This window comes from Hemicordylus capensis, chromosome 6 (assembly GCF_027244095.1).
Source record: "Hemicordylus capensis ecotype Gifberg chromosome 6, rHemCap1.1.pri, whole genome shotgun sequence".
Classification (NCBI taxonomy): Eukaryota; Metazoa; Chordata; class Lepidosauria; order Squamata; family Cordylidae; genus Hemicordylus; species Hemicordylus capensis.
In genome coordinates this window covers 149,595,152-149,739,330 of record NC_069662.1, presented here as the reverse complement: position 1 = coordinate 149,739,330, position 144,179 = coordinate 149,595,152, and the positions used below count along the sequence as shown (strand labels likewise).

Below are 144,179 nucleotides of genomic sequence, written 5' to 3'. Positions count from 1 at the left end.
GCAACACTGTAGGAGATAGATGGTTTCTTATCTGCCAGAAGGAATGTGGTGTAAAATTCAGCAGTCCGGCCAGGAAAACGTGGGAGAGAAATAATGGGGGTGAAATAAAACTGTGCCGGCTATTGTTATAAAAAGGACAAAAACACGAGGTTAAAAACTCGGGCTTGGCACACAGGCAGCACCAGGATCGGCATCAATCCCAGTGGGCTGCCTTCGCCTAGGATAGGCTGCGTGTGTGAATAGCCTCTCAATATCTTTCTTTGGAATACTGGATACAAATCATGAAGAACTGGTAAATTTTCAAAGAAAGATTCAAGCCGCTAAAGTAAATACACTGCAGGCCAGATGGAATGAAGTTGTGGCTATGGGCACTGACTTCCTAAATTTGAATCAATTAAGATTTAACCTCTGCCACTAATAATAGAAAAGCAGTAATAAATCCAGCAAACCACACCACTCCCCTGTGCTAAGTACCATGTTCACCATTTGTTCAGTTTCCTTCTGAGCCAACTTGGTATAGTGAGTAGACTGTTAGAGAGAAATCCTCACTCAGCCGTTAGGTTTACTGCGGACCAATCACTTAAACTAACCTACGTCTCAGGGTAATTATAACAAAAGAATAGGCAGACCATTAACTCATTCACACAACCCAAAACGGGGTAGAACAAGTGTCCTACACAGGTTTGGGAGCTGTGTGTGCTCTCTGTTTAAGGTTTTGTGGAAGCAAACGACTAGGTGGGAGGAGGGAGAAGTGATTGTGTGGAAACAAGGTAGGAGGAAAAGCTGGATAGGATGGCACTGCCCTACCCAGCTTTCATACCCAGCATCTGACCAAGGTAAGAGGGAAAATTGTCCTACCCAGCTTTTCCTCCTATCTTGATTCCACACAATGAGGCTCTACACATGGGTGGAGCCAAGGAGGGTTTCGCAGGGAGAGTGGGCTTCGCCCTCACTCCCACACATGAGCAGAAAGCCATCCCTGGGCGGCCAGATCATCCGCCCACACAACTACCAGCTCCGTCACGGAGCGGGTAAGGGTGGTGGGGATCGGGGCCACTCGGCCCCTGGGAGTCCCAGGGTGCCCCATGTGAGTGCACGGGGCATTCTGGGGAGACCCCTGAGGCCAGGAGGCTTGTAGGCTCCTGGTTGTGGGTCTACTCATGTGTTGCCACACCACAGAGCCACGGTGCAGTGGCACACAATCAGTAGAATGGGATTAGCTCGCTCCACTAACCTTGTTTTAGGGGAGGGGTTCTTAGGCGGGCTAGCTGCCATTGAACCACCGGGCTCGCCCACAAACCCGGTGGTTCTCACGATGGGGGGAACCGGGCCCAGTTTTTCCCCGTCATGAGAATAGCCTCAATCACTTCTCCCACCCCCTACCTAGTTGTTTGCTCCCACACAGCCAAATACTGGGAGCACACACAGCTCCCAAACCTGAGTAGGACACTTGTCCTATTCAGTTTTCGGTGGTGTGATTGACCTCCATGAATGCTGCCTTGAGTTCTTTGTAGTAAAAGTGAGATAGGTTTGGGGAGGAGAGCTGGTGTTGTGGTACCAAGCATGAATTGTCCCTTTTGGTAAGTAGGGTCTGTCTTGCTTGGCATTTGGATGCGTGAGTGCTGTTTGATATTCCCCTTAAGGGATGGCACCATAGCTCTGTGGAAGAATATCTACCTGCTTGCCTGCAGAAGGTCCCAGGTTCACTCCTGGGTGTCTTCAGGTAGGGCTGGGGGAGACTCCTGCCTGCAACCTTGGAGAGCCTCTGCCAGTCAGTGTAGACCAATAGTCAGACTAAGTGTAAGATACCTTCCTATGTTCCTACGTACATTATATCTATAGAAAATAGCCAGTTTTAAAAGTAAAACTTTCTCATCCCATATATATATATAGAGAGAGAGAGAGAGAGAGAGAGAGAGAGAGAGAGAGAGAGAGAGAGAGAGATTGAGAGCGAGCTGAGGTTTTCATGTATGCTTTAGTCCATTATTTTATTGTATATGTATTTTCATTCTGCAGTCCATTCTCTAACACCTTAGGGACAGAGATGGGATAGAGGTCTGAAAATATCTAAAAGCTGTTCATAAAATGTTGGGCCCTGATCTTTGCTGAGAGCAAATGAATGTCATAGCAGCTGTTGCATTTTTCTATGGCCACCTGTGAACTTGGCAATTACAATGACACAAAAGCATTGTCATCTGCTCCCATTTCTCCTGTTTAAACTTTTCTCACTTCTAATTTCACCGGTCCTAGTGATATATTCTCTCCTTCACCCACCCACCAGTTATATTGCCTAAAGGCAATGGTGGGAATATTCTCCTCAATGCAATTTTTAGCAAATTCACATTTTCTAGAAATTCCTATTCACTATAGCAAGGGAAATGCTTGACTAACAAGCAGAAGATTGCCGGTTCGAATCCCTGATGCTATGTTTCCCAGACTATGGGAAGCACCTATATGGGGCAGCCGTGATATAGGAAGATGCTGAAAGGCATCATCTCATACTGTGCAGGAGGAGGCAATGGCAAATCCTTCCTGTATTCTACCAAAAGAAAACCACAGGGCTCTGTGGGCACCAGGAGTCGAAATCGACTTGACAGCACACTTTACTTTACTTAAAGCAGGGGTAGGCAAGTTGTGGCTCTCCAGACATTGCTGAACTACAACTCCCAACAACCCCACCAGCTGTAATAAATGGTGGCGGGCAATTATGGGAGTTGTAGTTCAGCAACTACCACTGCACTATAGCACGTTTGCGATACGCTATGAAATAGAACGTGTGAGGTGACCTGGGGGATGAGGCAGCAGCTCAGAGGTACAGCGTCTGCTTTGCAAGCAGAAGGTTCAATCCCTGGCTGCTCCAAGTAGGGCTGGGAAAGACTCCTGCCTGAAATCTTGGAGATCTGCTGCCAGTCAGTGTAGACAATACTGAGCTAGATGGACCGGTGGTTGGACTCAGCATAAGGCAGCTTCCTATGTTCCTATGACTTATATTGTTTCACTCTTTCAAATCGTTTGCCCGGATCCAGCTGCTACTATATGCACATAGAGCAGGCTTCTGCACAAATGATTTGCATACAAATAGATGTGGGGTCAAAGGAAGCTGCCTTGTGCTGAGTCAGACCATTGGTCCATCTACCTGCACAGGACTGCGTTTTGAGGTGGCTGTTGAAGTCTGAAAGATCTCCCGCGCAGACTTAGCTGCCTTTGTAATCACTGGGAGCATTGGCAGATAAACTGGTTGTAAACCAGTTGACTTCTTTAAGAAATTATATAGGGGGTCATCTAATTCTGTTGTCTTCTGAGTCAGAACGAGACCTAGCACTTCTGCCGTCTCTGCTATTTGCTGATTGTAGGATCTCATTTCTCACCTCGGTGTTGTCTACACTGTCAGGCAGTGACTGTCCAAGGTTTTAGGCAGGAGTCTTTCCCAGGTCTCCCTGACTAAATGCTCTCCCACTGACCTACAGCCCCATCCATAGATTAGCAGTAGAGGAGGGGCCAGTAGTTGAGCACATGCTGTGCATGGAGAAGGTCTCAGGTTCAATCCCTGGAATCCCCATTCAGCATTGCCATTTTGATGGCTCCAGAACAGGATGCAGAGGCAGTTAGAGCCCTGCCTAGGATTAATCAGGGAGACTTGAGAATCTCCCCGCCCCCCGCCCCTGCAAGATAATCAGAAGGGAAAGATGGCTGTTGTTGGCTAATAAAGGTGAGGGTGGGGGAGATATATGGCATTCTTTAGGACCCAGTGGCTGACTGCAGAGCCTTGCCTTGGGAGCAGAGCTCAGCTGTGGAGGGAGGAGCCAAGTTAATGTGTGGAGAGAGAAGAGAGTTGAGCCATTGAGCCATTTTTGAAAGAGCAGTACAGACATCGAATTAATGAATAAATAAATAAATTGAGGCTCAGAGTGGAGAGGCTGAGCCTGCACAATCAACATCTAGCTCATTAACTTCCTGTAATGTCCCCTGCTAACTGGGCATAGAGGCACCTTTCAACGTGGTGATTCTCATTATTCAGCAGGGGGAGAGTAACTGGCCCTATCCACCCCCAGCACAGCATCCCTCCAGTGACTGTTGCTGGTGTCAATCTTACGTGTCTTTTTAGATTGTGAGCCCTTTGGGGACACGGAGCCATCTTATTTATGTGTTGTCTCTCTGTGTAAACTGCCCTGAGCCATATTTGGAAGGGCGGTATAGAAATCCAATCCAATCCAATCCAATCCAATCCAATAAATAAATAAATAAATAAATAAATAAATAAATATTCATGAACTGTGGCCGACATCCAGACTCTCAACAGTACTACTCGGGAGCTACACTAAAGGACTACTTGATTTCAGCAGGACTTGTACTGAGTAATTCAGTCACGATGCCAGTCAGTAAGGCTATGCACACAATCAAATCCCTGGAGGCTAGGGTGGCCAGCCGGGGTGGGGAAGCAGGGTAGGACCTCGCTTCCCCCAGATGATCCTTGCCATGTTTTCCTGGCAGCGCAGATCACACTGGAGGCTGGGAAAATGTGTTCAGGATTCCCTAAATGCACCGGTGAGTCGAGTACTCCAGGTACCTGACTCTGTTTGTTCGGGCTACTTGAAAATCTGAATCCACAAATCTGAATCCACCCAAATTGGCTGATATATCTGGAACATAAGAACATAGGAAGCTGCCTTATGCTGAGTCAGGTCTTTCTAGCCCAGTATTGTCCACACTGACTGGTAGCAGCTCTCCGGGGTTTCAGGCAGGAGTCTCTTCCAGACCTATCTGAGATGCCCGGGAATGAACCTGGGACCTTCTGCATGCTGGCTAAAGGCCAGGGTTGAAAGTCGGGCCAGGCTGGGCGGGAGCACCTGGATCAGGAGCGATCTGAGTGGGAGCGCCCGGATTGGGAACTCCACACGAGCATAACCCAGGCTGGTCTGCCGCAACCTGGGTGAGCCTGCTCATGTGAATCACCTTAGTATCTTTTCAGTACAGCTGGGATCCCTTTTGAATGTAGTGCTTAATTAATATTGGGACTATTGACAACCAAGCTTCACCTTCTGAGATAGAGCAGGAGAATAATCTAAACCCCCCACACCATGCCTGTTTGCTCAGAAATAGGTTTCGGGTTCTATGGGGCTCACTCCCAGATGAGCATGCACAGGTTGTCAGGTCATTACATAAATGGCTGCCATATTACTAGCCCCAGCCAGGGTGACCCAAATTGTGCATCCTGCAGATTGAAAGGAAGCAAGATAGCCCCCAACACACAGGCATGCAGACACAGAGACACACGTACAGACACACACACACCCAGAGTAGGTAAAAAGCCGCCTTGTTCCAACAATAAATTAAAACCCCAGCTTTCTGTAAAAGCACTGGCTTTACGGCATCCTTCCTTTCCTCCTCTGAAGTGAATAATATGGATTAGCTTTTTCATAACTCAGTGCCATACATGTTCTACTCTTTTTACTTTGATCAATTACCAGTTATTAGACGTCTTTCCTTTTTTTATTCAGCTGTATGTACGATTGTGATTTTAACCCTATTGAGAGACTATATATTTATTATTTGCCCATGAAATAAACAGAGGTGAAACAAAATTGCACCTGAAGTCAACATTCATCACGTCTTGACGAACATTGAGCACCACCACAAAAATACTTCCGGGGTCCCTGAACTCCTGCCTGATATTCTGAGAGCCCTTCTATGACTGACATTAACCTTAGTGTGCTCTTTTATTAGGCATCTGCTTCCTGTAAACATTCCCTTATAAGCATATGCATTGGGCTATACAAGTTTAACAGTTTTCTACTGCATATGGCCATGAATCCTAAGCAGAGATTATTACTACTGGAGAAAATATGTACTCCAAACACTCTAAATCATAACATTTATTATGGCACATTCTGTTTTTCTGACACTAAATCATGTTTACATTATTATTATTTTTAAATGTGAATCAGCTAATCTGAATATGCAACCCATTGTCCTAACAGGCTTCTTTCTTAAGCTACTTATGAGGGTTTTCTCCCAATGTCATAATCCCATTGTTGATCTTAACTACTGTCAAAAATTTCCCAAGTGTTTATGTGATCAAGCTCTATTGCGGTTCATAGCATTGAGAGTACATTTCTCCCCTCAAAGATTCAAAGGGTAGGACAGCTGGTCTTGGGGCAGAGAGCATAAATTGGCCCTTTGGCTAGGAAGGGTCTACCTTGGTTTGCATTTGGATGGATGGCTACATGTGAACACTGCAAGATATTCCCCTTAGGGGATTGTGCCAGAGCTCAGAGGAAGAGCATCTGCATCCTTGTCTGCAGAAGGCCCCAGGTTCATTCCCTGGTCAGGTAGGATGGGAAGGGACTCTTGTAGCCTGAAACCTCAAAGAGCCACTGTCAGTCAGTGTAGACAATAATGAACTAGAACAACCTGACTCGATGTAAAGGAGCTCCCTATGTTCTTATGCTCTAGATCTATTAGCCAAGTTGGGTGGACTGAGATTCTTGGTCCCCACCCAGCACCTCAATTTTTGCATCAATTTTGGCAATTGCTATGTTCAGGCAACCATTGAAATTGGGTTGTCAGGACGGGTCCAATAAACAAAGGACTTCGTAAGGTAAAGGTAAAGTGTGCCATCAAGTCAGATTTGACACCTGGTGCCCACAGAGCCCTGTGGTTGTCTTTGGTAGAATCCAGGAGGGGTTTACCATTGCCTCCTCCCACACAGTCTGAGATGATGCCTTTCAGCATCTTCCTATATCGCTGCTGCCCAATATAGTGCCAGCAGGGATTCGAACCGGTAACCTTCCGATTGTTAGTCAAGCATTTCCCCACTGCACCACTTAAGGTAACAAGGACTTCATAGCTATTGCTCATTTAGCAAGTTAGAATTTCATGTGTAGCAATTACAAAAGTCAGCACTGGTTGTCTGACAGGGATAGAAACCAGTTCATAGAGATCTCTAGAACAGGAGCCTAAGATCTTTGGCTTATTGAGGGTGAGGTTACTGAGGTACAGTTATCTAATGAACCCTAGTATCAGGTTCACCCATGCCTATGGGGGAGATGATATACTGTGACTATTGCCTGAGATGACAAAATTCTGTAGACCGAATCAGATGAGCTCTGGAAATATGTGTCTCCTAGAGATTCCACAGCAATTTAAGGCACTCAGTTTTCTGATAGCAGCCTTGGGAAATAGCTCTTAATGAGTCTGCCACATGGTGGCACTATATCACTGCCTACTTAAGAAGAAAGTCAAGGCTGGCCTAACACAGAGCCTGGCACATACTTTTCTGCAAAGTTGGGGGAAAGCACAACAACACAACACACTTTGCAAAACTGGGACCATTATTGGGAATAAAGGGTAGCATTTTTCTAGAATGATATCTTTCAGTATAAAAGTGTGTCTTCAGGTTAATCATTATAATATGGTAAATATACATTTTGGGGGACCGTGGGTTTGGTGCTTGAGGATGTTCCTGTAAGTTCCTTTGCAACAGTTCCGAATCAGTCAGACATGTTGCACCTCCATGTTTCTGTGCATGTACGTGCAAAAGGCCACTTAAAGCAATCGCAATATGGTGTTTGTTTATTATCTTTATATCACTATTTTTCCTGCTGTGGAACTCATAGGACCATAGCAAGTTGCCTTCTACAGAGTCAGACCATTGATTTGTCTAGCTCAGTATTGTCTACAAAGACTGGCTATGGCTTCTCTAAGGTTGCAGGGAGGAGTCTCTCTCAGCCCTATCTTGGAGATGCCAGGGAGGGAACTTAGAAGCTTATGCATGCAAGCAGATTCTCTTCCCAGAGCGGCCCCATCCACCCAGAGCGGCCCCATCCCCTAAGGGGAATCTCTTATAGAGCTCACGCATGCCTCCCATACAAATGCAAACCACGGTGGACCCTGCTTAGCAAAGGGGACAATTCATGCTTGCGACCACAAGACCAGCTCTTAACTCAGCCAACGCAATATGGTGTACATGGTTTTCCCAGGCGATCTCCCATCTAGGCACTGACCACACCCAGGTCTGTTTTGCTTTAGCAAGGTTGTTATTATACAGTGTGCCTTCAGGCCGTACCCTGGAATAATGGTACCAGTGCCAACTTGAAGGTGGAACCAAGGCAGGCTGCCCTTTTCCATTTTCACATTTGCCAGCTGGATCCAGAAGAGGGTGTAATGCATATGCTAGTGACTCACTCAACACAGCTCCTGAGCCTTTAGTATATGCATTGCATCCTGTTCCAGAGTTGCGGCTGTAAATATAAAGATGAAAAGCAGCAGCCTGCCTTGGTATGTAGTGGGTGATGTGGGTTGCATCCCATGAAACTACAATAAATCCTTTAATCTTTAAGGTGCCAAAAGATTATCTCTTTTATCTATAAATGAAAAAGCTGGCAATCATATACAAACAAATAAACCAATAACAAATAAACAGCACACCCATGGGTGAGAAGGAAGTACCAACAGACTCGGAGTAACCTGTTGATTTTACAAAAAAACTGAAGAAAAAACCCTACCCTACCCAAATAGTCACCCCAAGTATTCTTCACACTATTCCTGAGCATGTGAACTGCCTTTATATGTGAGAAATTCACAGCTGGAGGGAGGGTGGAACTTCCTCCCTCAACTCCAGTTGCCAGCCAGGGAGACTGTGGTGCCGTGTTCAGACATAATGCTAGCACCACAGAACTGGAGGTGAAGGCAGCGAAACCTACTACAAACTGAAGGTACAAATTGGAGTCTGGGGAGGGAAACGACAGTTCCATTTTTTGTCTGAATTGCAATAGCACAAATTTGGACACACACAAAATTTAACCAGTGGCCCCTTTACCTTCGGTTTCATGATATGTCCAAATATGGCCATTATTACAGATTTGTCCTCACCGTATGATTCAGGCCACTGCCACTGGATTTGTTTGACTATAGCAAATGGTGGTTGGTTGGCAGCCAGGATGAGTGTTTGGCTGGGGTTCAAGAGTGCAACTGTCTCCCCTATCTTGCTGAGAACATGCTTCACATCTGCAACTGAATGGGCCTGATCGCATAACAGAGGAAACAGTGCTCTTATGGGATCCCCCAAGGCTCATGGAAGCAACAACCAACACGGAGATGCTGCTTCCCTCTTCACACAAACAGTGTCGGAACTGTGAATGGCTGGCTGGAGGGGGTGAGTGGCAGTCGCGGGGCAGGACTTCTGACCCATTTTTGGTACTGCTTTCATGAACGCCATTCTCCTGGATCATGTCTGAATAGGGCTTCTGTATATAGTGGACCCAGGCAGAGATCTGTACACAGGTACAGAGATTCATACACTATACTGAACATGGGTACAGCAGTACACTTTCTATCTGTACTATGCATTTGAGGAATCTGTGCTCAAGTTCACTTTTGAAATGACCGCAGGAATATTTATATTCCCACAAATACATCTGTATACAGACATCTGAAAGCAATAATCACATACTGTCTGAATAGGACTACAGACAAATTACAAAATGGCATGCCAGCTTTTCATCTGAGCTCTGTGACCCACAATTAATAAACACCTTAGATCTCTGGGCAACCTGGGGCATCTGTCTAAAAAAAGACAACTCAACCCCACAAAATAGGCCTTTAAATAATCTACCTACAAAAAATGCACAGGAAAAAAAAGATTTCATGGGAATAGGAACTCCTAATGTAAAGTTATGCATGGTATTCAAATGTTAGGATACTTAATTATGCAACATAGGTTTATTCAATGTCATGTCATAACGTTCAAATCAATTCTTAAAATATTGACTATCTATTAAATGCAGTGTTGGAAATTGTATTTAACTGTTGAGGGTTGTTACTAGTCAGAGCCAAACTGGATCTTATAGAGGAGTTCTAGGAGCAGAAAAGAAGTGAAGAGTTTCCTCTCAAAAATCCCATCTCCAATTGGAGTCAGAATATGAGGAGAGGGAGGGTCTAAAACATGCCTAATTTTAACCCACAAGGCTTCCTCTCCACTGTGAATAGTAGTTTTGGGGGTTGGGTTGGAGCTGAGCTGCGAAGACATAGGAACATAGTATGGACATAGATTGGACATAGGATGGGCCACCTTTGCCCAGAACAGCAAACCAGAGGCAAATTCACCTTCCCAGCCATGCTCGCTTCTTCAAGACCAGCTCCCTTCTTACCTCTGGGTGCAATCCCCATCCAAACTGGGCTCCTGACGTGTTGGAGATGGAAAAAATATGCAGGTTCCAGTCACAGCCTGGGGTGCAGCCTCCAAACTGGGCTCCTGACAATAGTTTTCCATTTCTATGGTTCATTATATTTCTCCCAAAATAATCACAGCTTTACGCCTGAACTGACAATTATATCATTGCCTTGGACTTATAGGCACATTCATCTTTACATCGCCTATGTGGGGAGTGGGACAAGGAAAATAAGAAATCAGGAGCTGTGTCAAAAATGACAGGTTAACTCAAAACTAAGCATATGCTCACAGAGGAAAACACTTAGGTCAGACGTTGGCCTGGGTTATAGAGTGGGCTCGGGGAGCCATATATCTCTTTTACAACCAGCAAAAATGTGTGCATAGTCTCAGTGTCTTCTGCCTCATTTATACATACATATCTACACTCTGTTATGCTTAGCAAGCGGCTGTTTTATATTACGTTCAGGATAAGCTTGAGCTAATTTCAAGAAAAACCCATCCAGAGAGTGATGGAAAGTCTGGAATGAAACAACCCTCAATTTGTACATAAGAGAAGAGTGAAATAGATGTAATGTCTTGATTAATACTGTCACCATTTTTTACAACCTTAATACATAAAATGATAAATGAAATTACTCATCATATGAATCATATTTGGCCCACAAAATACTTCTGCAACCAGTCTTTACTCAAAGATGTGAAACTCCCTTTTGCTTTTCCTGAGAGGTAATGGTAGGTTCATCCTGGATCCTGGATCCTGGCCACAACATATAATTTTCCTGTATACTGATTCCTTATGCACTTTGGGAGTGTTCACATGAAAGGCTTCAGGTCATCATTCCTGAAAATGAATTTAGTTCTACTGAAATCAATGAAAATAACTCTGATTTTTAGCCTACCCATGTACTAGGTTGCACAGCAAGCTGCCTTATACCAAGTCAGAGCATTGGTCCCATTCTCTGAAAGCTTTCAAAAACTGCAGACAGTGGTCTGGCATCCAGACAATAAGGCCATTGATACAATTGCCCCAGGGGTTAGGTGACGGGTTGCGGGGACGGCGTAGGCAGCAACGGACCTATTTATTTATTTATTTATTTGTTTGTTTGTTTATTACACTTTTATATTGCCCCAATTCGTGTCTCTGGACGGTTCACAATGATAAAACAGTTAAAAACACATATAAAAACACATTAAAACAATTAAAAACTAACAATTTAAAAGTCAATCACAGAGTTAAAATCCTATTAAAAAGCTGAAAAAGCCTGAGTAAAAAGATGGGTTTTAAAGTTTTGTTGTTGTTTTTTAATTGTCAGAGATGGGGAGGATCGTATCTCAACAGGGAGTGCATTCCATAGTCCCGGGGCAGCAACCGAGAAGGCCTGTCTCCGTGTGGCCACCAGACGAACTGGCGGCAACAGGATATGGACCTCCACGGATGATCACAATGGATGGTGGGGCTCATAATGAAGAAGACATTCTCTCAATTACCCAGGGCCTAAGCCGTTTAGGGCTTTATAAGTTATAACTATCACTTTGTATTTTGCCCGGAAACCTGTCGACAACCAGTGTAACTCCATCAGCAGAGGTGTAACCTGGTCTCTCCAAGATGACCCAGAGACCAAACTGGCTGTCGCAATCTGAACCAACTGAAGTTTCCAAACTATGTACAAAGGCAGCCCCACGTAGAGCGCATTACAGAAGTCAAGTCTGGAGGTTACCAACAAATGTACCACTGTTTTGAGGTTGTTCATCTCAAGTAATGGGAGCAGCTGGCGTATCATCCGAAGCTGATAGAAAGCACCCCTGGCCACCGCCTCAACCTGAGAAACCAGGGAGAGGTGTGAATCCAGAAGTACACCCAGACTGCGAACCTGTTCCTTTTGGGGAAGTGTGACCCCATCTAGAACAGGTAGATCAAAATCGTCTCTGGAGTTCTGACCCCACACAATAAGTACCTCCATCTTATCTGGATTCAGCTTCAATTTATTCTCCCTCATCCAGCCCATTACTGCTTCCAGGCAGGCATTTAGGGAGGATATGCCATCACCTGAAGAGGTTGACATGGGGAAGTATATCTGGGTGTCATCAGCATACTGATAACACCCAGCTCCAAATCCCCTGATGATCTCTCCCAGCGGTTTCATGTAGATGTTAAAAAGCATTGGAGAGAGTATGGAGCCTTGAGGGACCCCATACTTAAGCTCAGATTTTGAAGAGCAACAATCTCCAATTGACACCATCTCGAACCTGTCCGAGAGGTAGGAGCGGAACCACTGTAAAACAGTGCCTCCCACCCCCAACACCCTCAGACATTCCAGAAGGATACTATGGTCGACAGTATTGAAAGTACTGAGAGATCCAAAAGGACCAACAGTCCTTCCTCTGTCAGTTCTCAATTGGAGATCATCCATCAGGCCAACCAAGTCAGTCTCCACCCCATAGCCCACCCGAAAATCAGTTTGAAATGGGTCAAGATAATCTATGTTCGTTGGTGGGATGTGTGGACCATGTGCCCACATGATCCATGCTGCTCCGAGCACTGCAGATCTCTGGAGGCCATCACATTGAATCACATGGGCATTTAGGGATTCCCCCATGAATCGGGTGTTCTATTATTATTTTTGTTTACACAGTCAGACAGGTGTAATTGACTGGTTTGTTTTATCCAGACATCGAGTTTGTTTTATCCAGACATCCTTCCCAAGGACCTGGGATAGCTGAATTTTATCAAAGCTGTTGCTGTTATTATTATCGATATCATCGCAGAATATAGGCTGTTCCCAGTAAAGTTGCTTTTTGTAATTGGCTGGTGGTGATTTCTGTGGCCCCTATGGTGTTGAGGTGCTCCTCGAGGTGTTTTGGAGTTGCACCCGGGGCGCCAATTACTACTGGGATTATTTTGGTCTTCTTCTGTCACAGCCTTTCAATTTCAATTTGTAGATCTTTGTATTCCCCCACCCCCATTTCTTTTTCTTTTATTCTGCTATCCCCTGGTAATTGCTATGTCGATTATTTTCACTTGTTTTTCTTTCTTCTCGACTACAGTTATATCTGGTGTATTGTGTGGCAGTTGTTTGTAGTCAGAAGTCCATAATATTTTTACATCTTCATTTTCTACCACTTTTTCAATTTTATGGTCCCACCAATTTTTGGCTACAGGTAGCTTGTATTTTTTACAGATTGTTCCACTGTATCATCCCTGCTACCTTGTCATGCCTTTGCTTGTAGTGAGTCTGTGCGATCTTTTGACAACAGCTGATTAGGTGGTCCACTGTTTCATCTGCTTCTTTACAAAGGCGGCACTTGCTGTTTGTGGTTGACTTTTCTACTTTGGCTCTTATTGCATTTGCACAATCTTAGTGCCTGTTCTTGTGCAGCCAGTATTAAACCCTCTGTTTCTTTCTTCAAGTTGCCATTCTTAAGCCATTGCCAGGTCTTGGTGATTATTATTATTATTTACATTTATAAACTGCCCCATCCAGAGGCTCTGGGCAGTGTACAACAACTAGTTGCCTGACTCTGACTCTCTATGGGCTGCATGATGCAGCCCAAGCACACACACACCTATTTACCTGGGTAGAAGGCCATTGGGTAAAAAACACAGGCTACCTGGGAGGGTGGCGCCAAAATTGAGGCTGATCCCAATGCGCCACACGAGCAAGACTTCTCTGTCCTGCAGTGCTCTAGCTTAGGTTGGGCTGCTTGTCTGCACAGCCTATAAGTTATTCAGTAATACTACTCAGGGGTCACACGACAGGGTTACTTAATTCAATATGACTAATCAGGGGTGATTTAGTCTGGATGTCAGTCAGCCCATGGTTCTGTGATCACATCTGCACGTTTCTTCAGGAGACAGGGAAACAATTCGTCAGAATGTGGAGACTCAACCTCATTGAAAGTAGCTATATGTTAGGAACACAGAGACACAGGGGGAGCTGTCTTAAACAGAGTCAGATCATTGGTCCATCTAGCTCAGCACAGTCTACACTGACTGGCAGCAGCTCTCCAAGGTTTCAGGCAAGAGTCTCTCCCAGCCCTACCTGGAGATGCCAGGGAGTGGACATCCAGATGCTCTTCCACTGAGCTATGGCTCCATCCCTAAGAGGAATATCCTATAGCATTTACATGTAGTCAGCCATCCAAATGCAAACCATGGCAGACCCTGCTTAGCAAAGGGGACAATTCATGCTCGCTAGAACAAGACCAGCTTTCCTTACCTAGAACTGGCTTAAAAGTCTATTAAGGTAACTAGGTGTTATCTTGTATTTCTTTACCTATCTTGAACTGGGGTTCCCTCCTTTCTTCATTAGTGCCCAGCTGGGACACATGAGCCTTGTTGGTGGGGGCGGGGGGGGGGCAAAAAACGCACTAAGCAGCCCTGCCTTCTCTCTGTCACCTGTAACGATTTCACCATCTTCTCCGCTGTTCCTTGACTTCCCTCTTGTTTCAGACATATCCATCATAACCCTTGTAATGGTTTGTGATGTTTAGTATTAGTTGTTAAATTTATTTACTGTTCTTTCTGTGTCTATTTGTATATAGCAATGTGTAAGTCTGTGCAGGAGGTTGAGTGACAGTAGCTGCAATAGGGAAACCCCGACAGGAAGGACAAGGAAACCCTGCCTTGAATGCTGGAGGGAGCAGGCAGATAGAGTGTGAGAGAGGTGACGGTTAGAAATTGGTTGGTTGGTGAAGAGGGGAGAAGGTGAGCCAGAAGCTTAGGGAGAGAAGGGTTCTGAACAGGGGACATTTCTCCGGTGAAGAGAGAAGTGGAGCTTAGGTGGAGAGAGGGGGGATTCTGTTCTTCACTGGAAAGCCAAGGCCTGTTCATGCGTAGGCCAAACCATCCTCAGGAGGGAAGCTGAATAGGAACTCTTTAACCAAGCAAGGCACCTCAAACCCAGAGGCTCTCCACACAAGCACTGTGGAGAGCCTGAGAGGGTTATGCAGGGAGAGCAGGCTTGGCCCACTCTCCCTGCAGATGATCGCCGAGCTGTCCCTGGGCGGCCAGATCGGCCGCCCACACGATTACCGGCTCCATCATGGAGCTGTTGGGGCGGTGGGTATTGGGGGTTGCCCTGCCCCCAGAAGTCCCAGGATGCCCCGTGTAAGTGTGGGGGCATTCTAGGGAGCCCCCCAATGCCGGGAGGATTGTTGGAGCCTCCTGGTCGGGGGTCTCCTCGGGAGTTCCCATGGCGCGGAACCTGGCCGCAGCAAGGAGCCGCACCATGGTGACTCACAACCAGGGGAACAGGATTAGCAGAGTGCTTGCTCTGCTAACCTTGGTTAACGCAAGGGGGAGCGGTATTAAGGGCTGTTTGCTGCTGGTAGCCACGTGGCTCCCATTGCAGCACATGACCACTGGAAAGCGGGCTGGGCTCCCTTAGCCCGCTTTCCAGCAGTCATGAGAATAGCCTCCCAGAGTGGAGAAAGACCACTAACATCTCTGTAAGCTATGTCAACACTATGAAACTGTCGGGAATTCTCTCTGGTAAAAGAAACCCTTTTTCATTATAGCAGAGTGCACAGACGCACAATGCAGCGGAATGTGGTTAGGCGTGTATGCTGAGAGTAAAATAACTAGGAGCCAGTTCATAGTTTCAAATCAATATAAGGAGTATTTATTAAAGAACTCCATTCTAGATAGTAAAGTGAAGAGATAGGATCTCTAATCTAGTTAGCTAGCCGGATGCAGATGGCTTCTGCATCTCTGCACACATGGTGCAGGGAGAGAGGAGCTTGCATGTTGCAAGGGAGAAGGAAGGGAAGAGAAGGGAAGAGGAAGGAAGTGGCTGGAAGAAAGGAAGTCCCTAAGAGTAGCAATCTACATATCAAAGGGGTAGTGTCAGAGCAGTAGAGAAGGGATGACCAATGTCTTGACCCTCTAGCCCTATGACTCACTAGTCTGCCCTCCTATGTCATTTAGACAAGAGACAGCATATAGTCCTTCACTTCCAACAGAAACCACTACACATATGTACCTCTACGACTTGTAACTGTCACACTTGAGGAATGTTTGTTAATAAGATCCTGCTGTTTAGCTTTATCAAGTTTATTTTGTTTCCTCTCCCACCTCACCTGAAGAGGGACCCCCACGCTTCTGCACAAACAAGAGCAAGGAGAACTGAGGGTTGGTCTCAGATCTCAGCCTAATGAGATCTAAGTGGTGGTAGCAAAGGTACCCTGAAGTGAGGTGAACCCTCATACCCCTTGCATCCCTCACAAGCCTCAGCTCATTTTGTGCCTTAGCTGTCCTAACACCAGCCCTACAAGTTTGGACCACTCTTTTGTTCTCTGCCTTGGTTATGAATTCCTCCTCCCATTTCCTATATGTGAAATGCTTTTGTAATTGTAATTTTATTTACGCTCATTAGACCAAACAGAGTGGATTGCTTTTTCTTTTAACAGATACAAGAACTAGATATCTACTTTTCTCAATGAAAGTCAACCATTTAAGCAGGGAGGCCCCTCTGTGGCTATGGCCCTGGACCCCCAACTAGGATTGTTACCAACTCTCCAGATTGTTGTTGTGCAGTCTCCAGGTGACTGCTGAAAGCCATCCTAGAGATTTTAATATCTTGATATTGTGAAAAATATCAGAAAAATATTGGGGGTTAAAAATCTCCAGGAATAGCTTCAGTCAAGGTTAGCAACCTTGTCCATAATTCTTCCTTGCTCTGAGTAAGTTTTTCAAGACCATCACCCTTATCATGCTTAAATGATCTGGGGGGGGAGGGGACCCATTTGTGAACTTTGCAGGGTACTAAAGAGGACAAAGGGATACCTTTTAATCTTTTAAATCTTTTAATCAGATCTGTATTTTTATATTCTAGCTAATATTTTAATTGTGTAATTTGCACAGTCACGCTTTAACTTTGTGTGAACCACCTTGAGATTTTTAATGAAAGGCAGTATAGAAACGTAACAATAAATTTAAAAAAACTTAAGGAAGTTATTAGGCCTGTTCACACAATCATTTGGGGTTTGGCTGGAGGGCAGGGAAATCCTATCCTAGTTGCGGCACATAGGCAGAACGCCTGTTCAGTTCAGCAAACCCGGGGAACACACAATCAAGCTAGGCATTGTTGAAATCTGAAGTTGCAGGCATGGAAGGTCCTCCAGGCCTTCCCAGCATGCTCTGCACTGCCAGTAGCCTGGGAAGCCTCATTACATCAGCAGCTGCCCTCTGATCAGCCACAAGGAGCAGGAGGTGCTGAAGCTGCTCAAGTAACAGGATCATAGAGTGTGCTTTGCGGAGTGGCACAATGATGGTCAGCAGCCTGTGCAGCTGCAGCTCTCTATTGTTTTCAGACCTGTTTCCAAGGTAGAAAAAGTGAGTAAGTTCACACAACCAGAAAAGTAAGTTAGGAAGGCTCTCTCTTTTTCCTACCTTGGTTAAGAGCAGGGTAGATAATCTGTTACCCTGGTCTGAGAAACATGGACTGGAGGGGATTGTGTGAATTCACACAAGCATTATGAACTCACAAAATTTGCATAGTCTAGCTTTTAACATGTTTTTGATGGTTGTATGAACCAGCCTATCGTTTATTTCAGGACAGTGGCTGACATTCTGCTCAGTGGAATGTTGCCATGAGTTCTTAGCTTCAGACAACGGAAGTAGCACTGTGCACCTACCTGGAAACAGTTTTAAGTCATTTGATAATTGCCCTGTCATTCTACTTCATCAGGGCTTCCTTTTCCATTCCACAGCAGGCCCAGCAGGTATTTAATGCTGATGTTCCACCACACAGAATGTCAGCCAGTGTTCATTATGAGGAAGGAAAGGCTTCTGGACTAAAAAATAGCATTCTTAGTCAACATACACATTTCTGATGCCAACAATTTGCTGACTCTTAACATAGGCAGAGATACTTGGGTTTGGAGACAAGGCTATAGCTTCTAAAGGTTATGAGAAAGTTGCTGCCTGCCACCCCACACCTTCCATTAATATCCTGGAAGCCCCACCTGCAAGTGTGGCATCCCTACCTAGTGAGGAAGGCCAGGCATGGTCCTGCTGGTTCTTGCAGAAGCAAAAGAGTTATTTCTGGGCCTATATTAAAGATAAACAGGAAAAAAACTCAAGCAGTGCATGAGAAAGACATCGTCCTGACAAACTACCCTGTCAAAAGTTCTGACGGAACAAAACATTGCAGGCTCAGTCTTACATTTCCACATGGATAAACTGTGTTCACCCAAAGAATTTTCTGTCATGTTGCCCCCCGCCTTTCCTTCACTGTTGATATAGAGTCTAAATTAAGGCCCCAGAAGAAGAGGGAAAGTCCACCTTTCAATCCGGCAAGCCTTGGCAGCAGAAGAAAGTGCTGTATTGTTCTTTGCACAAACGGTCCCCATTAGAGCTCAAGATGTTCTTTTCCTTCTAATCCTCATTTGTACCCCTTAGCCATTTGTTTGGAATTAAATTAACTGCAATTTGGGAGATGCGGATGAAAGGTAGTGCATTGAGTAGATATCACATGTTTTCTGAATGGTGCCTGTCCTGTCTCTTTCACAGCCATTCAATGAGCCTGAAAGGGTGCAGTGTGTGAATGGCCAGACTGTCACTCTGTGGTGAAGTCTAGTAGCCAGTATTGCCATGGAAACAGCAGGAAAAAGACAATTAACAAAATGGTTCTGGGGTGTTTTTTTTCCCTTTCCCCTCCCTATTTCTTGGAGGGGAGTGTGTTCATTAGTGATTTTTGTTTTGTTTTGTTTTTCTTGGAAGAAGAAACAAGGGGAGGACTTTTCCTCATTAAATTAGATATTGCCAGTATTGTGGCACAGAAAATTTGTGTTTTGTCTAACAAAATATGGTTTTTAACTGTTGTCTAGTCTTATTCCTTTCTTCCCTTCCATCATGGAAAAGAATGATCGCAAAATATTCTTAGGTGAATGACTGTTAATGAGCAGAGCTTGTGAGTTTAACCCTCACACATTCATGGGTCTTTTAATTAGCTCCTCACAGAATCATTCCTGTGACAGAAGCACAATGTAGGCTGGAGAGCCTGCACCAAAAGGGGGCTCTCTATAGATTGTTTTTTCCCTAGCCTTAGTTAAAAATCAAATCGGTATGAAGAAAGGGGTATCGGCTGCGGTAACGTCAGATTTGTATGCCTGAAGGATAGCTCCGTCACTTGCATTGAGAAATATAGTCACGAAGGAATGTAGCATGTTACCAAGCCACAGGTAGTCAAAGGAAGGAGGGGGGAATCTAAAACTTGATACATTCTGCTGCTTTTTCTTTTCTTTTTTAAAAGAAATGTGGGCAATGTATATACATTGCATATGCTATATGACACACAGGGAATTTCATGAGATGAGAACTCTGCGTTCTATAAGGAGACGATGGCTTCAAACCTCAAACCACTCGCATTGGCATAAATAACACTGCTTCACAGGGTTTGAAGCAGCCTATCTGTTAAAGATTCCACAAAATTACAGGCCTGGGCTTCATACTCATTACCTTCTAACCCAGGTTGCTCCACACATAGATCCCCACCAGGGTGGTGGACTGGTTAGGCTGGCCTGCTCTCAGAGGAGAGCTGGTCTTGTGGTAGCAAGCATGACTTGTCCCCTTAGCTAAGCAGGGTCTGCCCTGGTTTCATATGAATGGGAGACGATGTGTGAGCACTGGAAGATATTCCCCTCAGGGGATGGAGCCACTCAGGGAAGAGCATCTAGGTTCCAAGTCCCCTCCCTGGCATCTCCAAGATAGGGCTGAGAGAGATTCCTGCCAGTGACTGTGCCTCTCCTCCTGAAGCTCTGAGGACCCAAGACATCAGTGAGCAATTGAGGGGATCAAGGAAGTGTAGAAAAAACCTCCTGGAAGTTTTACAGACAGGGCTTCTACACCGAATCTACTTCAGAAGAGACTGTGTGCGTTTATAGACCAGCCAAACTTACCCCGAAATCCCTTCAAAATCCTTGGACACATTCCACACACAAATCGGGCTTTGTCGTGTGAATTCAAGCTTATCTTGAGTTATTTCCGGGTTTTTTAAATGCTGGTTTTAAGCTACTTTTTCTGAAAACGCCGGAGCAAATAGGGAGAGGCCCTGGTGTAGAATCATTAGCATCATAAGAAGGATATTCTCTTTAGAAATGCAGATGTAGCTCTTTAGTAATCTCTCTCTCTCCCCCCACCGCCACTGGCTAGAAGGAAAACATGGAGGCATGCCATGTGAACTTGCAAAAACAAAAACCGAGAGCAGAAGGGAGGGGCTGCTTCCCTCAATGCCGTGAGTGTAGTTCAAAGTGGCCTCGCTCAGCATTTACCCCGCAACATGAAGCCATGTGCGAATAACTCCCTGGTAATCCATATATTTACTCCTGGTGTGCCACACACTAGGGCAACTGGAGGTCTGAAGAACAGAAGAAATCTCCCTCACCACTACTACTGCTTCTCTGCTCCCAGAGGAGTGAGTAAAGGGCACCTTTTGGAGGTGTGGAGGGCTGGCACAAAAAGGAGGGGAGAAGAAACAGATTTTGGTTTTCTGGAAGAAATGAGCAGCCCTACCCAGACTCCCACAGCCCTAGCTCATGTGGAGCACCGGGATCAGGCCTGATCCCAGCTCTGCCCCACAGGGTAGCTCGGGTTCTTTACCTGGGCTAATACTGAGGTAGAAGGGTGCAAGCGTGCACTTCTCCCCTAGTCCCTGGTCGTGTGCATGCTCGGGCTGCCTGCAGTATGAGCATGCACAAATCCAGGAGGCAAGAGCTCCCAGCAGCAGGGGAATCCCCCAATGTACCACACCCCTGGTGCAGTGCATTGTGGGATGCTGGAAGATTTGTTCCCCAGGCTCCTGCCTCTGCCGCTTGCCACATCATAGCTCATGTGCCATGGCAAGCAGCAGAGTTTTGCAAAACCAACAACCATGTGCGGGGAGGCAGGTTGGAGCCTGCCTCCCCACCAGCTTTCCTCAGCCCCGAGAAGGTAGTGGATCATGACCAAATTAATACAAGTTGAACATGGGAGAGCTTACCCATCTCTCATCCAGACAGCCAAAATTGATAGGTAAAAATTCCATCCACTGATTTTAGTTGCCTTGAGAAACGGGGCACATGAATTTACTCTTTTTACGGCTGTTTTATTCCATATGCTCAAGGAACCCCTGTATTGAAGACAAGTGAGTGGCATGAAAGATATGGATTATTCTGCAATTATCACAAGATGATTAAAGATAATTATTTGAGGTTCAGGACTATTATCATGATGGAAAACAAGTAGTGCTCTTAGAAGAATAATATACTAAGTGCTTCAATCACAATTAACCTCTGTGAAAAAAGATGCAAACTAGCAATAATTGTCATAAACTCATCATCATTTAGCAAGTATTCAGCTTCAGGGAGACATAGTAGATACAAACCATGTGTCAGCCATTGCAACAAACCTGATCCAAACTAACATTCTTATATAATTATTTTTCCAATTAAAATAAACCCATCGTAACAACAGCTGAAGCCTCCATCATCATTTGATGTTAAGGAAAACAAACATGTCCCAGAATAATAATGAAGCAACATCTGGTTTGTCTCACCTGCTTTCTGACTGCTACGGTAGTTGGATGGGTTTTCCCCCAGGTCTACCCCTTTCCTGTTGCGCTGATTTAACATCTGCCTTTGCTGCACTGGAGTTGGTCAGTGGACTCCGAGATTGTCCAAGAGCCCCTTTACATGTACACAAGAAACTGTGTAGTGTGTGCATATGTTAGGATTTGTCTGGGATTTTGGCTTCCAAAGGGTTGGTTCTGATGATACTTTCCATTTCACACAATTAAAAGGGGGGCACTTCAGGAGCAAGCCTGGAGGTCATTTGCTCAGTCAAAGAGGTAATTCTCACGATCAGTGGAAAGTGGGCTAAGGGAGCTTAGCCCACTTTCCACGGATTGTGGGAACCACCAGGCTCGCAGGCGAGCCCAGTTTCCCCAAAACAGGTAACCCGCTTAAATACCCCTCCCCTTAGCCCAGGTTAGCAGAGCTAGTGCTCCGTTAACCCGGGTTTTCCGACCGTGTATTGCCATGGCACAGCTCTGCACCGTGGCAACACATGAGGAGACCCCTGTCGGGAGGCTGCAAGCAGTCTCTTGGGCGCAGGGGTCTCTCCAGCATGCCCCGCGCACTTGCACGGGGCATCCTGGAACTTCCGGGGGGCATGTGGCCCCCGATCCCCTGCCAGCTCCATGACAGAGCTGGCAGTTGTGTGGGAAGCTGATCCAGCCACCCAGGGCTGCATCCTTGATCGTCTGCGGCCACTCTCTGATCGGAGCCTTGATCGTCTGCGGCCTAAGCCCGCTCTCCCCACAGAACTCCCTCCAGCGGGTCTCACTGATTGTGAGATTTGCCTCAAAAACTGTGTTCTACCCAGGTTTGAGAGCTTTGTGTGCTCCCAATTTTCGGTTGTGTGGAAGCAAGGTAGGAGGAAAATTTGAGTAGAAGAGATTGTGTGGATGCAAGGTAGGAGGAAAAGCTATCCAGGTTTTCCTCTTACCTTGCTTCCACACAATCACTTCATAAGAACATAAGAACAGCCCTGCTGGATCAGGCCCAAGGCCCATCTAGTCCAGCATCCTGTTTCGCACAGTGGCCCACCAGATGCCGCTGGAAGCCACAGACAGAAGTTGAGGGTGTGCCCTCTCACCTGCCATTACTCCCCTGCAACTGGTACTCAGAGGCATCCTGCCTTTGAGGCTGGAGGTGGCCCACAGCCCTCCGACTAGTAGCCATTGATAGACCTCTCCTCCATGATGTCATCTAAACCCTTCTTAAAGCCATCCAGGTTGTTGGCTGTCACCACATCCTGTGGCAGAGAGTTCCACAAGTAGATCACACGTTGTGTGAAAAAGTACTCTACTTCTACTCATGTTTTTCTCCTACTTTGCTTCCACACAACTGAAAATTGGAAGCACACACAGCTCCAAAACCTGGGTAGAACACAGTTTTTGATTGTGTGAATGACCTCTTGCTGTGATGCCCTCTGTGGATATCCCACTACCCTCCCAGCACAACCCTTTATTGCATGGGACAGTGCTGTTCACCCATGTGGTTGTTCATCCAAGTACATTTAAACACATACTTGGAGCACAAGTCAAGGGGCCATTTGGATGAACAGCCCCCCCACCACCACATCACATGATGGGCTCAAATGGTGTTGAAACAGGCATGTTCTCAGTGCATCTAGATCCTAATCACATGGGCTGTAAGGTATGGCCCTTAGTGGCCCAATGTTTTCTCTAGTGCCCCCTAAGAAACACGGGGAGCTGTTTCTATAAAAGAATAGATGTACATACGTAAGAAACCTCCTCCTAACAAATTAGACCATTGGTCCATCTTGTTCAGTGTTGTTTACTCTGATTGGCAGCAGCTCTCCAAGGTTTCAGGCAGGAGTCTTTCCTGACCCTACCTAGAGATCCCAGGGATTGAACCTGAGATCTTCTGAACGCAAGAATTTCAAGGGTAGAGAAAAACGAATGCATATCCAAGTTTGAACCAGGTTTTAGTTTGGTAGAGTATAGATCTATTAAATATCCTTCAAAACAATGTTGTTTTTAAAAATATATAAATTTATAAATATATATTCTGAAGCCAACATGCAAATTTGAGTGCAAAGAAACTTGAAAGTCTCCTTTGATTCTTGATATCATAGAAGCTGGTCTTCAGTTGCTGTTGAGCCTAGGAAAATATCCGCATTTTCAGATAAATGTCAAACAGAACACATTGCTGATGTGTGTTATCTTATGCAATAATATGTGTTTTATGTAAGCAAGATTTTATTTATATATATATATATATATATATATATATATATATATATATATATATGAGAGAGAGAGTTATTTGATAACTTTGGAAACCCATCATAACTTCAGCAACATGGGAATATTTTAGGAGATCACATTTTTTATAAATGGGATACTGAAATTATTGTGTATTGCGCAAGGTCCAAATGAAAAAAAATAGCTTTCAGAACATTTTACTTCATGTCCCAAGCCATAGCACAGCAGACTTAAAGCTCGTGCACAAATGGCCTTTGCCACAGAAGTCAAAAAGTGTCCAAAATCTAGTCTGCGACACTCAAGAAGACTGCTGTAATTATCTCCAGAATGGATTAAACCAGGGTCCCTGTACTCAAAGAAGCAACTGGTGGGGGTGGGCGGGGGGAGAAGGAAGGAAGGAAGAAATGCATTAGTCCCCTTGCTTATTTCCTTTGTTGACATACAATGAAGCTGACCCATGCATGTTAATAGCATGTAATGGTGGAAGTGGGTAGCAAACTAACCATGGGAGTGCTTTTCCACAGCAGCCTATAAGGGTATATAGGAAGCTGCTTTATACTGAATCAGACCATTGGTCCATCTAGCTCAGTATTGTCTACACTGACTTGAAGCAGCTCTTCAGGGTCAGATTAGTAATTCCCAGCCCTGCCTGGAAATGCCTGTGATTGAATCTGGGACCTTCTGCAGGCAAAGCAAATGCCCTACCACAGTAGTATTTATTTATTTATTATTTATTTATTTAAAATCTTTTTATACCACCCAAAACTTATGTATCTGGGAGTTTACAACAGCCCCATTCTCATGGCAAGGGTCATGTGCGTATACACACACACACTTAGATCCCACTCTTCTTCCAAGGAGCCCAGAACAATGGCCATGGAGGAGATTCTCACAATCCACCAAAAGCGGGCTAAGGGAGCCTAGCCCGCTTTTGGACGATCGTGTGTTGCCACAGGAGCCACACGGCTCTCAGCAGCAAACCCTCCTAATTCCCCCTCCCCTTAGACGAGGTTAGCAGAGCAAGCACTCCGCTTACCCCGTCTATTTGATCATGTATTGCCGTGGTGTAGCTCTGTGCCGTGGCAACACATGAGGAGACCCCTGCCAGGAGGCTGAAACAAGCCTCTCGGCCCTGGGGGTCTCTCCAGGATGCCCCGTGTACTCACGCAGGGCATCCTGGAACTTCCAGGGGCCTCATGGGCCCTGATCCCTGCCAACCCTACCGGCTCTGTGATGGAGCCGGCAGTTCTGTAGGTGGCCGATCTGGCTGCCCAGGGCTGCAGGAATGATCATCTGCGGGGAGAATGGGCTAAGCCCACTCTCCCCGCAAACCCCATTCAGGCGTGTCTCACTGATTGTGAGACTCGCCTCATGGTTTTGTTTATCCCCACAACAACCCTGCATCGTAAGTTAAGCTAAGAGATACGTGTCTGGCTCAGAGTCAACCAATGAGTTTCATAGCCAAGTGGGGATTTGAACTTGGGTTTCCCTCTGGTCCTAGTCCAGGACTCTAACCACTGCACTGGCTCTCTAATTTACAACACCCTCTTATGAGCTACAGTGTTAGATTAGCAGATTACCGCATTAGAGACCCAGGGGTCTCCACTGACCTTGCCATCATTTCAGAAGCAGTCATCATCGCCATGTGAGAGTAAAGGTAAAGTTGTGCCGTTGAGCCAATTTATACAATAACCCAGTCAAGTGGGTGACACTTTTCTTGGGCTGTTCCATTTCAGGCTGCAGATGGTGGTAGGACTGAATGTACCACTGCAAAAACAACCTCCCTGCATATAGAAAAATGGCATGTGAAAAGAGTTTAGCTTAGCTTTCTCCCAATATGTTAGTTTTTTCAGCATTCAGGGAGGGTATTATATTTTTTGTAGAGGAACAAGAATTCCACATACACACACACACACACCTGACAACTGTAATCTAAATCAGTCCAGTCCAGTAAAAAGGTTTACCACTAGGTTCTATTCAGTGTTGAAACTGGCCCTCTACTATGGTGGGGTAGGTAAGAAAACAGACCCTTCCAGCTTCCATTGTAGTACCTTTTTGTCTCGTGACAGAAACAAAGTACACTTGTTGCAAGTTATATCTATCTATGTCATATTGATTTGCTGCCATATGAACATAAAATGGGTTCTGATGGTCCAGTATTCTGTTTCACCCCATGGTGAACCAGTTATCTTTGGGAAATCCAGAAGCAAGGCATGTAGGCAAATAGCCTTCTTTTGCTCTTGCTTCTAAGCAATTGGTATTTAGAGGCACACTGCCTCTGGTCTTGGAGATAGCATATAGCCATCATGACTAGAAGCCATTGATAGACTTGTCTTCCATGAACAAGAAGAATCTGCAGACTAGGTTGAGGCATGGCCTTTAGCTGCTGTGATCCAAGTAATTGCACCAATTCAAGCAATATCTTGGACCCAAAGCTCTCCCTGATTTCTCAGGTTGAGGCAGTGGCCTGGAGCACTTTTTATCAGCTTTAGCTGATACGACAGCTACGTCCATTTCTGGAGGTAAATGACCTTAAAACAATGATACATATGCTGGTAACTTCCAGGCTTGATTACTGCATTGCACTCTGCGTTGGGCTGCCTTTGTACTTAATTCGGAAACTTCAATTGGTACAGAATGCGGCAGCCAGATTGGTCTCTGAGACAACTCGAAGGGACCACATAATACCAGTTTTAAGGGAACTGCACTGGCTGCCCATATGTTACCGGGTGAAATAGAAAGTGCTGGTTATTACCTATAAAGCCCTTAATGGCTTGGGTCCAGAGTATTTAAGAGAGTGCCTCCTTTGTCATGAAGTCTACCAACTGTTATGATCTTCCGGAGAGGTCTGGTTACAGTTGCCACTAGCTCATTTGGTGGCCACCCAGGACCGGGCTTTCTCTGTAGCTGCCCCAAGGCTTTGGAATATGCTCCCCGCTGAAATAATAGCATCTCCTTCTCTGTTTGTTTTCAGGAAGACCCTCAAGACTCACCTGTTCCCACAGGCTTTTAATGAGAATTAATTTTAATAATTTGTTTTAATAATTGTTTTAAGTTACTGTTTTTATTTCTGTTTTTATGCTACTGTGGTTTTTTTTAACATTCATTTTTTTTAAAAAAAATGTTATTAGAATTTTTCCCTTCAAAATACAATGACAGGTAGGTATCATATTATGGAATAACATTGACACATATTTATAACATCAATTCCCCCACATCTTTCAATTAGATAACCAGTTTCGAACATACAAACTAGAATCAGCTAGTTTCTACAAATGAACATTCACTTTCACAGAGAGTAAATGTAGTTTAGAAAATTAGGGACGGGTCATGCATTGTGTCCTTACCTTCTTCTATATATTTCCAGAAGGGCTCCCACTTGGCATAGTATAGTGCATGTAAGTTCTGATCAGTATCATTTTTCAGCAGTAAAGAAATTTTATCCATAACCATTGTAAACCTTATTCTGTTGAACCATGCGCTAATTGAAATGTGCCCTTATTTCTTCCATTGTGAGGTGATGACAAATTTTGCTGATATAGTTAGGAGACTAAAGAGTTCTTTGCTTGAAGTGGTGAGTTGAGACTGTAGCGGTAAGTCCAGTAAATAATTCATCAGGCTTAACTCTAGGTCTATGTTTAATATTGCTTTAATATGTTTGTGTACTTGTAGCCAAAATTTGTATATAAATGAACAAGACTACCATTGGTGATAGAAAGAACCTTTTTTCCTGCTGCCTTTCCAACACATGTGGGACATGTCTAGATTTGTTGCAGCTAAGTTTGAGGGGGGATGCTACTGTTTTAATTGCGTTGTATTTTAATCTGTGCTGATTTTTAAATATTGTTTTAAATTTTGTACACCACCTAGAGATGTACATATCAGGCGGTATAAAAATATGATAAACAAACAAACAAACAAACAAACAAACAAACAAACAAATTATATAACTCCCATGGGGTTCCATTCCCACCAGGACCAGATTCATATTTCAGTGGCCCTCAGGAAACTGCCCTCTGTGGGTCCCCTCCTGTCTAGGTGGATCTAATCACTTTGTTACTATGACATGAAAGCTATGAACCCAGAGGTTCTCCAGGATAAGCCATAGGCCCTTCTGAGATCTTTGGGCCCTTGGGAGCTGCCCAGTGATTTCAGTGCCTGATGCATCCCAATGCACTTTTCCAGTGACTCAAAACCCTGAGAGGTTGATCCATGCAAGCAGCCTCCCAGGCACTGGGGTCTCTCCAGGATGCCCTGTACACTTGTGCAGGGCATCCTTGAACTTCTGGGGGCCATGCAGCCCCTGATCCCCGTAGCCCCCGCCAGCTCCGTGACAGAGCCAGCAGTCATGTGAGCGGCCGATCTGGCTGCCCATGGCTCTGTGGGCGATGGTCTGTGGGGAGAGCGGGCTAAGCCCGATCTCCTCGCAGACCTCATTTCGTCGAGTCTCACTGATCATGAGACTCACCTCAGTAAATCAGTGTCCCTCCAGGTTAATGGAGGGATCATTTAAATACAGGTTGGGATGCCTCACATATTTGATGTTTTCCTAGGAGGGAAATGATGGAAGGATCAAATGATGTAAATAAATGATGGAGGGATAATTTAAACAATAGAACATTAGATTCAAAGGGGCTAGATGGGAAGATGGAATTATATCAGGAATCAAATGCTGGTTTTAGGGATTTTACTCTGTTGGTTCCCAGGCTTCAGCGAGTCCAGGAAGGGTGCCTGATTGACTATTTAATTCATTCATTCATTCATTTTTTAAAAAATTTTGATTTATATACTGCCATTCCAAAAAAGGCTTTAATGCCTAGGTGAGGAATGTAAGTGCATGCTGGAAAGGAAGAGGAACCACGGCTGTCTGGTTTGGAAACCTCAGTAACACTTAAGAGTGGTCATGTGGAAAGCCTGTTTTGGGGTGGCAGGGAGCCCTGTGCAGACTCCCATGGGGAAAGGATGCATTGGCCATGCTTCCTTCTTCATCTGACTCCCTGGGCTACTCTTAGCTTCAGTGCTTCTCCTTTCCTGGACTCTCTCTCTTGTCAAACACAGGTCAAGCTAGGCTAGAGAACTCTGTAGGGGTGCCAATAGGGTGTGCTATCAATCCCATTTCTGGACCCAGTAACAATGAGAACCATTGTTCTCATCTACCATCTATGTGGGGCTGCCTTTGTACGTTGTCCAGAAACGTTGGTACGTTCAAAATGTGGCAGCTGGAGTAACCCGGTGTGGTGAGCACCCTGGGATTGGCACCAGCAGCAGTGTTTTACTAAAGGTGAAGCTCAGACCTATGTCTAAAATGGCTGGTTTGCAAGAAACTGAAGTGTGAACTTTGGTTCTGTGAGCCAAAGTAGCTGAAATGGAATTGTTTATTCTGTAGTCAAGACTGAAGAGAAGGGAAATTTACCCTAACTTGCCTTGGAGTTGTTTTTGCATTGTATATGTTTGGCCTGGCCTTCAAGGTTTTAAAATTGTTTGGAGGTATTTTAATTGGTTTTAAATGGATTTGACTTGTTTTTGAATTGTTTTTATATTGTTTTAAGTAGTGTGTCGTAGATGGTGTTTGTTTTATCTCTTTTAAAACTTCTTGTGCACTGCCCAGAGCCTTTGGATGTCTATAAATGTAATTAATTAATTAATTAATTAATTAATTAATTAAGAAAGAAAGAAAGCCTATAAGCAGATATTTACATTGTCTGTAGGCAGGGATACACATGCTTGCCACATATGTTTATAAAACAATTTTATCTTCACATAGAAAGATAGTACATCAGGGAGAAATCTAACTAAAACTCTTTTCTTTTACATACTAGATTATTAATTTTTTGTTTGTGCAAGGAAAACACAAACTACTTGTATTTCTGGGAAAACATCAAATATGTGAGTCACCCCTACTTGTATTAGAATGATGTAGTCCTAGAAAAACTCCATCAGATTGTTTTCTTGCATATACAGAACTCTGACATTTGTGATGCTGCAGTACGTACATATTCCTCTTGATATGTCCTGAATATGTCATGCAAGCCTGTTACTTGTGCTCATATACACTGTGTCATATACACTGTGCCACACATGCTCATCAACACAGAAGCCAAAGCAGAATGAATCTTCAAAATTTCCTTGGAGAAACAGATGATTCCAGGTGTGCTAATGGTGTTCAGGCATAGAAGAGCACCACAGCTTCTTCTGGTTATTCCTCTTTTATTCCAGCATATAAAAACAAACAGAATATTTAGTAAAATACCCAGTACTTGGAATAATGTTCCAGGTGTTCAAACATCTTGTTTTGATTCAAATGTCAAGTATCGTTCTGCCTTTGTTTTTTTTTAAAGCCATACTGAATGCTATCTAGTTTCTTCATGTCATAATTGTAAGAAGCTGTATTTTTGTTCCTATTATATTATTTCAGATCTGAACGGATAAAATTGACAAAGACATTTTTTCCGTGGACTTTGACTTTGCGTTTGACATGATTCCCACAGCACAGTTGTGGGCCTCCGTTATGAAACATTACACCCTACTTAGGGTTGATTCTTTGAGTTATTTAAGGAGTTAAGGAGAAAATTGGTTAATGTACTTTCCAAGTCAATAACATGCAATCAGTATTTATCACGATGGGTTGCTTATTGGGCAGTGAAACAGTCTTCCAAGATGTGGTTGGAGGCTTCACAAATCTATGAAGGGGTAGAGAAAATGAAAAAGGAGTCCGCATAAATATGATTATGGAAACACTGCCAGCTTGGAAATGAAAAGTTTGGTACCCACGGGCATTTTTTAGTCAATGTGGATATGCTTCCAGATAAAGCCACAACACAACCTAAGCCAAGCCAAGAGCCTGGCTATTATCCGTGAACACAAAATAGAATCCAAGGCTTTGGAGCCAACTGCACAAATATGGGGGAGGGGGGAGTATATGCATGGTGAGAGATCCAAAGCTAAGATCACCACAAAGAAGCTATGCCAAGGGATAGTCTTCATTCATTCATACATTCTGAGCCAAGCCAAACTAGGTACTGGATCATATATAGCCTTTTTCAAACTAAACTGGAACCTTAACATATCTAGAATAATCACATCCAGCCCAAATGAAGAAGTGCCATTTTTTAAAAGATTTCAACAGGGAAGAATCAACAGGGAAGATTTAAGCACATGCTTAACTCTCTCATTAAAAGTAAGGGGATTTAATTGCTTAACTTTGGCTGGACTGTGCCCGTGCAATCAGTAAACAGGAACTCCAGCCTAGTTCTCTGTGTCCTTCCACAAGACAGACACCAAGCTAACTTTAAAAAAAAAAAAATTATAGTAAACTGGTATGTCTTACAGCACATGGGATTAGACTACTCATTATCTGGAAAACGGAGGAAGTAATCGAGTCAGATGAAAGATGAGCCTCTTAAAGACCTGATAATTAAACAAGAAAAGAATCTCACAACAGAAAATTACAACTCGGATAAGAAAGGACTTGTTGATGGACTCATTATTTGCTCCTGTTTTCATGTAAATCTCAAAAATTATAAAGAAAGGAGGAAATATGTGTGTGTGGTGTGTTTTTTTAAAGTTGTGTATTTCACAAGTTTGCATGTGGCAATCAAGGTTCTTTAAGAGCATCGTTGCTAAATTGCCCAGGAGTAAATCACAGAGTGGGACTGTGAAGCAGGCATGATCGAATACACTCTGGCCTGCAATGCTGTTGTTTTCAAGGGTACCGTTTGCACTCCAGCTGGAAACTGTTCTGTGCTGCTGTTTAATTAGCTTCTGATTGAACAGTGTTGACGTCTTAAGTTCAGTACTGCTAAATGGGTTCTCTCATGCTGGGAAATATGTAAATTCCGTGAAGGGCTTGATTAGATTGCCAGCGAGACTTTTAAATAATTTTGAAGACAAGAATTAAACCAGGCAGCCAACATCTTTATCTGGAGGATATAACACAGTCACAGGAATATGAATATAAATAACTCAGAGAGCCTTCAACAGCCTATAGAAAAATGGTGAGGGTGTACACAGCTATAGATTAAGGTATCAGTATAAAATACACCAGAGGTATTCGCACGACCCTCAATAGGGTCGGAGGAGCCCCCAGCCAGGGGAGGAGAGCCATGTGCACTCCCAATTGGTGGTTGTGTGTCTTCCAAAGATCAAGGAAGGTGGAGGGGAGAGTGATCACGTGGGAGGTGGATAGGGCAGCTTTTTTCCACCCTTGATAAAATGCTGGGAACAGAATGTGGGTTGGTTGCACCCCATCCTACTCAGATTCTGTCTCCCACACGATCACTCTTCCCCCCTCCTTCCTTGATCTTTGCAAACACACAGTAGGGATGTGCATGAGATTTGCATGAATCGATTAAAATTTGATTTGAATTTGAATCAGTTCATGCAAATTTCATACACATCTCTAACACACAATCATCTATCAGGAGGACATACAACTCTCCTACCCTGGCTGGGCACTTCTCTGGTCCTGTTTAGGGTCATGTGAACATCCCTACTCATATGTATACATGAACTGATACATCGAGGTATGGAAGATTTAATTTAAATTAGCACTTCAGTCACAGGTAGCAGAATTTGAAGTTGGGCAAAAGTTCAGAAATAAGCAGAACTGTATGCAATATATATTCATTGAACATGTTTTGGTCTTGTAGTCTTTTCTTGATAATCTCCCCTGATTTTGTTTCCTGCCCAAGTGTGAAATATCCAGGTTGATCATATAATGGCTTCAGCCAATAAGAATTTCCATGTTTATGTTTATTGTTCAGATTTTGTTATTTGCTTCCAGAAATTGTCTTCCTTTCATGAGGTATCCAGATATTTTATCCATTTATTTCACTACTAAGTGAATAGTAATTGAAACATGTTCAGGTGCTATGCGCGCTCCTGGGTCAGACAATTCCCCCTCCTATCTCATTAAAGACCCGGTAAAGCTGCCCCCCAACCCAGCACAGAATCACGGACAGTGCCTTCGAACTTGTCTTTAACTCACACACAGTCACAAAATCCCAAACGAAGGTAGTTGCCTTCTCCTGCCCTAATGATGATCTGCCTTATAAGTTCATAAGAGCCAGATCATGTGAACTGCCTTATTGACTGAAGAATCATGTGTCAGGGCACTCTTACAGCAAATGCAAAACTGAATTCACATGAAGTTCAAACCGCAGGTGAGCCTGGGGGCCTCCAAGTGGTTCACCCACTGAAATAACCTCCCCTAAGCGCAGGTTAGCAGACCCAGTGCTCCCCTAACCTAGGCTCTATGATCATGAGTTGCCGTGGCGTGGCTCCGCGCCGTGGCAACTTACAAGTAGACCCCTGACCGGGAGGCTTAAAAGCAGCCTCCCTGTCCAGTTTGGCTGCCCAGAGCAGACTGCTTGGTCATCTGCTAAGCCCGATCTCCCTGCTAACCCTCTCCAGGTGGCTCCCACTGATCGTGGGAACTGCCTCTTAAAATGGCATGTTTTCATGCCTCTTGCCCCAATCAAAGGCATGAAACCTACTTTATAATAGCAGCTAGCTGCTCCTTTGGTAGAAAGCAAGTCAAATCATGGTTCTAAATCAAGGGTTCCCAACCTTAAGTCTTCTGAAGTGGTTGGACTACAACTCCCATCATCCCCAGCCACAATAGCCTTTGGACATATACAAAACTGAGCCCTGCTGGACTCAGTTAAAGGCCTCTCTGAATCATGAATCAAAGAGGCTGTTCTCACAAGCAGCTAAGCCCGGTCTTGGCTGCCTGAGAGAACCAGCTGCAGCCAAGCCGCTCCCGCTACCAGCAAACTTGCCTATGGAGCCCATTTGTTAGCTAAGGTTAAGAGTGCGAGTGCACCCTTAACTTGGGCTAACTGCTTGTGTGTTAGCACTGGATGCTCCCAGCTGGTGCAGGAGCAGGCTCCCGGATATCTCCAGGAGATCCCCACAATGCACCGTGCACTCACGCAGTGCATTGTGGGATTTCCAGGGGCCAGGACAATGTGTCCTGACCACCCCAGAGGCAGCAGAGGAATGAGTGGGTGCGTAATCCGCACACCGTTACCCACCCAGACCCAGAAGCCAAATCGGCTGTGCGGGAGTTGAGCCTCTGCTTCCTTCTCCACCTCCTGCCCACAAGCTCTCTCCTGCGATTGTGAGAAAGGGCTCAAAGTTTATCAGTGCAATCCTGTGTTTGTTTACCTTGAAGTAACTCCCGCTTTGTCCATTAAAAAATAAATGAATGAATGGGTATAGAGATAAGCTGATTTACCTCCATATTCTTTGCTCTCTGACTCAAGGGAATGCTTTGAGAGAGCTCATCAGGGCTCTGAGGAATGCACACCCTAGAACAAGGACAAAAACCCACTGACACTGGTCAAAAGGAAGTATCTCAGGCCAAAAGAAATGCCTCAAGTTATCACAAGATACCACATAAAAGGCTTTAATTGCATGCATTAAGAAAGGCGAACAGCTGTGTTTGTCTTTCATATCAGTGTCGTTTAAGTATACATCTACTTAACAATTCATCTGGCTGGCTATCTGCCTGAGATGAACATGTCTTCCTTATTTTCTTGTGAAATACCACTTGGCAGATTATCACACCCAGTTTCCTCAGTTATAGTTTTCCAAGTTGTGTAAGATCAATGTTATTTCCATGCTTATTCACATGGCTCACATTTTTAACCACATGAAGGCCTTTACTCTTCTTATGCCAAGCATCCTTAACTGCATCCCTCATAACTTGTGCCTCTTCCATCATGGTCACCCAGTGTCGAAATTCAGATTGTAAACTCATTTTCCATTGGCTGCTACTTGTTCCATGCACTACTAGGCTTTTCAGCAGGTCTGGGCGGAAATATGGTTCAAATGACATTTTAGATCATAAAATGACAATGTGGGGAAACAGAGATTAAAGACCACTTGAGGGGGGGGGCACACCTGCTAAAACATCCAAACAGAGAGACAGGTGGAGAAATAAGTTTTCAAAACTTTGCAGGCAGTAACTTAAGCAAGCCTGCCAGGACTCTGTAAATCCTGCAGAAAAGGAGCTTTCCTCTCTTTGATAAGTCTCCCCATTAAGAAAAGACATTAACAATAATAGGAGCCAAACCTCTATAACTCTCTTTAGAAGTTGAAAGAAGGGTTTAGGGTGTTTAATGAAATGCCAGGTGAGTAACTAGGAGAGCAGTCACTGAGTTTGAAACCTTTCTTCCTTTCTCATGTTTGTGTCTCTCACATGAGGAAAGAAAAGAGAGATAGAAAAATATAGTGTATTCTAACTATATTCTAACTTGTCCTAGCTGGAAGGGATGATTCACCAGGAAACCAGGGATGGACACAGTGAAATCCTGACTAAAGTACTCAACAGAAGTCCTATTGAAATTAAGTAGTCCTTTAGAGTAACTCCTAGGAAAACAGGAACACAGGAAGTTGTCTTATACCGAGTCAAACCATTGGTCCATCAGTATGGTCTACACCAGGCCTGCTCAACTTCGACTCTCCTACAGATGATGGCCTACAATTCCCATAATCTCTGGCTTTTGGCCACTGTGGCTGGGGATCTGGGGAGCTGTAGTCTAAAAACAGCTGGGGGACCTAGGTTGAGCAGGCCTGGTCTACACAGACTGATAGCAGCTTCTCCAAGGTTTCAGGCAGGAGTGTCTCTCAGCCCTCTCTTGGAGACGCCAGGAGGGAACTTGAAACCTCCTGCATGCAAGCATGCAGGTACTCTTCCCAGAGTGGCCTCATCCCCTAAGGAGAATATCTTATAGTGCTCTCACATGTAGTCTCCCATTAAAATGCAAATCAGGGCAGACCGTGCTTAGCAAAGTGGACCATTCATGCTTGCTACCACAAGACCAGCTCTCCTCTCCGGCTCCTGCATAGTACTGTTGAGTAACTCCGTCTGGATGCCAGCCATTAATTACTGCATCATCAGTAAGCTAAACGAAATGAGGGTGGTACTTTTATATGTGTCTGATTTCTGGGCCGTTGCTGGCCCTGAAGAAGAACCATGTCACTGGAAACATATAAACATTATTCACACACGTAGGCTTGCCCAGCCTGGGAAAGGCCGCCTTCCCCCACATGATTCCAGTGGCTCTTGGGATTGCCGGTGCCGTGCGCCCACACCACCCACATGCAGCAGCGCCAAGAGCAGGCAGGGAGTGGGTGGAAAGCAGGCTGCAGTCTCCCACATCCCACAATGCAGCATGCAATGAGTGTTGTACATTCGGGGATTCCCCCACAGGCCAGGCACCCAGCTCCGTGTCTGCTCAGGCTGTCTGCACGAACTAAATGTGTACCTGGGTAGAAGGATGCACTTGCACCCTTCTACCTAGGTAATAGCTTGGGGGACAAACTGTTGGAGATGGAGTTCCAGGGCATCGATGTTTTGCACCAACTATCCTAATGACCACTAGGGGCATTGGGAGCAGAGGTAGCCAGTGATGGTCTCCTTACCTGTCCCTGCTTGCCTCTACTCTGTGACCCCTGCTATGAATCCTCGGGTACTTCCTGTAGTGAGTAAGTCCTCTTCCTTTCCTCTTAGAGAGCAGATGGAAACATCTCTCTCTCTCCCTACCTATTCATTATTCATTATGTCGTTCTTTCAATTCAGGATTAACTCTTTCCTATCCCAAGTGTCAAGGCAAAGTGTGCCATTGAGTCGGTGTCGCCGCCTGCCGCCCACAGAGCCCTGTGGTTGTCTTTGGCAGAATACAGGAGGGGTTTACCATTGCCTCCTCCCGCGCAGTGTGAGATGATGCCTTTCAGCATCTTCCTGTATTGCTGTTGCCCCATATAGGTATTTCCCATAGTCTGGGAAACATGCCAGTGGGGATTTGAACTGGCAACCTCAGGCTTGCTAGTCAAGTCATTTCCCTGCTGCGCCATTAAGTGTATTTCACCAATAAATACTTAGCATCTAGTTCTACAAGAATCTCCATGTGTCTTCTCTAAGTAGCTGTAACAACTAAACTCTGCATTCTGCTCTGTAACTGGAGTGGGTAGCTTCTTTAGTGCTCTGCTAATTAACTGGGGGTAAAAATTACAACCCCCCCCCCAACAGGGCAAACCTCGGGTAGCGCCAGGATGGAGTGTGGTGCTGGTGCTCCACACCACCTTACCCGGGTTGTGCCGTGCAAGCTCAGGTAGGGCTGCTCGTGTAAACAGCCTCATGGTCACATAAAGAAGCGTTTCGCTGGGTGAAAGAGCGATCTAGTCCCGTGTCCTGTTTCAGCATTTTGTTGCCAGCCTTCTGCATCTGGAAGCCCGTAAGCAGGTCTAGAAAACGAAAGCTCTCCCTTGCTGTTCCCTTTCCCAGCAACAACTAGTGTTCTGTGGCCACTGAACAGGGAGGCCATCAGGACTAACAGGTACAGATTGAACCACAAAGCTAGGGGCGTCATTTGATGTAGCTTGTAAAAGGCATCACTGTTCATACTTACAGGGTTGTTTTACCTCTTACCTTGTTTGTTTGTTTAACATATTTCTATACTGCCCCAAACTCATGTCTCTGGGTGGTTCACAACAAATGTGTTCATTACATTTATATACTGTCTAACCAAAAGTCTCAAGGTGGTTTACAAAACAGAACTAGTAGGAACATGGGAAGCTGCCTTATACTGAGTCAGACCCTTGGTCTGTCTAGCTTGGTATTGTCTGCACTGACTGGCAGCAGCTCTCCAAGGTTTCAGACAGGAGTCTCTCCCAGTCCTACCTAGAGATGCTGCCAGGGAATGAACCTGGGACCTTCTGCATGCAAAGCAGATGCACTACCGCTGAGCAATGAACCCATCTAGTTCAGAGTAATTCTATTCATGTGTTATAATCTGTGTACAGTGTGTATGCTCTGTGTACACTCATACAATCTGTACGCAATACAGATCTGTACGCAAGTGCACATATTCATACTCTGCATTCAACACACATTTAGCAGTACCAGGCATTTGAGAGATCTGTTCTTAGCCTGGGAAAGGCTGCCTTCCCCTACATGATTCAAGTGGCTCTTGGGATTGCCGGTGCCATGCACATAATTTATTTTATGTCGTGTGCTTATTTATTTTTAAATAAGTGCAGGCGCCATTATCCACATGTAAACATGCATGTGTGTACAGACATCTGAATGCATCATGTCTGAATGGCAGTAGTGTGGCTCTCTTTTCATATGTCAATTGCGTACAAGCTCTTAATCCAGGGATCAGGAATGTCTGCAGAACCATCACCACCCTTCCTGATAAACCCGTCTCCAGAGAAGAGAAGGAAGACAAGAAATGGGTGGATTGTCCTGCATTTGTTCAAGGAGAGTCCTCATAGTGGAGTTCATAAAACCAGCTGGATATTCACAGTTTTCTCCACAAGTAGTAAACTGTAGAGATTATCATGAACTGGATCTGGTTCAACTGAATTCCCACCTCATTAGTGATTGCAAGGATGACCACAAACAGGGGGAAGGAAATTGGCTGTCTGAAATAATCCATGATGAAGAGAACATCTTATGGTGAACCATCATGTTCTAATAACTGCTAATTAATTAAATAATCAATGAATTTAATAATGTCCTGTCAGTCCTGCAATTGTGTCCCGTGAAAAACCATCATTATCTGAATTTGCTTCAGACATTAAGCGATAAAGAGCCAGACCCTACTTTTCTGTCAAAAGGCAGATTTGAGCAATCACCATTCTTGTATTAAACCATTTGAGCAAGGCGCCATTTCTTTTCAAACTAGTGTAAATCAACCAAGAAACTTCAGAAGCCAAGAGTGCTTTATAACCAATTGAATAGTTTATCCAGTCAGATTCGGGCCAACTCTACATCTGTTTTCTCTGGAAGAATTGTGGAAGCCCTTGTAATTCAATAATAACGGCCACGTGTCTTGTTAACTTCCTCTGCTTTATTGTTTGGATGCTTGGAAGACAGACATGTCTTGTAACCACTTGCATACAAAATGTAACACGCTAGACTTGCTGTGCCTTCTCTCTCCCCAACCCCCTCTCATTTTAAAAGAAATCTGGCAGAAATGATGAGCAGAAAGTTGTCTTTATGTGACTTCCAGACCCTCAGCATGTGGCGTGTGAGCTGTGAAAGGCTGGTTCCTGGCAGCAGAGAGATAAACAGTTTGAATATTATTTATGGCCGTGTAAGGCATTTTATAGTTTAGATCAAAGGTCTTCCTCGCCATCCAAGTGTCTGGTTACCCTCTGTCAAAATGACAGGGCAGAATGACAGAGGCTCAGAGACTGAGTTTGATTATCACATGTATATCCTACCCTTCCTCCAAGGAATTCAGGGTGACCTATATGAGGGTCTCCTATTCTCACAGAATGCACAACAGCCCTATCAGGTAGGTTTGGGCAATGTTTATACATCTGTTCCAAGTCTGTCTTGCGTGTTTCGTGGCAGTTCTAATGTGCCAGGATTTGAAGCAGGGAAGTAGCAAGGTTGGAGTGGGCCCTGGGACAAGTGACGATCCCTCCCAACCACATTCCTCTCCTTCCCCCATGTCTTTAATAAGCAGCAGCTAAGTACCAAGACCTCCCTCCCACAAGTAAACCTTGACAGTGTATGTGGCAAGAAAATACAAGCCAGGAGACAATCTGATCTCAACCAGGCAAAAATATCGCAAATATACCCCATGGATTCCTTCTGTACTCTGCAGCTTGATCACCAGGGCTCCATAGTATACCCTGACCTGGCCCCGCCCCACCTTCCTTCTCTTCTTGTGATTGGCTGGCTAGTGCTCAGGCCCAGTCCCACCTACCTGATTGAGAGCAGGAAATGCTGGCTGATGTTCAGGAACAGTGTTCCCCTGGCTGCTTTGCTTATTGGTCAGGCTGAGAAAGGTGGGCTGAGCCTGAGTACCTAGCCAGCCATTCACAAAGAGAGAAGGAGGAAGGGTTGCTGCCTGACACTCCTCTGCTTCCCCCTTCTCTCCTGGTAAGAATTCAGTTTGAAGCTGAGATCACTCCTCCAGTCGAGGGCCTTGTAGGCAGAGGCGTATCTAGGGAAAATAGCGCCTAGGGCAAACACTGAAATTGCGCCCCCTGTCCAAGCATCTGACACCCATCTTTCAGATAACTTTACCATAATATCAGCTGAAAAATACAAGTCAGGCTCATTAATCTTTTAATATTTCAAAAACTATTTTAGTAATGGATGTAGCCAGACCAAAAAAGGCTGGAAAACTACCAATTTCAGTATGCTGGGACTCATGAAATACCCAAATACCATGTGGAGATGTACTTGGGAAACTAAACAGAAGTGCCTGTCTAATTCTCTACTATGTATTGTAGCATCACCATTACATAAGTTTTAAAAATCAATGGAGAATTTGACTTTTCCTAGATACTCTGTAAATAATTAAAGGATATGCAGAGTAAACTGTGTCACTGCTTGGAATATATTCTAGTCTTTCAGAAAGACAGTTAAAATGAGAGAAAGAGAGCAAGAAACTCCCAGTGGGCCTTAATATTAAGGATTTCACACTGATTCAAAGACAAATTCACCATTAATAGCCATATTAGCAAGACATCACATTTAACTCACTTATCACAAGAAGCAAAGTAAGAGCAAATGAATACAATCCTAGCTCATAAGCATCAGCTCAGTATTCACAAGCCCTGATTCTCTGTACATAGTGCCAATCTGAATATGTGTACAGTGACTTATATTATTATTTTTTACCTGTAGCCCCTTTGGGGGGCTTCCTAAAGGCTGGGGGGTTTGCAAAGGTTCCTCCTCCCCCCACTGGCCTCTAGGGCCTCACAGGAACCATTTGAGCATGTGCAGTGGCCATTTTTAAAAATCTTTTTTTTAATGGCCACTGAAAACAAAATGGCCACCGCGCATGCTCAAATGGCCTCTGCAAGTCCTGGCATGACCTAGGGCCTCACAGAGGCCATTTGAGCATTCACGGTGGCCATTTTGTTTTTGGCAGCCATTTTTTTTTAAAAAAATAATAATTTCACAAAATGGCACCCCCCCTTCAAGTGGCACCCAGGGCACGTGCCCTGCCTGCCCTACCCCTAGATACACCCCTGCTTGTAGAACAGTGAGCCAGGTTGTTGGAAGGGAGTGAGGAAAGAGCTCCCTCTCCCTCAGTGGCCCTGCGACAGATGTCCCATCTTGTCCTGGACTAAAATGGCCATATGAATCCACCTTTATGGTCATCATATGAGACACATGCAGGTGGTGATTGTGTTTTGGAGGATAAACATTTTAAAAGTGCCAGGAAAAACAATAAGGCTCTGGGAAAGCCAGCTACCATTAGCCCCTCAGAAGAAAGAAGCAGCCACGTCTATGGATGCCAGATCAAAAATGTCCATTTTCTTGCATGAGCATGTCACCTTAGCAGAGGGACTCAAGATTCACTGGAAAGTGCATTCTCTTAAAGGCTTCCTGCAGCACTTTGCTACACATGCTTCTTTAGTACTGACATTTAAAATCCATTTTGGGGATTTAGGCTGTGATCTAAAGTGCACATATGTGGAAGCAAGTTCCAGTGAAATCAATGAGACCTGCCAATAAATCTGTTTAGTATGGAGATGCCAGACTCATCGAGCACCTTGTATAATTTCTTGGATTTTTGTCATTGTGGCTTCTGGACTATTGTCCTCCAGTATCTACTGGACAAAGAAGAAGCTGGAAAGGATTTCCAATAAAGGAGCCCAAAGAAGTTGTTTTGAATGGGCCAAGTATCTTTACTGAAATACGGAAGTTAACTGCTGGAGCCAAATCTCAAAAGGGAGCAGCTACAAAAGCAAACTGAAAATGTTTCAATCTTGTCTATCCCCACAGATGTCACTAAGAGGCAATGATGTTTATAGGTAGGCCAAATCTGAGACAAGCTGGCATTTTAGGATTCATGGATGTAGAAAGGATTAGCTAGCCAAACACAGCATGGCTTCTGAAGCTCCCTAATCAGGCTTTGCTCTGGAAGCATTAGCTGATGCATAGGAGGCTATTTGCAAAGTTTAAAGAAAGAGTATTCTGTAGAAATGTAGACAGGAAGGGAGAAACAAAAACTGGTCTTGTTCACACAATTGTTTGGATCTAGGTTTACCTAGATCTACCACAATATTTTTGGATCTACCACAATATTGACTGGTTTGTTTTATCCAGACATCGAGTCCTTCCCAAGGACCTGGGATGGCTGGATTTTATTGTCAATGTTGCTGTTGTTGCTGTTGTTATAGATATCGTCGCAGAATATAGGCTGTTCCCAGTAATGCTGCTTTTTGTAACTGGCTGATGGTGATTTCTGTGGCCCCTATGGTGTTGAGGTGCTCTTCAAGGTCTTTTGGAATTGCACCTAGAGCGCCAATTACCACTGGGTTGTTGTTGTTATTATTATTATTATTATTATTATTATTATTAATTTGATTTCTATACCGCCCTTCCAGAAATGGCTCAAGGCGGTTTACACAGAGAAATAATACATAAATAAGATGGCTCCCTGTCCCCAAAGTGCTCACAATGTAAAAAGAGACATAAGATAGACACCAGCAACAGTCACTGGAGGTACTGTGCTGGGGGTGGATAGGGGGGCCAGTTACTCTCCCCCTGCTAAATAAAGGGAATCACCACATTGAAAGGCGCCTCTTTGCCAAGTTAACAGGGGTGATTAGCGCAATTTTATATTCATCTTGGGCCATAAACCATCTTGGTGTGGGTTCACACAATCACACTAATGCCAGTAACCCACAGTGAACCTAGATTCAAATCATTGAGGTCATTCACACAATCGAAAACTGTGTTCTACCCAGTTTTGGGAGCTGTGTGTACTCCCAATTTTTGATTGTGTGGAAGCAAGGTTAGAGGAAAACCTGGGTAGCAGTGATTGTGTGGAAGCAAGGTAGGAGAAAAAGCTACCCAGGTTTTCCTCTAATCTTGCTTCCACACAATCACTTCTACCCAGGTTTTCCTCTAACCTTGCTTCCACACAATCAAAAATTGGGAGTACACACAGCTCCCAAACCCGGGTAGAACACACTTTTTGATTGTGTGAATTACGTCATTGTGTGAACTAGGCCACTCTAGCTAAATGACATAGCTAGGAAATTATTGTGGGCAGAGAGAAGAATGAAACAGAAATGGGACTGGTATAGATAGTATTCTAAACCATGATTTAGATAATTTTGAATGAGCCACAGCAAACTTCAGGCTCAGTGCTCCCCCTTCTTCTCCTTTGTGCATAAGAGAAGAAGCATGGACACTTTCACTTTCACTTTTGACTGAACCATAATTTCCCAGTTTATTCTAACTCTAGTTAGTTAACAAACCATGATATCAAACCATGGCCCTGCTGGCTTTTTATTTATTTATTTTTTATTTATTGTTAAATTTATATACCGCCTTTCATTAAAAACAATCCCAAGGCAGTCTGTATGTATGTATTTCATTTATATATTCCCCATCCACAAATAGCTCAGTGTGGTTCACAATCAAAAATAAAACAAACAAACATAAAACTCATTTAAAACCATGAAAACCACTTAAATATTATTACAAGTTGTTCTGGTAAGAACTAATCTGCCTACTTTCCTTTCACTACAATCTTAATTGATAATTACTATCCTCACCAGTAAGCCCACTTCAGTCTTAAATGTTCACACATCTACCATCTTGAATTGGGGTGGATGACATTATCACAAACTATGCCATTGTGCTGTCCCTATCTGCCCTACACCTGTAGCAAATTTGGTTAAAATCGGTTAGGCAGTTCACAAGTTAGCCTACTTGCACCTCAAACATTCATGCGTCCACTATCTTGAATCCAGATGGGTGACATCATTACAGACTACACCCTTGAGCTGTCCCTATATGTCCCAACACCTGTAGCAAATTTGGTTCAGATCGGTTACGCAGTTCACAAGTTTGCTCACTTGTGCATCAAACACTCATGCATCCAAACCTTGAATAAGGGTGGATGGCATCATTAAAAACTATGCCCTTGAGCCATCCCTAGGTGTCCCTAAACCTGTAGCAAATTTGGTTCAAATCAGTTAGGCAGTCCACAAGTTAGCCCACTTGTGCCTCAAACATCCGCCATATTGAACTGGGGTGGATGACATCATTACAAATTACACCACTGAGGTGCCCCTATGTGTCCCTAAAGTGGTAGGAACTTTTGTTCAAATCGGTTAGGCAGTTCACAAGTGTGCCCATTTGCACCTCAAATGTTTACAGTCTGCCATCTTGAATCAGGGTGGATGACATCATCACAATCTATACCAGGCTAAAAAGCCAGGCTGAAGAGATTAGTCTTTAAGGCTCTCTTGAAGGTCTCCAGGTATGATAAACCTTTTAGGTATAAACTAAATTGGGAAGAAATAACTCACACAAATTGATGAACTGCTTGATTAGAACAATATTACCCCCAAATCGACATTTGTGGTGACCTTGTAATCTGACCCCTTGCCCAGCTGACACAAACAAACCTACCTGCCACTAGAGGTGTGTACAGATTGTTTGGTGTGGTTCAGTCCTAATTTGAACCAAATTTGGACCGAACCACAGGTATGCGAACCGGTTCAGTTGAACTGATCAGCTGGGCTGGCCAATTTGATGAGCCAGCTCAAACTGGTTTGAAGTGGTCCAGTTTGTGATTGAACTGGTTCTGCACATCCGTACCTACCACCCCCTTCTCCCCACTTCCTGTCTTCCCAGCCCTATCTTGTTGTTTTGATGTTTATCAATCATCATCATACTTATCTGACTGAAAAGAGAAGGTTGGACTTTCAGAAATCCCTCAGAGACCCAAAAGGAGAAAGGAAGGAAGGAAGAAGGAAGGAAGGCGGGCAAGGGGACATAATCAAAGACTCTTCTCTATATTTCTGTGTAATAAGACATCTTATAAATGACTGATTGAAAAAAAGGCATACTCTTCCATGCATGCATGGAGATACAAGCACAGAGCTCATCCCTTCTTTGAAGTGAACAGAGGAGCTCCACACATGCACAAGCTCCATGTGTGATGCAGCAAAGATGGTGGAACTCATGAGTTCCAGTGAATGAGTGCAGCTTCCAGCCATTACAATCAGTGGGAGGTTTACCTACTTCTTCAAAGGATGGGAATTTTGCTCTGGAAAAGAATAAGACTTTCAATCCAGTTTTACCACTTGGAGTTTCTGCGCTTAGTTTGATTTCCAGCCTGCTGCCTTTTACTCTCAATTTCAGTATTAGGTTTAGTTATAAATTAGTAGCTACTCGGGACAGAATCAGATGTCCTTCTGTTTAATTTTCACTTGGCATCTGAAATCCGAATAGCAAAGAGGCAGCGTCTATTCTAGGATCCATTTTCACTTGTTCAGCAGTTTTTTGTTAAGAGAAGAAAATTTAATGTTTTCTCAAGAATTCATTAAGGATTAGTTAAAATTGACTACGAGGGGAGGCTACTGGATATGCCATCATGCTCCAATTTTCCACTTCACCACCACAGCTGTATTTTCTACCTATAGTAATTATATGCATCCGTATGAATCGTAAATGTATATTCGCAGAATTCAGTTGGCAGTCTTTTATACACTTCCAAGTTCACTTTTGATTTTGATGGGACAAGACATTGCTTTACGCGCATAAAGAGGAGCAAGATAATTTTCCCCCATTTAAACCAATTTATTTATAATGTGAATGGAACCCTTTGTTTAAATCAGACACACTAAGATTTCAGCAGTATAACGAGTTGCTGTGTTTCATTTTCCCACATGAAAGTGACTTCAGTTCCATCTCCTCATTTCTCATGTACACATGCAAGATTTACGTATGGATTTTCTGGCACAGTTAGTGATGGCCTCTTCTAGGAATATCATCCCAAAACAGGAGCGCATGGGCTTTTCCAACCCAATCACTCTCATTGTCTAGCTTTTACTTCCCTTTCAGGGCCCACCATGACATACAACTTTTTCCAAGGCTGCAGCAGTGGAGCGGGATGAGTTCTAGGAAAGGAGAGAATGCACATTAGGTTCTTTCCCTTTGACATAAGCATGGTAGAACTGGCTCTCACATATGGCCAGGTGACATCAAGGTTAGATTACTGCAACAATGCACTCAGGGCAGCTTTACATATTGCAAGTCAGTAAACTGGGGACATATCAGGCAAATCTCATAAGTGGCAGCATATGCTCCCGATGGGCGTGACATCTGAACCTGCCCAAGTCCGGCTCCCACCCTGGTTTCCCAAGATTAACCCATTTATTTATTTGATTGATTTAAAAGATTTACATGCCCACCATTCTTCGTAAGTGAATTCATGGCACAGTAAAACACAACCTCTAAAATCATAGACATGCAGGATAAGGCAATCACAAAAATGGGGCAATCGCAGGAATTTGCTGGTGTCTTCCTTGTATTTCTTTTTAGATTGCAAGCCCTTTGGGGACAGGGCACCATCTTTGGTTATTATTTTTCTATGCAAACCACTTTAGGAACTTCTGTTAAAAAGTGATATTAAAATATTCGTAGTAGCAGTATAGAGTTAGGGGAAGACTTGCTGAAATTTTTAAAAAGTCTTCAACTTACATTTAAAATTAAATAGGGAGGACACAAGTCTAATATCAAGGGGCAGGAAGTTCCAGAGAACCAAGTTCACCACTGAAAAGGTTCACCCACGCATCGCTGACAGTGGTGCTTCAGAAGGTGGCAGGATGTGCAGAAGATCCTCTCTACATTATCTCACAGGGCAGTCAGAGCTATATGACAGTAGGCAGTCGTACTTCTGAAATTCTCCATGCATTTGTCACCCACAATTGAAGTTGGGCTTACTAAAGTATGGCAGATTGTGCGAAGCCACCCTCAGTGCTGGACTACCACTGAAAAGTTCTTGGAAACTTCAGCTGATACAAAATGATACCAAAAAACCCCGATACAGCTGATACGAAATGCAGCAGCAAGAGTGTTGGCCCAGGGTGCATTTTAGGCTATGTGACAATTTCATTGCCTCCTGTGTTTTTTTTTTCTGAGTCCAATTTGTTTGTGAGTTTGTTTCTGAGTCATTATATTTAAAGCCCTACTTTCATTGGCTCACCAAAGTCTCAGGCAAGAGGAGATTTTGACATCCCTGCTACCTGAGACCATTTTAGCCGGAGATTCTGGGAACTCAGCATGACCAGATATAAAATGATGTAACTTCTTTCAGTTCAGGCCTGTGGAACCCTGCTGACACTGGGAGCTGAGGAGACATCACACATTAATTATATAACCTTCACTTCATGGCAGAGATCCTGAACACTCTGTCTGTTTTATAAATTATTGACAAGGCATCAGAAAGATTCAGATTGTGCAACAGCTAATTGGCCCCATGGTCATTTCTCAACAGTCCAGGGTAGTTCATTGGCTTTTCTTTTTTTTTTTAAGATAAACCTTTTTTTTTTTTTTTTGCTGAGCCGAAATATTCCCAGAGTTTGTTCCTTATTTGCTTTTTTTTTTTTTTTTAAGTGTGTTTCAAGGCCAGGCGTTGGCAAGGAGCTATGAGGTCAGGATATTTGCTAGCTAAGGAAAACTCTGATAGAATTAGCTTCTGGGGCGGAATCTGCCTTGACTTGCTGTATGCTAAATGAACCAAAAAATAGAAGAGCAATACATTATTGGTGGCTTTACATTCTAGGAGTGGTGCTATTATTAGAAAGCTATGGACATGGCTGGAGACGCAAGCTCCAGAATCAGTGCAATGGATTAATGTGGCAGTGCAGTGCAACACGTCAAGTGCTCTGTTAGTCTGAACGTCAGCAAGTAAAGATGTTCTCACAAACAGCCCAATCCAGGCGAGGGCAGCCTGGTGGACTGCCCGTGTGGAGCCACATGCATCCCAGCACTCCTGCCCAGCCTAATCCTAATGTTAAGCCCGGCCCCTAGTCAAGGTTGCTTGCAGCCTGAGCGCACACAGATGAGTGCCTAGTGCACCCATCTCATGGGAGTATGCATGGTGCATTGGGGGATATCCGGAGCTCGATCCATGCTAAACAATCCACGCTGCAACGAGCGGTATGGATCATCTGGGCTCATGGTGGCCTGCCAAAGATTTCACAAAGGATCATCTGGGGGGAAGGTTGGCGAAACCCTGCCTTGCCGCCCCCTGCCCGCCCTGTCAGTTTTGTGAATATCCTTAGTATATCTTGATTCCAACAGGCATTTGTCAAAGTCTTCTGTAACATCCATGTTGACAATATGGTAAAATGCAGGCTCGATGATACTGCTGTTGGGTAGCTTCACAACTGGTTGAAAAACACGAGTCACTTATTTCTTAGCCTAACCTACCTCACAGGGTTGTCGTGGGGATGAACATAACTCAGTGGGTGCTCATTAATGGCTCCACATCATCCTGGAAGGAGAAACCAAGTAAAGGGCTCAGGGTTCTGTCCTGGGCCTTGTGCTGTTCAACATTTTTAAATAAATGGCTTGGATAAGGGAATAGAGGAGATGCTAACCAAGTCTTCAGATTAAATGAAGCAAGTGGGAATAGCTAACACTTTGGAAGATGAAATCAAGATTCCTGTCTGAACTGGACAAGCTATATGCATGTACAGTTATTCATACATTGCATATTCAATGCATGTACAATCATGCACTTCCTATCTTTTCCCTGCATTTGAGGGAGCCTGTCCCCAGGTTCACTTTTAAAATGAATGCGTGTACATTCATTCACACAAAGACGTAGACATGGCACAGACACCTGGGCTGGTTCTTGTGATCCAGTGATCATAATAAACTTAGCATAACAAATTGTTCTCTGGGTGGCTCACAACACAACATTAAAACATCCAATAAAAACACACAACATACTCAATCGTAACAGACAAAAAAGATGAAAAGAAAATATAAACAATACAAAGCAGCTTAAAAACTCATTTTAAAATTAGTTAGAAAATCAGATTGAATCTGAAAATCAGAATTTAAAATTTAAAGGGCCTGGGAGAACAAAAAGGGCTTTACCTGGCATCTAAAATAACAATGTGATGAAGCCAGGCAAACCTCACTGGGGATGAGGTTTGCCTGGCTTCACTACTGAGATTGTTTGTGTCCTGAAAATAACACGTAAATAGTCCAATGTTTCCACCCTAGGAACATAGGAAGTTGCCATATACTGAGTCAGACCATTGGTCTATCTCACTCAGTATTGCCTTCACAGACTGGCAGCAGCTTCTCCAAGGTTGCAAGTAGGAATCTCTCTCAGCCCTATCTTGGAGATGCCAGGGAGGGAACTTGGAACCTTCTGCTCCTCCCAGAGCGGCTCCATCCCCTGAAGGGAATATCTTATTTTTATGTATGTATGTATTTATTTATTATTATACTTTTATACCACCCCAACTTGTGTCTCTGGGCGGTTGTTGTGTCTTACAGTGCTCACACTTCTAGTCTCCCATGCATCTGCAACCAGGGCAGACCTTGCTTAGCTAAGGGGACAAGTCATGCTTGCTACCACAAGACCAGCTCTCCTCCCTATACTATATATTTTGCACTGCTCAGAACTCACTTGAAATAATGTATCCAGTTCAGGGTGCCATATTTTTAAAAAGACATTGATAAGCCAGAGCGCTTCAGAGGAGGACAGCACAGTAGGGATGTGAACGGAACTGGGCAGGGGTGGCTTGAAGGGATGGGGGGTAGGACTTTAAGGTGGGGGTGCACTTACCCCTCCCCCCACTTCCCCTCACCAGCACTGGAGTTTTGTAAAATGCCTCAGGGCGGCAGCATACCTCCCTGCCTTCTCCTTCTTCGGCAGGAAGTGGCTGGAAGTACCGGGCACACATGTGCATGCCTCTCACACACGTCAGACGTGTGCACGATCGTGGTGTGTGCACGTGCCCGGCGTGCACATACGCGCGCAGAACTTCTGGCCTCTTCCAGCTGAAGAAGGAGAAAGGGCGGCAGGGAGGTATTCTGCCGCGCCAAAGCATTTTACAAAACTCCAGTGCCGGCGGAGAAAAAGTGGGGGTCGGTATAAGTGCACCCTCCCCCGCCCTTAAAGTCCTACCCCCCACCCCCACCGAACGTTCGAACCGACCAGTGTTTGAACCTGTTCAGAGGCCCGTAAAAGGGCTTCCGAACAGGTTCGTGCACATCTCTACAGCACAGGTGGAGAGTAGTTGAGAAACCAAACCCCATGGTGAATGATTACAAGAGTTGGGTATGTGTAACTTGGAGAAGAAAAGGCTAAGGGTAGGTATGAAAGCCATCTTCAAATATTTGAAAGACCATCACAAAGAAGGAGTGGATTTGTTCTCTGTTGCTCCCAAGTGCAGGACTAGCCTCGACTTAGACTAGACATTAGGAAGACTGTCCTAACTTTAGGAGCTGTTCAACATTGGAACAATCTGCCTCATGCAACGGTGGATTCTCCTTCCTTGGAGAGATGTTGTAGCAGTTTTCTTCACTGAGCAAAGTGCATTCAGATGAACAAGAAATGCAACCTCTCGCCCGTTTAACTCAGTTTCCCGTAATGTGCAAATGCAGCATATGATTCCAAGAAACTACTGATGATTGCACAAGGGTAGAAGTCCATGCCCTTGCTAGTTATCCCATCCTTGACCTATCCAGGGACTTTGCACTTCCTACCAACCACAGAGTCTGACATTACACATCTCTGCTCCTTGATGTAGACTTTGGCATCTGAGCACAAAGAGTCTCAGTTAACTCACTTGGCTAGGTCCCAGTCGCAGGCCATGATGCTCCTAACTCAAGCACCTAAGTGTAGGACAGATGCTGGGAAGAACAGGGGTTGGCTATCTTCTCCATGCCCTGCTTGTGAGCTTCCCTGTGGTATTTGGCTGGCCACCAACAAAGACATCCTCTTAGACCAGATGGACCTTTGGTTGGAGCCAGAAATACAGAAGGATGAGCTGTAATCTCTAAGTGCAGCATCTCATGACATTTGTTTGTATACCTAGAGAAACAGATATTCTCAAGCACAAGTTTCTTTGATAGTTTTTATAGCGGCTGCTTGTTCCTCTCTGGACTTTTTAAGGCTCTCATTCTACCATTTGCTGTACATTTTTCCCCCAAATATTTAACTTGAAGAGAAGTTTTTGGCTGCAGAAAAATTTTTGGCACCAGAAAAATAACCGGTGAAGAATGACAGATTTATTATGCCCCAATGATGTCTGCCTGAAATTTCAATTTGGAGTATTCCATTTCCGTATTTTGTTTTTAGTTATTTATTACATTTGTTGAGGTAAGGGCAGGAAGAGAGGAATAATGAATATTTAACTGTGCAGCTTTGAAACAGTGGCTTTTGCATAACAGGGGTCCAATTGGTCCCTTTGAGTTTATATAAGGCCTCGGCAGAGTACAAAATGCTGACATTTGCAGGTCTCCAAAATGGACAACGATAACCCTCAATTAGAGGAATTACTGAGGCCCTCTTGCAGTAGCTAGACAAATTCTTTATGAGACACAGATGCAGTTCTGAACCATATTCATGTTGTGTCACTATCCACATGGGCAATCATGTGGGTTTTTTTTTTAACTTTTCAGATAGGAAGGCGTTATGCTTGTGCAGAATATATCCTACAAGGGTTGCATGAATGTAGAAGGCTGCGCCAGTGATACAGGTGTCATAATAACAAAAACAAAATTATCTGATTTCTAATACCACCACCACTATGGCTGCTTCTACATGCACAGTTGGAAGGAAGGAAGGAAGGAAGGAAGGAAGGAAGGAAGGAAGGAAGGAAGGAAACCTGAATTTAAACTGGCTGTTTTGGGACTAGTTCAGATTAATTTAGCCCCTTCCAGCCCCCTACACATGATGAAGATGGATGCACCAAGAACACACTCACCCCAACGTCAATTAAGGAAGTGCCAACATGTTCTCAGTGCATCTTTTAAATGCATGTGAGGGGCATTCATTGGAACCACTCCTCTACTTGCACTCTAAAACCCAGTGATGTTGGGGTGTGGGTGTGTTCTTTGTGCGCCCCCACCTTCATCATATAATGGGGGCTGTGTTAATCTGAGCCGGTCCTTTAAGAAACTGCCCCACAAGTAAGTCTTGAAGTGCTTCACCATCCAGAAACATGCTAGAGCTTCTTTTTCAATGACAGAATACATCTTCTCTGAAGCGGTAAGCACTCTGGAAGCAAAGGCAACTGTAACTTTCCTGCCACCCTTTCGCTGGGTTAGGACAGCACCAAAACCATATCCAGACGCATCAGAAGCATCAGTGGTTACAATAGTGTGCCTGTTGGTGCCAAAAGAAGTGAGAGCAGGGCTTTTAGCAATGGCCCATTTGATATTTTGAAAATTAGCATTGCAGGAGGCATCTCAGTGAAATGCTGCATTCTTTTATAAAAGACAATGCAATGGAGCAACTTTTGAGGCAAATTGTCTAATAAATTTAGAATACAGAAGAACATGAGAACAGCACAGCTGGATCAGGCACAAGTCCTATCTAGTCCAGCATCCTATTCACACAGTGGCCCACCTGATGCCTCTGGGAAGCACAGGCAAGAGGCAATGACATGCCTTCTCTCTTGTTGTTACTCTCCTGCAACTGATATCCAGAGACATTGTGCCTGAGGCTGGAGGTGCCCCATAGACACCAGACCAGCAGCCATTGATAGACCTGCCCTCCATGGATTTGTCTAAGCCACTTTTAAAGCCATCCAGGCTGGTGGCTGTCACCACATCCTGTGCAGAGGCGTAACGATAGGGGGGGCAGGGGGGGCACGTGCCCCCGGCGCCATCCTGGCGGGTCATGTGGGGGGCGGCAAAAAGTGGCTTCCCCCCCGGCACCCCCCTGGATCGTCTGCCGAGTGTGGCGGCAGGTGTGCGGCAGCAATTTGGCGGTGGCGGGCCAGGCGGCGGCGGCAGGTCGCCCGCGGCGTTGGCAATGGCCTGTACTAGTAGCGGCCCGAGCGGCGGAGCGGCGGATCGCCCGCCGAGGACTAGTGCAGAGCGGCGCTGAGCCTGCCTTCTGGCCCTGCGCCGCTTCCCAACTGCGCAGGCACCAGGCCTCGCAGAGGCAATTTGCGCATATGTGGCGGTGGACAAAATGGCCACCGCACCAAAATACGGAGGCTCGAATGGGCAAAAAAAGTGGCCAAACAGGCCACAACAGTGTGCACTACCACTCGCTCTGGGCCACCCCAGCACCCCGCAAGTGCACTTTATGGGGCTGCTGACACCTCAATGCTTCTCTATGGGGAAAAACCTTAAAGACGCGTAAACTTTAACAATTCCCCAAAAATCAGCCCTCTGCCCAAATCCTTTGAAAAAATTCAGGTCGCTTCCTTGACCCTACCTGGCACTACCACCAACCCCACACTGCTCTAGGCCACCCCTTTGCCCCCCGCGTGAAGCTATCCATTTGCTGACACCTCAATGCTTCTCTATGGGGGAAAACCTTAAAGACGCGTAAACTTTAACAATTCCCCAAAAATCAGCCCTCTGCCCAAATCCTTTGAAAAAATTCAGGTCGCTTCCTTGACCCTACCTGGCACTACCACCAACCCCACACTGCTCTAGGCCACCCCTTTGCCCCCCGCGTGAAGCTATCCATTTGCTGACACCTCAATGCTTCTCTATGGGGGAAAACCTTACAGATGCGTAAACTTCAACAATTCCCCCAAAATCAGTCCTCTGCCCCATCACTCTGAAATTGGGGTGGTAGCCTTCACCCATTAGGCACTACCACCCCACCCCACTCTTTTTGCCCAGATCCCACTCTATGCCCCCGAACTACCCCAAAGACACTAAAACTTCAAAATTTCCCCCAAAATAATCCCTTTGCCCAATTCCCCTGAAATTTGGGTGGTAGCCTCCAACCATTGGGCACTACCACTCCACCCCACTATTTTGCCCCTGGAACCCATTTTTCCTTCCCAAATCAATTCAGATTTGGATTTAATCCGAATCCGAACCGAATCAGGGGTGATTCGGGTGGCCCAGATTCGGGCACAGAACAGATCGGGGATGATTTGGTTCGGGTCCCGAACCGAATCACCGAAAACCCAAATTGTACACCCCTAATTGAATTGGCCTTTTTCACAGCTGCCGTGCACTGAGTCGACACTTTCCACAAGCTGTCCACCATGACCCCCAGATCTCTCTCCTGGTCAGTCACTGACAGCTCAGATCCTATCAGTGTATATGTGAATTTGGGGGGAGGGGTGCCCCAATATGGACCATCTTACACTTGCTTACATTGAACTGCATTTGCCATCTTGTCGCCCAATCACCCAGTTTGGAGAGATCCCTTTGGAGCTCCTCACAATCCATTATGGATTTCACTACCAAAATTAGTGTCCTCTACAAATTTGGCAACCTTGTTGCTCACCCCAACTTCTAGCTCATTTATGAACAAGTTAAAGAGCACTAGTCTAAATACCGTTCCCTGGGGACCCCACTTCTTACTTCCCCCCATTGTGAAAACTGTCAATTTATTCCTACCCTCTGTTTCCTGTCCTTCAACCAGTTACTGATCCACACATGAACCTGTCCCCTAATCCCATGACTGCTAAGTTTACTCAAGAGCCATTGGTGGGGAACTTTGTCAAAAGCTTTTTGGAAGTCCAAGTATACTATGTCAACCAGATCACCTTTATCCACATGCCTGTTGACACTCTCAAAGAACTCAAAAAGGTTAGTGAGGTAAGATTTACTTTTGAAGAAGTCATGCTGCTTCTCCTTCAACAAGGCCTTTTCTTCTATGTGTTTAACAATTTTGTCCTTAAGCTTTCCATCCATTTATCCAGCACCAAAGTTAAGCTAACCAGCCTGTACTTTCCCAGATCCCCCCAGGATTCCTTTTTCAAAATCAGAGTTACAATGGCTATTTTCCAGGTCTCTGGTACAGAGCCTGATTGTAGCTACAATCTCTAAGCAGGAAAATCCCCCAGAGCCATGAGGATACATAAGCCTTTGAGGGTGAACCATCTAAACTGGTCCCTTACCCCTGCAGAGGTATATTGGTTCCACCCTCAGTCCAGTCTTCACCAGATAGTGATCCATCCATGACAATAGTATTAAGGCCTCCTAAACAATCCACAGAGCACTACTGTCTCCAGTTACTGCTGACTCGTTTGGTGGCTACACAGAGACAGGCCTTCTCGGTCACTGCCCCGAGATTGTGGAAAGTGTTCCCTGCTGAGATTCGATCCTCCCCATCTCTGGCAATTTTCAAAAAACACCTGAAAACCCATCTCTTCACCCAAGCTTACTCAGCATCCTAAATTTTGGGGGGGGGGGGTTAAAATCTGGTTTATTTTAAAATTTGAAACCTGATTTCGGGGTTTTTAATTACTGTAAAGGTTTAATTGTTGTTTTAAAATGTTTTTAATTTGTTAGTTGTTATATTGTTTTTAATTTGTTTTAGCTCTTACTGCTTTAGTGGTTTGTTTTAACTGTAAACCGCCCTGAGCCATTTTGGAAGGGTGGTATATACATCAAATAAACAAACAAACAAACAAACAAACAAACAAACAAATAAATACTGTCCACCATTGACCCAAAGACCAAATTGAGCATATGGCCTGCCACATGTGTAGGACCAGAAATCAGTTGAGACAATCCGAAGGGAAACAGTCCTTTGTAGACTTCAGCCTGCAGGTGGAGAGTGCATATCTGGGTGGTCCCCTATGTAAAACTGCAGGAATATGGAAAGCTAGCAATTAGCGATGCCCCTAGATTAAACCCCTCTTCCTTAACATGCTAGCTTTTCACAATCAGAAGTGGAGTGTGGTGAGCAGAAGTCGTTAGGAACATAGGAATCTCCTTATACCAAGTCAGACCATTGGTCCATCTAGCTCAGTATTGTCTACATCAGGCCTGCTGAACCTCGGCCCTCCTGCAAATGGTGGCCTACAACTCCCACAATCCCTGACTATTGGCTACTGTGGCTGAGGATTATGGGAGTTGTAGTCCAAAAAACAGCTGGGGGGCCTAAGTTGAGCAGTCCTGATCTACACAGACTGGCAGTGGCTTCTCCAAGTTTGCAGGGTGGACTAGGCACGGCTCGTGAACTCTCCTCCGGGAGGGCAGCGGGCACCTTCTTTAAGGTAAACAGAGCTGGTGCTCCGTGCAGCCTAGCAGCCCCCGCAGTGGGGAATCGCCTCCGCCACTCACCTGGCCGCTGGCGGGGGCTCACCTCCGCGGGAGCCAGGTGAGTGGTGGTGGCAATTCCCCGCTGTGGGGGCTGCTGGGCTGCACGGAGCACCGGCTCCATTTACCTTAAAGAAGCCGCCCGCCACCACCCTGGAGGCACGTTCATGAGCCGCGCCTGGGGTGGACTCTACTTAGCAAATGGGACAATTCATGCTTGCGACCACAAGACCAGCTCTCCTCCCTTTCAGCTTCTACACATTGGAGGACACACTGGAAAATAAAGAGTGGTGGTCCCATCATTGTTGGTGTCCTCTTTATTAGGCTTTCTCCCTGCTTGGAGGGTGGGCAGGTAGCCTTCTATTTGCTGCAGGCCACACATGGATGACCAGAAACGAGGTGGAACAATGTCACAGCCACCTCTCCAACAGGTTTTTTCAGCATCATTTGTGCTGAGGCCCACATTTTTGTCCAACACAATGACCTCTAGAGTTTGTAATAACTGAAAAAACTTGAAGAAAAACTGGGGGGAGAGAGAGAGAAATGGTGGATGAGAGGGAGGGGGGGCATCATCAGCATTTTGCTTTCTTCCGTCTTCATTTCCCCCTTCACCACATGCCCATGCCAAATAGTTAAAGACAGTATTTCTTAAAATAATCTCTCTGCCCACTATCGTGCTGGAACCCTCAGCTGAGGAGATCACCCCTTTTTAGAGGAAGGAAAGGCATATGTCAAACTGCCTCACCCACAGAGCCTTCGGGCAAAACATATCATCTTTTTGGCACTGTCAAGGACTGAATAAATCACAGATAAGTGGGTTAAAATGTCAGCACCCGATGGAATTGAAATAAATCTGCTACCTTTCTGCATTCACGCGAGATGCTAAACGGCAGTGCCACCAGTGCCTCATCCATGCGACAGGGCAAATTAAATATCTTAACAAGCACGAATATATATACATTTGATTCCTTTGTAATAAGCCGGCACTGGATCTCAAGGTGGCAGAGGTTAAAGACGCGTGAATGTGAATGATGGCGTTAAAAGGTTTTCAAACCTTGTTTATTAATAGCTCTAAGCCTTTCACCTCAGCAGCATTCATCATGGCTTGGTTGAAATACCATCTCCTGAGTCAGTTGCTGGGATTCCGCAACCTCCCCGCCCCTCAACTATCCATTTTGAGGGGGTGGGGAGAGAAAGGGAACAAGAAATTCAATGAATTATTTGCACAGTTGCAAAGACACTTAGTAATGATTGTGCCAAAAGAGAATTTTGTGAGTCGGAGCTGTTTAAAAAGAAAAATAAACCATCTTCTAACATGGAGCAACAGAAGACATCAAGAGTCAGTCCTTGGATCTCTTCAAGGCCTTCACGAGGCTATTGATCATTGAAGACAACAACTTCCACTCACAGACACAAAATGTCAACTCTTCGTAGGCACTGATAGCATTCTTGGTGCTCTGTTAGTTTTAATTTAGGTTGTCCCTCTGTAAACTGTTTGACATTGGTAATGAAAAATGGAAATGGCAAATGCCCTCCAACTATCTGGATATCGACTAAATGCAGCTGTAAGAAACAGATTGAACAGCAACATACTTTGATATTCTGCACTGGTCTTGTGCCTCGATGTATCAGAATCACACTAAGTTGCTCCTTAGATTGTATTGCCTAATCAACCCTGATTCTCAAAATTTCTTTCCATATTATAATTACTAAGTGACTTTGCAACTGTACAAGTGGTCAGCTGTGCATGGCACCTATTGTCAGAATTGACCCAATCCTGGTAATGATCAAATTGTGCACTGGACGTTGTGGGCATCCTGGATTTCAATCATCCAAAATAGCACGCTTGCTCGATGCATCGGGCAGAGGGATGGGGGGGCTTACTTTTATGGAAGATCTGGTGTCCCCCTAAAGAAAGCAGATGTCAGCAAGCTCTGAGCAGAACTGCAGTACCTAGCCACCTCGAATGCTTTCCCAGCAGAGATGCATCTAGGTAATTTTGGAGCCTGGACTTAGGAACATAGGAAACTGCCAGATACGGAGTCAGACCATCAGTCTATCTATCTCAGTATTGTCTTCACAGACTGGCAGCGGCTTCTCCAAGGATGCAGACAGGAATCTCTCTCAGCTCTATCTTGGAGATGCCAGGGAGGGAACTTGGAACCTTCTGCTCTTCCCAAAGTGGCTCAATACCCTGAGGTGAATATCTTACAATGCTCATACGTCTAGTCTCCCATTCATGTGCAACCAGGGTGGACCCTGCTTAACTAAGGGGACAAGTCATGTTTGCTACCACAAGACCAGCTCTCCTCTCCTAAAGGCCTTTGGAGCCCCCTCCCCTGCAATTTAAGCATAATTTTAACACATAGGTTCTTGAGGGCACAAACCACACTACCCAGAACAGATTAAAGAGGACTTGGGAGCTCCCACGGGGTGTGGAGGCCCTGGACCTTGGCCCCGAAGTCCAGGGGTAAGAGTGCCTCTGTTTCCCAGGCTGCCCTGCATCACTCCCCACCTGCACCAGATGTACCTGAGACTTTTTTTTTAACCACCCCCACATCAGATGTGGGTCAGCAATTAAAAAGTCCCCACCACTATTGCACTACCATGGCCAACTGCCCCACATTCTGCTACTCCCTGTGGTGGGGACTGGGATTTCCGACATCCTCTCCTGACTTTACCAACTTGCACAGGCCTAAACGTTACATGTGTACATTGCCTTTTATGTTTTGTAGTAAATATCTCCTAAGTCTTTCATTTCTTATAGCACTTATAGCACAGTGTTTCGGTTCCACACTGTTATTTAAGCACTTACCCCTGTTTGTTTGATCTAGAATGCAAAAGGGCAGGAAGCAAAATCTTTATGCTGCGTCCTTTCCCTGGTGCATTACTAGGGGATGGGGGTAGCCATTCAAAAGATTGGCATTCCCCCACCCCCAGTAAAGCACTGGAAAAGGATGCAATGTAATGACACTGCTTCCAGTCCTGGTGCATTCTTGGTTGAGAAGATGGAGGAACAAGTGTTAATTTGAATTGGAGCTGCTGCAGCTGATTTCAGGGCAGTTGCTTTCTTCAGGGAACACCAGATCTTCAATCCGATAGATCTGATGCAATGCCTATACAAAGTGGCATTGTACTGAATCTGATTTTTATATTGGGGATCACGTGCATAGCAGGGTTGTTGTGGGCCCTGGGACAAAAAGTGAAGGTGGATCTGTGAAGGAATGAGGCCTAAAACTCTTCTCTTTAGAACTTAAGAACAGCCCTGCTGGATCAGGCCCATCTAGTCCACCATCTTGTTTCACACAGTGGCCCACCAGATGCCCCTGGGGAGCCCACAGGCAAGAGGTATGTGCATGCCCTCTCTCCTGCTCTTGCTCTGCTGCAACTGGTATTGAGAGGCATCGTGCCCCTGAGGCTGGAGGTGGCCCACAGCCACCAGACTAGTAGCCATTGATAGACCTGTCCACCATGAATCTGTCTAGGCCCCTTTTAAAGCCATCCAAGCTGGTAGCCATCACCACATCCCATGTCAAAGAATTCCATAGATTATGCACGGTGTGAAAAAGGACATCCTCTTGTCATTCCTAAATATCCCAACCTTCAGTTTCATTTAGGAGAGAGATCGGCCCGCGCTGCATTGGCAGCACGGCCAGAATGCCTCTCCCTGCCTTTAAGGCAAAAAGAGTTGCTCTGGCCCACACTGCCCAATGCAGCGCGGGCCAATCTCCCTTCCAAACGGGGCCTCATGGCCCCGTTTGGGAGGGAGACCACGTCCCCTGCATGTGATGTCAGACGTGGGGGCGTGGCTAGCCGAGCCCCTGCGTCTGATGTAAGACCCGGGCGGTGGGGCCAGGGGGCCGCGGCGGTGGCCACACACGGCCGCCACCAGCCTCCTTACTCTCCTGACTAGGGCCCAGTATTAGAGAGATCAGTTTGGATACATTTTGATCACATTTTATTTCTTCCTTAGGCTCATTTGGGTGCTGTTTTGGTGCCGAACCTTTCAAGGAAGCTATTGGTTTAATCTGAGCTATTTTCATCATAACATTTCTTGTTTGTATCTGTAGCTTCTGTCTCTTTTCTCCACCCCACGCCTAACGCCTTTACCACTCTACTGAAGGGTTGTTGTTGTTGTTTTTAAAATACAATGACATTGTATCAAATGTGGAAGCGGTTTGGAAGGCTGTTGTAGTAGACTCAGCCAGAGAAAGCCTAAACATCTATTTGAAGGCAGTGGTTAAATTTACAAATCACGGGGCTGCTTGAGATTGGGCTGTAACACGTAGTAGCAGCCCAGTGCAATACATGACAGGGTCCCTCCCTGCCCCTCCACCTTCTTCTTTAGCGAGGTGCAAGGGGAGGAGCAGAGAGCAAGCTGTCACTTAGACTTTATGCCCCACTTCTTTAGGGGCCCAGAGATATTTGCCCCCCTGCCCCACTTCAATGGTAGCTGCACCCCTGGTGGGTATGTTTTTTTTCCAGTGGAATCATCTTCAGTGAAAAGCGTCCCAGCATGGCTTGTATCGCATTGCAACTGATTACAGCCTCATTTCTATGCACAGCCCTAACAAATAGGTCATGCTCCTCCCCCACCCCCGATTTCTCAAATGGGCAGACTAGTTAGGAGGTCTCTTTGCTAACTAAGCAAAGAGGCACCTTTCAAAATGGTGATTCTCAAAATGACGATTCAGCCCCATCACAGCATCCCTCCAGGGGCTATTGCTGGTGTCTGTCTTGTTGTTTTTTCTTAGACTGTGAATCCCTTTGTGGGACAGGGAACCCCCTGGATTTTATTACTACTACTACCACTACCACTACTCTTCCTTTTCAATGTATACTGCTTTGAGAAGCTTTTTTTGCTGAGAAGCAGTATACAAATATTATTATGAGGAGGGGGGGAGGAAGAAGAAGAAGAGAAGGAGGAGGAGAGGAGAGGAGAGCTGGTCTTGTGGTAGCAAGCATAACTTGTCCCCATAGCTAAGCAGGGTCTGCCCTGGTTGCATATGAATGGGAGACTTGATGTGTGAGCAATGCAAGATATTCCCCTCAGCAGATGAAGCTGCTCTGGGAAGAGCAGGTTTCAAGTTCCCTCCCTGGCTTCTCCAAGATAGGGCTGAGAGAGATTCCTGCCTGCAACCTTGGAGAAGCCGCTGCCAGTCTGTGAAGACAATACTGAGCTAGATAGACCAGTGGTCTGACTCAGTATATGGCAGTTTCCTATGTTTCCTATGAGAAAGAATCCCAGCTTTTCTCTCTCTACTAAACATCCAAAACAACTGGGATGTGTTCCCCCCCCGCCCATAAGAAAGTTAGCTAGGAAAGGAAGAGAGAGAGACCATGAAATAACATTACTTTATGAAATTTCAAAATGGTTGTGACTGGACTGTAAATCTGAGAGGACTGACAAATAAATCATTTGCAAAATACAGGGGTGCTGTTGCAGACCAGTTAGTGTTAAGGGCCTTGCCAGTAACCAGAAAATCTGAACACCACTGCTTTAAGACATCGTAACCTCCACACTCGAAGGATGATAACAGGGACATGATTGTACCACCCTATGCTTATATGGAAATTCATTCGCGAGCACCATCCCCATCACTTCTGAACATTGTTAAAGGCTCTTGACCACCACCAGCATCATTTGCTCTGCAATAGTCCATCCTCTGCTGATGTGAACAGTTGCAGATTTGTCTCAATAGCTGCCTTGTGTGAAAAAGGGTAGACTGGCTGTGCACTGCGTAGTATGTTTACGATGTGCATCAACATGGATGTGCGACAGAGAGAAGATACAGCCATTCTGAGCTTACCCACTTGGTGGTGAGCTGTGTGGAGCTTCCTGTAGTTTGACCCTTACCTTTATCTGACTAGGGAAAATGCCTCATGTTTGAAGAAGGCTGGTTATGTGAATCGAGGCTTGCTATTCAGCTCACCCACTCCCCCACCCCCATTTACTAGAATACTTCATTTGCACTTGCATTTTTATAACTAAACTGCAGCCTCCCCCATTCATGCCAGTCTGATCTTATTCCACCTTTCCACCAAAGTATCTCACCCTCATGCTCCCAATTCAGCAATGTTGTACAAGTGACAGATTTTACAGCTATGCTTTGTCTCAGCCAAATCCCTGAGATGACTTGCTGTCAGCCACCTTGCTGAATGTGGACCCCCAGACAATAACCTGTTTGTTCTGTCCCATTCCTTTTGGGTGTGTTCCCTCTTGCTAAAAATAAAAATAAAAATCTGTTGCATAATGCAGATTGGCAACACTCAGCGAAGGGGTGAGACCGAATTAGCCCTCATTACGCAGGTTATCATCAGAACGAGGTGAACACACCTCGGTAGCTTGCAGTGACCCCCTGGAAGCAATTCAATTCCTGGGACACCAATTCTCTGTTTACTGGGAGTGTGCAGCATCTTGCAAACAGGAGGAAACACTTTGGCGCAGCATAATTAAAAGCCTTCCTACCACACATGCAATTACATGCTCTCTGCTTCCCTTTATTAAAGGTTTCCTTTGTTTGGGTGGGTGCCAAATTAGTTGCATGTGTGAATGTTTGGGCTGTGCCATCACCCTCCACTCTTTGGTTCTAGGGAGCGCATCATTGTATTAACCTCACAATTAACCCTTGTTATGTGCAGGTGCATGGGTATTCCTCCCTGACCAAAGACATGCCTGGGACAGGGCCAGAGGCCTCCAACTGCGGCTTCCACATCTGCTTTCTATTTCCAGTGTGACTGTCTTCGGAGAGTTGTTTAACTGCAGGGATATGTGCAGTGAGCATCAGCAGAGTGGCCGAAAGCTTTAGGAGTGTTAATGTAAAATCTCCAGCCAAAGCTGTCAAACGGGAATTGACGTGGTACCATTTTCCAGCCAAAATGCAGACCTCATTTGTGGTAGGGACGGGGGCGGGGGGACATACCCATGCCTTGGTCCAAATCGAAGTGAGGGGTTAAAACAACACAAGGCCCCGATATTCCAGATTGCCTCATCACAATTAAGCTAGGCCATGGGAAGAGAACCTGTCTATTTCACGGGATTTTACAGAATAGAAAAACAGCCTTCGAGCTTCAAAATAAGCAGACATGAAAGTACTGGAAAGGGAAAAGAGTGTGAAGCTTATTACAGAGAAAAAAAGTGACATAATGTTATTAGCAGTAAAGGGGAAATGGTCATCTGGAAGCTATTTTAATAGCTCTATTTATTTAGGTCCAGTGCAATAAAATGGTTGTCAAAAAGGGCTTCCTTGCAACAAGCCAAGCAGGATTTTCTCTTAAAAGGAAAGATATAAGTCTAACTGTATAGCCGCACTGTCTCAGGCAATGCTGTTGAATTCTCTTATCTTGTCGCAGCAGTTTCTCTTTCAGAACTCCATTAATGCACTCTCTCTGACATTTGTCGGATGAAACTAAGTACTCTTGTTTTATATCATATTATATGTAAGAACAAAATTTTTTTTATTTATGTATTGTTAAATGTTATACCACCTTTCATTAAAACAATCTCAAGGCAGTTTACAAAACACTATAAGACTATAAAACAGTTACACAGTAAAAAATTTAAATTAGAATATAAAAATACAAATCTAATTAAAAGTTTTTTAAAAAAAACCACATACACAATACGACTATAAAATACAGAGCAGCAACAACAAAAACAGCATTCATATAAAAGCCGGAGTAAAAAGCCAAGATTTCACTTGCTTTCTAAAAAACTGTGATGGAGACTGAAGAGCGGATGCCCTCCAGGAGAGCATTCCAAAGTCTGGGGGCTGTAACTGAAAAGGCCCTGTCCCATGTGCACAACGGCCGAGCCTCCCTCAGAAACCCCCCCTCTGATGACCTTGCCATGTGGGCAGAAACCCTTGGGAGTAGGTGGTCCCTCAGGTATCCAGGACTCAAACCGTTAAGGGCTTTAAAGGTCAAAGCCAGCACCTTGAATTGAACCCGGAAGCAAATTGGCAACCAATGTAAAGTTAAAGTAAAGTGTGCCGTCGAGCCGGTGTCGACTCCTAGCAACCACAGAGCCCTGTAGTTGTCTTTGGTAGAATACAGGAGGGGTTGACCATTGCCATCTCCCGCGCAGTCTGAGATGATGCCTTTCAGCTTCTTCCTACATCACTGCTGCCAGATATAGGTGTTTCCAATATTCTGGGAAACATACCAACGGGGATTCAAACCGGCATACCTCTGGCTTGCTAGTCAAGTCATTTCCCTGCTGCACCAGCTCTTTCAAAATGGGTGTAATATGATCCCATCAAGCAGCTCCAGATAAAATCCTAGCTGCCGCATTTTGCACTAGCTGCAGTTTCCAAGTATTCTCCGAAGGCAGCCCTCATGTAGAGCACGTTACAGTAATCCAGCCATGACGTGACTAAGGCGTGGGTAACTGTGGCCAGATCTGCCTTCTTGAGAAAGGGACGCTGCTGGTGCACTAGTCGAACCTGTGCAAAGGCACCCTCACTTTGCCTTCATCATTCTCATGGTGTGGTGGACAGCAAGCAAGAGCAACAGCCACGAAGCATTATATATATATTCAGAAGCATTATAGAATTGTAGGAGGGCTCTAGTCCAGGACATCTGATCCAACCAGGGAAGGATGCCTGCTAGGGGCAAGTGGGACACCACCCTTCGCCCCCAAGCATCCCCCTAAACTTACAATTTTCCCCCTTTCTCTCTCTGTCTTTGTTTTTCCTGTCTGCTTTCTGCATCTTTTTTCATACCTTAAGTGGACAATTCCATGACTTGCCTGCAATGGGCGTCATTTTCTCTGGCAGGCTCAATGCTCTTAAATTTCGTGAAACTGAGTGTTGGGAAGCCCCCACGCAAAGCAGGCGAATTAACATAATTAGCCACTGCCCAGGTGACATGATCATTGCCTCCCTGGCCCAATCAAGAATGTAGGCTTAGCTTCCTGTTTGGGCATCCGCTTCTCAAGGCTCAGAAAAACCAGGGAGGGACACATGGGGAAGGAGGAGGGCTAGGTTGCCAAAAGGAATGGCCTTTCTGCTGTTGCCTGCGTATGGAGGGACAAGAGATCGCCATTTAATCCTACTTTTTAGAATATAGATTTGGAAAGAATTCAGCAAGAGCTAATCAGTGTTCCCTCTAACAGGGATTCCCAGACGTTGTCACCTACAACTCCCAGAATCCCCAAGCAAAAGCCGTTGCTGCTGGGGATTATGGGATTTTGTAGTCAACGTCTGGGAATCCCTTTTAGATGGAACACTGGTGCTAACAGTAACTGGACTTTTAATTTTTTGGAGCCTGTGTGCATTTTTAACAGTGTGGAGTCTCTTCTCCCTTTGTGGTCACTCCAAGGGGGCTTTATTGCCTCCTAGCCAGTTAACACTTTGTGCTGAGTCCTGCTGGAGGACTTGTCAGAAGACTTGCCCAGCTCTTGATGTATTTTTGCCTCCCTTGAGCACCTCTTTCCCTATGCAATGGGTTTTCCTTTTTCTGAGTGATCCCTAAAGTCCCTAAATTTCAATCACACTTTGTTTGCTCACGTCTGTCTTTCCTTTGGGGGAAACAGTACGGTTCACCTTGATTTTTAAAACTCCAAAGGAAAGACAGAAGAGCCACAAACAAACAAACAGTGCTTTGTTCTGCAGACTCAATAAAGCATGCTGGGCTGCTGGGGGAGTTTCCAAAGGGTGTGAGAGAGGTGATCAAGGATGTTAAAAATGCAGTGGGAGGCCAAGCAATAGTAAGCTGGCTTGAGGGCCTGCTTCCCAGAGAGAATGTCAGGTGAAACACTGATGCCCAGTTTCATAAGAACATAAGAACAGCCCTGCTGGATCAGGCCCAATGTCCTTCTAGTCCAGCATCCTGTTTCACAGTGGCCCACCAGATGCCGCTGGAAGCCACAGGCAGGAGTTGAGGGCATGCCCTCTCTCCTGCTGTTACTACCTTGCAACTGGCATAGTCCCGGGGAAGGGGGGGCAGAGCCGGGGGCTCCTGTCTCCACCCCCCATCACCACCCATCACCCTATTCTGCAGCCGTGGCTATGCACAAGGCCTTTCCAACTCTTTGCCACCCCAAGTGCTTTTCCATAATCCATCCTCATCCCCACAACTTCCACCCATGCAATCCCAAAGAGCTACAACCAATCAGCCCCTTGGATGCAATTGGATTAGTACCTTCAGCTTTCACACACGAATTGTAGGCTGCATAACCTTTTGATTTACTTGCTTTTCCTCCTTTCAAACTGATCTGTGTTGCAAACAGATTGTGATATCTATGGCTGTCTTTTTTAAAAAAAAAATGCCCCCAGAAGCCGCCACCCCTTCGCTCCCCCCCCCCCTTTTTTGGAGAAAGCCGCAGTCTTGCCGACTCCTGTATTTGGAATGCATGTGTGCATGCACATATTGGGACAAGTATGAAAATGTTAAACCAAGATTATTTATATTTGCTAAAGATCAAGGGCAGTCCATGTCTTTTCCCTTTGTTTGGATGCGGTCCTGAAAATAAACCTTTGAAACCAGTTTGCTAGTATACTCTGCATCGTAAAAATAAGAGTATTGTACTGCATACAGTTCTGGTGACCATACCTAAAGAAGGGCAGTGTAGAACTGGGAAAGGTGCAGAAGAGGGCAACCAAGATGATCAGGGGCCTAGAGCACCTTCGTAATTGTTGGAGATCCAGCTCCAGATGGCATTGACCTTTTGCACCAGTAAACCCAATGACCACTAGGGGCATTAGGAACAGAGATCGATAGTTTAGGTCTCCTTCTCTTTCCTGTTTATCTCTGCCTCCATGACCCTCTATTGATAGAATGTACTCAGGAATTTCCTGAGAGTGATTTCCTTCTTCTTCTTCTTCTTCCCAGAATGCTTCTAGCTCTCTCGCTCTGAGCACCATGCTTCTATAGGTCTCTCTCTGACCACCATGTAGCCAGTGGTTAGATATAGGTTTTTCCTATCATCATGGACTTCTGAACAGAATACATTAGTTTAACCTTACATGAATCTCCTTGCTTATCATTTACAAGCTGTTGCCCCTGAGACCCTGTTAACCTCTGTTGTAATGGGAGTGAGTTAGTTCCTGAAATACTCTGCTATATAAGTAATTACCCACAACAGTTTAAAAGGTGCAGAAGAGGGCAACCAAGATGACCAGGGGCCTAGAGCACCTTTGTAATGAGGACATCTGGGGCTTATTAGTTGGGGGGGGGGATGACTGCGGGAAGACATGTTAGAGCTCTATAAAATCATGCATGGTGTGGAGAAAGTTGATAAAGAGAATTTTTTTCTCCCTCTCTCACAACACTAGAACAAGGGGTCATCCCATGAAACTGATTGCCAAGAAATTTGGGGCCAATAAAAGGAAGTACTTTTTCACACGATGCATAATCAACGTGGAATTCTCTGCCACAAGATGTAGTGACAGCCAACAACCTGGATGGCTTTAAGAGGGGTTTAGATAAATTCACAGAGGACAGGTATATCAATGGCTACTGGTGTGAGGGCTATAGGCTGCCTCCAGCCTAAGAGGCAAGATGCATCTGAATACCTGTAGCAGGGGAATAACAGCAGGAGAGAGAGCATGGCCTTAGCTCCTCCCTGTGGGCTTCCCAGCAGCATCTGGTGGACCACTGTGTGAAACAGGATACTGGACTAGATGGGCCTTGGGCCTGATCCAGCAGGGCTGTTCCTATGTAGAGACCTCTGGGTCACAACTACCCCAAATCCACACACGCTTTGCTTTATCCTGATGGGCAAGAGGGGAAACATTTGCTACCATTCCTTGCAGTGGTGTATGGCCATTTGTGGCCATTATTCAAGTGAAAAAAATGATTTAGCCAGACCCTAAAAAAAAGAAATCTATCTTGGATTCTCAGCAATCCTAACGCTTGACAATGTAAATACAAGGGCTGAATTCCTGTGTACACTTACTTTTAAGCAAATCCCACTGGACTCCGTAAGATTTGCTGTAGAGTAAACATATATAGGGTCAGGCTGCAACTTGATCTTTGTTCCCTCACCCCACCCCCATGTTAGAGTAGCCACCCAGTGTGGTCCTTTTCCAAACTGTACTCTGCATACATGACGACTTGACACTTAGCTTGTGTGTTTATGCATACACCATCTTTTCCTATTTAAGTCATGTTTTCTTACCACTTTTACCATAGGCTTTCTGTCAAGTAGGTCAGCATTTTTCTCCCTTTGTGAGTGCCGAACTTTGACTGTGGCCTTGTATTTAATACTAGCAATTTTGAAACTCAATTTTTTAAAAAATGGTGGTCATTTTCCTTCCATAAGTGTAGATCGGTTGAGTTATAGCTCCACCCGACAGACAGCAATATGATAACATTATTGGTATACCATGGTTGATAACCAAAGATTGGATTTGGATGTTGCCAAACTTTAACCAGTCAAATTGTACCATTAGCGGGCTGCCCTGTGCTCTACCCCACCAGACCCAGGGACCACCAGCCGCTACTGAGTCTAATCCCTTTCTGAGTCTAACCCGATGTAGGAAATCCAGGCTCCTTAACAGATGGCCAGCTCTTCTTGAAATCATCTACCAAAAGAGAGCTCAATATTCTGCTGTTCTCTTAAAAAAAAAATCCTCCTGATGCAAGGATTCTTAGGCTTGGGTCTCCAGATACTATTGGATTACAATTCCTCTATCCCCAGCTGGTGGGAGTTAATGGATGCAGCCCCAAACATCTGGGGAACCAAGTCTGAGAGCCCCATCCTAAAATTCAGGCAAGATCTACCCTCTTGTAACCTAAGCCCGTTAGATCTAGTTCTGCCCTCTGGGGCAGCAAGGTCTTTGTCCTCTTCTGTGTGACAACCCTTCAGGTGTTACTTCAAAATGTACTTTTCCCCACATATGAAACACACATTTTTAAATTTAGTTGTTTTTCAAAGGGATTTGAACCAGGTTTTTTGGGGTGGAGGGGAGGGGGATGGGACACAGACATGGGAATGGGGTAAGTGGAGATGTGTCTCCACCATCTCCACCTGAGCGGAACTAATGCTTGTACTGGGAAGGGAAGTTTCCAGTTTTGGGGCAGTGCCGAAATGTGATTTGGCATCCGAAATGCGGGCACATCCTTTTAAATAAGCAGAGGCCATGTGCATGCCGGCATCGCACAGGGACAGCTGGGAGACACCCCCAGCACGCAGGCAAAGTAGAGGGAGTGCTGGTATTATGGCAATAGCAGCAAATGGAGGAGGAGCAGGTATGGACCTGCTTTCCTCCTCTTTAAAGGGACTGTATAGACCCATGTTTTTAAAGGGACGTGCACATCCCTAGAAATTAAACAATTAAACAGATCAAGGACTTGTGTTGTAGATCCTTTAAATATTATTATTATTTCTTGTTTACACAGTCAGACTGGTGTTATTTACTGGTTTGTTTTATCCAGATATCGAGTCCTTCCCAAGGACCTGGGATGGCTGAATTTTATTATCAATATTGTTGTTATTATTAAAGATGTTGCAAAATATAGGCTGTTCCCAGTAAAGTTGTTTTTTGTAGTTGGCTGATGGTGATTTCTGTGGCCCCTATGGTGTTGAGGTGCTCTTCAAGTTGTTTTGGAATTGCACCTAGAGCACCAATTCGACTGGGATTATTTTGGTCTTCTACTGCAACAGCCTTTCAATTTCAGTTTGTAGATCTTTGTATTTTGTTATTTTTTTCTATTTCTTTTTCTTCTATCACCTGGTAGTAGTAGTAGTAGTAGTAATAATAATAATAATAATAAGAAGAAGAAGAAGAAGAAGAAGAAGAAGAAGAAGAAGAAGAAGAAGAAGAAGAAGATGATGAAATCTCTGGCCCTTAATTACCTCAAAGATCTTGTGTTTTGACTCCTTTTTCTTGAGGCTGTATGCAACTTCAATTCTTCTCCAAATTTCAAAATTCAGCATAAAGAACATTTAGTTAAGACCAAATTAAAATGCTGATGTGTTAACCAGCCTTGCTGGACTCACTAAGATATCTGACCCTCCACAATCCCCCTTCATCCTCTGTCGTTCATCAAGCCCAGAGACTCCTTCAGGCACCAAGGATGCCCAGAAACAGGCCCAAAATACCAATCTCGCTGCATTTCTTCTGATCTGATCTGGAGAAGGGGCAGGAGGTTATGGTGGACTTCATAGGGTTGCCACCTTACCTGCCACCTTCGTAGGCCTGCAACTTTATATGTCCCAAGTCACTTAGAAGATGCAGCTGCTCTATCTCTGCCCTCTTCCTCCATTGATGCTTTCCTTTCAAAGCGGCTAAGGAAAGCTACTCCTTTCAAAGCTGCTCCTTTCAAAGCTCCTAGCCTTACCTAGCTCCCTCCTCTTATACCTTCATAGCACTGTATTATAATATTAGAGGCTTTAAAAAACATACAGTATGTCGTTATTCTTGGAGGCTTTAAAAACATACGTAATTGTTCTTGTGGGGACATATTTGAGTTCAGTTGTCAAAGGGGGGCCATGATCCTAGGCCTGGAGCCTAGAGAAAGCATGCCCTCACCTCTTGCCTGTGGCCTCCTCAGAGGCATCTGGTAGGCCATTTTGTGAAACAGATACTGGACTAGATAGGTTTGGGGCCTGATCCAGCATGGCTGTTCTTATGTTCTTATGGATCTTTTAATTACCAAGCAACGCCTCTGCCATAACTATTTAGTAGTTTCAGGTTTTTCTTCTTTTCTACCTTACTTTTTTCAAATGTATAGTAAAGATATTATGGGAACAAAAAGGACTCAATTATTCTCGATGTGTATAGCTGAGTTTAACTATCAAAGTGGGGGCAATGGTCCAGAATGCAGTAGCCAGGTTGGTCTCTGGGTAATCTCAGAGGGACCATATTACACCCGTACTGAAGGAGTTACACCGGCTGCTGATATATTTCCAGACAGAATACAAAGTGCTGATTATAACTTATAAAACCCTAAACAGCTTGGGCCCTGGGTACTTAAGAGAACGTCTTCTTGGTTATGAACCCCACCACCCATTGAGATCATCAGGAGAGGTCCGTCTGCATTTGCCACCAGCTCGTCTGGTGGCTACTCAGGGATGGGCCTTCTCTGCTGCTACCCGAGGCTTTGGAATGTGCTCCCTAATGAAATAAGAGCCTCCTCATCATTGTTGTTTTACACTGTTTTATAATTTCTGTTTCAATCATTAACTGATTTTAATGGTTTTCTTTTAATGTAAACTGCCCTGAGCCTTTCTGGAAGGGTGGTATAAAAATTGAATAAATGAATAAATAAAATAAAATAAAATAAAATAAAATAAAAGGTCCTGAGCTGTGGAACTTTTAAGAACCTAGCAATCTCCCTGGCTACATCATCTACATCCTGAAATACAGAATATTTAAATATATAGATACTGTTCCTGGAACCATCAATCATTGATTCTATAGAAGGCAGGACTACTATTAATGGTTAACAATAGTTAGCACTAGGGATGTGCCCCAAACAGATTTTGCATTTTGTTTTGAGAGCAAAACAAAATGCAGAGGACCAAGAAGTTTCATTGAAACAGTGGTTGACCCGGTTGTTTCAACGGAACAAAACGTGAAATGTTTGAGTGAAACTCGAAACACCCCATGGTTCACCATGGGTAGCTCCTAGGGACACCAAAGTGGGTTGGGCGGTAGGGCATGCTGGGTGTTACCTACCACCCAAACCACAAAACAAATGGGTAATCAGGCAATTTTTTTTACAAATTTTTAATTTTTCCCCAAAGCCCCCATAGGATTGCAAGCCAATTGGAAGCCCATGCCAGAAAACCAATCAGAAGGGTGAAACAGGCCTCCAAAATAGTGCTCAAAATGTCAAAACATTTTGAGGCTGTCCTCACAACCAGCTTAATCCAGCCTGGGCTGCCCCAAGCAGGGTTAGGCTGGCCATGAGAAGCGGCAGGATACTCACAGGTCCCTCCACTCCCCGCCTGCCTAACGCCCTCAACCAACCTGGCTTTTAGCTGAGGTTAAGGGTGCTCTGGCACCTTTACCCCAGCTACTGGGTAACGAGTGATTCCTTGGGCTGCGTGCAGCCCAAGGAGTCACAGAGATGGGCACATAGAGTGCCCGTCTGACAGTGGAATCCCCAATGCAATGCGCATGCCTGGAGCATTGAAAGATGCCTGGAGGTTCCACGGCGGCTAGAATAATATATGCGCAGAAGTGGAAAGACAATAAAATGCCCTCAAAAGAAGATTGGTTGATAAAAATTTTGGAATATGCTGAGATGGCAAAACTTACAGCACTTATAAGGGATGAAAACTTGGAATGTTTCAAAGAAGACTGGGAACCATTCTTACTTTACTTAAAGAACTATTTTTCTAATATGGACCTTTCAGCAGGGTTTGAAATTTAGTAATTACAGCAGGTTGGGTAGGGTAAAATCAAGTTGCAAGGTGGAATATATATGTTTTGAATTACTATAGCAATGGTTTATATGTATAGCTAACATGAACCACGCAGACTGGTAAGCGGGAAGTCAATATTTACTTAATTAAATGTAATTGGATTGTTAAGATATTGTAAAAACCTTTGCACTTTATTTTTATTAGTTTTCTACATATCAGTGTGACTTCCTGTTCATCTTTCAACACAGTTATACTGCAACATCCATATTTGCTCTCATGTAAATATTTTCTTCGTATTTATATATCTGGTTATTATGTCCTAATCCTTGTTTTCATCACCATTGTAATCTATTAGTTTCATTACTATAACAAATTCACCAACTGTTATTTTTACATTTCAACCCCCGTTAATAAATCCAAATTCACATTGTTTTTCATATACCGCAAAAAGGGTTTCCAATCTTCTACGAAGTTTTCTATGTGACTATCTCTTACTAATACAGTAAGTTTTGCCATCTTTGCATATTCATATGCCTTCATCAGCCATTCTTCTTTTGCTGGAATTTCTGCAGATCTCCATTTCCGAGCAAGAACCATTCTAGCTGCCGTCGTAAGATATAGGAATAAATTTCTATAGGATATTGTAAAAACCAATAAAATTTTAAAATGCGAAAGATGCCTGGAGGCTGGAATAACAAGATCCAGCCCTGGATCCCTCTGCCCTGCCCTGTGCTTCACAGAGCTGCATGGAGCAGGGCTGTCCATGTGGGCGTGCAGGAGGTGCGCTGATGAAGGAAAGTCCAGCCATCTGGGGGAAAGGTAGGTTTAGTGCAGCCTTCCCCTCACGCTCCCCCCCCAGTCCGCCCAGGAAGATCGTGTGACTTGCCACTTTGAATCGAAATAGGGTTGTTTTGTTCCAAGCTCAAAACAGGCCCTTCTTTTAAATGGTGTTTTGTTTCGAGCTCAAAACACTTGAAACGGCCCGTTTCGAGTAGAAACGTTTTGATGTCAAAATGTTTTGCACATCCCTATTTAGCACCAACTGCATGCTACAGAAGTGACACGATTACTGTCTAGAAGGTCTTCTGATGTACTTCAGAGACTTTCCCTTAGTGTTTCTTTAGTGTCCCCTGCTAACTAGACAAAGAAGCGCCTTTCAAAGTGGCGATTCTCTTATATTTATTAGGGGGAGAACTACGGTTCCTATTCAATCCCAGCACAACATCTTTGCTGTAGTGTCCATCTTGTGTCTCTTTTTAGACTGCAAGCTCTTTGGGGCACAGAGAACCATCTAAACTGTCTCAAGTCTAAGGAAGTCAGGCGGTCAATAAATAAATAAATAAATAAATAAATAACTCTGAGAACATTTTTGGTAGTAAAAGAGTGGTAGTAGGAGTTTCATTGCTAGATTCAGGCTCTGCTCTTAACGGCAAAGAATGATGCCTGAGGGGCTGTAGCAGTTTCCTGCATGGAGCAGGAGCCTGGATTAGCAGACCTCTGAGGTCCATTCCAGCCCTTCAGCTCTATGATTCTATGATCTTAATGTAGTAGGGCAAAAGCCAGCCAAGCAGTGAGACAAGCAACCTAGCTGGGGCTTTGCTGAAACAAAGAAGGGAAAAGAAAGGAAGTTAGCAAAGGATCCTTCAGTGCTGATTGATGCTGATCTTTTAAAAAAAGTGAAGCGAATCTCTTTTCACAGGCCTTAGAAGGCCAAGAGGAGAAGAGTAAACATGGCCTTCTTTTCTAGTTTTACGCTTTTTAAATTGTTATTTTTTTTTTAATGCATGCACAGAGGCCAGAAGATTGCCGCAGATGGGGCAGCCTCAGATGCTGGGTGGGGTGCCACTGAGCACAGGTACAAGCAGTACCGAGGTGATGATTTTTAAAGGTCCCTCCTACCGCCCTCTGCCACCCTTGCACAGAACACTCAAAACCTGAGCTCCTTCCATTGGAACTGACTTGACCCGTTGCTCCGACGGAAAATTCCAGGGATTTGTGCTCAGTCTTGTCTGCGCTGACTGGCAGTGGCTTCCCAAGGTTTCAGGCAGGAGTCTCTCCCAGAATTCCAGCCCTATCTGGAGATGCCAGGGAGCAAACCCGGGACCTTCTACATGCCAGCAGTTGCTCTGCTACTGAGTGATGGCCCCATCCCCTAAGGAGAATATCTTGCAGGCAGAAAGTGCTCACATGTAGACACCCATCCAATGCAAAGCAGGGAAAATCCTGTTTAGCAAAGGGGACAAATCATGCTTGCTACCGCAAGACCAGCTCTCAGCAAAAATTGTGCTGTTTCATTGACTGGCACACAGCAGAACCTCTCTATCCACAGATTGTGAATCTTCACAATCCATAGATTCATGCATCCATGGTTGGGTTATAGGCACCTGACCTCAGCTTGCATGGGGGGGAAAGGGGGTGGGTTAAACTCGCATATCCGTGTGTCAGGGTGACTCAGTGGTCATTTCTGGCCACCATTTTGAGAAGAGCCATTTTGTGGCTCATTTATTAAAAAAACCACACGTGATTTGCTGAATTTTGTGGACTTTGGGGCTTGAGGCTTGACTAAAGAAGGCCCACGGAGCACAGTAGGGCACTTTATTTGGTTCTTTATCACAAATTTTTCCATTTGGGGGTGATTTTTTTAAAGTCTGGGAACCTAATCCCCATGATCCCATTGACTTCAATGCTTCATTATCCATGGTTTCTTTACCCGTGGTAATCTGTGGAAACAGAACCCCAGCAAATAATGAGGTCCACCTGTACTGCGCAAGAGTACATCAGCCTAGTAATGTCACATTTGCACCATTTGCGCAAGTTGTGCAAATGCTAAATTTGAAGTAGACGAGAGCAAGCCCATCATTTCCAGTGACACAAATGTGCAAAATTGTGTCTGTGCAACTTACACAAATTGCATGAACCCAAGACTACTAGGCTGTATACTCTTGTGCAGTATATCAGCCAGTGTGTTTGGGGGCCTGATGTGGCCTGCCTTGAATGAATTTTCTTCTGTACCACCAGATGAACCAACAAACCAATAAAGGATACCAAGAGCACAGCCTCCTCCCTTATATTCTATGACAGTTGTGCCAACAAAAGTCTAACACACCTTTTAACCTTGTGATGAATCTGGATCCATTTTTTAAAAGAGACATAGAAGTGCAAAGAACAGACTCCCGTTAAGAGGAGGGCTTCAGTCCATGGTGGGTAGTACTGCCATGCCAACCCTCCAGAATTGGCCGGGAGTCTCCAGGAATCAGCCTGAATCTCAAGGTGACTATTGAAAGAAATCCAAAAGAGTTTAATGGCTTGACATTGTGAAAAAATCTTGGAGGTGAGATATTGGGGTGGGGGGCCCTCTAGGAATAGCTTCAGTCAGAGCGGGCAAACTTAATGGTGTTGGGGAGAAATGTGGATCTTAATAAACTGAAAAATAAAGGACCCCAACATCACTTTTTGAAACAGATAAAAGTGATGCACGACTGCCTTTATTTTATTATTTATTGTAATATTTAGATTCTGTCTTTGGTGCCAATGTCCTTTCAAGGCAACTAACAGTATTAAGAGGAAGGACAGCAATTAAAACAATTAAGAATGGCAGATTAAATGAATCAAATAAGAAGCAATGCTTAAAGCCAGCAGAGAAATTCAGCTCAACAGCTAAGGGAGAAAAAAGCACTTTCACACTCCAGGAGCGTTAGGGATGTCTCTGGTTGAAATATGTTTATTGAATAACTGTACTCGGTAGACACTAGAGGGCACCGATGAACAGATGAGATTCAGCATGCACTTCTTACGGTGACCACAGAATGTTACCTACCCTGGCAACTTTCTCTTATAAAGCTTGTAGCTATTCCTTATTGGAGTTCGGATGATGCTGAAATATACTTTGCTTTATTGCTTGACAATATCATGTAAATCTATCTCTCTCTCTCTCTCTCTCTCTCTCTCTCACACACACACACACACACACACACACACTCCACGTCTCTGCAAAAGGGCATGCTTGGATTTTTTATTAATTTGATTGGTCTCCGAGATTTTGCAAACCCTGCAATTACTTTGATCCAGCAAGAAGTTCTCCTGTGCGAGTTTGTTGAAATAAGGAGTTGCCTAATTGGAGGAAGAAATTAATATTTTGCAAATTTGCATAATTTCAATGGGCAAGTTCTATTAACTTCAATGTGCTTATTTATAGCCCCTCTTTCCCCATGATCTCAGAGCCACCAAGAGTACCTTTCCGATGGAATACTCTTGAGTAACTTAGTCTGGATGTAAACAAGTTGTGCAAAGTTGTAGCCTCTCTGGGGTACTTGCAAGAGAAATCCACAGGGCGTGGCAACCAATGGGTTGCAGAAGAGAGGAACAAGCACAATCAGGGACATTGAGCTAGAGCCACTGTCAAATATATAGACCACCGAAAATATGGGAGTAAATGAGTTAGAATTGATTTACAGGTTTACCTATGCTCTACTTTGGAAAAAACTAATTTTCAAGCCATGGGCAAATGAATATTTTGTAACCTGCACTGAGACTATTCTCATGAGCAGCCTAACCCAGGCTAGGGCAGCCCAGCCTGGGTTAGGCTGCTTGTGTGGAGTGCCACGGTCACCTAAACTGCCTTTTTACCCCAGCCTTTAGCCAGGGTTAAGGGCACAAGGGAATCCCTAAATTGGGGAAATCCCTAAATGTACTTAAATGCTGCTTGTGCAGTGCATTTAGGGATTCCCGGAGGCTGGGACTCATTTCCTCAGCCTCCAGAGATCTGCATGGTTGGGAGCCGTGTGGATCATACGGGTGCACAAGTCGTGCATCTCACACATGGCTGACAATTGTCGGGGGGGGGAAGGTAAGCTCAATCTTGCTGGCCCATTTGCCCTCCCCACCTGCCGACAATGGTAGTGTGCACAACCTTACTGTTTCCCAAATACACTGAACTTAGCTTGGGGACAAGGGAGCACAATATTCCCGCGGCTTTGGAAACCCTTTTGACTACCCAAGTGACGTTGCGATGCTGTTTTGTTGAAGAATGAGCTGTTAATGGCTGTGCATTTGTGAAAAGGGTTGCTCTTTTGTCGGCATCATTTTACATTCAAATACAATACATGCATCGCAACATTCATTCATTCATTCATTCATTGAAATGTGTGCTTTAAAACGTCCATTAAAAGTGACTCTTTGCATGATACTAAAGTGCCCTTCATCCCTCCCCAGTGAAAATGTCTTCAAATGACATGGCATCAGAACTGGGCAACTGTCAAGGGGGAGGGGCAGGTCCCTCACAAGGCCTCACTGACAACCCCCAAGACCACCTCTGTGTCCATGGCTTTTGTGTGGTGGTGATGGTGGAGCAACTCTCAGCCTGAGATAGTCATTCTTTTCTTGCCTCCTTTCAGTCACCCCATCCACCAAGGTAAGTCTCAGCACAAACCTTAGAGGGGTCCAGTAGGAGGAGGAAGCCCATGGCGGGCAGTTTGCCAAGAGCTCCCTGAAACCTGGAGTCAGCCCTGTCTACATCCACTGGTCCTGTCGAACTCTGGAAGGGAACCAGTGAAGGAAAAGCTGGGGCAATACTTAAGTTAGGGCCATGTTTGCAAGACTTAAGCACAGGGAACCATGACAAAGGAATTATATTTGGGTACCAGTCATTAGGGTTGTGGGAACTGGCTCGAAGTCAAACCACTTCACCGTCGAGCCAGGCCTGTTCAATGGCTTGCCCTCAAGCCAAATGGCCCTTTTGGGTTTGGTTCGGCTTGACTTTGAGGGGTTGTAAAGGTGTGTGTGTGTGATTATTTTTTAGATTTACCACTGGGTACAGGTCATCCGGCAGCTTTCAGGGGGTGCTGCTGTGGAGTGGTGTCTCAGAAGGTTCCTCCTCCCCCTGCTGGCCTCCCTCCCAGTCTTCTTTCCAGTCCTCTCCCAGCTCACAGCAGCCCATTTGAAGGATGCCACACATGTGTACTGACCCGGGCATGCAAATGGCTATTGCGCATGAGCTACGGCCTTCAGAAGGGCCACCCTAATAGCCTGAAGAAGACCGGGGGGCGGCAAGGTAGGGGAAAACTTCTGAGACCCCGCTCCTTCCGTGGCTGTGATAGCACCACCCGGGGGCTAACGGACAACCTGGTCCCAGCAATGAGTTCGTTTTGTTTTTTAACCCCCGAGCCGGCTCAAACTTGAGCTGAGCTGGGGGGATGTTCAAGGGTGTGCAGAACTGAACATGCCTGGTCCGGTTCGAGTCCAGTACTTACTTGAACCAAACTGGGCAAACCGGTTTTGTGCACACCCTACCAGTCATAGCCTGGTAGACTCCACATGTCTAGTAACCCTGCTAACTGACTAGAGGCACTTTTTAAAAGTGGTGATTCTCTTTATTTAGCAGGGGGTGAGCAACTGGCCCTATCCATCCCCAGCACAGCATCCCTCCAGTGGCTGTTGCTGATGTCTATCTTATTTTTATTTATTTTTAGATTGCGAGCCCTTCGGGGATAGGGAGCCATTCTATCTGTCTGTCTATCTATCTATTTTTATGTATATCTTTATATGTATGTAAACCACTTTGGGAACGTTTGTTGAAAAGCAGTATATAAATATCAGTTGTATTCACTATAAATGGGCCAAGAGCATTATTCTGATACAGAGGAGACTTCGTGGAGGTTGATCAGCAGGATGCTGCCTTAGAGATCCCAAGGGTTAGAACCAAATTTCTCCAAAGTGAAGTGCAAAAGAGGATGTCACAGGGTTCCTCCAAGGAAAAGCATCAGATAATTTTCTCAAACTCTTTCTCCACATCCACGGACCCCAAGTGTCAGGCCTGGGTTCTAGATCAAATGGAGAAAGGAGCATCTTCAATGCCTCCCTCCATTTGCTCAAAAATATCTTGTTTTTATTACCCCTGCTAACTGAGCAAAGGAGCACCTTGTAAAGTCATGAGCCTCTTATATTTAAGAGAGCAACTGGGCTGCCAGATTGGCCTCTGGGACAACACGAAGGGACCACATAACACGAGTTCTAAAAGAACTGCACTGGCTGCCAATATGTTTCCGGGTGAAATACAAAGTGCTGGTTATTACCTATAAAGCCCTTAATGGCTTGGGTCCAGGCTATTTGAGAAAGCGTCTCCTTTGTCATAATCCCTGCCTCCTGTTATGATCTTCTGGAGAGGTCCGGTTACGGTTGCCACTGGCTTCTCTGTGACTGCCCCAGGGCTTTGGAATATGCTCCCTGCTGAAATAAGAGAATCTCCTTCTCTGTTTCAGGAAGAACCTCAAGAACCTCCTGTTCTCTCAGGATTTTAATTAGAATTAATTTTAATAATTTTAAAAACTGGTTTTAATTATTTTATTTAATATTTTTATTGTCATGTATTTTGATTTGTGCCTTTTAAATATTTTAAATTTTGTACAACGCCTAGAGATATACATATCAGGTGGCATAAAAATATGATAAACAAACAAACAGGCCCTATCCAACCCCAACAAAGCTTCCTTCCAGTGGCTGTTGCTGCTAGTGCCTACTTTTTGTTTCTTTTTAGGTTAGTTAACCTCTTTAGGGGACAGGGAACCAACATATTTATTCTTCAGTGTAAACTGCTTCGAGAACCTTTGTTGAAAAGGGGCATATAAATATTTATAGTAGTAGCAGTAATAGTGTTGCATTTAGTCCCTTTCATAGCTTTTGATCTTCATGCACCATTTATTCCTGTCCTATAAAGCTGCATGCATGGATCTGTAAATCTGTATTTATTCATGCCACATGTAAGCAAATACAATAGTTTCTGCTAATCTCTTTTTATTTTTATTATGGTAACAAAACACAGGGGGGGGGGAAATAAAAATAAAAATCATGAAAAAGTTCAAAGAACAGTCTGTATATTTCCATATGAAGAAAGGCATTGATACGTTATTGGTCTCATATTTTTCTCCTCAAGAGGTTCAAAAAATGTTAAAAAGGAAAAACAGGTTGTAACAAAATCCTCACACTCCCTCATTGGACTCCCTCGCCCAATAGGTAAGTGTGTGCATTATTATTACCTCTGTACAGAGGTTACCAAAGAAAACCACAGAGCTCTGTGGGCAGTGGCGCCTCTAATTTTTTCATCTCTGTGCGGAATGCATTTTGTTTTGGGTGGCAGTATCAAGACACTGAGTCAGGTCTCACGATCTGTGAGACCCGGTTTCTTCGGGTGAGCAGGGAGAGCGGGCTAATTCTGCTCTCCCCACTCACGAGTGGAGAGGGAGCCCTGGGCAGCTGGATCGGCCGCCCACACAGTTGCCAGCTCCGAGACGGAGCCGGTGGGGGCTGAGGAGCTCGAGGGCCGTGCGGGGCATACTGGGGAGACCCCTGAGCTGGTAGGCTGCTTTTAAGCCTCCCGGCTGGAAGTCTACTCATAAGTAGCCGTGGCGCGAAGCCGCACCATGGCTACTCACAATTCTAAAAACCAGGTTTTTTACCAGGGGTTCCTGAGCGGGTTACCTGCTCTGGAACCACTGGGCTCGTAGCCGAGCCCGGTGGTTCTCACGTATAGCAAAAATCGGGCTAGGCTCTCCTAGCCAGATTTTTGCTAATCGTGTGAATGGCCCCAGTGTGTGTGCACATGCATTCAGAATGGGACCTTCCTGTTTCCACCTGAGCGGGATCAAAAATAAACTGAGGGGACATCCTAAAACTTGTGAGTGCGTGCAAGTGCGCAAGCCTTAGAGAGAACAGTGTCTGTGGGCACCAAGAGACAAAATCGACTTGATGGCACACTTTACCTTTACAGAGGTAAGGTGTGTTGTTTCCATTTATTAACCCATGCTACTTTAACCACTAGTTGAAATCAAAACCTTGTGAGCCTAGTGGATGATCCTTTTCCATCATAGGCAAAACCACCAATTTGGGATCCATTATTTCGTTAATGTTGAATAACTGGAATGCTTCAGTTGGTGACACCAATATATGGCCCTCCTTTGTGTTATCTCAGCCTCACTCCCAGTGGAGCAAGGCTCACAACTGAGGAAATATGCACATCTGTAATTATTTATGCTGTGGTGATAGAACTTGGAAGAGAGAGAACCTAGCTAGGTAGGGGAAATGAAGGGTTTTGTGTTCTTTTTATCATTCTTGAGCTTCACCTTTCAGGTCAAGTTTTACAAAAACTTAAGGAATAACATGGAAGAATCTGCAAGGCTTCTCCTTGTGCCATGTGAAGAAAGAGAAGACTCCAGTGGCTGGGGCTCTCACCTTTCCTCAACACTAAAATACACCCACACATTAAAAAAATAAGAAAAGGAACATTATTCCTCTGAATCTGCCGCTCTGCAGTGGTGATCATGGCAGCCTCTTTGTCTCCCACCCCGGATTCTTTTCCACCATGGATTCTAATTAAAATGATGTGCTTTTTAAAAAATCTGCCCATTTAACTCTCGCATAACAATCAGAAAGTTATTTTAAATTAACCTTAGCCTTGGGAATTTTTCTGAATGATTGCCCCCCCCCCCTTTTTTTAGCATGATAATTATCATTCTTTCTCTCTCTCTCTCCCTCTCTCCTTTAGTTTTGCATAACCCTGTTCAGGAACTGAGTATCCTCCATGGACTTAAGATCACACAGCACACAATACTTAAAATCTCTCAGACTGAGACAGCAGACATTCTTTATTGAGTATACCTGGACAAGGTCTTCCCCCTCCCTCATTTCTATTTAAGAAGAGCAGACAGGAGCATTTAAATTTAACTCTGTCTCAAAAAGCATGGAAAGCAGTCGTGAAAAGCTAGTGGGATTAACTGGTCTCTCTTAAAGTACTAATACAAATAGGAAGCTAAAACACGACGGGCAAGATCCAGTCTGACTAAGAATAACTGAAATAAATGAGACACGTTAATCATAAGAACATAAGAACATCCCTGCTGGATCAGGCCCAAGGCCCATCTACTCCAGCATCCTGTTTCTCACAGTGGCCCACCAGATGCCACTGGAAGCCTACAGGCAGGAGTTGAGGGCATGCCCTCTCTCCTGCTGTTACTCCCCTGCAACTGGTACTCAGAGGCATCCTGCATTGGAGGCTGGAGGTGGCCTATAGCCCTCCAACTAGTAGCCAATGATAGACCTCTCCTCAATGAAATTATCCAAACCCCTCTTAAAGCCATCCAAGTTGTTGGCTGTCACCACATCTTGTGGGAGAGAATTCCACAACTTGATTATTTTATTTATTGTTATTTACTTATTGTTAAATGTATATACCACCTTTCATTAAAACAATCCCAAGGCGGTTATGCATTGTGTGAAAAAGTACTTCCGTTTGTTGGTCCTAGATTTCCTGGCAATTAATTTCATGGGATGACCCCTGGTTCTATTGTTATGGGAGAGGGAGAAGAATTTCTCTCTCTCCACTTTCTCCACATCATGCATGATTTTATAGACTTCTATCATGTCTCCCCGCAGTCGTCTTTTTTCTAAACTAAAAAGCTCCAGGTGTTGTAGCCTTGCCTCATAAGAAAGGTGCTCTAGGCCCCTGATCATCTTGGTTGTCCTCTTCTGCACCTTTGCCCTCTTCTGCACCTTCGTCGGCCACGATATGGTGGCCAGAATTGTATGCAGTACTCCAGGTGTGGCCACACCATAGTTTTCTATAAGGGCATTATAATATTAGCAGTTTTATTTTAAATCCTCTTCCTAATGATGCCTAGCGTGGAATTGGCCTTTTTCACAGCTGCTGCAGATTGAGTCGACACTTTCAATGAGCTGTCCACCATGACCCCAAGATGCCTCTCCTGGTCAGTCACCGACAGCTCAGATCCCATCAGAGTTTACATGAAGTTGGGATTTTTCGTCCCAATGTGCATCACTTTATACTTGTCAACACTGAACTACATTTGACACTTTGTCGCCCACTCACCTTGTTTGGCGAGATCCTTTTGGAGCTCCTCACAATCCATTTTAGATTCCACTACCCGAAAGAGTTTGGTATCATCTGGAAATTTGGCCACCTCTCTGCTTACCCCTATTTCTAGATCATTTATGAATAAATTAAAAAGCACCAGCCCCAGTACAGATCCCTGGGGAACCCCACTTCTTACTCCCCTCCATTGTGAAAACTCTCCATTTATACCTACCCTCTGTTTCCTGTCTTTCAACCAGTTAGCAATCCACACATGTACTTGTCCCCTTATCCCATGACTGCTAAGTTTCCTCAGGAGTCTTTGATGAGGAACTTTGTCAAAAGCTTTTTGGAAGTCCAGGTAGACTATGTCAACTGGATCACCTTGGTCCACACACTTGTTGACACTCTCAAAGAACTCCAAAAGGTTTGTGAGGCAAGATTTACCTTTGCAGAAGCCATGCTGGTTCTCTCCCAGCAGGGACTGTTCTTCTATGTGCATTACAATTTTATCCTTGAGGATGCTTTCCATCAATTTGCCTGGAATGGACGTTAAGCTAACCAGCCTATAATTACCTGGATCACCCCTGGATCCCTTTTTGAAAATCAGTGTTACATTGCCTACTTTCCAGTCCTCCGGTACACAGCCTGATTGCAGGGATAAGTTATATGTTTTAGCAAGGAGTTCAGCAATTTCACATTTGAGTCCTTTGGGGACTTTTGGATGGATGCCATCCGGCCCTGGTGATTTGTTAGTTTTTAGTTTTTCCAGACAGGTTAGAACATCATCTCTTGTCACTTCTATCTGACTCAGTTCTTTAGCCTCCATCCCCAAAAAGCCTGGTTCAGGAACAGGAATATGCTCAGTAGCCACTGCCATGAAGACGGACGCAAATAACTCATTTAGCTTCTCTGCAACCTCCATATTGTCCTTAATGATCCCTTTCACTCCTTCATTGTCTCATGGTCCAACCACCTCCCTGGTAGGTTTCCTGCTTCTGATGCATTTAAGGACGTTTTTGTCATTCCCCTTGATGCTTTTAGCTAAATGTTCCTCAAACTCTCTTTTTGCCTCCCTTATTGTCACCTTGCATTTCTTTTGCCAGAGTTTGTGTTCCTTTCTGTTCTCTGCATTTGGTCAGGCCTTCCAATTTTGGAAGGAAGTCTTCCTCCCTTTTATGGCTTCCTTGACGGTACCTGTTAGCCATGCTGGCATTCTCCCGGACTTAGTGGTACCTTTCCTCCTTTGGGTTATACAATCTAATTGGGTTTCTAGTATTGTGGTTTTGAGTAAATTCCATGCATTCTGGAGCAAAGTGACTCTCCTGATTTTCCCTTTCAGTGTTCTTTTCACCATACTCCTCAGTTTGGAGAAGTTTCCTCTTCTGAAATTCAAAATGTATGTGTTAGACTTTGGGTGATTCTCTCCCCGCTTGTATGCTGAATTTGATTGCACTATGGTCACTGTTCCCTAAAGGGTTGATGACACTGACGTCACGCACCAGATCCTTGGTGCCACTCAGGATTAAATCCAAGGTCGCCTTCTCTCTGGTTGGTTCTTCCAAGACCAACTGTTCTATGGCACAGTCATTCAGCGTATCTAGAAATTTGACCTGTCTGTCATTACCAGATTGTGAATTTACCCCGTCTATGTGTGGGTAATTGAAGTCACCCATTTTTATAGCCCTGGCTCTCCTTGACGCCTCCCTGATTTCCTATTGCAACTCCCAGTCATTGTCAACGTTTTGATCCAGAGGGTGATAGCAAGTCCCCAGTAGCACATTTCTTGTCAAGCCTTGTATTGTCTCCTTCTGTTTCTGTGGAGGACTCCAGTCCACCTAGGTTTTCTACTTTGTTAGATTCTATCTCTTCTTTAACATACAGTGCTACTCCACTTCCAAGGCTCCCCTCCCTGTCCTTTCTATAGAGTTTATATCCAGGGATAACAGAGTCCCACCAGTTCTCATTGTTCCACCATGTTTCTGTTATGCCCACTATATCTATTTCTGCGTTAGAAACCAAGCACTCCAGCTCACCCATCATGGCTCGGAGACTTCTGGCATTGGCATATAAGCACCTATAAGCTGAATCTCTTCCCTGGTGTATGCTATTTTTGTTTTGACTCTTTGACCAGGCTTATGTCTGCTCTTTAAGTGGTTCTGCTCTGTCTCCTTTTGTTTTATCTGAATCCTTTGCACCCTCGCACTTTAAAGGATGGCGTTTGCCAAACGGGATACTGCCCAGCTCCCGTCAGCTATTCCCCAGGTGCCATTTTAAAAGCTGTTCTACAACCTTTTTTATTTTAAGCGCCAGCAGTCTGGTTCCATCTTGGTTCAAGTGCAGCCTGTTCCTTTTGTACAGGCCTTGCTTGCCCCAAAATGTATCCCAGTGCCTAACAAATCTAAACCCCTCCTCCTAGCACCAGTGTCTCATCCACGCATTGAAACCCCTCAGCTCTGCCTGTCTCACCGTACCTGTGTGTGGAACAGGTAGCATTCCTGAGAATGCTACCTTGGGGGTCCTGGACTTCAATACGCTACGTATCAGTCTAAATTTGGCTTCCCGGACCTCCCAACTACATTTCCCCACATCATTGGTGCCAATGTGCACCACGACAGTGGTCTCCTCCCCAGCACTGCCTAAGAGCCTATCTAGACACTGCATGATGTCCGCAACCTTTGCACCAGGCAGGCAAGTCACCATGCGGTCAACACATGGGTCACAAACCCATCTCTCTATACCTCTAATGATCGAATCACCCACTACAAGGAGCTGCCCCCCCCCCCACCGGAGAAGTATCCCCTGTGCGAGAGGATATGGGTTCATCTTCCACAGAAGGGGTCCCTTCTAAAGGAGCATTTCCCTCTTCCTCAGACCTTTGTCCATCTTGCCCGAGACCTTCATTCTCCCTGACAGTAGAGGAGCTGTCAGCCGTGGAGTGGGATGCCTCTACAACATCCATGAAGGTCTCGTCTGCATGCCTCTTGATCTCTCTGAGCTTCTCCAGATCCTCCACCTTGGTCTCAAGGGAATGAATTTGTTCCCTGAGAGCCAGGAGCTCTTTGCACTGAGCTCCTGGCTCTTTTCTGCCCATGGCGAAAATAGTTATACATGTGGCACTCTGTGCAATATACTGGGAAGTGCCCCCTCCCCTGCTGACTTTCTATCTTCATACTGTTTTTGTTGGCTGTTTTACAGTATTTAGAGTTAGTTTATTAGAAGGATAGGTCTCAGCTGTAATGGTCAGCTATTCAACTGTCCAAACAGCATTTCTCAAGAATATGAAGGAGGGATTTGTATTTATGTTCTCTTCTCCACTTGGCTCTTTGTGATCACAAGGGCTTGTTCCAGGCAACCCCCACACTTCCCGCTAAACTCCTGAAAAACTCCAATGTCCTATTTGCTATACCTGTTCGCTATACTCTCGGGCCTACACCTCTTATGTAGAGAGTAGTCTTCAAACTGAGACACAGGATGTGGGTAAAGGAATATGGGGCCTCCCCAGCCCTAGCTGATTCCACCCCCTCCAGGCAGGACAAACTAAAACACAGGAATTTGCTAGACCTGGCAAATGCTAGCCCTGGCAAATAACACACAGAGAGACTATGCTAGCCCTTGCAAATAACACGCACACAGACTAGGTCTTATCCCTTGAAGAGAAACCAGCCCTTCAAAATCTCCCTCCTCTTGTTAGTTAATTTAAAGGGGGAAAGGCTAGATGTTGTTGATTAGAAAAGCTTGCTCACCCCCTGAATTTGCTCCTGCTCTTTCCAGAGTAGGCTTCAAACTCATGACTAAGGGAAGCTTCGCACGATCTGACCCAAGTCAGTAAGCTGGGGAAATGCCAGGGAAATGTCAGGAACTGGTAGCATGCACTCCTGGTGGGCGTGACATCTGAATCTGTCCAAGTGTGCTTCCTGCATCAGATTCTCCCAGCATTCTCCTGAGATCCTTTGCCCACTTGTACCCAACATTTAAAGTTGGGAGGATGATCTCAGGAGAAAATGCATGAATCTCAGGACTCTGGCATGGGAATCAGACTTGAGTGGGTTCATACCTCATGCTGGAAGTGTGAACTGTGAGTTTGTGACATTACCTCAGCATTGCCCGGCTTACTGACTGTGGGCAGATCATGTGAAGCCGCAGCTTGGAAGCGACTCTTGAGAAGACAAGGTTTAGACCAGGGGAGGTAGCAAACTTTTGTTTTTTCCCCTAAAGAAGAAAGCAAGCAAGCAAGGAAGCAAGCAAACAAACAAGAAAACAAGGGGAAAGGACAAGGTAAGTTTGTTAGGGTTAGTCTTTAGTAGGGTTTGATTTCTGGCTGGCTAGTGGTTTCTTTTTGACAGGGCAGTTAGAGTTTCTGTTTCAGTTGACAGTGATTGGGGATTAGCTATAGCTTGTGGGAGGGGCCACATTCCTGAGGCGGCTCAGTTTGGAAGCAGCTCTTGAGAAGGCATAGATTGGGGAGGCAAGCAAGAGCTGGCCTTCATCTATCTATCTATCTATCTATCTATCTATCTATCTATCTATCTATCTATCTCTGTCTAACTAGTACATTTATATCCTGCCCCATACAAAAAGGTCCCTGAGGCTCTTCTCATGATCGGTGAGAAGAGCCTCTCAGGGGTTTGCGAGGGGAGAGGGCTAAGCCCGCTCTTCTCACAGATGAGCAGACAGTCTGCTCTGGGCAGCCGCAGCGGCCACCCACAGATTGCTGGGTTGGGAGGATCGGGGGCCGTGCGCCCCCCCCCCGAAGCTCCAGTATGCCCTGCGCAAGTGCGCAGGGCATACTGGAGAGACCCCTTAGCCGGGAGGCTGATTTTAATCCTCCCGGTGGGGGGTCTACTCATGAGTAGCCACAGTGCAGAGCCACACCGCGGCTACTCACGACTTTGAAAAGTGGGTTTACGGAGCACTCACTCCTCAAACCTGGTTTAAGGGGAGGGGTAGGTAGGTGGGTTAATCACCTGGAAGCCATTGGGCTCGCGTGCAAGCCCAGTGGCTCACACGGTCAGGCAAAATCGGGCTAGGCACTCTTAGCCCAATTTCGCCTGATCGTCAGAATAGCCTCCCTGAGTGTTTCACAAAATAAAACATTAACATAATTAAAAAAATTTGTGGTACCATGCATGCATGGTCCCATTTGCAAACCAGGGTGGACTCTGAATTGCCGAGAGAGACTCCTGCCTGTAACCTTGGAGAAATTGCTGCCAGTCTGTGTAGACAATACGGAGCTAGATGGACTACTGGTCTGACTTAGTATAAGGCAGATTCCTATGTCCCTAAGCAAACAAGCAAATAATAAAATAATGAAATAAAACAAGGGAGAAAGGATAAGGAAAGTTGGTTAGGGGGAGGCTTTTCTGGGTTTGATTTTTGGCTGGTTAGGGGTTTGTTCTTGACAGGGCAGGTTCAGTTTCCGTTTTGTCTAGAGAGACAGTGAGGCTATACACACAAGTGCTGTGTAGAGCCTGGGAGGGTTTGGCCTGCTCTCCCTGTGGACGTTCACCCGCTGAGCCTTGGGCAGCCGGATCGGCCGCCCACACAACTACCGGCTCCGTCATGGAGCTGGTAGGGGCTGTGGGGATCAGGGGCGACCTGGCTCCCGGAAGTCCCAGGATGACCCGCGCAAGTGCGCCGGGCATCCTGGTGAGACCCCCAAGACTGAGAGGCTTGTTTTAGCCTCCCGGTGGGGGTGCCCTCGCAAGTCGCCACGGCATGGAGCCACACCATGGCAACTCACGATCACCAAAATGGGGTTAGTGGAGCACTTCCTCTGCTAACCTCATTTTAGGGGAAGGCTACTTTGGTGGGCTAGCCACCAGAGAACCAGCCACCAGTGAACTCCTTTAGCCCAGTTTTCCCCCATCTTGAGAATAGCCTCAGTGCGTGGAGAGTAGCTGCAGGTGAGACAGACAGCTTCTGGGAGGAGCCACATTCCTGGAGTGAATCAGTTTGAAAGCAGCTCTTGAGAAGACAAGGCTCAGACCAGGGGATCTTTCTACCCGGATCTTTGAGATGGAGGGAAGTAACAAGTGGGGTTCCCCAGGTTTCTGTACTGGGACCAGTGCTCTTTAACTTATTCACAAATGAACTAGAAGTTGGGGTAAGCAGCAAGGTGGTCAAATTTGCTGATAATACCAAATTATTTTGGGTAGTGAAATCCAAAACAGATTGTGAGACGCTCCTAAAATATCTCTCCAAATTGGGTGGGTGATTTGACAACGTGTCAAATGCGCTTCAATATATGCGAGTGTAAAAATGATGCATACTGGGGCTAAAAAAACACAAATCACATATACACTGATGTGGTCTGAGCTGTCAGTGACTGATCAGTTGAAAGATCTTGGGTCCTGGTTGACAGCTCACTGAAAGTGTCAAATCAGTGCTCAGCAGCTGTGGAAAAGGTCAATTCCATGCTAGGGATCAATAGGAAGGCGTTTGAAAATAAAACTGCTAATATTATAATGAGCTTATACAAATCTATGGTGCGGCCACATTTGGAGTCCTGTGTACAGTTCTTTTCACTGTATCTTAAGAAGGATGTGTGGAGGCCAGAAATGAGCTGCTGCTGAACCACTGGATGGTTAAAAAAGGGGGGTGCAAGCCTGGAGCCACACCAGTGGTGAGTGGCGGTGCCAGCAGCCGTGCCAAGCTGGGTGAGCCAATTTCCCTCTCGCTCGCCAATCCCGCCCCACCCCTGTACTTGTTAACGGGATTCCTGACCAGATTACCCTTTAGAAGTATGTCCCCCAAACCAGTTTGGCCCAATTCAATGGTCAAACCAGACTGGACCCAGTTTGGCCAGACCCGGAACCAGACCAGGCCGGGTTGGTTCTAATCCGATTGTGATTCTAACTGAACTGGCCAAACTGGTTCTGTACACACCACTACAACCAAGATTATCAGGGGCCTGGAGCACCTTCCTTATGAGGTGAGGCTACAGTATCTGGGGCTTTTTAGTTTGGAAAAGAAGCAACTATGGGGAGACAGGATAGAGGTTTATAAAATTATGCATAGAGTAGAGAGAGTGGCCAGAGAGAGATTTTTCTCCTTTTCTCACAACACTGAAAGCAGCAGTCGTCCCAGGAAATTGAAGGCATGCCCTCAGCTCTTGACTGTGGGCTAGGGATGTGCGAACCGGTTCCGATCCGAACCGGTTCGGGTCCGAACCGGTTCCGGTTCGGAGGTTCGGATCGAACCGAACCACCCCTGGTTCGGTTCGAATCCGAACCGAACTGGGGGTGGTTCGTTTCGAACCGGTTCGGACCAGTTCGGATCGGTTCGGAAAGCTGAAAATTGGTCAGATGGTAGCTGGCACCCAGGGGTACCTGTCACCCAAACCCCAAAGCAATCGGACACTCGTACGATTTTTTATGAATTTTTGAAAAATATTTTTATTTTTCTCTCATAGGATATAATGGGACCCGAACCAGGCCATTATTTCTTATTGTGGAGCACTCATGGGTGCCAACAACCATGCAAACCCTGAAGCAATCAGACACCCCTATGATTTTTTATGAATATTTGAAATATTTTTAATTATTTTTCTCATTGAGTATAATGGGACCCGAACCAGTCCATATCCCCTGTTGTGGAGGACCTAGGAGCACAAAAGCAGGGTGGGTGGTAGACAGGCATGGGTGCCTACCACCCAAAAAATCTCAAGGCAATTGGACACTCCTCTGATTATTGGTGAATTGTTAAGTGTTTTTGAATTCCTCATAGAGAATAATTAGGATTGCAGCAAATGTATAGCTTCACGTCGGGGGGAAAGGGGTGTCGTAGAGTGCAGTGTGGTGGGTGGTAGTTCCTAGGGTGGGCAAGGAAGCTATCAGAATTATTTGAAAGGAATTGGGCAAAGAGGTGATTTTTAAGTGATTTTTGAAGTTTACGCGTCTTTAAGGTTTTTCCTCATAATAAGTTATAATGGAGCTTTCAGCAGCCCTATAAGTGCACATGGGGGTGCTGGGGTGGCCCAGAGCAAGTGGTGGTGTAGTGCACATAGGGTGCCAACCACCCCCATGGGTTTCTAACCCATGGGGTACAGGGATCTCTGGTAGGGGCACCCCCATGGGTACAGGGTTCTCTTGTTTCTGAGGTATTGAGTGTGGATTCTATGACAGCAAATGAGATTTTCAATGAGACACCATCAATCCACTCTAATATGCTATCATAGAATCCACACTCCGCCTCCTGCTTCTTCTCTGTGTGTGTGCTTAGTAGGGGTGTGCAATTTGGGATTTCGGGTGATTTGGCTCGGACCCGAACCGAATCACCCCTGTTCTGTTTTGTGCCCGAATCTGGGTCACCCGAATCACCCTTGATTTGGTTCGGATTCGGATTTAATCTGAATCCGAATCTGAATCGATTCGGGGGGTAAAAAGGGGCCCAGGGGCAAAATTTTGGGGTGGGGTGGTAGTGCCCAATGGGTAGAGTCTACCACCCCAATTTCAGGGGGATTGGGCAAAGGGCTGATTTTTGGTGAATTTTTAAAGTTTTAGTGACTTTGGGGCAGTTCGGGGGCATAGCATGGGATCTGGGCAAAAGGAGTGGGGTGGGGTGGTAGTGCCTAATGGGTGCAGGCTACCACCCCAATTTCAGGGGGATTGGGCAAAGGGCTGATTTTTGGTAAATTTCTGAAAATTTCATATCTTTGGGGCATATTGGGGCATATTGGGGCAGAAAGTGGGGCCTGGGGCAGAATAGTGGGGTGTGATGGTAGTGCCTAATGGGTGGAGGCTACCACCCCAATTTCAGGGGGTTTGGACAAAGGGGTGATTTTTTGAGAATTTTTGAAGTTTTAGTGACTTTGGGGCAGTTTGGGGGCAGAAAGTGGATCTGCCCCAAAATAGTGGGGTGGGGCGGTAGTGCCTAATGGGTGGAGGCTACCACCCCAATTTCAGGGGGATTGGGCAGAGGGCTGATTTTTTGAGAATTTTTGAAGTTTGGGTGTCTTTGGGGCAGATTGGGGGCAGAAAGTGGATCTGCCCCAAAGGAGTGGGGTGGGCTGGTAGATAGTGCCTAATGGGTGGAGGCTACCACCCATCCCCAATTTAAGAGTGATTGGGCAGAGGGGTGAATTATGGTGAATTTATTTGTATGAGGTTTGTCTTCATAAGGTGAAGTGGGCTAAATTGATTACTTCCTCATATTATTCATAGTAAAGGAAAGTGTGAAAAAGTGAAAGTGGGGTCATGAGAGTTGTTTAATTGAAAAATATCTCATTTGCTATGATAGAATGAGAATTCACACCTTTTCTATTCACCATAATTCACCCCTCTGCCCAATCACTCTTAAATTGGGGATGGGTGGTAGCCTCCACCCATTAGGCACTATCTACCAGCCCACCCCACTCCTTTGGGGCAGATCCACTTTCTGCCCCCAATCTGCCCCAAAGACACCCAAACTTCAAAAATTCTCAAAAAATCAGCCCTCTGCCCAATCCCCCTGAAATTGGGGTGGTAGCCTCCACCCATTAGGCACTACCACCCCACCCCACTATTTTGGGGCAGATCCACTTTCTGCCCCCAAACTGCCCCAAAGTCACTAAAACTTCAAAAATTCTCAAAAAATCACCCCTTTGTCCAAACCCCCTGAAATTGGGGTGGTAGCCTCCACCCATTAGGCACTACCACCACACCCCACTCTTCTGCCCCAGACCCCACTTTCTGCCCCAATATGCCCCAATATGCCCCAAAGACATGAAATTTTCAGAAATTTACCAAAAATCAGCCCTTTGCCCAATCCCCCTGAAATTGGGGTGGTAGCCTGCACCCATTAGGCACTACCACCCCACCCCACTCCTTTTGCCCAGATCCCATGCTATGCCCCCGAACTGCCCCAAAGTCACTAAAACTTTAAAAAATCACCAAAAATCAGAGGAAGGTCCAATCGACTTGAAATTTGGGTGGCAGGTAGAACACAAGGTCCCCTTTCAAACCAGCTATTTTTTGAAATCCGAACCGGTTCGGTTCGGATCCGAACCGGTTCGGATCCAAACCGAACCGGGGGGTGGTTCGGCAAAACCAAAACCGAACCACCCTGGTCCGGTTCGGACCCGGTTCGGATCCGAACCGAACCGGGAGAACCGGTTTTATGCACATCCCTACTGTGGGCTTCTCAGAGGCATCTGAAAGAGCCAGCGTGGTGTAGTGGTTAGAGTGCCGGACTAGGACCGGGGAGACCCGAGTTCAAATCCCCATTCAGCCATGAGACTAGCTGGGTGACTCTGGGCCAGTCACTTCTCTCTCAGCCTAGCCTACTTCACAGGGTTGTTGTGAAAGAGAAATGTAAGTATGTAGTACACCACTCTGGGCTCCTTGGAGGAAGAGCGGGATATAAATGTAAATGTAATAATAATCTGGTGGGCCACTGTGTGATAACAGGCTGCTGGACTAGATAGGCCTTGGTCCTGATCCAGCAGAGCTGTTCTTATGTTCATCATATGCCCTAAAAGTTCAATTTATTTCATTGGGACTTAGTCTGGCTTCTGCCCCAAGTCCCTGATCTACCTGTAATCATAAGCAACTCTTTGTACATAGTAACATGTGCAATGGCTACGACTAGTCGCTGACCCATCCTGATTGCTAAACCTTGGTTCCGGTTATGCGCGGCTCCGCATATAATGGCAGTAAGTAGGTAGCAGAGAACCACTAGCTCCCTGTGAGCACAGGCTCCCATTACGTCTGCCTCTTCCATGTCATCCAAACCCACCAGTGCTGGGTTAACAGTGTCAGGTTCCCTCTGCTGCTCAGCATTCACCCCACATTTGTAACCTACATTTGAAAGTTGGATGGAGAATGTTAGGTGGCGGAGGGAATCCGACATCATCAAAACAATGGACAATGAGGATGTGGCAGAAATAACGGGAGCGCACACTCTCCGGAAACCAGTGGTTCCTTCCTACTTACTTGCCACCATCACACGTGAAACTGCCCTAGATGGGTAAAGCGAAGTCCAGGAGTCATGCCTACTGCTACCCACAGCACCTTTTTGACAGTCAAACCTGGCAACAAACATGTTCATTAAATGCACAGCAAAGAGACCATCCACTTTCAATTCCACATGAATATTCACGGAGCCATTCTTGCTATGTTCACCCAGTGCTTGAAGGTACCAGAGAAACAGAGCACTTAGATCTGAGAAAATTGAGGGCATAACAGGACAACAAAGGGGAAGTATTTTCATTCTGCTTTCTGACAGTCAAAATATGCTCGAGCAAAGCAACGTCATAGCGAGGCAGCTTTTTAGTATGCAGGTTGCGAGGGGAGGGTATTGTTGAGTTGTGTGTGACTACCTTTTTTTTTTTTTTTTTGCATGTTTAGTTTTCTAACATCCACTTCAGTTTACCTGTCTGACCTATTTTTGCTAGATTCATTTTTACTGTACTTTCCGGCCCAAGGATAAAATCCTTCTTTGCCAGCCTCACCGGGAAATTCTTTGCATGAGGGCTTGTCTGATATCACTGTTCTGGCTGTTGCCTGGGGCACAATTATAAGTACTGCTGTTATTTTATGTTGAGGTTTTGCAAATGGTTTTTTTTTTTCCAAGAAGGGGGGAAATATGGTGCTTGGTATCTTACAGTTACAAATTCATGTATGTTTTCTTGTTGACCTAAAAGCTGAAGGGTTGTCAAATGATCTCAGTGGAGCTGCTCCAATTTTCCCCTTCAATACTTTCTTTTAATAGATCTACTTGTGTCAGTTGAGGACTGATTCTGCCATATCATGGAAGAATACCCATTGAGGAATCCCATATGAGAGTGAGCAAAATGCCACATGGATTTTCAGAAAAGATCCAATAAGAAAGAGACTAGATTCCTGACGAGCATGGCTTAGTGGTTAGAGGAAGGAGAAGGTCCCGAGTTCAAATCCCCATTCAGTCATGAAGCTCACTGGGTGACTCTGGATCAGTCTTGTATCTCTCAGCCTAACCTACCTCACAGGGTTGTCGTGAAGATAAATATAGCCATGTACACCACTCTTAAGGAAGAGCAGGATATAAATATAAAAATAACAATTAAAAATGCACATGGCTTTTCATTCCACTTTTCCCCCATGTGGATTTCTCCCTGGACTTCCTTTCTTGGAGGGGAAATGATGCAGTTCAGTTATCTCCAGATCACCAAACTAATAGTTGGCAGGTTGGTCCTTAGTAATAAGAATGCCCTTACCTGGATGGGAAAACTTGGTTAGTTTTTACATGCTCGTGGGGAAGACCCATAGCTCAGGGACAGAGCAACGCTTTGCTTGCAGAAGGTCCCAGGTTCAATCCCCAGAATCTCCAGGTAAGGCTGGAAGAGACGTCTGCCTGAAACCTTGGAGAAGCTACTGCTAGTCACTGTAGACAGTACTGAGCTAGATGGACCAATGGTCTGACTCAGGTGCAAAGCCACCCAAATGGCAGCCTGGATCCGGCCCTGCCCAGTGGCCCCTCTAGCAGCGGCCCATGCACATGATGTCATGTGCATGGGGTGTGGCTCGGACTCCAGAAGAGTCCCGAGCGAACTCCCCCCACCCAGGCTATAAAGAGCCCTGAGCGAGCTCTCTCCAGTCCTTTTCAGGCAGCATATGCTGCCTGGCAGCCTTTATTTCCCTTTCTCTCCCTCCAGTGAGGGAGAGAAATGGAAATAGATACTGTCAGGCAGGAAGCGCTGCCTGAAATGACAGTGGGGAAGCTCACTTGGGCTCTCCAGAGCTCGAGGCCACGCCCCCATGTGTGTGACATCACACGTCATATAAATATTTATTAAATGGATCCCTGAACCAACGGTTCACAGTCTTTAAAAGAAAGATAGGATAGACACCAGGAACAGCCCTGGGGGGATGCTGTGCTGGGAATGGATAGGGCCAATTGCTCCCCACCCCCACTGGCTAAATAAAGAGAATTGCCACTTTTAGAAGGCGTCTCTTTGCTCAGTTAACAGGGGAGCTTAGCTTGGTGACATTAATGGATAGGTAGGATAATAAGGGAAAGAGTGGCTGGCACAAGGTGACCTGGTAAGCTTCATGGCTGAGTGGGGATTTGTACCAAGTCTACCCAGTCTAAGTGTCCATGGGTGGCTTAACACCAGCCACCAGCAAGTCTGTAAGTCAGCAAAATGTTGGGGATGCGACGGGACCTGAGGGTCCAGGGAGGAGAGCTGGTCTTGTGGTAGCAAGCATAAACTGTATCCTTTTCTAAGTAGAGTCCACCCTGGTTGCTTATGAATGGGAGACTAGAAGAGTGAGCACTGTAAGATATTCCCCTCGAGGGATGGAGCCACTCTGGGAAGAGCAGAAGGTTGCAAGTTCCCTCCCTGACATCTCCAAGATCGGGCTGGGAGAGATTCCTGCCTGCAACCTTGGAGAAGCCTCTGCCAGTCTGTGTAGAGAATGCTGAGCTAGGTGGACCAATGGTCTGAATCAGTATATGGCAGCTGCCTATGTTCCTATGCATGTTACCAGTTGATAACATGTGTGTCTGTGTGTATATAAAACACATGCGCACACACGTGCGCACACACACATATATGTCACACTAGGTTTAAACAACCATCCAAATACAAACCATCATTTGCCCTTGCCTTGGCAAGTTTGCCTCCCTGTGATTTGCCAAGAGTGGCCTCAGTGTGATGGAGAGAGGGTAAAAACCAAGGCAAAGATTGGCCCTTCTTACCAAATACATTTTGACACCCCGTTTCACTTCTTTGTATCAAATTAAAATGTTGGCACTTCTTTGGAGGCAGAACGATTGCTTGATAAGATCACACAGATAAAGTGACATTCATCATTTCTCACACATAATTAAATCCAACAAAAGCAATATTTAAGACAGATAAGCTTAGTACATGACAGATAATTATGTGCAGGGAACTCCCCCTCCCACACACACACACCTCTCTTTGCCTCGCACTGCACAGAGCCTAATTAGACCTTTAGGGACAGTGCATCTTTCTTGCCTAATCGTATGTGCCAGTCACAGCCAACATCTCGTACGGGAAACTTCCAGGCTCCTCGTTGAGCAGCTGCACATCATCTCCTTGTTATTATCAATGCAGTTCTAACTCTTTAACATGTGGTTTGGATTGGTTTTGCCACCCTAATAAGATAACATCATTCATAATCAATGTTCTCCAAATGTAAATGATTTTAATTGTTCGCACACAACAGAGCTATTTAAAACACACACACACACACACACACACACACACACACACACACACACACACACAGAAGCCCAGCTGAGAAAATTAATTTGCAGTGTTTGTTAGCCATAATGAAATAAAAGTTGTTTCGGTTTAATGAATTCAGCAGCAGATTTCATAACTTCATAATGAACACAAACTCAATTTTTTGCAAGGGTAACTTACCATCAATTCAAATGAAAGGATCCATTCTTTGGGAAATCCAAGAGTCACTGGTTCTATTTCTTGGGGTCATTCCAATTAATAAAATGAGAAATATTTGACAATGCCACAGAAGCAGGATTGCTGCTTAGCATTGAAACTGTTCTCTCCTGTAGCCTAATTTTCAATTCTCCCACTGCAATTCAATACTTAATTTGCTTTTTCCAAAAAAAGAAAAGTACCCACTGAGAAATAGGGGAATTTATTTTTTTTAAAAAGGTTAACTTCTATGTGTTTTAGTATTACAATTCTTTATATAGAATATAAGAACAGCCCTGCTGGATCAGGCCCAAGTCCCATCTAGTCCAGCATCCTGTTTCACACAGTGGCCCAAAAGATGCCTCTGGGGAGCCCATATATATATAGCTGCTTTCTCAGTTCTAAATAACAGCTTAGGTCTATATCAGTCTGTCCACAATTAGGAGTGAATGACTGGAACCTTTGAACTCAATAAAAGATTTATAGGACCATGAAATAGTAGAGGTGCAAAGCATAGTCTATTTTGGGATGGAGGTGGCATGAGCTAGAGCAGGAATAGGGATATAGTTCTGTGGCAAAGCCACTGCTTGGCACACAGAAAGTCCTAGATTCAATCCCTGGTATATCCAAATAGGGCTGGGAAAGACTCCTGTATGAAACTCTGAAGAGTCACTGCCATTCCAAGTAGAAAAACAGAGCTAGATGGGCAAAGGGTCTGAGTCCATGAAGCTCGTCTCACAATCAGTGAGAAGAGCTTCCGGCAGGTCTGTGGGGAGAGTGGGTTAACTTACCCCTCCCTGCAGATGCTCACCAAGCCATCCCTGGGCAACCAAACGGCCACCCACAGATTGGGGCAGTGGGGACCGGGGGCTGCCTGGCCCCCGGAAGTCCCAGGATGCCCTGCGCGAGCGCATGGGGCATCCTGGGGAGACTCCTGGGACCGGGAAGCTTGTTTCAGCCTCCCGGCGGGGGTCTCCTCATGTGTTGCCGTGGCATGGAGCCACCCTGAGGAGGCACACAACCAGAGAACCCGGGTTACTGGAACACTCGCTCCACTAACCTGGGTTAAGAGAGGAGGGCTTCATTGGTGGGTTAGCCGCCAGAGAACCACCAGGCGAGCCCGCGAGCCTGGTGGTTCTCACGATGGGAGAAAACTGGGCTCCTTTAGCCCAGTTTTCCCCCATGGTGAGAATAGCTTTCATATTTAGCAGGTACCCAGTGAATTTGGGATGTGGCTGTAGCTTAGCAATAGAATATTTATTTATTCTATTTATTTATTTAACATATTTCTATAGTCTCTGCATAGATACTGACTTAGTATCTGCTTTGTATGCAGAAGATCCTGGACAGATCAATTCCTGGCAGCACATCCAGGTAGGGCTGGGAAAAACTCCTGCCTGAAACCTTGGAGAGCTGCTGCAAGCCACTGTAGTCAATACTGAGCTAGATGGACCAAGGGTCTGACTTGGAAGAAGTTAGCTACCTGTGTTCCTGTTATCATTTTAGTGTTTCTGCTCAAGTAAGAGGAATATTTGTTTGTTTGTTTGATTTCATTTCTACACCGCCCTTCCAAAAATGGCTCAGGGCGGTTTACACAGAGAAATAACAAACAAATAAGATGGATCCCTGTCCCCAAAGGCCTCACAATCTAAAAAGAAACATAAGATAGACACCAGCAACAGTCAATGGAGGTACTGTGCTGGGGGTGGATATGGTGAGTTACACTCCCCCTGCTAAATAAAGAGAATCATCACGGTAAAAGGTGCCTCTTTGCCCAGTTCACAGGGGTTATTGAACAGATACATGTTTCATGAAGGACAATAAGTGCTCTGCTGGATCAGACCAACAGCCAATCTAGTCCAGCGTCCAGCAGCCATTCACTTCTTCAACAAACGTATGTTTCTCTGGCTTGTGGAATTTAACACAATCTGCTAAGTTTCTGAACTAGTTAGAATGCTATATTTAATAATGATGATGATGATGATGATGATGACGACGACTCGATGTCTGGATAAAACAAACCAGTCAATAACACCTGTCTGACTGTGTAAACAAGAAATAATACAAAAAATAAACAACTTTATTTGTTAGCCGCCCCATAACAAATTGTTCTCTGGGTGGCTTACAACGCAACATTAAAACATGAGATAAAAACACACATGAAATCATAGGATCAACCAAAAAAAAAGCAGGGGTGGGGTGGGGTACAAAATCCAATACAAAAACAATTTTTAATTTTTTTAAATCAGTTACAAGCAAAGCAGAAATTTTTAAAATTTAAATTTAAAAGGCCTGAGTGAACAAAAAGGTCTTTACCTGGCATCTAAAACAACAAAGTGATGAAGCCAGGCAAACCTCACTGGGGAGGCTATTCCATTAAACGGGGTGCCACCACCAAAAAGGCCCTCTCCCTAGTAGCTATCTGCCTCACCTACTTTGCAGGGGCACGTGGAGAAGGGCCTCCAAAGAGGATCTTAAGGACCGGGTTGGGACATATGAGACAAGGCGTTCCCTCAGGTGATGGAGCACTGGCGTAATATGCTCAAAATATCCTGTCCCTGTTAATAATCTTACAGCCCTATTTTGTACCAGCTGCAGTTTCTGGACCATTTTCAAAGGCAGCCCCACATATAACACATTGCAGTAATCTAAGCAAGAGCTTACCAGAGCATGAGCAACTGTAGCCATCTATCTTTGTCCATATATGGCCACAGTTGGCATATTAGCCGAAGCTGATAAAAGCCACTCAAGAACCGCTTGAGCCTCTAGTGACAGTACTGGATCAATGAGCACCCCCAAGCTGCGAACCTGGTCCTTCAGAGGGAGTGCAACCCCATCTAGAACAGGCTGAACAAAATTCACCCGGGCAAAGAAACCACCAACCAGGAGCACTTCTGTCTTGTCTGAATTGAGGCTCAGCTTATTCACCCTCATCCAGTTTATTACTGCACCCAAGCACCAGTTCAGAACAGTCATCACCTCACCTGTGTCTGATGAAAAATAGAGATACAGCTGAGTGTCATCTGCATATTGATGACACCTCAGACCAAATCTCTGGATGACCTCTCCCAGTGGTTTCATGTAGATGTCAAACAGCATTGGGGAAAGAATGAAACCCTGTGAAACCCCACAGCATAAATGCCAAGGTGTTGAGCAGCAATCCCCTAGCACTACCTTTTTGGAAAGGGCCTCAAGGTAGGAATGGAACGACCTCCAAACAGTGCCACCCACATCCAACTTGACCAACCTATCCAGAAGGATACCATGGTAAATGATATTGAAAGTTGCAGAGAGATCCAAGAGAATTAACAGGGTTGCTCTTCCCCTGTCTCGCTCTCTGCATTGGCCATCCCACAGGGCGACCAAATCAATTTCTGTTCCAAAGCCAGGCATGAAGCCTGCTTGAAAAGGATCTAGATAGTCTGTTTCCTCCAAGAGTGTCTGGAGCTGGTCAGCCATTACACGCTCAAGAACCTTGCCCAGGAAGGGAATATTGGCCACAGACCTATAGTTGTTTACATCCTCTGAATGTAATATATTTCCTTTGTCTGAAATCCAGACTAATGCTATGGAGAGAGTCACATGGACCTCAGGGTTATAAATTAGTGAACTGAAATAATTTTTTGAAATGTGGATGTTTTTGATATTATTTAATGGTGCCTGTTATAGCAAAATGAATAGTTTTGGGGAACTGAGCTTTATTGTATTGATCGTGAGAACTGACCCTTTTTGTTCATTTAATTATATGGATTTGGTTATGTTTTTCACTGATGTGATTGCTATTCCTATTATTGGCTGCCTGTTAACTTTGGAGTTCCCATTCCTAGAGAACTGCTAAAGCTCAAATCTTGGTAGATACCAAGAACTTGGGCAAGATGGTTATATTCAAACTTGATATTGGAGGCCATGGATAGGGCAGAATAGGACAAAATGGGATTTATTTGAACAATTATGATTGGTAGTGCTGGTGGAGTCATGATTCACATATTGAAGGACCACTTCTTCCTAAATGACCTTCTCCAGCAGCTGAGGTCACTTTCTGAGACCCTTTTTCAGGTGACTCCACCGTCAGAGGAAGAGGCAACTGAGGAGAAGAGAACATTTTCATTGGAATGCTCAAACTCTGGAATCCCTATCCAAGAGATGTATGGTGTCTAGGGATGTGCAAACTGGTTTGATGTTGAACCAGTTTGACATCAAACTGGTTTGGTTCGATGGTTTGTGGTTGAGCCGAACTACCCTCAATTCATCTCAACCCTGGACCGAATCTTCCTGGCCATTCGGGGGGTTAATGTGCGTATTCTGTTTAAAAAGAAAATTAGTACTTTCCCCCGGCTTCTCCAAGGCCGTTGGGGGGGGGGGTCTGCAGAGGTTCCCCTTCCCCCTGCTGGCCTCCATTTTGCCAAAAAAACCCACCCAGTTTGGGTGGTCTTCATCCCATTCCAGGCCCTTTCCCCATCACTGCGGCCGTTTTGGAGGCCACCGCACATGCACAATAGGCCCCCGAACTGAACCGAACCGAACTGGGGGGGGGGGTTGATGGGGGGCATAACCGAACTGACCTGCTCCGGTTTGGGTCTGGTTCGGACTCAAACCAAACCGGACCAGCTGGTTTTGTGCACACCCCAACCGTTTTTCAGTATCGGACAAAGTCCACCCTGTTCTCTCAGGCATTCTATAATAGAAGTTTGCCTTGTCTTTCTTCCCTCTACTTTAAATTAGCTGCTGTTTGTAACACTTCCCTGTATTTTCAGTTGCTGTCAGTTGAATTTTTACTTTCGTGTCCCCAATTGTTATTATGCTGGCTTATTCTCATTTTGTTAGCCAGCTTGTTCCCAGCTTGGGAACACAGGAACAAAGGAAGCTGGCTTTTACCAAGTCAGACCATTGGATCATCTAGCTCAGTATTATCCACACTGACTGGCAGAGGCCCTCTAAGCCTCTCCAGGAGTTCTTCCCAGCCCCTCCTGGAGATGCCAGGGAGTGAATCTGGGACTTCAGATGCACTACCACTGAGTGATGGCCCCATCCCCTAAGGTGAATATCTTGCAGTGCTCACACGTGGACACTCAGTCAAATGCTAACCAAGGTGGACTCCTTTTAGCAAAGGGGACAATGCATGCTTGTTATCACAAGCCCAGCTCTCCTCTCCTTGATACTAAGTGGATAAGGCAGGATAAAGATCTCTGCAATCAATAAATATCATTACTCACCCTGAGCCCTTTGATGGGATGAGACCTATATACACTAAATAAAGAAGCAATCCAAAAGCACAGTGCAGGGAGAACAGTAAGATGTTCTGATAAGCAAATTGATTGGCTTCCTGACAAGCCTGAGAACTGAGCAACGCCAGAATCTGCAACTTTATGTGTCAGTTGGGGTGGGGAAGCTGGACAAATTGCTCATTCAAACAGAACTTTTTCCTGTTTAAGCTGTGACTTGTGAACATCATCCAATATCTGCAAGAAGTAACATGAGAAGACTCAGGCTTAATTTCTGAACATGTGGTAGAAGTAATTATGCCATAGATAGGGGGGATTCAAGGAATGCACCACCTATGAGAAGCAAAATATTTCAGCACAGTGAACTATTTGGCAGTAGGAGAAGAGCTGGTCTTGTGACACCAAGCATGAATTGTCCCCTTTGCTAAGAAGGGTCCATCCTGGTTTGCATTTGGATGGGAGGCTACAAGTGAGTACTGTAAGATACTCCTCCTAGGGGATGGGGCCACTCTATGAAGAGCACCTGCATGCTTGCATGAAGAAGGTTCCAAGTTCTCTCCCTGGCATCTCCAAGATAGGGCTGAGAATAACTCTTTCCTGCAACCTTGGAGTAGCCACAACCAGTCTGTGTAGACAATACTGGGACTATTCTCACGACCAACAAAAATCGGGCTAGCAGAGGCTAGCCCGATTTTTCTTGGTCATCAGAACCACCGGGCTCGCAGCTAAACCTGGTGGTTCTGGAGTGGCTAACCTGCTCGAGAACCCCTGGCAAAAAGCAGGTTTGTGGAGCGAGCGCTCCTGCAAACCTGCTTTTTGCGATCGTGAGTAGCCATGGCACGCCTTCGCACCACGCCTACTCATGAGTAGACCCCCGGCCGGGAGGCTTAAAAGCAGCCTCCCGGTTCGGGGGTCTCCCCAGTATGCCCTGCGCACTCGCTCAGGGCATACTGGGGCTTGCGGGGGGCACATGGCCCCCACTCCCCCCACCCACCGCCAGCTCCGTCTCGGAGCCAGCCATTGTGTGGGTGGCCGATCCGGCCGCCCAGGGCTCCCTGCCCGCTTGTGAGCAGGGAGAGTGGGCTTAGCCTGCTCTTCCCGCTCACCAGACAAAACCGGGTCTCACTGATCATGAGACCCGGTCCACTGACTTCGTATGAATAGTCTGACTCAGTAGAAGGTAGCTTCCTATCTTCCTAGTCTAGCTCGAGAGTTATCTTAGATTACCTTAACTAGTGTGGTGTGAAGGGTAAAGTGTTGGTCTTCCTCTGGGGAGACCTGGATGAAGAACATAGGTAAAAGCTTGATCAGACCAAAAGACCATCATCCTGTTTCCACAATGACTAACCTGGTTCCCTTGGGAAGTCCACAAGCTAGGCTTGAAAGTGATAACCCTCTTCTGCCTTTGCTCCCCAGCAGTTGGTATTCAGTGGCATACTGCTTCTGGACAGAATAAGATGTTCTGGACATAGAAGTTTTTCTATGGAGTGCTGGTCTTGTGGTAACAAGCATGACTTGTCCCCTTAGCTAATCAGGGTCTACCCTGGTTGCATATGAAAGGGAGACTAGAAGTGTGAGCACTGTAAGATATTCCCCTTAAGGGGTGGAGTTGCTCTGGGAAGAGCATCTAGGTTCTAAGTTCTTTCCCAGGCAGCATCTCCAAGATAGGGCTGAGAGAGATTCCTGCCTGCAACCTTGGATAAGCTGCTGCCAGTCTGGGTAGACAATACTGAGCTAGATGGACCAATGGACTGACTCAGTATATGGCAGCTTCCTATGTTCCTATGTTTATTTATTTAATTTATTTTTATTTATTTATTTACATTTATATCCCACTCTTCCTCCATGGAGCCCAGAGTGGTGTCCTACATAATTTTCTCCTCACAACAACCCTGTGAAGTAGGTTAGGCTGGGAGAGAAGTGACTGGCCCAGAGTCACCCAGCAAGTCTCATGGCTGAATGGGGATTTGAACTCGGGTCTCCCAGGTCCTAGTCCAGCACTCACACCACGCTGGCTCCCAGGGTTCCAGGGGCACCCCATGTTCCAGGCGTACCCCAGATAGTTCAATATAGCCATCATGACAGCCATTGATAGACCTCTTCTCTGTGAATTTGCCTAACCACCTTTTAAAGCCATCTAAGCTATGGGTCATCACCACATCTCGTGTAAGTGAATTCCATCAATTAATTCTGCATTACATTTAGAACTGCTTTTGCCCTGCTAATGGACAAATAGGTAGTTTTAAAAGTGGCTTTCTTTTATGTAGCTGAGGAAGAGCAGCAGAGACTATTGCTGGTATCTTCTCTGTGGTGGTGTGGCTTCACACATCACAGTGAACCTGGAGTTTGGCGGTGCGGCTGGACCCCTGGGAATGCACACATGCCCTACTTGCAGTGTTCAGACAGACATGCCGAGATTGTCATGTCCACACAACAAAACCAAGCTTGGCATATCCTGTCATATTTCAGGTCCAGAACATCTCTCACTCACTTCAGACCTTAGTTACAGTTGATGGGTTCTAGACCAGAGCTTCCAGGGGCCACGTGGTCCCCGAGCTCTCCAGCCCCTGCCGGCTCCATCATGGAGCCAGCAATCGTGTGGGCAGCCGATCCGGCCACCCAGGGCTCCCGCCCTGCTCGTGTGCTCTCCCCACTCAATGCCCCAAACTGGGTCTCACTGACCGTGAGACCCGGTCCAAAAAATTGTAGCAACGTCATTCAGCAACATCTGGAGGCCACCAGGTTGGGAACCAGTGCGCTAAGCCTCACTGGCTCTAGAATGAGAAGTGTGGGAGGGAAATAAAGAGATTTTGAACCCCCCGCTTTGCCAAGAAGTTCACTGACAATCTTAGGCAGTCACTACTTCTCAGCCTAACCTCCTTGTCAGAGGTGTGATGAGGAGGATAAAATGTGGGTTGGGAGAGAGAGACCTCCGGCTGATGCCTTGAGCTTCATGAAGGAAGAGTGGAATAAAAATGGAATGAATAAATAAAAACATTCACAGGGTTCTTAACAGGACCAGGAACTGCACATTTCTATCTGTGAAATAAGCAGTAACCTGGGTGTGGGCTTTTGGTTTTTACATGTAATTCCATTCACTCCTGTTTCCTCCCCTAAGGCATAAGAAAATGCATTCACATCTTATTACGCTCCCATCTTTCCTCCATCTGTGAATGGGCCTTTCTCTTCCTTGCCATGAGAATTTTCTACAAACATCTGTTTGCTTCTCCTGTTATCCCATTGCGAGACTCCCAACACATGGGAAAAAAACTGAATAGCGTTCATTCATTATGTGTGAGAGGGAAGAGCCAGCGCTCTGTGTGTGTGTGTGTGTGTATGTGTATTACTAAACTGCTTACTACACACAATGTGAACATTTCTGGAAAGCACATTTCCCCAAAGACCCTTCTTCCCATGGATATCCAAGGCTTGTGTTGCATTCCAAAAAAACAAAACAGAAGAAGTGTTGCTAACCACAATATGGCTGCAGCTGAAACCTTCTCTCTGAGTTGATAATTGCCGAAATGTAGTGTAGTCACTAAATTGTAAATCAGAACTTCCCTAGTGTGAATCTCGCCTCTGCTATGAACTCACTAAGCGGCTTCAAACTACCCACTCCCTCTCAGCCTCAGCTGTCTAATTGCAATATGGGGATAATAATGTTTGCCAACATTACAGGGCTTTTGTAGCAATGAGAGGTGTTGTCAGGTACTTAAAAGATCCAGGGCCTGGGCCCGTAGTGCATGGCTCAGGCCCACAGCCCGCCCCCCTAAAGGTGTTTTGATAATTAAGCCTCTCCATGCAAGCAAACCAAAATTCTCTCATTTATTTTGAAGCCATCAATCATAAGAACATCCTTGCTATAGCTGATGTGTTTTGACCCACAGTACTTGCTTCATTTTAAAATTTACCTCCCTTTTGCAGTGCCCGTACCACTGTTGCTGTGCCCGTACAATGCCACTGCGGTGTGAGGGATGCTGGGGTTCACACCGCAGCAACAGGAAGCTGTGTTGAATGGCAGAAGAGCAGGTGAGAGAGCAGGACCTGCTCTACTTACTTTTAAAGGTACCCAAGGTGAGCTCTGAACATTCCTAACCTGCTGCACAATTCCATGTCATATAGAAGAAGGAGCAGACTTTGTCACTCTGGGGCAGGACTGGATCCTGTGAAATCTGTGCCGCTGATTCAGGCTAGTCATTAGGGAGAATTTCTTAACCGTAAGGGCTGTCCAGCAGCAGAACAGCCTGCCTCATGCAATGACAGGCTCTCCTTCACTGGAGAGTTTGAAATAGAGCCTGGATGGCCTGTCAGGGGGGTGCTGTAGCCCAGGGTTTCTTAACCTTGGGCCCCCAGATGCTGTTGGACTACAATGCCCAGAATCCCCAGCCACAAAGGCCATGTCTGGGGATTCTGGGAGTTGTAGTCCGACAACATCCGGGGCCCCAAGGTTAAGAAACCCCAGGCTAGAACCATCAGACATATTTATTTATTTTTATTTTTTTACATTTATATCCCGCTCTTCCTCCAAGGAGCCCAGAGCCGTGTACTACATACTTGAGTTTCTTTTTCACAACAACCCTGTGAAGTAGGTTAGGCTGAGAGAGAAGTGACTGGCCCAGAGTCACCCAGCTAGTTTTATGGCTGAATGGGGATTTGAACTCGGGTCTCCCCAGTCCTAGTCCAGCATTCTAACCACTACACCACGCGAAGAACAAGCCTTGCAGGGAAATATCAGCATGGCTATAGCAAAGTCTTCTTCCTTGATGAAAAAATGAGGATATTAAGAAGCAGCACATAGGTTAAGGTGATTTTAGCATTTTCCTGCACTGAGCAGGGGGTTGGACCAAAAGACCTCAAAGTTCCCTTCCAACTATAACACTCTATGATCACTACAAAAGCGTGATATAAATGCTCAGTATTGTAAGATTCTTCATAGTGCCAACAGAGAGGGGACTCAAGGTAAGAGTACTAATGCAGTATGAGGGCTTGTTCTGTGCATTATTAAAACCTGAGACGACAGTGAGCCGATTAAGAAGGGTCCTACTGGATGAGACCAAAGATCCATCCAGTCTAGGCAATCCGATGCCTCAGAGTTCCCAGGCAGGGCACAAGACAAGATCACCCTCCTGGGACTTCTACACACAGCAGGCTTTACCACAGGTTTAATGAGAGCCTTTACTAAAAACTCGAAGTTGTCCCAAAACACCAACGCAAATAGTGGATTTTTGTACCCTGGATATAAATTGGGCTACACTCTAATGTGCAGTGAAAACCCCAAATTGTGTGTGAACTGCTCCCCAATAACTCGCAGGGATTTGGGGGTAAATCTGGTCAATATGTGAATGTACCCCCACCATTCCGGAGGAGATGCGAGTTAAAGGGCTTTTAAAGCCCCACGTGAAAAACTTCCTGGTGGTGCTTGGTGAGTGGCATGCTTGATCATTGCCCATCCTGGCTACCGCCTACTACTACCACGACGACGACAAATATTTATTTACTGCTTTTCAACATAAGTTCCCAAAGTGGTTTACACAGAGAAATATAAATAAAATGGCTCCCTGTCCCCAATGGGTTCACAATCTAAAAAAGAAACATAGGATAGACACTAGCTGCAGCCACTGGAGGGATGCTATGCTTGGGATGGATAGGGCCAGTTGCTCTCCCCCTGCAAAATAAAGAGGAAAAGTGGCTTAAAGTAACCAGAGAAGGACTGCCCAAGTGGGTGAACAGTGTGATGAATACCTTCCTTTGGGCACAGTTTCGGTGCAGATGAAGAAGTGGCGATAAGATCACTGCTGGATAAACCATCACTGTCTCTCACTCTACTGGATAATTTCTGGCCAGTCTCTGATTTGCCCTTCTTGGGCCAGGTGTTTGAGTGGTGCCCAGGTTATGGAATTCCCTGCCTTGGGAAGTTTAACTTGCACCTATTATTTCCTACTACTGCAAATAGGTTAAACCCCACCTTTTTAGGGCAGATTTTAATCTACATTGATTTATTCATTCTGCACCATTTTAGTGGAGGCTGCTTTCTGTCTCCTCTTATCTGTTTTAGATTTAGTTTTTAATCTCTTCGCAGACTTCCCGCTGCACCGAACAAAAGTTTTCAGGAGATGCTCGCAAGTAAGTTTCCATCAGAATGTATATTGCACAAGGCATTTCAGGTCAATTCTTTAACTAGTTCTCTTAGGAATGCTTTAATTACAGTGTTCTCATACTGGGGGGGTGGGGAGGTAAATATTGCAGAACCAACAGTCCAATCTACCTAATTAATATGGATTGCAAATGGGAAAGGAAAAGAGTTCGCTGAAATAAGTAAATGAGTTCTCTCAGGGATAATACCTCATAATCAAGTGGGATTTGTCAAAAATAGATCTTGGAACAAGGATAGACTATTCATTTGTGCACAACATTTTGGTTCAAGAAACACAGCACTGTACTAATATCAATTTAAGACTCAACACATTGGAGTGAATTAGAAAAACATATTTAAGCTTGAGTTCAATCTACTTTTTAATTACAGAACATGGGTTTGCACATGCATGTTCATTGCATGCTAACCATAGCATCATGTGATCATTTGCAGGAGTGAAAGAGCGACCCCAGATCTTACACTGCATTCAGAACTTTCATATCATCCAACGTTACCTTGAACACAATGAAGCTATTCTCACGATCACTGAAAAGCGGGCTAAGGGAGCTTAGCCCACTTCCCAGGGATTGTGGGAACCACCAGGCTCACAGGAGAGCCTGGTGCTCCCAAGGCGACTAGCCCATCTCATTACCCCTCCCCTTAGATGAGGTTAAGGGAGCAAGTGCTCTGTTAACCTCATCTTTTTGCTCATGTGTCGCCATGGCGTGCAGTGACACACAAGTAGACCCCCAACCAGGAGGGCCCCAATCCCCACAGCCCCCGCCGGCTCCGGAGCCAGCAGTTGTGGAGCCAGCAGTTGTGTGGGAGGCCGATCTGGCCACCCAGGGCTACCTCTTGATCGTCTGCGGGGAGAGCGGGCTACGCCCCCTCTGGCACTTCACACCAATCGTGTGAAGCGCCTGCATGAGTGGCTTCTTCTCAAAGCTGCCAGCATGTTGGTAAGCTGGGAAACGGAGGTTCTTGGCAAGCACACACTCCCAGGAAGTGTGCCTCATGATGCCACCAGCCTCCAGTTCCTTTGAGGTTTGGAACTCTCGTACCCAGTTTTCATAGCTGGGAGAAGAGCCCTAATGCTTTTCATTGGACTTCACACATTCAGCTACCAGGCACCAAGTGTTGAGTGATCACGTGATGTGCATGCATGTGTGAAGCAGTCTTAAGAGACAAAGAGACGCTTCACACGACATGTGTGAAATGCCTGAGGGGGTTCTGCAGGGAGAGCAGGCTTAGCAATCCACAGAGCTATTCTCACAACCAAAAATTCCTGGGAAGGAGAGGGTCAACCCAGGAATCTCTGGGCACATGGGGTAGCAGTAGCCCTCCATACCAAGCCGTCCTGAACCTGGCTAGCCAAGATTTGTTACCCAGGTTAAAAGTGAGGAAGTAAGACAACCAACCCTGTCCTTACTTCTTTTAGGGTTGTCTGTGCAGCTGCACCATTTAAAGCTACTCCTGGGCTGCCAGCAGCCATTTTAACCATAGAGCCAGGTGGAAAGAGGGGCCAGGTAGAGCGCAGCTACTGCAAAAATGTGGGTCACCTCTCCATTGCTCCTGCTCTGCACTGTGGTATTGCTGGAGGCCCCAGCTCTGGAGAACACCACTGCAGTGTTAGTGTGGGGATACGCATGGTGGAACCAAAAGCAGGCTTCAGTCATCTGGAAGCAGAATGGTAGAATCCTGCCAGATGTTTCTGTACGACTTTGACACAAAACATAGCTGCACACTGTTGAGTCTTCGGGTCAGAGGCGCACTTTGTCACGGACCTTGGGGATTGGGTCCGTGGCCTCCTGTTTCCAGCCTGCCCCGCCGCTGCCTCACTGCACAAGTTAAATCTCTTTTAAAAAACTTTTTTCAACCACTGCTGCGTGGCAGGAATAGACACAGTGGAGACAGGAGCGGCCGACGGGCTGTGTGGGCACTTGAGGGGAAACCAAGGTTGGGGAGGAGGCAGCAAGAGCTCCTTCCCTGAGCCCACCTGCTGCTCAAATGACAGGTCGGGCCATTTTCAGCCAATTTAGGGGCTCTCTGTGCACGTGCATGCATCCCCACCGCATCCATCCTCCCCGCATAGTGGCAGGTGATTTTTTAAAGGTTTAACTTGCCCCCAAGCCCATAAGCGGGGGGGGGGGGCCTCCAAAGCCCTTTAGGTATGGGCTCCAAAAGGACCTAGGTGGTCTCCTGCTTCAGGTACCCATGTCATCACATTGATTACTGAGAGGAGGAAGACAAGCTTTTATAAGCAGATTCAAAGATCAAAGATCTTCTTTTGAGAAGCTGTTTTCCACATTAAAATTTCATATATCTGAGGATCCTAAAACTATTCATACAATGTCCCAGTCTATCAAATTTGTACACTGCCCCAAACATTCATCTCTGGGTGGTTAACAGTAAGATAAAACAAGTTTAAAACATATACAAAAAACTTAATTTAAACAATTTAAAAATCAACCCCAGAATAAAACCTGGAAATTTAAAAAGCTGAAAAGGCTTGGGTGAAGAGATGGGTAAGAGTTTTTTAAAAAATGTTTTTCAAAAAAATGTCAGAGATTGGGAGGATCGTATTTCAGTAGGGAGCACATTCCACAGTCTCAGGGCATCAACCGAGAAGGCCTGTTCTCATGTGGCCACCAGCCGAGCTGGCGGCAACTGGAGATGGGCCTCTCCAGATTACCTCAATAGGCGGAGGAGCTCATAATGAAGAAGACGTTCTCTTAAATACCCAGGGCCCAAGCCATTTAGGGCTTTATAGGTTATAACCAGCACTTTGTATTTTGCCCAGAAACCTACTGGCAGCCATTGTAGTGCTATCAGCAAATGCCTCTCTGAGATGACCCAGAGACCAGCCTGGCCGCTGCATTCTGTACCAACTGGAGTTTCCGGACTTTGTACAAAGGCAGCCCCACATAGAGCACATTGCAGAAGTCAAGTCTGGAGGTTACCAGCATAAGTTCCACTGTTTGAGGTGTGGATCCAGAAGTACTCCCAGACTGTGAATCTGTTCCTTTTGGGGAAGTGTGACCCTATCTAGAACAGGTAGATCAAAATCATCTCTGGAATGTTGACCCCACCCAATAAGTACCTCCATCTTATCTGGATTCAGTCTCAGTTTATTCTCCCTCATCCAGTTACTGCTTCCAGGCAGGCATTTAGGGAGGTTATGCCATCTCCTGATGATGTTGACATGGAGAAGTAGATCTGGGTGTCATCAGCATACTGATAACACCTCACACCAAATCCCCTGATTATCTCTCCCAGCGGTTTCATGTAGATATTAAAGAGCATTGGAGACAGTATGGAGCCTTGAAGGATGCCATAAATAAACTCAGATTTCGAAGAGCAACAGTCTCCAATCGACACCATCTGGAATCTCTCTGAGAGTGCCTCCCACCCCCAACACATTCAGACGTTCCAGAAGGGTACTATGGACAATAGTATCTAAAACTGCCAAGAGATCCAAAAGGATCCAAATATTAACAGATGTTTCCTGGTGGAAACTATTCACATGAGTTTACCCACCATTTTTTAATCTGCCACATTCTTAGGAAACACCACCAGAAAGCAGCACCTGACAGCATGTTAACCTGTTTCACTTACATTACTTTATACATTACTTTATTATGAACATTTCAATATATATTTAAAATTAAACATATTGTGGTATGCCAAGCATTATTTCCTCCATATGCTTGAATCTCTGGACATGCTATGTTTAGACGAAGTTAGAGTTCTATCTGGTGTGTGCACTAGTGTCGCTGGTCTTCAAGAATGCATTGTCCCCTTTGTTATTATTTGTTTGTTTGTTTGTTTTCTATATGGCCCTTCCAAAAATGGCTCAGGGCAGTTTACACAGAGAAATAACAAATAAATAAGATTGATCCCTGTCCCCATAGGGCTCACAATCTAAAAGGAAACATAAGATAGACACCAGCAACAGTCATTGGCGGTACTGTGCTAGGGGTGGATAGGGCCAGTTACTCTCCCCCTGCTAAATAAAGAGAATCACCACATTAAAAGGTGCCTCTTTGCCAAGTTAGCAGGGGTTATGGTTAGCGGGGTCCACCCTGGTTTACATTGGAATGAGAGACTACATATGAGCAATGTAAGACATTACGCTTAGGGGATGAAGCCACTCTGGGAAGAAGATCTGCACACTTTCATGCAGAAGATTCCAAGTTCCCTCCCTGACATCTCCAAGATAGAGCTGAGAGAGACTCCTGCCTACAATCTTTGAGAAACTGCTGCCAGTCTGTGTAGATAATACTGAGCTGGATGGACCAATGGTCTGACTCAGAAGCCAGGTTCCTATGTTCCTAGATGGGAATGAACTACAGTAGAATTCCCTAAGGTACCTTAGGAAAGCCATCCAAATTAAATGGTGCCATGCAGCCAGATTAAACCAACAAAAACCAGACAATTGCATTACAATACTCCTTCAACATCAATTCACACGGCTGCCAGAGACAATTTCATCACATCCACTCACATTGCTGCTTGAAGAGAAATAGCATGATTTAGGCACCAGTTCCAAACACTTTAAGAACAACAGCTGACATCCTGACTAAAGAAACACTAAATTGCATTTTTAAATTGGAATATGCAGAATTCCTCTATAGCACACTTGCACAAAAGTGCCCTTCAAAATAGAGGTGGCATACCACAGTTGCACAATTGTTGCATCAGCACAAGCCTACTTATGGTTGTGCAACTGCAATCTCCAGACTGAACATAACACCCTTATGCAAGCGGTTTCTTAATCAGGATGTTCACCATTAATTCCACTTTTAATGCTGTGGTCTGTGATCAAAATCAAAATTGATTGACTCATTCATTCATTCACTTTTAACACATTCTTTTAAAAAAAGCAAATGGTTTCACTACAACTACAGAGTTCAGTACATTCAGGCAGACGGTATTACAGTAATAGTAATACTACAATACTATTGAATAGAAGTGTCCAAGGAATGCAACGTAACTATTTAAATCCAATGCTGGAAGGATACTGCATCTTTTCTTATACCCTTCTTCTAAAAATTCTGATAGCAAGAAGTTTAGGGTTCAGTAAGAATCATTCAGTAAGAAAACTGCCCCTTTCTTTCTTGGTCCCACAACCACTAGCTACTTCTGAAACTGCTTTATATTGAGGTCATTCACAAATTCAAAAACTGTGTTCTACCCAGATTTGGGAGCTGTGTGTACTCCCAATATTCAGTTGTGTAGGAAGAAAGGTAGGAGGAAAAGCTACCCTGATTTTTCTCCAATGTTGCTTCCACACAATCACTTCTGCCCAAGTTTTTCTCGTACCTTGCTTCTGCACAATCACTACCCAGGTTTTCCTCCTACCTTGCTTCCACACAATGAGGCGATTCTCACGATCACCAAAAAGTGGGCTAAGGGAGTCTAGCCTGCTTTCTGGAGACCATGAGAACCACTGGGCTTGCAGACGAGCCTGGTTGCTCTCAAGCGGGTAACCCACTTACGGAGCCCTCCCCTAAGCTCAGAACAGCCGAGCGAGCGCTCTGCTAACCTGGGCTCTACGATCATGTGTTGCTGCGGCGCACCTCTGTGCCGCGGCAACACATAAGGAGACCCCTGCCGGGAGGCTAAAAACAGCCTCCCGGGCTCTGGGATCTCTCCAGGATGCCCCGCGCACTCATGTGGGGCATCCTGGAACTTCTGAGGGCCACATGGCCCCCGATCCCCGCAGCCCCCTCCGGCTCCGTGATGGAGCCAGCAGTTATGTGGGCGGCCGATCTGGCCGCCCAGGGCTGCAGCCTGCTCATGTGCGGGGAGAGAGGGCTAAACCCACGCACACCGCTAACCCTCTCAAGGTGGGTTTCACTGATCGCGAGACTCGCCTCAATCACTTCTACCCAGGTTTTCCTCCTACCTTGCTTCTGCACAATCCCTTCTACCCAGGTTTTCCTCCTAACTTGCTTCTGCACAATCACTACCCAGGTTTTCCTCCTACCTTGCTTTTGTACTTTTAATGCTCTGGTCTGTGATCAAAATAAAAATTCATTCATTTATTCATTCATTGAGGCTGTTCTCACGATGGGGAAAAACCGGGCTAAGCCCAGCCCAGTTTTTCCCCATCGTGCAAACCAGTGGAATATTCGGAGCTCCCAAATCTGGGTAGAACACAGTTTTTGATTCTGTGAATGATCTCACTGATTCAGACCATTGGTTCACTTAGTTCAGGCCTGCACAATTTTGGCCCTCCAGCTGTTGTTGGACTATAGCCTTCATCTTCTCTGACTATTGGTCACTGTGCCTGAGGATGGTGGGACCATAGCTGACCTAGCTCAGCAATCTATACTGACTGGTGGTGGCTCTCCAGCATTTCAGAGAGAGATCCTTCCCAGCCATACGTGGAGATTCCAAGGACTGAACCTGGTGCTCTCTGCATGAAAAGCATGTTCTTTAAGAGTGAGCAATGGCCTCTCTCCAATGACACCAAGCCAAAACCCACAGCCACAGCAAAAACTATGCAGCTTTGAAGGCAATCACAAACAAACACAATGCCGACAAAATTATAAGGAAAGAGTGCATCTAAGGTCTTGGACCCTTGACAAGGAAGGTTCCATTCTCATTGCTGTTATTCCATTTTCTTTCAACCCAATCTGGAGATTACAACACATGCATTTCAAACCATACTGACCTCATTGGTTAGGATGTTTTCATACTCCATTTGAAGAAGTTTGTTTTCCTTCAGGATTCCTTTTTCCTGCTAGAGACAAGGAACAAAAACTCTGACTGAAACATCTGTGAAGGACTGCAGGCTTCAGTTCACAAACTGAACTAACAAGGAGCTTTTACTAACAACGGTGTGTGGAGTGACTGACACATGGTTCAACTATGCCAATTTAAATGGGGTTGTCCCTATTTTCTGGTCCCTGGTGCATCCATGCCCTGTTTTATTCCTAGTGCTGCCTTTAAATGTTTTTGTTAGTGTGAAGAATTGCTAGATGTGCCATTCTTCAGGGTTTAGCCCCCTTCCTGGATCTATAGCTCTGAGGTAGGGATGGTGGTGGATGAATCCAGTGTTGAGGCACATACCTGTATAAGTATTAAGGCACCACAGCATGCACTGGAATCTCTCTGAGAGTGCCTCCCACCCCCAACACATTCAGACATTCCAGAAGGGTACTATGGACGATAGTATCTAAAGCTGCCAAGAGATCCAAAAGGAGCTTTTTGGGAGAACTCATTATGATAACAGACTGTAAAACAATTATGCTTTTCAAGGGACATTTTCAATGAAAAGTACAATTTCTGGAATTTTCAAATGGTGTTGGGCAGGTATTACCCAGTCAATTTATTTATGGACTCTATCTGACCAGGGGTGAATCTACCATTGGGCAACCATGTTCAGAGAATACAGGTCGCTCAATGCGGAAGGGCCACCCAATGGGGCCAGGGCTGGGGGAACCATGTGCTGTTTGCTTCCACAGCTGCCCAATCGCCTGTCTCTCTCCTCACTGCCACTGGTGGCAAATAGCTGAGTTGCCTCTCTCTCTCATCATCTCTGGTGGCAAAGAGCCATCACATGGGCTAATGACATTACCACCCAGCAACATGCACTGGGCAGTGATGTCATTACCCCATGTGCCGGCTCTGCTGCTGGAGGCAACAGGAGGAGAGGTAACCATCTTATTTATGTACTAGTTTAACTCGTGCAGAGCATCTGCGCACTAGTACTTTATTGCTCCCCTCATCCCCTGCCACAGCCTCCTCACCTCAGAGATCTCTCGACTCTCACCTGAGCTGCACTCCTGATCCTCCTTCTCCATCCGGTTGCTTCCATCCCCCTCACCTCTCTTGGTTGCAGCTTCAGCGTTGCTGGCACCTATTGGCCAAGCTGCAGCCTCCTATCCCCATAGACCTCCCCACTCTCACCCGAACCCCTCCTGCTCCTCCTCACAAGAGCAGAAGCAGCAGCAGTTGACAGGGCCCTTCCTCGCTGCTGCCACCGCCATGGCCACTTGTTCCCCTCAGGCCACTGACAGGCCCGGGCTTGTCTCTTGCCTGTCTGCCTCCCTCCACCAATGGCCCAAACAGCAGCAGTGGTTGACTGGGCCCTTCGTTACTGCTGCCACCATGGCCACTCATTCCCCTCAGGCCACTGACAGGCTCAGGTACATCCTTCACCCTTCCTTCTTTCTCAATTCCCATCCCTTTCTCTTTCTCTCTCCTCCACTCACTTTTCCTCTCTGTCTCCTCCTCCTCTACTCCTCCTCCTCCTCTCTCTCTCTCTTCCTGAGTTAACAGATCTTGTTCATCGTGCTTCCTCATCTAATTCACACAATAGCAGCCTCCTTCTCCTGAAGGGGATCTTTCCTCCCTCACAACCCCTCTCTTCGCAGACCCCTGCCCACTATCCTTTTATATACTGTATAGAGATTCCTCTCCTCTACAATCAAGAACATCTTCCACCAGTAACAGTTGCATTCCAACTGACCTTAACCATCACAGGCTCCTCCTTCCTATCTGCATATGGAATCCCCACTGCCCAATCAGATGCTTTTGTTCACGAACTCTCGCGAGAGCTGCCACACATGAGATTAGCCATGGGTATGCCTTAGAGAATTAAAGATACAGATAGATTTTCCTATGTAAACCACTTTGAGAACTTTGGTTGAAGAGCAGTATATAAATATCCATCATTGTTGTTGTCATAGTAGTAAGTGCACCAGTGGTGAAAGGGGCTGGCAGGTAGCTGCAGAGGGAGGGAGGGAGGGAGGGAGGGAGACAGACAGCAGCTGTGGCTTGTGAAGCTACCCAAAAAAATGTAGATGCAGGTCATCACCCACATCGCTACACTATCTGCTGCATGGTCTCTATTCTGCAGGACAGAAAAGATATGAGAGATTTTCGGAGGGAGGGAGATGATCCACCCAAAGTTAAGCATGGTTTAAGTTTCCTTGATTCAAATGGGTGTTATTTAAGCATGTACTTAATATTCATTTCAAAATCTGTTGGGACTGTTTGCACGTTGGCTGGCATGTGCTCAAACCCAATTAGAGCATACAGTAGTTCTAAAAACAACTGCAGTTGGCTGTGCTTACATATAATGATTCCTTCTGGTTATGCCGTTTTCTGGTTGCACAATTGTGGCATTTGTTCTCATTTGGCCCCATAAACCAGTACATAATAACTTCTAAAAATATAGGAATCCCTGAAACAGAAACCAGATGGTCTGAACACATAACACCTTTCCTTTATTTCTTCCACTGAAGAGAAAAAGTCAGTAGCATTTTCACATGGTAATCCTTGCGTCTTAAAATAAACCAATGTGTTCTAGTAACTATCTGTGATAGCAGGGCCCTATTCTTGCTTCTGTTCTCAAGTGGTAAATTGATATGACATAATGCAGAAAGCCTTTCAAAAGCCAGTGCCTGGAAAGCTGAAAGGATATCTGTAATGCATTAGTCTTCGAAACTGTAGCCATCTATTATATGGAGAAGGTTCATATTCATAACTTCCATGCTAAACCCAATCCAAGCCATTTTAGGGCAACATCTGTCGACGATATCAGCTGCTTTAGGTCTCTGTGTTAGTCAAGAGGGTGTCTGCACTCTAAATCTTAAAGGATATCAAGTTCAGTGGAAGAAAATGAGTTGGGTGTATGAAGCATGCCTGAACTGCGACTGGCTATGCCTCAATCTAGGCACCCATACAAATCCAGTATGATCCAGAAATCCCTAAACTGGCAAATAAACAGCTAGTTCACACAAATTGTAAAATTGGGTAGGACAAGCATTTGGAAGCTCTCGGCACTCCTGATTCTTGGTTGTGTAGGAGGAGGGGTAGGAGGGGAGAGTGATCACCTACAAGCCAGAAGCTGGGTAGGACTGCGTGCCATTCACCCTTGATTACAACGCCATCCTCCCCAGCTCCTGGCTCACTCTCCCCTCCCCCCGCCTAGGTTTTTGCTAACACAAGTAATCGTGAGCATACAAAGCTCCTGAAGCGCCTCCTTGTCCTACCCAGTTTATGATTGTGTGAACTGCTCTACAATATCTGAAAGTGCCTTATATAAAGTCAGGCCATTGGTCCACCTCCTTAGTGCGGTCTCCTCTGATTGGCCACAGCTTTCCAGCAGATGAACAGAAGTAGGAGGAGTCTACACCACTGAGTCAGCAGCTGGCTGAGGGTGGGGTCATCACCACCACCTATGTCACCAAAGCGATGAGAGAGTCCCCAAAACCGGCAGTCCTGGAAGAGAGGGAACTCTTGCAAGATGATGAGAGTTCCTTTTGCCAATGGGGCTGCAGCAAATGTCAGGCACTATTTAATGAGGAGGAAGGTGATGGCAAGGGGGGTGGGGTTAGCTGGGTTAATGATGGAAGCATCCAGGGTGGTGCAGCTCTCCCAGACCTGCAGACAAACCCAGAGGTTGGTGGGGTGCAGAAACCCTACCCCCTTCCCTCTAATCTCCATTGAGGCCATGGCAGGGAGGAAACATGCAGGAGGAGAAGAGGAACACCATACCCCTCAGCTATATGTGAACCCTTTTGCATATCAACTGGGGTGTTGCTAGGTACTTGAAAGATCCAAGGCCTGGGTCCACAGCCTGTCCTGTTTTGGTTATTAAACTCAACCATATTCACCTACAAGAATAATTATATGTGTGTGTTAAAGACTAATATTATAATAGAGTACCTATGCAGGTGGATGCAGCAGAGGGCGAGGTGAGGCTGGGAGCGTTCTCCCATGCTCTGGGCAGATGCCTCCACTACTGCATTTCCTTTCTGGAAGAGGTCATTGGGGAGGGAGCTGGCTAATGAGATTCGGGGCTCTGAGCAATTCACTGGGGACCCATGCCCCACAGGCCACTGCCTAATGACACCCTTGCAAGTGAAGATATCCACACATGCACCCACCAAACTGATGATCTTATCAGTTTTCATGATCAGTTTGGGGTACAGAAAGGGGGCAAATTAATTTTTTAAAAGTGACTGATTACATTAGCTTGATTATGTCAGAGGTGACTTTATTTATCTGTCTGTGAACAGATAGATAGATAGATAGATAGATAGATAGATAGATAGATAGATAGAGCCTTTACCAACTATGGCTGGTATGCCAGCGGAGACCCTACTTGGAGAAGTCAGACCTGACCTCAGTCACTCATGCATTGGTAACATCTAGACTGAACTACTGCAATGCACTATACATGAGGCTGCCCTTGAAGACTGTTTGGAAGCTTCAGCTGGTTCAGAATGCTGCTGCAAGGATGCTCATGGGTACAAGTCATTTCATGTGTATCACACCCATCCTGCGGCAGTTTCATTGGTTACCAGTCCGCTTCTGGGCTAGATTCAAGGTGCTAGTCTTGACCTTTAAAGTTCTACACGGCTTGGGGCCAGGGTACCTGTTGGACTGCGTTCACCCATATGAATCTGCCAGGGCCCTCCTCTCCTCAGGCCCTGCTCATGGTCCCGCCACTAATGGAGATCTGGTTGGTGGGGACTAGAGACAGGGCCTTTTTGGTTGTGGCCCCTCGGCTTTGAAATGCCTTCCCTGCAGAGCTTCGCCATGCTCCCTCCCTCAGTGTTTTTTTAAAAACAACTTAAAACACACCTTTTTAAGGAGGCTTTTTAATGCTCCATTTTTGGTTATATCTGGTAGGTTATTTCTTTTATAATTTTCAGTTCTTAGCTTTTAAAATAACTTTTAATTTGAACCTAATAACGAGTGTGATTTCAACCTGACTTTTAACTTGTTAATTTTATTACTTTTATTGTGTCTTATATCTATTTTATTGTTGTGAGCCGCCCCAAGCAGTAGTGCACTGGAGGAGTGGGGTATAAATATTTTAAATAAATAAATAAATAAAATATCTAAGAACTTAGATCATCTTATCAACCAAAATTATCATAGGAACACAGGAAGCTGCCTTCTGCTCAATCAGACCATTGGTCCATCTAGTTCAGTATTGTCTATACAGATGGGTAGCAGCTTCTCCAAGCTTTCAGCCAATATATAAGATCTAAAAGTTCACACAAACACACAAATCAAAATCATGCCACAAAACCAGGGGACAGTACTGAACAGGAGCACTTGTTAAACTACAGGACAGCTTTGCTGAACAATTAGTCAAGGATCTCATAAAATAATTGATCATATAGATCTGATGCATCTCCACCAGGAATTCCAAACTGAGGGGCCACCAACAAAAAGGTAACATTACTGGGATACACCCATCTAATGTTAATGACACCCACAACAAAGTCTTGTTGATTTGTGATGGAGATGTACATATGAGTGAAGACCAATGTACCCAAAGAACTGCCTGTCTCAATATTAATCTGCATATCCCCCAAGATCATTCTGTTGAGTCTCCCTAGCATGATCCACAGCCTTCTAAATTTCAATTTACTGTGAGCAAGATGGCCTTGTGGTTACACCCCACATTTTTTGTATGAGGAACTCCTTGCTGTGAAATCAGCTTCCTCTTTGTCAGGGTTCCACAGATGTTCAAAGACTTTTTTGCGACAGCAAGTGTTTGATTTAGTCTCTGCTGCTTTCCCTGTATTTTAAGGGTTTTTTGCTGCTAATTTTTGCTGCTTTCTTATTCTCTGTTAATGGTTCCCTTGCTCCTGATTTGTGGATTTTAAAAAAAAGTTTGTTAACCTTGTTTTTATTGTTTTGATGTTCTGCTGTCAGTTGTTGGACATCTGTTTGGAGGGGGGGAAGCTACAGGCTTATATAACATAATACATTCTGGGGCCATTAGCAAGAGCATAAAGGTGGGCGGGCAAGCAGGGGAGAAGGCAGGGTTCAACCTACCTTCCCCCAGACATTGGATCCTTTCAGTGCACAAGCCGTGCGCTCACATGACCTGCACTGCCAAGAGCAGTGCAGATGACTATTTGCGCTGTTCCTGGCAGCATGGAGCAACAGAGGCCAGGACTTGTTTTCCCGGCCTATGCATAACCTGCAAGGCACGACATAACAAATGTGGTGCCTTGGGGGTATTCCTCTGTCCGAATGGTGCTCTAGGCGCCCATTTCTGTGTCTCCTTGGCTTCATGAAGCCAAGGAGACACACAAGCTCCCTTAACCTTGGCTAAGAGCCGGGCTTAGGAGTGGGGTTGGGCCGGGCAGGAGTGCCCAGGCTAGGCTGCCCGTGAGAATAGCCTCTCTATCAGCTATCCCAAAACCAGGGCATGCAAGGCTTTAAGTTAAAACCAGCAAGTTGAATTTCACCCAGAAATGAAGTGGTAACAGCTACAGCTCTTGAAGCATATGTAAAATATCTTGATGGTTACAAGTGGATACTACGTCTGTATCTATTATATATTTTGGAGTGTTTGTGTGAAATAAAGTCACACTTTCCGACTACCTACAGATATCAGATTTTGCACACGCAATACTGCCATTTGAGCTAGCTGAATGCACTGCTTTTTACAGTGGAATATGCTGGGTGAAACATTTAAATTTAATGGTCAGAAACATCTCTGACAATTTTTAAAAAGCATTTGAAAACCCTCCTCTTCACCCAAGCTTTTTAAGTATTTTAAATTGTTTAGGTTTTAATCTGTGTTTGATTTTAAATTATTTAAACTGTTATTTTCGTTCCCTTTTGCAAGCATAATTTTTTTTAAATGACTTATTTCATTTCTTAAACTTTCCTATAATGTGAATCTATGCAAAATGCCTAGTCAATGACGGGCCGCACCTACTAGCCAGCTATATTTCCAGACTGTCTCCAAGGACAGCCCAACATAAAGCACATGAAGCATATAAAGGGGTCCTAAAAGACCTTTGTGCCCAGAAGGGATGGCAAAGAGATGCCTAGGTTAGGGATTTGTGAACGGGTTTGAATTTGAACCTGTTCAACATCGAACATGCCCAGTTCAATGGTTTGATACCAAACCACCCTTGAATCGAACTGGCCCCTGTTCAGTCCGATCTCAGACCGAACAACCCCTGGTTCGGGGGTTTGTGTATTTTTAAAAAAGAATTTTAAAAAACCCTTTTTAAAACTTTAATAAAACTCGCTGCCTCTCACTCTGGGGGCTTCTCCGCAGCCGTGTGTGTGTGTGTGTGTGTGTGTGTGTGTGTTGTTGTGGTTGTCTCCAGAGGTTCCTCTCCCCACCCCCACCGGCTTCCAGTTTTTTGGTTTTCAGCCCGTTCCGGGCTTGTCCTCCATGGCTGCAGCCATTTTGGAGGTCACTGTGCATGCCCAATTGGCATCTGTGTGGCCAGGACATGACCCGGGGGTGTTCAGAGGTGTTTGGGGATGCACAAAACCAAACATGCCCAGTCCAGTTCAAGTCTAGTCTGGACTTGAACTGAACTGGGCAACCCGGTTTTGTGCATATCTCTAGCCCAGGTCAGGGAGCTTTTGTCTTCAGCTCCTGAAAAGACCATCAGCAGCCTGAGGTAACAATGCTTTTAAATCTTCTGTAACATGCTTGTTTATGTTTAATATTGTAAACAACCTGGGGTGCATTGATCAAGGCAGAGAGGCGGTATATAAAACGCATCAAATACACAAATATGACAGCAGCCTTTCATGCTGTTGGATTGCAATACTGGATCAGGGCAAATGTGTGTCTAATTCTTAAGGGTTTCATGCATATTATATGGCCTTTTATGAAGCTGTTCCCTTCATTAATTTATGTCATTTAATAAGGCAGTCTAGAAGCAAGAGACTTCCAGGAAAGGCTTGCAAATATTCCTGTAATGTACCATTTGCCAATTACTGACATAGCATACTCAGTGTGTAATCTGGGAGCAGTGAAATGTGTCCTGTTGAGAGTACAGACCTCATGGTCTCCTGTAGAGACATTATGTCTTGGCAGTGTGAGCCTGCTTGCTTGATATATCACACATGATATCTGTTCCAGCGATGGGGCATGATAAAGACAGATAGCATAGGATTAACTATGTCATGGTTTATGCCAAGGCAGCCAATACAGTTACAAGGTAGGCTTAAAACCTCACAATGATCTCAATAAATTGGAGAGCTCAGCAGTTAGCGAGCAACAGCATGAAATTCAAGGACAAATGCAAGCGTTACAAAGGGGGACCCCATCTTCTGCAGCAAAGCCTGCAGGGATGGAGGAGGTTGCTGGAGACAGGTGATAAGTATATGCCTTGCAAGAGCAAGGCTCTGGCCCTAAGTTGCCCCAAGTCTCATGGAGATGGGGGCCTTAGCTCAGTGGAAAAGTATCTGCTTTGCATGCAAAAGGTCCTAGGTAGGGGTGTACATGGTATCGCTTCCGGTGGTTTGGTTCAAATTTGAACCGAATTTGAACCAGAGCACTAGTCTACGAGCTGGTTCAAGGCAACCCAGCCCCTGGTTTGGCTCAACGATCAAACTGGGATGGACCAGTTCGGAACCAGTTCAAGGGGTTTGCTTGTAAAGGGGATTCCAGTGAGGATTCACCTTTACAAGCAAAGGGGCGAGCACTGCCATTAAGATACTTCTGATGGTGGCCAAGGGGCAGTGAGAGGGCACCTACCACCAGCACTGTTGTCACCTGCAACTCCAGACCAGGTCCAACGCTAGCAGCAGCACGGCCCGGTTCCAGCCTCCATGCATGTGTGGGGGACATTTGTATGACCTCCGCACATGCACAGAGGCCATTTGTGTGATGATACGCCTGATACTGTATTGTCTATGCTGACTGGCAGTGGCTCTCCAAGGTTACGGACAGGAGCTTCTCCCAGCCCTACCTGGAAATGTTAGGGAGTGAACCTGAGAGCTCTGATGCTTTTCCACAGAACTATGGCCCCATCCTCTAAGGGGAATTTCTTACAGCGCTCACATGCAATCACCCATCCAAATGCAAACCAAGGCAGACCCTGCTTAGCAAAGGGACAATTCATGTTTGCTGCCATCAGACCACTTCTTCTCCCTTTAATGGAGCAAGACATTCATATTTAAAGAAAGTAGTTGTATCTGCTGAAGACTAACATGATTTCTGAAAATACACCGTAACTGCTTTTTACCGCTGTTTATGTGCGTGGTCAGTTATTTTGTTGACAGATCTTTAAGTCAGCTCTCTTTCGCTTTTTAAAATTGACATGGTATTGCATATAAGCATCGCCACCACAACTTGAATTGCAAAAGACATTGAAGCTGATGTTTTTATATTGTGGCAGCACGACGGCTGTGAGTCGGGAGCCAAAGAATGTGGCAAGTAACCACAAGATATCATTCGGGCAATTACAGTGGAGATATTTTTAGCAATACTGTGGCATTTTTCTATTCCCTGTTAAAATTGCCCTTTAAAGTGAACTGCTCAGTTGTGCTTAGAATGTCCTCACTGGTTGCAAAATGCTGCCTTCAAATGCTACGGTTGCAGCTGTAGCTGCCAATTGAATAAAGGTTCTTTTCGTTGAATAACAGTCCAACTCTTAGAGGATTCCCTGATCCAGTGAAATAAATCACTGCTTGCAAACCTTCAGTAGGGTGCAGGGGTCCGGCCTGTGCAGAGTTCAAGGACCCTGCAAGATTGGAGTGGGCCCTGAGACAAAAAGTAGAGATAGGCCCCTGGCCCCATCCCCATCTTCCTCAGAGAGGCATGTAGGGGAGAGCAGAGAGCATGCTGTCACCCCCTTCTTTCAGGGGCCCATGGACATTTGTCTCTCCCCCACCCCACCCCACCCCATTCAATTATAGCTATGTCCATTGCCTGTAAAGGAGACTTGCTGTAGATTTTGAAAGAAACAAGTGTCCCATGCACTCCCAAATGAATGTGAATTGAAATGAATAGAATAGGTACAAGTGGGTCTCATTTTTGGAACCTATTCCCTCATTACCCCTTAAGCGTTTGAGAGTGGTGAGGGGCTTACTTTGTCAAGCAGGCAGCAAAGGTCTTCCATGCAGACCTTCCTGGCAGCTGCCATTTTATTTTCCCACAGTGTCCCAGTCACAGCATTGGCCCATGGTATGACAGAGGCAGAATCTTTGGCACAATCACTATTTTTAGTCCAACTAAACCATCCTCTTGCACTAGTGCAACCATGCTCATTCTGTATGTGGTCCCTTCCAAGGATATTGGCCAATTTAAATAAACCTGAAGTTTCTAGACTACATTTGGCATGGGTGATCGATAGATCGATCGATAGATCGATAGATAGATAGAGTGCCGTCAAGTTGGTGTCAACTCTTAGTGACCATGTAGATAGATTTTCTTCAGGATTATCTGTCTTCAACTTGGCCTTTATACTTATCTCTTGTTTTACCTTCCATGCTTTCTTGCAAATCCCATTGCTGTTTGGGCCCTTCAGAACCCACATGTCACAATTGCTCACAGGGGCATTCTGGGTGGAAATAGCAGCCACTAGCTCCGGGGAGAAGCAGTGTATTGCCAGGGCAAATGTCATCCCTGCTTGCTGTAACTCACTCCCCAAAAGCCAAAATGACCTCCCAGTTTTCACTGTGAAAGGCTACTTTGGCACGGCTCTAGTTGAATACAGAAATGATTCTACAAAGCTGTCTCCAAGCTATACTGTACGTGGCCTTAGAAAAATAGAGAGGCAATGGGCATGTGGTGTATAAATAAATACACCATCATTACAAAAAAGTATATTTTTTCCTATATGTATAGAAAGCCAAATTTAAAAGGGAAAGGGGGAGAATGGAGTTTAGCTTACCTCAGCTTGATTATTAGCAGTAAAAACAAATACAGCAGGAGCTTAAATTTGATTCTGTGTCCTTAGCAACCATAATAGTCGAAGGAGACATTCAGGGAAAAATGCCAAAAGCTAATACAAAGATTTTCTTTTCAGTGAGTCCTTTAAAATCTCGAACAAGGGAGAAACATATGGAAACAGGTCACAGGAAACACATATCAGATAAACACAGGAAGTAATTATTCAGCAGGAAAAGTTGCAGGAAATGGATTGTTTTCCTTTCTTCCCTGGTGTTCTTTCGGTCTTAGGACATCAGCCGTGATGAAGGAAATAGGTTTGTAATTGCAGGGCAGCTATTATTTATATAGTGTTAACACCAAATGTCACTCATATGGTATTTACATTGTCTAAGTACTCAAATATTCCACTAAATTGGATTGTACTAAATTTCCCAAAGCAGTAGAAAATAGCTTCTCCAAATCTGCCTTCTGCTGACAGAGAAATTCAAATAATGCATCTGGTATGACACTCAGGGGATATTTTAAAATGCAAAGAAATTCAAAGAAGGAGCTTCCTATGCATTTAGAAAACGTATAATGAGGACAGGTTAACAAGAGCATTTCCTTTTCCACCAAATTTTGCCAATATTTAAAGTGCATTTTGAGAGTCCTGTTAAAGCAAAATATCTTCAGGAATTTCAAGGGAAGCTAAAGAGCTTTATGAGCTTTCCACATATCTCTAAATGGATATGGAAAATTGCCCAATAAAGTGAAATTCTGGGGAAATTAGGAGGAGGAAGGTTTGTATGGTGTGTATTCATTCATTCGATTTCATTCGATATGGTGTGGTTTGTTGAACACTGGCTACTGATTCAAACTCCACACAGGAGTAGGAGTGTGCATAGACTGGTTGCAGTCAAACCAGTCAGCTGCAAACTGGGAGGTTCAACTGGTTCAATCGTGAAGTGCTCTGAACCGGTTCAAGCTGGTTCAACTGACTCAGATGATCTGTCTGACAAACCGGTTTACAGAGCAGCGGTTCAGTCTAAATTTGGAGTGAACCACCACACACAGTCCGTATACACCCTTACACAGGAGTCAATAACACGGGCCTTTCATTCAGCCCTAGCATTCCTAGCATTCTTAGGATGGATTCAGAAGACCTGCTGCAAGGAAATTGGTAAGAACTGGCAGTTCCTGACAAGCACACACTTTTGGTGCAAGTCACAAATTTCACTCAACCTGGAAATTCCTAAGCAGCATTTCTCTCTCTCCACCCAGCTTCTGTAGCCAAGATGTGAAGTCAGGTAGCAGATGTCAGGTAGCAGGAGGAAGGTGCTGCTAGGGTACCCAAAATTTCTGGATTCAAATGTCACAAAATAAGCCAAATTTGTGGCTTGTGCCAGAAGCCACAGCAGAAATGACTGGTTCCTGGCAACTTACTTCCAGTGGGTCTTCTAAACCTACCCTTTATATAGGACTTTAGCAGAGTTTCTTCTATTCCAACAAAAGTGGTGGGCATGAGTGGGTGGGTGGGAATCAGGCAGCTCAGTTCTATGTGAGGGCACAACTAATTTACTGTGCTTAAATAAAAGACATTTGGAACATTTATAAATCAGGGAAGAGGACTGAGAGGTGGATTGTTGTTGCTGTTTTTCCGCCTCTCTTTGGGTTATCTCCAGAATTCTAACTCTAGCCTCTAGCTATCTTCCAAAGATTCTATAGACTTTTTGCCTCTGGGTCCTGTGTGTGTGTTTAAGGCTTCCAGAAAGTTTTCGTTCCGTTGCTGCATTTGCTTTGCTTCCAAATCGATAACAGTAGCTTGTTAGGTTAGTGGGCTGAAAGAACAAACACAAACATCTGGTTGTGATAAATTAACTAAGAACAAATAATATAAGTCACATCTATCTTTGCCACCTTGTTATCTGCCCCCCCCCCCACCAATTGATTTCCCCCACAGGCTGCAGAATCCATGATGTATGACTCGTCGGAATTCTGTGATTCAGTCCTCTAGAATTCTAGAATGCTTTTGCTTCATCTTACAGTGAATGATTAGTATCATAGTTTAGCTACGAAGAGCCATGAACTTAATATGCTTGATGTGATAGCAGCTGAAAACATAGCCTAAAAAGCACACCCAATTTTTGCAAATATGAGAAGCAGGAACTCCTTACACATTTGCCAAGCCAATGGTTTAAGTTCTGCCGATTTGAAAAGATGAAAAATATCATCCCTAAATTCCTCAACTTCAAATGATTTTATAGCAAGCCGCTTGGCGTGGTTAACCCAGTTTAGGCAGAAAGTGTGTGTGTGTGTGTGTGTGTAAGACTTCATTGCACAATCTCAGGGATACTGAAATTCACAGTGATGTGGGGGAAGAATTGCTGAAGCTTATAGGAAATAAAACTGAAAAGGAATGTCCTTTTAAAAAAACATGTGTATAATCAAATGGCAAGAGCAGTTTCAGCACTACCTCTGCACCATCTAATTAGTGCATGTTATGCTCACAAAAATAAGGAATAAAAGAGGCCCTTTCCCCCCATTCTGTCTGTGGTGCATGCAAAATCTTTAATCAAATGACAACATAGATTAGCAGTGGACACACTGGGGCTGTTGGTTGGGGGGACACAACCTTCCCACTCCCCCTGGTTCGCAGTAGTTAACTAGATAGGAATGGAACAAAACAAACCCCAAAATGCCTTGGGCAACAAACAGGTTGATCGTTGATTTTGCTACAGTTCTGTTTCTCTCTTGTGTTTGGCTGTCATGGATGAAATAATCAAAAGATCCTCACATTCAGACTTGCAGAGAAGAAAGGAATTAAAGAATGCGAGTTGTTATGTGTTCATTTTCTTCTGCACTCTGACCTTTCATCCTGTCAGGAACAGCCAGGACTGCTCTGTGTGTGTGTGTGTGTGTGTGTGTTCTTGATCTCTCTGTGTGTGCCTGCTATGGTGAGCCACCTGAGATCCTGCAAAAGGCTTGAAAAAGCCGTGTTTATCCTCCAGGGTTACAGCATAGCTCTGCCCGCCTTAAAAGCCTATTGGTTCTATAAATGCTTCCAGGTCAGGCCTAGAATGTTGCTTTGGAAATAACCAAATTCTGGCCTAATCTTTTTGGCTGTGAAGATACTGTACAAATGCCTGAACTCACCGGGTTTCCAACCTATTCCCAATTCTGTCACTGCAGTTCCTTGCAAGCTCTAACCTCTTGCCCTAACCCACTTCACTGAAATTTATACCTCCCAGCAGTCTGTGTTGCAAGGCTGACCCATTCCTAAACTGGGCCCAGCACACATTGCAAGAATGACTGGAAATGCCATGCCATTTGGGTGGAAGACAAATTTACAGACAGCGGGAGACCCAGTGGGCCTCCCACTGAAATAAATAGAAAATAGATAAGGGAAATGAAAACCAACTAAAAACAAAGGAATGGATTTTGATGATCTCTACAAACCAAAGAATGCACTTCCAAAAATATTGCTTTCACCGTCCCCCATCAGATGAAAGATTAGGCAAAGAATGAAATTAACTCAGCTCTCTTAAAAAGAAAGCATTCCTAATCCAAATAATTGTCTGCTAATTTCTTTAAAATCAATATGGGCCACATATTTTTCCCTTCATTAACAGCCAACATGAAAGGGAAAAAATGCTTTCTAATGTTTTAAAAATCCACCTGTTAGCTTTGACTCTTACCAATTTGTCCCTGCATTTGTGTGAATGAGGTAACATAAAGGGTAGATTGTTCTGGAATGTCATTGACTAATGGTTTACCATTCTTTTGACAATAGGAACAACCTGTAATTTGGCCACTACAAAAATACTAAGGGTAATTATTTTTAAATTCCATTTTCTTGACTTGAATGCCCTTTGCCTGATGAACTAATTACATGTTTCTAGCCAAAGCCCTGCCTAGAGTTTGAGGGTCAATTAAGATAAATGTCAAAGAAAGCTGCACCAGGTCCAATTTCAGATGCAGCTGACTAGAGACTCATAAAAAGTTTGCAAATTTCTCCTTTTCTTATGTGTAGGAAAATAATATTTGAAAGCCTCCATTTTTTCTCCTCTAAATCAGCTCTAGTCTTACTTAAACGGCCTTATGCAATTGGGGTGGGGGGAGGGAGGAACAACCTTTTAAAAAAAGAGGCATGTTATTATAAGCTGCCGAAGTATTCAGATTAATATCACTGCTGGCAATTGTGCCATTTTAAAAATTATATTTATCTCAGATATGATCATAAACCTGCCAGTTTCAGATCAGAGTTAAGGCTATCTCATTTTGGCTTACTCCCCAAAGCCAGGAAGCTGGAACCTAAAGCTGAGCCTTAAGGTTGTGCAGTGATGGTGTGCAGTGTCACAAATGGTGCTCATTTACAATTTGCCCTCCATGCACTCACACTTTCCCTTGGTTTTTGAGGCCCAAATCAAGATGGGGAAGATAGAGTGCCTGGCATGAGGAAAGATGGCCCACGTTGCCCTGGTCCTGTACTGCTTTAGAAAGCATCTGTATATTATCTTATTGCCATGTTCCACCTACGTCTGTTCATAAAGAGAAGGCTCTGGTGACTACTGTTTTACTTCAGGGATGTGCAAAAAACTGGTTTGTCCAGTTCAATTCAAATCTGAGCCGGATTTGAACTTGACTCGGCCTGTTCGGTTCCCCCCCCCCCAAAAAGGGGGGTCAGCTTGGCTCTGCATATTGCAATATGCTGTGCCCTGCATATTGCATTTGGTGTTTAACAACAAACAGTGCATTAATTTGAAGACGCTAATTATCAATTAAAATGATAGTGGAAGGAAGGTTGGCAGATTGGTTCTTGCCAGGACGCCTTGTTTCTTATTGTAATCTATACCATACAGCTCTATATAAACCTTACCTAACATTCTGTATTCAAAACAGAACATTCTCAGCCTCAGACCTCCAATTGTGGTCACTCCATTGCAGCAGTCACTCTGAAGGTTCTAATCTCTCTGAGTTTCAACAGCCTGTTAAAGAAACTTGAAATTTCTCTAGGTCTTAATTTAAAATCATGTCACCTTAAGTGGCACAGTGGAAAAATGCTTGACTAACAAGCAGAAGGTTGCCAGTTTGAATCCCCGCTGGTAGCAGGCAGCAGCAATATAGGGAGGTGCTGAAAGGGATAATCTCAGACTGTGCGGGAGGAGGCAATGGTAAACCCCTCCTGTATTCTACCCAAGAAAACCACAGGGCTCTGTGGGCGCCAGGAGTCGGGCGCCAAATCGACTTGATAGCACACTTTACCTTTATAGCATAGGATCTCTCTCTCCCACCCACTTCCTTTTTGGTTTAACATATTAAAAACGAATTTGTTTTTTCTTTGTTTTAAGTTTCCTTTGTGCACACGCGCTCTTTCTCTCTCTCTCTCCTGCTTTTAAAAATTGTCTTGCTTAAATGTATATATTTACAAAGTCTGTTATTATGTATTGAGATTAGACATTTGTAATAGTTCGGTTTTGGGTTTATAAAAAGAAATAAAAATCCTAACGACATATTTAAAAGGTGTTATGAGTTACTTGAGAAGCATTATTCATATCAGAATAAATTTTCGGTGAGTCATTATTAAAGATATTTCAATTATAGGACTGAGTTCAGAGTAATAACCTATAACAACACCAGATATTGTTGTTGATCTGTAGTCCTCAAATAATTTCAGAATAGGCCAGTCTATATTCTCATTTTTGAGGTGGGCACAGAAGACCTAAAACACAGCTGAATAACAAAAGCTTATATCTTTTAAGCAAACAAACAAATAAAAACATTAACTGTTTTCTGTTTCCAAAAACCATTGCAGACAAAAGTTGACAATAAAAACTTTAAAAAGCCAGCAATTGTGTCCTGCCTCTTGAAACATATGAACTTGTATATAGTTTTCTTTTCTGCAAGGCAAGCAATTAAAAAGCATTGTGAGTTCAATGTGATATTAGTCATTCTGCCAACTGCAGCACCCAAAACCCACAAATGCTTCAGTGATGGACAGATTGAACATAGCTTTGCATAAGCCCACTACAGCTGTTCTTGTATTTCTTAGGGACTTAACCCCTTCATTGCTTCCCCCTTTTCTTCACACACAGTAAAGCCATCTCTGTATTGTAGGAGATGCTAATACTCATGGAATTGTCCAGTCTTTTTGAATTGGCAGCAATGCCTGGTGGGGGCGGGGGGGTACCATATGTCTCTTGGCACCATGTATGTGTTTTACTGTTTGATGGAGGGAATCTAAATATTGGCTAGATACAGAAGATTGTTTTTGCCCTCTGGTGACTACCAAGACACTTGCCAAGGGTCGATTGCCAGACTGTACCCCTGCTAAATGAGCAAAGAGGCACATTTTAGAAGTGGTGATTCTTTAAAGTGGCAATTCTGTTTATTAGTGGGGGAGAGCAACTGTCTCTGTCCATCCAGAGGTGCACCTAGGTAATTTTGGAGCCTGGACCTAAAGGCCTTTGGAGCCCACCCCCTCCCCACTGCAAATTAAGCATCATCTACTACACTACCTGAGACAGACTAAAAAGGATTTGGGGTCCCCCAGGGGCTGTGGAGGCCCTGGACTTCAGCCCCAAAGTCCAGGGGTAAGAGCACCTCTGTGTCCATCTACATCACAGCATCCCTCCAGAGGCTGTTGCTGGTGTCTATCTTATGTTTCTTTTTTAGATTGTGAGCCCTTTGGGGACAGGGAGCCATTTTAAAAAATATATCTATGTAAACTGATTTGGGAACTTTTGTTGGAAAATGGTGTGTTGTATACATATCCATCATATTCATAAATACACAGAACAGCTATTATGGCTGACATACAGAGAAATGAAGAACTTTCTCAACTGCACCAGTGTAGTTGAGAAGCAGCCATTTTTGACATCCTCCCCTTTCGCAGGATGCCCTCTGTGCTACCCACAAATATGTCCCTGAGGGTTGCACAGCCCCCAGGGACATATTTCTGGGTAGTGAAGGGGCTTCGTAGGAAAGGGGACGATGTCAAAACTTGCTGCTTCCTGTCTACACTGGTGCAGTTAGTTGTAAAGTTCTGTTGCTCTCTCACTGTACCGGTGCATCCTTGCTCCGTATGTCAGCCTATATCTATAATTGAAGAACATACGATTAAAGCCAGGATCAGAGATCATTGTTTTTTTAAGCATCTATTACATTACATTTCGTTTAGTGCAGAGTTATTCTATTGGTTTCAGGACTGAAGACTTTGAGTTTGCCCACCATCACATTTCTCAAGTGATCTGATAGCATCTTTCAATCTTGGAGGTCTTATTACCCTAAGAGACCTTTGTGGTTTCTAGCCTCCATTTCCCAGTGAGATTTCACATGTGGTGGACTCCTTTACTGTGGCTCACTTTAATTCTGAGTAGAGGAGACATTTAAGCCCCAAACTCCAAACTAAATATTTTTTTAACCTCTCAGCATACACACATTCTGTCTTGCTTACAAATGAGTTTTTGATGTTCTCGTTTTTCTATAAGCTGCTGTGAACTGGGCCTCTCTCCCCCTCTTATTGATGATCTCTTGCTGTGAAGAAGGTGGTTGGGGCTGTAGTTTTAATGTTAATGTCTACAAAGTGTGACCTTTGGAATTTCTTGTTTACAGAACGCTGTTTTGGATGATATCCACCCCCTATCAAACCAGCATGTGCAGTTAAGAAGAGTGACATGCCGTGAGTACTTACACCCGGCATCTTTCCTACACGTCCTGATGTCCTCCAGGCATGTTCCTTTGTTGTCTGTGGGGTACATGTGGTCAAAATACAATTAGGTTCTCAATGGCTTCTCTCTCTCTCTCTCTCTCTCTCTCTCTCTCTCATATGCACAGCCCTAACTAATGGTCATCTGCATCTCTTTCCACACGTGCTCATTAACATTCTGTGGCTGTCCTTCCCCCTCAGCAGTTAGAATGTTCATGAACATTCTGTGGCAACACAACTCTAACCTGTTGGAGGCTCAGAGTCAACAGCTTCTCAGGGCTACATCAAGAGTTGACATCTTAGGTGCAGCTGCCAAGGGCCCTCAGTGGCACCCACAGCTGATCTCTGAGATCATCTCTGTGCCCGTTGCCTTTAGGAACATAGGGACATAGGAAGCTGCCTTATACCGAGTCAGACAGTTGGTCTATCTAGCTCAGTATTGTCTACACTGGCTGGCAGCCACTCTCCAAGGTTCCATGCAGAAGTCTCTCCTCCCAGCCCTACCTGGAGATGCCAGAGAGTGAACCTGGGACCTTCATGTAGATGTCCTTCCACTGAGCTATGATAGTGGCAAAGCAACTCTTTTGGGGCCCATCCAGGAAGAAAAGGGCCATGGAAGGCAGTTTGTCAAGGGCCCCTTCACTGACTATTGCCACTGGCTTATTTAACCAGTCGACATCATACAAAAAATTGAGCCATTGCAATATTTAGCATTTATATAGTGTGTTTGAGTTTTTAAAACACAAAGAGGCAAGTCTCACAATCAGTGAGACTCGCCTGAATGGGGTTAGCAGGGAGAGTGGGCTTAGCCCACTCTCCCCACAGATGAGCATGCTGGCAGCCCTGGGCGGCCAGATCAGCCACCCACACGACTGCCCACTCCGTCACAGAGCCAGCAGGGGCTTCGGGGACTGGGGGCTGCGTGGCCCCCAGAAGTTCCAAAATGCCCCGCGCAAGTTGCTGGAGAGACCCCCAGGGCCGGCAGTATCCTTGTGTGTTGCCGTGGCATGGAGCTGCACCGCGGCAATAAACGATCAGGAAGCCCGGACTAGCAGAGCACTCGCTCTGCAAACCTAGGCTAAGGGGAGGGCTACTTTGGCAGGCTAGCCGCCAGGGAACCACCAGGCTCGCCTGCGAGCCCTCTGGTTCTCACAATGACTGGAAAGCTCCCCTTAGCCCGCTTTCCAGTAATCATGAGAATACCCTCAAACTATCCTTTTGTTATGGTTACAGCAACCCTCCCAGGCAGGGGTTCCCAAACTTTGGCCAGCAGATATTGTTGGGCTACGACTTGCATCATCCCCAACCACAATGGGCTGTAGTCCAACAACATCTGGTGGCCCAAGTTTGGGAAACCCTGCTAAAAGGGGAGGAGAGCAGCTCTTACAGCCGGAAGCATGGATTATCCACTTTGCTAAACAGGTTCTGCCCTGATTTGCATTTGAATGGGTGGGGCTATTCTCACGATCGGGAAAAATCAGGCTAGGAAAGCCTAGCCCGATTTTTCCTGATCGTAAGAACAACCGGGCTCGGCTACGAGCCCGGTGGTTCACGGGCAGGTAACCCACTTTGGTAGCCCTCCTCTTAGCCCGAGTTTGTGGAGTGAGTGCTCTGCAAACCCAGGCTATCTGGTCATGAGTAGCCGTGGCACGGCTCTGTGGCATGGCTACTCATGACGAGAACCCCGGAGGGGAGGCGAAAAGCTTCCTCCCGGCTCCGGGGGTCTCGCCAGCATGCCCTGTGCGCTTGTGCAGGGCATGCTGGAGCTTGGAGGGGCCGATTGGCCCCCCGCTCCCCCCAGCCCCCGCCGGCTCCGTCACAGAGGCGGCAATCGTGTGGGCGGCTGATCCGGCCGCCCAGGGCTACTGCCCCGATCGTCTGCGGAGAGAGCGGGCTTCGCCTGCTCTCCCCGCAGTTTCGGCAAAAGTGGGTCTCACTGATCGTGGGACCCGCCTCAACATGTGAGCGCTCTAAGATATTCCACTTAGAGAGTGGGGCCATAGCTCAGTGGAAGAGCATCTGCTTTGCATGCAGAAGGTCCCTGGCTCAGTACCTGGCAGCATCTCCACGTAGGGCTGGGAGAGACTCCTGCCTGAAACCGTGGAGAGCCGCTGCCAGTCAGTGTAGTCAATACTGAGTTAGATGGACCAACGATCTGACACAGCATAAGGCAGACCTTCCTCTGTTCCTAAAGTATTATCCCCTCATAGCAGCTGAGTCTGGAAGTGGCTTGCCTAAGGCCACCTAATAGGTTCATGGCAGAGTCAACATGTGGACCGGAAAGGTCCTGGTTCATAGTTCAGCCATGACACGACACCATCTGGCCTTTCTCTCTGTGTCTGTCTCTCCCTCCCTCTATTTAAAAAGTTAGCTGACTTAACCATATAGCAAATTCAGAACATACTGCCAGCAAAGCAAAGTAATCTATCACAATTAGCAAATCTCTTCATCTGACTTGCATGCCTTACAATTTTGTTAAGCTTTCTGGTTCTACTCTCCCGAAAGACAAGGCTGGCATACTTCAGCTAAAACGAATCACATTTGTGTCATAGGCGATAAAATCCTTTGTCAAATGAGAAGTGAAAAATGACTTAAATTGACCCCCCCCCCAATACTTAAAGTTCATGTTAAATTATTAAGCAGATTTCATGCTGCTGGTATGACTGGTTAAGGGTATTTTTTAGCACTATTCTTTACACGCACTACTGCTGAAAAGCAAGTCCATTTTTAAAATTTGTTTGTTTGTTTGTTTGAGTACATTTCTATACCGCCCCATACAAAAAAGTCCCGGGGTGGTTCACAAAATAAAACCATTGAAACATTAACATAACTAAAACAATTTAAAATACAATAAATATAAAAAACCGAAACTTTAACACTATAAAATATAAAACTATATATACAATAAAACTCTAAAAACAAAGCTTCCTTTGAAACTTTATTTATTTATATCTATGTAAAACACTTTGGGAACCTTTGTTGAAAAGTAGTATATCAATATTTGTTGTATTCATATGTCCCGTCCCGTCCCTACCCCATGGCCTATACACAATCACGTTCTCATCTTCTTACCTCGATTTTTCCCCAACACATGACCAGTTCTTGGAGGCACACTTAGGTCTGGGATTCTGTTGGATGCTGGATATCCAGCTTTTGGTTGCAAGAACAGGCCCACTGTTACTGCCAACATGGTGCAAGAATGTTTGAGTGTCAAGTTAGAACATGGGAGACCTCGGTTGAAATCCACACTCAGCCATGAAACTCACTGGGCGACTTGGACCAGTCACTCTCTCTCAGCTAAACTTACATTACAGGCATGTTGTGAGGATAGAATTGGGGGGACCAAGAAGAGCAGGATAAAAATGTAATAAATAAATCGCCATGCTTGTGGCAGGACCAATGGTCTGACTTGCTATAAAGCAGCTTCTTATGTTCCTGATCCAAGTAGACATTTGAGAGCCAGGATTGGCTGTTATTCCTGTTGAATATATTCTCAGGAACAAACCTGGGCTTGTCCCTGAATAATGCGTATTAATGGCTCTGAGGCTCAAGTCACATGTTACATTTTCCATTTTTTGGAAGATATGGAGTCCTGCCTGCATCTGCATCTCTGGAGGAAAATGAAATGTGGAAGTGATGACTTGTGGATCTCACCTCTGGACAGATCTGTGAAATCCAGCATTCCTGAAAGTATTTTATGGCTTTGTCCTTGGATAAGAACTATTTGTTGCCACTTCCACATGGCATCTCCTGCTTCAGCAAAGACCTTAAGCCCTGGAAAATGTAACTTGAATTGGCCTTTATATTTAACAGAATAGTCTCTCTTTTTTCCTTTCAACTTTTATTCATAAGCAGGTCCAGTGAAGAATAATATTAAAGGTCTGATTCAACCTCCAAAATTAGCGATAGCTTTGTTCTCGCCTCTGTTCTCACCACTGCATACATATCAATTAATGTTATGCATTTTCTTTCATTGTGACTCAACCCCTACATGATTTTAAATGACAACAGCAGAAAGGATCTATAGTAAACTTCTGGATTTCTTTTTTTAGGACACATTTTATCCATTTAAGGGGCTGCTGTGAAATAAATGACATAAAAATCCACAGTCCATCATGCCAGTAAACTAGCACTGTGTTAAAGCCCACTAATTGTAATTAGTTACAAATTGCCCGTTATAACTTAATTAAACTTCCTTGCCTCTCGGCTGCTTAGGCAACATGTAGAATCTTTTATGTGCCTACCAATTAGTGCCCAGGGATTCTGTGCTCTAATTGGATAAAAAAGTAATAAATTTAACAGTGTCCTGTTGAAATCTGGATTCGAGTTTGTTAAAGCAGGGCGGGCAGAAAAAATGGAAAAGTGTAGACAGGTTTAATGCTTCAAATATTTATCTCAATCCAGATTGATTAAAACAATTTGATGTTCCACAAGATACAGGCCTGGTCCTTTTGTTAACAAGGTCCATCTGGTTGGAGGGAGAAAATTAAGATGCACTAATTGAAATTTGGAAGCTTCTTTCCAAACATGCATAATTCATACTGACAGAGAACAGAAGCAGCAATTCACCACAAACTGTCAAGGAGATGAATGCTGCATTTAGATGGAATTTAAGATCTCACCCAGTAATAGGAGTCCACAAATGCTTATAGAAAAGCTCAGCATTGAGAAACAGAAAAAACCTGTCCCCAACCCCCTCCCGTTTTTGGTAAAGTATTAAAAAGCTGAAGTGTAACTTTTTAAGATTTCACTTCATCCCCCATGAAGCCATTTCAAGTTTTCCCAGTGCTTCCACCTATAGGGTACTCATTTACCATTATTGATTTAGCCTTTTTTCTTCCGCAAATGCTAATCGCCTCTTCAGGCCCATTCACACAACACTTTCCCCCACTGACATGGAATGGTCACCAAGATGATTCCCATGACATTGTATTGTAGGAGCAATGGAGTAAAAAATCAACGATACACCAACATTCACAGGAAGTGAAATACTCTCAACCCAATTTGCTTCAAGAGCATATTAGTGATATGCAAACTCCCCTCAGTGTGAATCATAACTGGATTGCAAAATGCAAATAACATTGTTAAACTAGGGGCGGCCCAAGGTTTCGGGGTGCCTGAGGCAAGGAGCTTCCACTCCCCTGGTGCGGGGCAGCCCCCTTTCAGAATCAACCTTTGCAAGTTTTGAAAATGCATGGTGGGGGGAAAGGAGTGGCTAGTAGCTTCCTCTTCACTTCTCATGCTTAGGAACATAGGCAGCTGCCATATACTGACTCAGGCCATTAGTCCATCCAGCTCAGTATTGTCTACACAGACTGGCAGCTGCTTCTCGCTTAGCCCTATCTTGGAGATGCCAGGGAGGGAACTTGGAACCTAGATGCTCTTCCCAGAGCAGCTCCATCCCTTAAGGGGAATATCTTCAGTGCTCACGCATCAAGTCTCCCTTTCATATGCAACCAGGGCAGACCCTGCTTTGCTAGGGGGACAAGTCATGCCTGCTACCACAAGACCAGCTCTCCTTGCAGACTTGGCCTCTTGCAGACTTGGCCAGGAGTGTGAGGGGAGGTGCTTCTTGCAAAGTGTGCATGGATTAGATCAGTCCCATGGCGGCAGCAGAGAGCATCTTGCTGCCCTGCTGGCACCCGAATAATCTGCCACCCTAGGTAACTGCCTCACTTTACCTCACAAAATGTGAAAATGCAGAATGTTAGAAACTTCTTAAGTCAGGGGTTCTCAAGCTTGGATCCCCAGATGTTGTTAGACTTCAACTCCCATTATCCCCAGCCACAATGGCTTGATTGGGAACGATGGGAGTTGAAGTCCAACAGAGTCTAGGGACACAAGTTTGAGAACCCCCGACTTAATGGTAAGAGCAGTTTAAGAATAAAATCCATTACCTAGAGCAAGGATTCCCAACCTGTGTTACTCCAGATGTTGCTGGACTACAACTCCCATCATCCCTAGCCACAATAAACCATAGCTGGGGACGATGGGAGTTGTAGTCCAGCAACATCTGGAGTGACACAGTTTGGGAGCCCCTGATCTAGAGCAGGGCTAGGTGACATGTGGCTCTGGAGAGCTCAACATCTGGAGAGCTGCACATTTCCTATCCCTGACCTAGAGGGTAAGGAACTCTCCCTCTGCAAAGGCCAGACACCATCTCTGGGGATTTCTGGCTCTGGATTTCCTGCATCCAACAGGAATCAACAGCCTACAAAGCTCCCTCCAACTCTATGCCATTCTATGCCATCAGCAGCAAAGGAAAAAAAGTAAACTTTGAAATGAGCTGCAGCCATCTCGGTGTTCCATAACAGCCCATAAATCTCTGCCATGCTCAGGAATGAACTTCATTTTCACATGCAGTCATTCGTTTTCCTTTCTTCCCACTTCAGTGGTAAGCAGCCTCTGTCACCTCCACGAACACCTGTGGGCCTTATATTAAATAAAATGGAATGATCCTTTACGAAGTGTGGCACCCATAATGTGCAAGAAAACAATTCCATTTCTTTGCAAGCAAAGAGAATTTGAGCAAAGAGAATTTGCTTGAAATTCCCCCTTTAAAAAAAGAAGAAGATTGGAACTCTACCAGAGCCAACATCCTTCATCAGTGCAAATTGTTGCTCAAATGCCATTTGCTGGTGGCCATCAGGTAGGAATATCTGGCAGCAACAGCAGGAGCCCAAAAGACGTCTTGGCCTATCCTGCCAAAGGCCACTTGAGACCAGAGATCCCCCATTCCTGGGCCAGAGCCTACTGACCCTCTGCACCCTCATTTTTGTTAGTATTTTTAACAATTAATGTTTAATGTAATGATTAATATGCTGAAAATTAAGCTTGCCCCTGCACCCAAAGTCATGGTTGGTTCCGGCCCTTTGGGGCATTGGAGTTGTGAGTCCCTGATGTAGACCAGACAGCAGAGAAGATGGTGGATCTGGTTGTGGATTGTACTTCTTCAGGCTGCATAGTGGGGCAGGGTCACATGACTGTTGCTTTATACAAAAATTCCTTCATGTAGAAAACAAGAGGCATATCAGGGAAAAGACTAAGTTAGACCCCCGCTCCCAGTTTTAGGAACATAGGAAGCTGCCATATTCCAAGTCAGACCATTGGTCCACCTAGCTCAGAATTGTCTACACAGAATGGCAGTGGCTTCTCCAAGGTTTCAGGCAGCAGTCTCTCTCAGCCCTCTCGGAGATGCCAGGGAGGGAAATTGGAACCTTCTGCATGCAAGTATGCAGATCTTATAGTGCTCACATGTAGTCTCTCATTCAAATGCAACCAGGGTGGACCCTGCTTAGCAAAGGGGGCAAGTCATGTTTGCTACCACAAGACCAGCTCTCCTCTCGTCTTCTTTTCTATGAGCAGGGAATTGGCTTTCATGGAGAAGCATCCAGTTATGTGGACCTCATCTGTAATCTGAAATGCAGTGGTATAGTGACGTTGGTGGCAACCCATATTCAAATTGTTGGCTGGTTTGCCACTGCCATGGCTACTGCTGATATCTTAGCCCCATCTCCCCCACACCTGCCTGTTTCCTCTTCACCAGATTACCTGCTGCCTCCACAGCTATGTCAATAAGCTGCCTCCACAGCTACGTCATTGCATGGGCCCTGGATCACTAACCTGCACTAAACACAGTGCAGAACAATGACATCACAGCCTGGTGAAAGTAGTGATGTCATTATACCATGCTACATGGTGCAGATTAGTGAGCTGGAGCCCACACAATGAATGTTGACAGTGTTGCAGCACCAGAAGCAACAGGGAATCTGAGCGGAGGAGGCAGGGAAGTGAGCTGGGAAGCATCAGCTGCGGGGCCCTCAGAGGCCCCTCTTCATGGGGGGCCTAGGGCAGTTCCTATTCTTTGAATGTGTCCACCCAATTATAAATACACCCCTGCTGAAGTGATACAATCAAGAAATAGGCTTGCTGCCTTATCTGCTCCTTGAGAGAATTAGGCCTTAAATAATCATGGAAGAAAGTAGAGGACATAATTTATTGGGATTATCATTAGAGATGTGCACAAAATGAATTTTTTCAGTTTGTTTCAAATTTGAACTAAATCACAAAAATTTGTTTCAAATCTGAATCAAATTCAAATCTGGTCCGAAAATTAGATTTGAATCAATTTCACCCTGTCTTGGTGCCTTTTAGACCAATCAGGGGGCCTGAATGGTTTTTAAAAGGTACCAAATGGCTCCTGAATTGAATTCAAGTGGAATTTTGAATTCAAATTGAATTGCCCTTTTAAGGGATGATAAGATTCAAATTTGAATCACTCGAATCAGCCAGATTCAAGTCAAATTGATTCAAAATCAAACTGATTTGCACATCCCTAATTGTCATCATATGTTACTAGAATACAATGTTCAGTGATTGATGTGGATTACATGTTTCCTTGGAAGTCCATAATACTTTCTAGGCACTCTAGAGCTGTCCATTCCTGAAGTTTCACGGCTGCAGTGCAGATGACTGATATGCTATGAATGGGGTATTGCCAAGAACTGGAGTGGGCAAAATTTGCCAAATTCATCTGAGGAATTTTGAAGGAAGCCACAAGACTTTTTCTAAAGCTGACAAAATGGACCAGGGTAGTCCTGCACAACTCCAGGTTGCCACTAGATTTTGCCCAGTGAGAAATTCAAAGTGAATGTTGAGATTCCTCCTCAGGAATAATACTGGGGAAGGACTGTAGTTCAGTGGTAGAGCACCTGCTCTGTGTGTAGAAGGTCCCAGGTTCAATCCCTGGAATCTCTAGGTAGGGTTCAGAAAGACTCTTGCCTTTAACCTTGGAGAGACACTGCCAGTCAGAGTAGACAGTACTAAGTGAGATGTACCAATGGTCTGACTGGGTATAAGGCAACTCCCTATGTTTCTATGCGAGGAATTTTGAGGAAAGTCAAAAGAGTCTCAATAAGAGTTTTTCAAGAGAAGATTTCACAATATTTCTCAGGGAGGCTCCCTAGCAGGCAGAGCCATTGTTGACATTGGTCATCAGTGTGATAACTTGATGAATCCAATCCAATTCTGCCAGGAAAACTTTCCTGAAAAAGGCAGCCAGTTGCAAAGGCTATCAAGGTTAGACATTTGCTGAGACCCCAAAGACAGCAAAGGGGCCACTGTCCCAATGATGCTAGTACAGGAAGCATCCAAGAAGTTCTGAGGCACCATCAGAGAATTGTGCACCCAACTTTTCTAGGCTTTCCATCTCCAAAGGAAATCTAAGCTCCCAACTGATGTTTTGATTTAAATACTGCTGATGTTGCAGATGCCCAGATGGATTTTGACTTTTCAAATCCTATCATCAGAGGTATCACCTGTTCAAATAGGGCTCTCGGGAATCACCTCCACAGAAATAGCATCCTACTTTTAGAAAACAAAGGATGGAGTTTTATAAGTACAGTAGCTCATGCAAGCTCTATTCTGCTTTAACAACTGCCATTTACATGAAAGAAAAGGCTCTTTCTCTTAAACAAGATATATGAGGGAAGCTTAAAACAACTAGGCTATTCTAATCAGTGGAGTAATAGCTGGGAAAGAACAAGACCTTGAATCTGTCCTGATTTCACTCCACACTGGAGTGGGAATCGGAGCTGAATTAACAGTAGGCAGGAGGCTGTGGTCTGTAGACCAGGCAAGTGCAGAAGACCAGGCTCCCAGTGTTATATCAAACCTGGCCAATCCATTGGCCAGCCAATGGGTTAAACTATTGGCCAACTGATGGATTATACTATTTGGTCAATTATTGGGACCAACGTTGCACATCAGTATTCCCTTCTGCACTGAAGAAGGTTCTAGCACCCAGCCCAAGCAGTCCTGAATATTTCACTGGGCAAGGTCCCACTCTCAGTCCACAAGTTCTTGGTTCAAGCCCTAGATCTCATGACACCCTTTCACAAGGCTCTGTGAGATAACACTGGAGAGAAAAGCTAGTGGTTCGATCTAGAGCAGCATAAGTAAAGGGAGCTCAGATAAGGGGCTGTTCTCTCTGTCCTGTCATCTCCTCCACACAGCATCTG

The 144,179-nt window shown here is 45.1% G+C and overlaps 1 long non-coding RNA gene across 2 annotated transcripts; it reads right to left on the bottom strand.

Annotated features, from left to right (window-relative positions):
• Window positions 1-45,556: 45,556 nt before the first annotated feature.
• LOC128329101 (uncharacterized) lies at window positions 45,557-131,459 on the bottom strand. 2 transcript variants are annotated; one of them, XR_008309513.1, is made up of 6 exons: window positions 131,332-131,459; window positions 126,478-128,293; window positions 117,321-117,439; window positions 115,521-115,589; window positions 48,161-48,224; window positions 45,557-45,843 (listed from the first exon to the last, which is right to left on the bottom strand). It is a non-coding gene; the product is annotated as an uncharacterized LOC128329101 (long non-coding RNA). The 2 variants fall into 2 exon arrangements; XR_008309512.1 differs by lacking the exon at window positions 131,332-131,459 and adding an exon at window positions 129,250-129,417.
• Between the last annotated feature and the right edge of the window lie 12,720 nt (window positions 131,460-144,179).